The 144,179-nt window shown below is 41.0% G+C and overlaps 1 protein-coding gene across 1 annotated transcript; it reads left to right on the forward strand.

The window, feature by feature from the left end:
* Positions 1 to 2,131: 2,131 nt before the first annotated feature.
* Positions 2,132 to 110,544, forward strand: Tbx15 (T-box transcription factor 15). The gene is made up of 8 exons (XM_046458295.2): positions 2,132 to 2,434; positions 61,499 to 61,712; positions 66,358 to 66,459; positions 68,270 to 68,441; positions 69,513 to 69,680; positions 80,737 to 80,801; positions 96,652 to 96,749; positions 108,115 to 110,544. Exons 1-8 carry the CDS (start codon positions 2,230 to 2,232, stop codon positions 108,897 to 108,899), a joined length of 1,809 nt encoding a protein of 602 aa, XP_046314251.1. The 5' UTR covers positions 2,132 to 2,229; the 3' UTR covers positions 108,900 to 110,544.
* Positions 110,545 to 144,179: the final 33,635 nt, after the last annotated feature.

The raw sequence follows: 144,179 nt of genomic DNA on the forward strand, positions 1-144,179 counted from the left end.
AAACTCAGGTTCTTGGGGGAGGCCAGGCCTTGCTGGATCTCACTCATTCAGTGCTTTTCCTTCATCATCATCATCATCATCATCATCATCATTATCATCATCTTGCATTTGCTGTTCTTCCAGCTTTCTCTCATTAAGGTTGGAGCCCAATTTGAGGGAGATCCCCAAGTTGCTTTTTGCTTTCCTCCAAAGAGGCCCAAGTCATAGTCACCACACTCCAGCTGCCAGCACCAGAGCACTTATTATAATAATAGCAAGTACTATATTTCCCCGGGCCCTTGACAGTAAGGTGGTGAATATGGCGTTTCAGAGGCCCCTTGGGTCTTCTTTTCTCGCCCCAAGGTCGGAGGAAATGTGGGAGCTGGTTCTCCAGGTCCTCTAACACACCGTGGATCCTCCACGTGGCCTAAACTTGTAGGTTTTCCGAACCTGCTCAAGGCCTGGCTGTTGGCGGTACTTACTTGCTTGGCCTCTTAATCCGTCGCCTGCCCCAAGGACTAGGCTCTTTTTGGCTTCTTTGAGCCGGGATAGAACCGTGCGTCCTGACTGGAAGGCGAGGCTGTGTCCAGGCCGCCGCCAGCGAAATCGGAGACGTTTTTTCAGCTTGGCAGGACCAATTTCTCGGCCCTGAGCTTGCCGCGCACAAAACTGCGCTCGGGGTCTACTGCCACCCGCGACCAGTTGTAGAATGTGGGTGGGAATGTGGGAAACAGGAGTGTTTGTGGTAAGGTCCAGGAGTGTTGGATTTTAAATTCTTTAGATATTCCTGATGAAAGTATAGTCCTAAGAGGTTAAAAAATAAAGGAGAAGGAAAATGATAAGCGGGGCGGAGAGCCAGGCTCTGGAGGTGACCCAATATGCAGAAAATTTTGAAAAAGTGCCTCCTTAATTATTAAAGTTCCTAGCTGTCCTTGCCCGGCACCCCTCCGTGGGTTCTCTGGACTAAGAGTCCGGAATAGGCGAAGCGCAGCCCAGCGTCTGCGCTGCAGGGAAAGCGAGTATTTTCTGCATGTGGGCCCAGCGGAGAGATGCTTTCAGAGCGCGGTAAGCCAAACGCTCCACTGCGGGTCTCCAGCTCTCAGGGTGCTTGTGGATCCTCCTCCACCAGGTAGAGCTGGAAAGAAGAAACCGTGTTTGAATTTTCAGTTACAAGACCCTGGATAGTAACGGCACTTTTTTGTTTGTTTCGTTTTGCCTTAACCAGAGTCGCTCAGGAAACGTTAAATAGGAGCACAGGAACCTGTGTGACGAAAACTGGGCAGAATCGGCAGGTCCGAAAGCACCTGGGGCGAGCGTGAGATTATAACAAGAATTTTCTAGCGGTTTTGGACAGGTTAACATTTTGTCAGAGCTACACAAATTTAGATCTGCAACTAAAATGATTCTGGGCTTGGAGTATCTGTGAGATCCAGCAGATTTGAGAGGAAAATGTACGGATTTGGTATTTGCAGGAGTTTATAACGGCGCAGATCAGACCTCAACTTCCAGTTCCCTTCCCCCATCAAGTAACCTACTTGGACCGGACCGGGAAACCAGGGGTTAAAGTCGGCCCAGAAGCGTCCAGCCGTCGACCCGCACGCAGCCTTGGCCCGAGCCTCAGTCTCTCCCCTTCCCTCATTGGCTCAAGCTCTCAGGCTTTCTCCTGTTCCTTTCTTGCTATTGGTTGGGGGCTGGCTTTTTCCCCCCTCAGTCTTTTTCTTCCTTCCCCCTCCCTCTCCCTCACCCCTCGGACTGGAGCGCACTGCCTGCCCCCAGTTCCTTGGGAAGGGAGGAATTTAGGAGAGGAAAAAAAAAAAAAACTTTCCCAGAAGTTTGGATCAGAGGAAGGACGGGAAGACCGAGAGGGGAAGAGGGAGAGGGAGGAGAGAAAGGGAGAGGGAGGAGAAAGAGAGGGAGAGAATTAAAAAAAAAAAAAAAATGAAGTCCAGTCGGCACAGCCTGTGAGCGCCTGCCCGGGTGGGTGGGAAGCAGGACTCCCGCGCTCATGCAGCTAGCGGGCGGCGCTCCGGGCGCTAGTTCCTAGAGGCTGGGGCAGCTGGGGGCGCGGATCCGATCCGGCGGCGAAGGGCGGGGGAGGACGCAGGGGGAGGGTACGGAGCCCAGCTTCAGCCTCGGCCAGCCTTGCCGCCGCCTCTCTCGGGCCGGGCCCGGCGGGCGCTCGGAGCGTGAGGGCGCGGGCTGCTCCCTCAGTAGCGGGGGCGAGCAGAGGCCGGGGTGCGGGCGGCTAAAATGAGTGAAAGGAGAAGATCTGCAGTAGCCCTGAGCTCGCGAGCACATGCCTTCTCCGTTGAAGCCTTGATCGGCTCAAATAAAAAGCGGAAACTGCGAGACTGGGAGGAGAAGGGGCTGGACCTGTCCATGGAGGCGCTGAGCCCCACAGGCCCACTCGGAGACTCTGAGGACTCGGCGGCACACGGCCTGGAGCCCCACCCGGGTGAGTGCGTCGGGCCAGAGTGCGCGAGGCGGGCAGAGAGGGGACGCCGAACAGCGTCCGCGGGTGTGGACTGAGGCCTCGCCGCTGACGCCCTGCCTGGCTCCAACACGGGTTCCTTTTCCTTGGAGCAAATGCTTTGAGCTTCCCTAAATTCGCCCGAACCAATTTGGGAGACTGGCCCGAGCCTTACATTTCGCCAACGTCAAGCAAGGAAACCTACTGACCCGCATCCCCTTCTAGAGAGGAGCTCAGAGTTTGGGTTGCCCTAAACGGATGGGACCGCAGGCCCCTGGGTTAGGAAGTGCGGGATCTAAGGCGATAGCGAGAGACGGAGGAGCCGGGGCTGGCTTTGGAACGCTCTGGAGGACTGGCGCGTCCTTCCCGGCACCAATACTTCAGTCTTTCTCTGGAAATGCCCAGTTTAGCTTTCAGTCTCAGTCCTCACTCTTCTTCCCACTTTTAGATAGTGGAATGTAATTATATTTCTACCACGTTTGGAAACTGGAATGGATGTTAGACCCTCTTGTCCTGAGCTTGGATCAAATTTCACGGCCCATATCTGTGTAATTGGTGGGGGGGAATTCGATTAATTGGTGTCTCGATTTATGCGTATCCTATGCCTATAATGCACACAGAACACGTAAAATGCAGGGCGGATGTCGATGTCTGATTTTTGCAGAACCCTAGAAAAGGGAAAAACAACTTAATGTTTTGTGTTAAGTGCCAAGATTTCAACTGTGCAAAACAGCCTGGGGGAACAGCTGTTGTCAGAAGAACTTCGTGCGCACGCAAGCAGAACGCTCGCGGCTCGGTTTAGCGGTTTCAGAAAATTTCCAGCCCAGACTTCTATGACCATGCTGGAGGTGCTCTTGCTGACCAGCCGGGGCTGGGGAAATAGACTCAGGTCCATGTGCTGGCAAGAGCAGGGTAGCGGGGCGGCGGCCCGCACAGTGGTAGGAGAGGCTATGGACTCTGGAGCTTGGGGATCCCAGCCGAAACTCTGGCCAAACTCTAGGAGGGACAGCTGTCGCTTACATTTTCTCCTTATGCAGTGACAGTTCAATTTCCACGCTCCTGAGGCTAATAATAACGCGATTAGCAAGTGACCTGCAGAGACTGGGTTTTATGAATTCTGCGTGTTCTTGCGGCCCGTTACGGAATTTGGGTTTAGTGCTGGGGAATTATTTTTATTAGTCGATGAAAAGAAAATTAAAAGGAGATTTATTCCATCCATCCAAGTCTTTCTCTGTATTTGGATGCGGGTACAGGTCCATGCTGCGTGAATGATTCAGGAAGGAACAGCGTGGCTAATGTGTTTCCCTTCGATGGCCAGACACAATTTCCTCACCTAATTTATCTGTTGTCAACATCTCACTAGGGCCTTCATATCGTTAGTGGAAGTTTTTGCAGGCCTTATACAATTTGCAATTGAGGAGGTTCTCTTGGATTTTCCCAATAAGTGGAAAAAGCAGACGTTATTTAACTGTGTAAGGCAGCTGCCCTGTTCCGGGAGACTTCACTCTTGGAAGTCTGCAGGTCACTGAGTCTGTCTAGGGTCTTATGTTTAAAAGGGCCAATATGTGGGGTCATAATAAGGGTCTGAGTTCATAGTTTCTTTTTCCAGCTCTTCTCAGCTGGAAAGGAGGAGAGGAAACTGAGGGGATCTGGGCAAAGAGAGAGGGGCAAGAACATTGGGAATTGGTTTTCAAAATTCTGTTCTATAGCTCCTGCCCCATGGGGTTGGGGTTGGGTGGGGTGGAAGACCTAATATAGAACTAACTTTATGTAACAGAGTTCAGCCGGTCAGTTCCCTTACTTTATTATCTTTTTTTTAAAAAAAGATGAACATTTTGATTACAGAAAACAAAATATATTTAGGGGCAAGGGTCCAGGAGAAGGAAGAAACTGAAATCAGGAACACTTTTGCTGGTTTTCTGCAGAGTCTGGCGATAGCTTGGTTAAGTTGGTTGAAGGCGGAGGAGATCCCCAAGTTGGAGCCCTGGCAATGGCTAAGGCTTTCTTACAGTGATCTGTATGAAATAAAAGTAGGATGAGAAAAGATCTTTCGGACTAAGGGCGCCATGGTGTCCTTGAGATGAGGCTGTTCAGGAGCAGGGGAGGCAGAGCTGCCAGGCTCTGGATTCAGACCAGGGATTGGGATCTTTTTCAGACCTTTGCTTTCTCCTCTAATATAGCGCCCTAACAGACACACAGGGCCACATTTAAAGATGTTTATATGAAGGAGTGGTGTATAAGACCCATTCTGTCCATGCTGTTCTGGGCCTCACAATTCTGTTCAATCTGTTCCTCCAGGGCAGGGAGGTTGCTGTGAGGCTCACAGGCCTTAGGCCCATAGCAAGCTAGGAGCAGGGGGAAAAAAAAAAAAAAAAAAAAAACAGACAGGGGGGATAGGGAAGGACCCCTGCCCCCTGAGCACACGACAACCGCCTAGTGTAACTGCGTTTATGATTCTCATCTCCATACTCTTTTGCCTGGTACCACCGTTTTCAGTCCTCCCTTCCGGAGCCTGAAAATCCCCAGGATCCTCAGACAACCCGAGGCTCAGATTGTAATGCTTAACTTTAATTCAAAGACGTGGCCTTCTGCTTTTTCACAGCCCCTTTTTCTTTCCGCGTCTGGACAGAGCTGGCTTTAGTTGGCGCCTGAGCACCCGCAGCCTGGGGCGCCAACCTGTAGCAGCGGGGGACCAGCCCGGCTTGCTGTAGGCACTCACCGTTCAGAGGACACAGTATGTATTTCAAAAATTTCCACCGAGTCTGGTGGCCCCCCAAAATACCGAGGCCCGCCAGGCTTGGGAGGGGGCTTATGAGGTACTCTTACTGTCATACCCACACCCACCCTCGCTGTCTTTTGGAGAAACCTCTAGGACTCAGCCACTACTGGCTGGAGAGGGTCTCAAGTACCATTTCGGAGGAATCTGGCTCTCGAGCCTACTCGCCCCCGCCTCTCGCTAAGCAACAGGAAACTTTCGAGCCAGGATCGGACCGAACAGCTGCTGTGACTGCGGCCTTAGAAGTGTATTTCGGGCGCGCGGAGGCGCCATCTGCGCCGGGGACCCCATCCCCAGCTCCACCCAGCCTCCCCAACTCTGGCTTGGGCCTTTCTCGCCTGAATCCTCAGCCGTGCGGCCGAGTCCGGGTCTCCTGCGGAGCGAAATAATTCAAACCTTCTGCGGAAGTATTTTCCCCTTCTGAGCTTGCAGGCCAAAACCTTGCAGCCGTGGCGCTATGTAGGCCTGAAGAGGTGGCAGCACACAGGGGGTGAACACGCATAGACAGGCACCCTCAGTGACACGCAGGGGGATTGGCACTTTGTGCCCAGGTGCACACGCGCAGGCTCCTGCATTTTCTCCTGTACCCACCCGCCCCTACGCTACAGAAAAGAGACAGAAAAACAAAACAAAACAAGCTGAAGTTTACGCTGCCTCGAGGCACTTTCTTCTTCTGAGTTCCCAAGATCAACTGGTCACGTGAATTAATCTGCTAGTTTATATGTTGGTTCAGAGTAAAATTCTGAGATTTTAATCCTGACGTTACTTCTTTACCTGCCCAACTCCCGACGGGGAAACTGGGTGACACGGTGGAAGCGACTCTTAATCGACTAAGTAAGGATAATAAAAAGTGTTGATTAGAAGAAGCCAATGGGGAAAACGTGTAGTGCAGGCATCAATCAGGACACACCGGGGCTCAAACTGCAGGGACAAGGTGTGTGGCACACTAGGCTATAGGCTTAGCCTTTGTCTAGGGTAGGGGCCAGGGCTAGGAACCCTAGTTCTCTGCGCTGCGTGTGCCTTTGCATGCAAGCAGACCTCCAGGCTGCAGGGCCCCAACCCGCCAATGAGTCAAGAAAGTGCCTGATGGACATATCCAAGGTTTTGGCCTGTTAGGTCAAAATGGCCTTCCGCAGAGGGCACCCATTTGGTAAGCGACTTTGTGTAAGGGAGGAGGTAAAGTCTGAATTTGTCATCCGTAGGTGAGGATGAGTGTTCGCGGGGGGGGGGGGGCATGGCTGTCAAGCGCCTTCTTCGAGTGCTGGTCAGACCCTGGCTAAAGAAGACCAGGGCTAGAGTAGAGCGGGGCTGGGCCAGAGCACGGCGCGGGCTCCCGGCCGTGGAGGGCAGGTTATGGAGACCTTCTGTGCGAAACTTCGGCCCTGGAACCGTGGCACCATAGAAACCAGTAGAAAAAGGGAAGAAATTCTAAGCCGGTTCCATCTCTTAAGAAACGACGACAGTAAACCGCTGGAGGACAGGGAATCGGGAAAACCCGGATGCCCACTCTTTGGGCTGTGATCCGGAGGAAGGTTCACCTCTACTGTCGTTTGCACCTTCTGAGCTTCGTCCATGCTTCAGAAGCTAGCGGGTTAGGCTCAGGGATAACCAAGGGGCATGCGGGGGAAGGGTCTCTCGCTCAGCGGAGCCCCTCACCTGCCTCTGCCGCCCACTTAGCATTTCGGAGAGCTCCCTTACTCCTCCTGGAGTACCTAATGCGAGGCAAAGGCTTTCTTGAGCGGATCAGCCCACAGTTTCCCGGCACTTCAATTCTGAAGTTAAATCTTCCACCTTTCCACCCCTCACCCAACGCTGTTTCTCATTGAACACTAGGTGGGGGTTCCCGGCTGGCCGCTTTGGGTTTACTGATTTTATACATGGGATTTCCAAAAAGAAAAGTTCACGGAGCGATGTTTATGCAGGAAGGAAGGAAGTTTCTTAAAGTGGATTTTGGACTATAATTGTATTAACACTGATCCACTGCTGTTTTTCTGACACACCCTGTTCCCTATACTAATTATTTAAAAGTTATAAAATTTTGAATTATGAAATTTAGTTAAAGTATTTTTAATAGCGTAAGAGGACCCAGTGAAGAATGACAAGAAGTGAGGGTCAAAACTAAACTAAAAATATCGGGTATTGATGGTATCTCTATAATTTCCTTTGCATGTGTGAACATAAATCTAATACAAGCAAGTCTCCTCATACTGAGCCACAATGAGAAAAAGACAAATATGCTTTGGTTCACAAGCCTCTACTAGGGTGTTCATTACTATTATAAAAGAGAAGAATATTCCAAATCCATCATAATCGTTCTATTGACAAGAATTTATCATATTAATACGATGAAAAAAACCCTTTTGATTTCCTAATTATGGGCTCTGATGAGACTTTATTATGTTGGAGAAAAAAAACCCAATTACCTTTTATATCTGTGAGTGAATTCTCAGAGTGGCTTCAGATGAAAGAAAGAAAGAAGGAAGGAAAGAAAGAAAGGAAGGGAAGGAAGCAGGCCCGACTTGTGCAAATTCCACAGGGATAAAGAGCAGATTGGCATATGTCCTTTTCCTTCCTAGAAATGCAGAAATCCATTTGATGGTTACTCTGATTATTGATTTCTTACTCTCAAAAGACTTAATACAGAGAATATTTAAGCAGCTTTCCCACCTGAAGTTTAAGTTTTGACCTTTTAGGATGCTTTTCACAAAAGGGAAAAGTAGAAAACTGGTGGAATGTGGAATCTCTTTTCCTTATTTCCTTCACCAGCGTGGTTTATTTTTGGCTTTCCTTTCGCTAGTTTTTAGTAAGCCTGGAGTTTTCTATGTGCATGACTGTGATGCACAGGGGTCTGCATTGGGAATAGCAATTAGCAAATTTATAAATCAGGGTCTGTTTACACTTCTTTCCAGAAGGATAATCATTAGTTAATTTAAGTGAGGCCCATGCTCTGAGTGTCCCCATGGAAAATGAGACTTGGTAGGGAGGACCCGCTGTGAAATGGTAAGAGGTGGGGAATTTAAGCAACTGGTGAGGACTAATCAACACTTACTTTGTGTCATTAATGGCTTCACTTTGAGAAAGTATATTTTGCTGACTACAAACTGGTGATGAACTTTTGATACCAAAAGTGAAAACAAGCCTTGCAACCTCTACTTTTTATCTTACATTTAAAAAACTAGTCAGTGTCTAATTTTGCCCTTTAGAAAGAATTGTATAAAAAGTGTGTTTAGGTGTGTTTATATATAAATTTGTGCATGTGAACACCATAATACCACCAGAATGCTTTAACTACAAAATGCCCCCCTTTGAGTGGAATATAGATAACATTTCAGAAACAAGAAACTACTGTGTGTGTGTGTGTGTGTGTGTGTGCGCGCGCGCGCGCATAGCCAATTTAACAAATTGAGAACACATAAAATTTGGGAGGCCAAAAGTTTTGTCACCTTTGGGTATTACTTGAAAATCCTAGAGAAACCCAGCTTTGAAACTTCTCAACACTATTTTTATTTAACTCTTAATTTAGCTGATGTCTTTGACTAAAGTCTCAGAGAAAACACCAGAAAATGAGCCTGGACAGGGACAGTTAAACTTTTTCTAATTGAAAATGAACAGGGACAGTGGAAATTTTTCTAACTAAATTAGGCATTTAATTTTGTGAATAACGCCATGTTTATTTTGGATAGACAAAATGCTGGTTTTAATTCTGAAGAGTAATTTCGTGTTCTGTCATGCAAAAAAGTAAACGGAATAGCTAAGAGAAATCTGGACAATAATTACGTGTATGGAAATAACCAGAGAAACATTGTAATCTGGGGAAAGTAGTTCAAAAGCATAAGAAATACTACCCCCATTTATTTTATATTTTCTACAATATAGTCGCAGAGGCTCAAATAAGCTGTTTCCAGAAAGTTGCTGTATTCTTCAGGATTAAAAAACAAAGCAAAAACAAACTCAATAATTATCTCTGTAGTTTCCTTTCAAAAGGGATCATTAGAGGTGCCTATTAGATACCCAGCACGAGCCCTAGAATTTTAACGCCCACTTCTCCACTGTGTGCACTGATTTTCTTAATCCACCACCGCTGCCTTCTCTACTGTCCCACAGCCAGGAACTCGGCTACCGCCTCAGATAGGGTCTCAGAAAACAGCTACCCCCTTACTTTCTCCTCCCAAATTTCCTCCGCACACATTGAAAACGTCCTTCTCCTCCGCCCCCGTTCAAAAAGTTTGCAGATGATATTTCACCGCGGAAGGAACTGGGATTGCATCCCTTCCTGCTAACCCGTCCCTGGGAAAACAGGGCAGTTTTGGTGACCTTCACCAAGTCCAAGTTGGGCGATGGCAGCGTCTGCCCGCGCTCTGCTCCCGCCCAGGCCTCCACGCGCCTAGGGGCACGGGTGGGGACGGCCGGTGGGGTGGCCCGGCTGCCGGCCTGGGTGCGCCAGCCGAGAGGTCCTGCTCTGGGTCCTGGAGCGCGGCTCCCCGCCTGCGGGTCCTGGCCGTGAGCGCCGGAGACTGCGGTGAAGCCTTTGAAATCAGGGAGAACGGAATCCTGAGGGATGGTCTGTGTCCTCTAACTCTAATTACATCCTGGGGGAAATGTGGGGATGCTGGGGTAACCGGGAAGCCTTGGTAAAAGACATCGCCCCCAAAACAGACCCCCGAAAAACAACAAATCCACAAAAAAAAAAAAAAAAAAATCCCTAAACGGAACCCAAGGATCTTACACCTCGAGCCCTGAGGGGAGTTTTGAGTTTTGCTTTCATCAGGCTAAACAAATTTCCGAGGAATCAAACTGACTTCAAACATTAGCAATTAGAAACCAAGAATCCCTCGGCCTGCAGAACTTTTAATCCCTAACCATTTCCAAATGGGTAATTCTAGGGTCAGTAAATATCATAGCCAGTCAGTTAAAAGGTAAGTCATTCTGCCATTCCGGTGGGACCCAGAGGATCCGCGGTTGCCTAAGAGGATCCTTAAAGGCAGAAATGCCCCAGTCGAAACTGGGAATTACCCACGGAGACAGAGGGAGGGTAAATGTCCCACTGTCCTTCATGCTGTTCTTGGAGACTAAAAACAAGAAAGTTATTATTTTCTTCAAAGAGAAACCACCAACTCTACAAAGTAGAATGATAAGTGACTACTAGTCACCGAGAAATGACTTAAGTTCTGTAAGAAGCCAGTGGGAGCAATCTTCTCTCTGGACCTCAGATTAGTGGGCAGAGGGAAGCCCTATCCTAGGCACCCTCCTGGCTCCAAAGCCGCAGTCTCACCACTATGCAGGTCCCAGAATTGTAAATCTAGGGGTTACTTGCTCCTGAAAAAGAAATAATGATTTTCACAGTAGGGAGGGGCAATCAGATGTGCCAATAAGCCATTGTGAGCATAGAAATGCTTTGCCTGGGTTCCAATAGTTTCCTCAAGTCAGAAACTTAATTAATAATATGGTCTTTCCTTTTTTTGACCATGAACAAGGGAGAGGCTATACCTATTTACTATTTAGAAAAATGGTTTAGTTAGAAAAATAAAGGTGTAAACAAGATTGCATAGGAATATTGAATAGTAAAACATTTCAGAAACCTTAGTTTCTTAATGTGAATAACTATAAGTCTCTACTATACTGCAAAACTTTCAACACAGACCCTTGTATTCTATGTAATATCTGTGTATTATGGTAGAAATCTGGATTAGTTTAAATAAGGAGTCCTAGATTCTTATCACTTAGCATTTAGTAAAGTGCTAACTTTACCATTAATGTTGGAATCAAGGATATAAAGGCAGACATATTAATTTTGAAAAAAAATGCTTTAAAGTTGTTTCATAGCCATTATTCTTGGTTTGTGAGATGAGAGGGCTGGTCTTAAATGAAAACCGAGGCCCCTTTTCTATAAAATTCTTTTAACTTTTATTTTGATTATGTTAACTTTTGTTTTGTTTTTGAGTATTTTTACATATTCTTCCAGTGCATCTTGGCCATTACTTGACCCATTCCTTACTCTTGTGGAATGAGGAAAGTTTTATTGTGGTTGTAGAAAGTAATAGCAATAGCAACACAAAGCCAAAACAAAACAAAACAAAAACAACTTTTTTTTTTAGCTAAAATTAAGAGCTTTCATAAAGATATTGAAAAATATTTATATTAATATCACATGTTCAGAAAGTCCTGGATCAGTGATTTGCAGACTGTTGGTTTTGATGTAACCTATTGTCACCCACGTGAATGATGCTAAAAGCATTCTATAGCAGGAGTGAAATGAAAGGAAATATAAGTTATTCATGTTTTGAACATTTTTTTGTCCTTCCCATAAATAACTGTAAAAACTGTGTATTTGAAAAATGAGCATTAAAAAAAAAAACAAACAACTTTGCCATTAGTTAATTGATTTAATGGGCCAAAAAGACAAATTGGTTATTCCCTATTACTATTGGAGACTGATGGAAAGCACTAGTAACTATTTTCCATGTCTAGTCTGCTAAGCCGAGATCTTGATCTGGCAGAGATGTGAGAATGCTAAAAGGATGACTTAGTAACAGGCAAAACGCTTGTCAACAAGATAGATCAGAAGACAGCTTAGCATTCAAGACCTCTATTCATAGCAGCTGAACTTGAGGGCAGGGTCAGATGCAAGACTGAGCCCAGCACACACCTAGGAGTGGGTCTCATGTTTCTGTCTTGTGAGGTTTCATTTCCTTACAGACTTCTGCAGCTGGGTTCAAACCCCAATGATGGCTCTCCACCCTCATTTGCTGATCCCATTTGGCAAAGCCCCTGTGCAGACCTCTGTAATCATGGAGTGTGTGGAGTTACTGGTTGCTTTCTCACTACTATTCTGTAAACTGCTGTAGGTCTGAGACCTAGTTGTCATTGCCTTGTTGTTATAGGACTTAGTATAAGTGGCTGGCACACAGAAAGCATTTAATTAATAATAAAATATGATAATGATAATAGTACCATATGAAAATAACAAATAGCAACATTCATTGAACCTGTGCTATGTACCAGCCATTGTGCTAAGCTTATTTTATATATGCATATATGCATTCTAATTAATAATATGTAGCAATTATATTTAGTCAAACATTTTTGAAATACTCTTATATTATCATTTCTATTTGGTGAAATGAGTGCATCAATTATACAGTATGGTATTACAAGCTCAGATTCTTGAGGTCAGTCTGCTTGTTTTGTGTCTGAGCCCCAGTTCTAACACTTACTGGTTGTATGACCTTGGGCAGGTTAATCCCCTTTAGCTCCAGCTTCTGTAGCTGTGACATGGAATAATAAATGTGTTCATCAAATGGTAGACATGAGCATCAAATGAGATAGTGTGCATATATATAAAAAGAAAAGATTTAGCTTGTACCTGTTATTTCTATCAGCTGAATTAATAATTACTCATCTTAGTGACTAGTTTGGATAAGAAATGTTTGCAAATTGTAATCTATAAGGAAACACTGCCCCTTTCCCTGTTCTTTGGCTTTAAGTGGAGGGTTTGGGATTTGGAATGGGATCCTCATTCTGTTTATAGGCTATGGTTAGAAGCAGTACTGAATTTGAGTACCTGTGGCTAATAAAGTGAAATAGAATGGAGATCTGTTGCTATTCAAGTTGCAGTGAGGCAAAAAGCCAGAGCCTGAGTGGGCATCTAAGGGAGGGATGGTGTCCAAGGGTGGGGATCTGTGGCTAGCACATAGTAGGAGGAAGGGTTGGGTTGAAAATGGGGTTGGGGAGACTTCACTGACTCTCCAGGGACTGGCATTCATGCATTTCTAAGTACTGTTGATTTTTTAAAACTCAGTCCTCAATAAGAGGACTGAGGGGCCTTCTCGGTTGCAGGGACATGGAATAATAGAAGCAGGTTTCTCTTTGATTAGTTTCTGATATTTCTACCTGAAGCTCAGAAATTCTCCAAAGGTCAGGTTTTGCCTAATAGGAAATAGAAAGATTCATTCTTTGTTTGTAAAGCCATATTCTGACGGAACCCCAGGAGTCTGGACAAACTGAACCAGCTGTATCAACTGAGTCTGTAGTAAAGGATTAGTGCATGTTGCTTGAGAGAGAGAGAGAGAGAGAGAGAGAGAGAAGGAAATAAATTAAGGGAAAACATATAACTAAGCTGAAGAACTAAGGACAGAAGAGACTGGGGAAATCTTTTTAAAGAGAAACAGCAGATGCTCCAATCTTGTGATAGAACCCACATCTGGCTGCCTTGATTTGCTCACTTTTCGTCCTTTTAGAAAAAAAGAAGCCTGAATTTGATTATTATTATTATTTATTATTTTTATTTTAAAAACTTATTACACCCTAGACTTTGTATTTTTTTTTCTGGCAGCAGAGGGATAAGGTATCTCCCTCAGCAAAGAGGAAGAGAAAAGGAATCCTTCTCTTAGCCTCCTTCAAGCAGCCCCCTGCCCTTCATCACAAGCTCTCAGACCCCGACTCTCCACTGAAGGAAGCTACTCTTTCTTATAGGGATTGAGGTCTCAGGACAGATGTCCCTATACTGTCCCAATCTTGTAAGTATCATCTTAGCTGAGAGTGTCCAAAACTCCAACCAAGCTATTATGGATTGAGAGCACACTCTACGCCAGGTCCTGTGCTGGTGGTTTTATTCACATTCTCATTATATCCACTCAGTGGTGCTTGGAGGGAAGTAATTGTTTCCCCATTTTACAGAGGAGGAAATTGATGTTCAGTGAAATAACTTACCCATAGTCACCTAGCTCTGGTTCATTTTAAGTGATCCAGCCAGAATTAAAACAGCCTTGTGTAGCTACAGGGTGTGTGTGTGTGTTTCTCTCTCTCTCTCTCTCTCTCTCTCTCTCTCTCTCTCTCTCTCTCTCTCTATATATATATATATATATATATATATATATATATATATTTGTGGGGGTACTGGGGATTGAACCAGGGGTACTTTAGTACTGAGCTACATCTCCATCCCTTTTTATTTTATATTTTGAGACAGAGTCTCACTAAATTGCCCAGGCTGGCCTTAGGTTTTGGTTTTGTATTTCCTGCCTCAGTCTTTCTAGTCATTGGGATTACAGGTGTGTGCCACTGTGCCTAGCTCAGGGTAATAGTAACTATTTGAGTAGATTGCCTACCTGAAGATGACTCTTAAGTGCTCTAGGAAGAATGCTTTGTGGAAGAAAATTCATGCTTTCTGCCTGTGCTGCCCCCAGCAGAAATTGTTCAATCATAAATGAGAGCTGATTTACAGTTTGTAGATCTCCACACTTCTCCTTGTTATTATTAGTCCTTATATCCCTAAAGTGATGTCTCCATATCTGCTAGCAGAGGGCACCCTGTGGCAGCAGTACACAGTTGAGTTTCCATGCCATGATGTTTGGAATGGGACATAAACAGCCTTCCCAATGTGACTTGCATTTCTTTGATTTTAATGTTCAGAATTCTCAGTGTCTGAAGGGCAGTGGCTACATATTGAATTCGATCTAAAATCTCTCCGTCCTAAATCCCCTTGTGCAGTGAAATTCAGGGGAAACTTTAACTGCTCTGTTTTACCCATTCCCTCCTCCATTCACAACGGGATGGATGGAATCTCATTGGTAATTGATTCAAAATGGAACAGCTTAGAAACATATCAGTTGCAGTGACTGGCAATTCGTGCATTTCTAAGTACTGTTGATTTTTTCAAACTCAGCAATCACAGCTGAAATCCCTTTGCCATGGATTGAATTTACAAAGGAAGAGATTCTGATTTCCACAGTGGCTTCTTTTTAATGCCTGAGGATTAGAAAACCGCCTTGAGGACCCACGGCAAGTACACCCGCTCTTAGAGTCACGGCTTTAACTTTAACCTCTGAGTGACTGCTCTGATTCATTTATTTTTTTTAACAGCTCTATTTAGAACAGCCTTGTTTGGTATGGGATCAGTTATTTGCAGAAATGTCATTCCAACAAACACTTAAACTCTGTACTCCATTTTTCTTCTACCACTAAAAGATACCATCAGTGAGTTTCAGAGAACTTAACAGCGGGTTTCTTTTCTTTTCTTTTTCCCACCTGTTCACTGTCTTTCCATCACTTTTCCTCCCACTCCAAGCAACCTTCCTCTCTTAGGAAGTCTGATGTCTCCAGAAGGGATTTGGAGAAAATCTACACTCCCTACCCCACAGATTTCCATGTGTGGACTTTTACCATTAATGCATTTCTTGGCTGTTAATTGTACAGTCTGCTGAATGCTTGTCTGTTGTGTCCAATGATAGAAAAGTGGCTTTTAGAAGCTAAAAGGAGAAAGATGTAAAGTCCATCTCTGTTTTAAAGCTTTGCTTTCTCCTACTGCCAGCCCCACTCTGTGCAAGCAAGTGATTGATAGGATTTGATACACTCTTGCAGCAATAGAAGCATATGAATCTCTAAGCCTATTTCTTTTCCCAAGGAACTTATATGGAGCCAAACTCTTGAAATATAGAGTGTGGCAGAGGATGAGATCAATGCTGCAATCTTGAATGATTTACTGGATCTCATCCATGAGATCTGTCCAATTAGAGATGTAGATTCTTTAAGATGTGCAGCCAGTCAGGTCTTGGTGATTTCATTTTTTTCTTCAGAGTTCAGAGCAGTAGTTGCATGACCAGCATTAATCCTTGGGAACATTAGATTCCATATGGTGCAACTGTGCATTACCCAGATTAGACTGTGACATCACAGAGATTTAAGGCATCTCTGTGATATTCAGACTGGGTGGTAGGTACTGCAGGAGGCACTCCCAGCAGACACAGGCCAATCTGCTGAAGGGGGTGAGCAAATAGCCAAGTCTTGGTAAGTGTGTGTGTGTGTGTGTGTGTGTGTGTGTGTATGTGCATGTGTGTGTGTACGTGTAGGGAAGGGCTGGGGATGATGAGGGGTGTTATAGAGAGCTGGGTGTAACGGCTCCCCAGCCTGCGTGGGTGAATTGGTTCCGGATGTTAACATTTTTTCCTTGGGGCTTGACTACATTCTTCTTTTTCTTTGCCTGTCTGTTTTCCTGCCCAAATTGTTAGGCTTCCACAGCTGTGGGGCTCATTGGTGGTGAATACTGAGTGGAAAGATCTGCTTTATTCCACAGGCAAGTTTTGGGCACATGTATAGGTATAGACTCTTAGGAGGGGGTTTCACTCAGCATCTTTTCTGGATTTTAAGGACCTGAGGCCATTTGATGGCCTCTGTGGGGAGATGTGTATGAAATGTTCTAGGAAGCAAATGGCTCTTTATATCCTAGAAGCAGAAGAAACTAGCTGGTATGGAAATCCCAAACAGTGGAGGCAATGGTGTGTTGTGGGGAAATGTGGGCTTTGGGTTTAGGGGGACTTGACTTGAGCATATGGTTTTGACAGTGTGACCTTGGGCAAGCCACTTAGCCGCTCTGTGCCTCCGTTGTGTACTAAAATGAGGGTAGTAACACCTGCTTCAGGACTCACTCTTTGAGAATTAAGTGAGATAAATGTAAAATGCTTGGAACAGTGCCTGATACAAGCAAAGTGCTCCCCATATTGTCATCTGTTTACCTTGCTCCTAATTATGCTTTTGGTAAGCTGAGAAAACTTAGAAACTCCTCCGTGTTTTTATGAGAAATCATCTGGAGAGTGTTGGGCACAGGATTGTCCCCAACTCCCCTTCTTACCCTATCTGCCCTGCTGCTGTATTCATGACTCTTCTTCCTCAAAGGCCCTCTTCCTCCATTGCCACCCTCTCCTGCTGCTTCTGGAGCACTCCTCCTCCTACTGTACCCCCTAAAATGCGGAAGGAAGTCCATCCTATTTTTCAAGACCCGTCCTAAGCACTCAATATGACAGGAATATTCCAGATGGAGAAGGATAGGTGGATGTAAATGTTAATTGACATGATGTCCAAATAAAATGTGATAGCTTCAGAAAAGTATGTGCCCATGCAGATTTCACGTGTTTGAGTATTACCATAATGGAGGAAAGTTCTTGGATGCTGCCAATTTTATCTTCACTGGGAGTCTGCTCTAGGGAGCTCCTTTATGAGGGCCTTCTCTGTGTCACCACGAAGCCAGGGTGCTTGCACGATTTTATGATCACAAGGGAGTCCTGGCTGGGTAATCTGCAACTTCCAAATGTGTATACAAATGCCAGGGTCTCCCTTTGGCTGCCAATATTAGAAAACTCTTAATGGGGAGGTCTTTTCTGAGCAAGGCTCTTCTCCTGCTTTGGTCTTCATAGAATAATTGCAAGCTTCACACTTCCATCAATCTGCTCTTTCCTTGGCAATATACACACCTGTTAAATATTATTTTTGTCCTATTAGATTGGCCTTAACCTTTAAACTATTGAATAATCAATGCTGATACCTGAGGAGGCATTGGTTTGGGTGTTCTTTGTTCTGTGGCCATCTTCCTGCATATGTTAATACATACACACGCAGTGCTTTCCCTTGAGCTTTTCAACGTTTTAGCATTGGTTCTTAGATATGTCAGTTAATTTCTCTATACCCTGAAGTCTCCATCTATAATTGGGATGAGACCACTGGATTTGAGTAAGGAAGAAAGATAATCTAATTGTACTTTTTTTTTTTTTATGGGCACAATTAAATATAATATTTTATTGGTCATATCAAATGTCACTCAAGTTAATTTCAACTACATGGATAATACAGTATAATTTAGAGTAACCTATCCCTAATAAGACATTTTCTAAAATAAAATGCTGTCTTAAAATTTTTCACTCATTTTTTTTTTAATTTTTTTTATTGGTTGTTCAAAACATTATAAAGCTCTTGACATATCATATTTCATACATTAGATTCAAGTTGGTTATGAACTCCCAATTTTACCCCAAATACAGATTGCAGAATCACATCGGTTACACATCCACATTTTTACATAATGCCCTATTAGTAACTGTTGTATTCTGCTACCTTTCCTATCCTCTACCATCCCCCCTCCCTCCCCTCCCATCTTCTCTCTCTACCCCATCCACTGTAATTCATATCTCTCCTTGTTTATTTTCCCATTCCCCTCACAACCTCTTATATGTAATTTTGTATAACAATGAGGGTCTCCCTCCATTACCATGCAATTTCCCTTTTCTCTCCCTTTCCCTCCCACCTCATGTATCTGTTTAATGTTAATCTTTTCTTCCTGCTCTTCCTCCCTGCTCTGTTCTTAGTTGCTCTCATTATATCAAAGAAGACATTTGGTATTTGTTTTTTAGGGATTGGCTAGCTTCACTAAGCATAATCTGCTCTAGTGCCATCCATTTCCCTGCAAATTCTATGATTTTGTCATTTTTTAGTGCTGCGTAATACTCCATGGTGTATAAATGCCACATTTTTTTTATCCATTCATCTATTGAAGGGCATCTGGGTTGGTTCCACAGTCTAGCAATTGTGAATTGTGCTGCTATGAACATCGATGTAGCAGTATCCCTGTAGTACGCTCTTTTAAGGTCTTCAGGGAAAAGTCCAAGAAGGGCAATAGCTGGGTCAAATGGTGGTTCCATTCCCAGCTTTCCCAGGAGTCTCCATACTGTTTTCCAGATTGGCCGCACCAGTTTGCAGTCCCACCAGCAATGTACAAGAGTACCCTTTTCCCCACATCCTCTCCAGCACTTGTTGTTGTTTGACTTCATAATGGCTGCCAATCTTACTGGAGTGAGATGGTATCTTAGGGTGGTTTTGATTTGCATTTCTCTGACTGCTAGAGATGGTGAGCATTTTTTCATGTACTTGTTGATTGATTGTATGTCCTCCTCTGAGAAGTGTCTGTTCAGGTCTTTGGCCCATTTGTTGATTGGGTTATTTGTTTTCTTATTGTTTAATTTTTTGAGTTCTTTGTATACTCTGGATATTAGGGCTCTATCTGAAGTGTGAGGAGTAAAAATTTGTTCCCATGATGTAGGCTCCCTATTTACCTCTTTTATTGTTTCTCTTGCTGAGAGAAAACTTTTCAGTTTAAGTAAGTCCCATTTGTTGGTTTTTGTTATCAACTTTTGTGCTATGGGAGGAATTTTTGTAGAGAGAAATTGCCGAATACTCTGCATGGCATTTGTTCTGGAGCTTTTGCCTGATGCGGTATCAGCGTTTAGAATCAGTTTGATTAAAAATTTAATTTAATTTAATATCAGCATTTAGAATTAGTTTAATTAGCACGATTAGTTGGTGGGAGTATCTTTGTCCCATCTTTCCCTATTTTTTCAGACCTTGTAGCCACAGCAGCTTGTTTTCTGCCCAGCAAAGAAGAGAAAGAAGTAGAATAAAAGGAAATCTGAAAATCCCCAGTGTTAAACAGAAGTGTAAAAAATATCTCTAAATGAAAGACAGATTGCATATGTTTGCTTGAGAAGCAGAGTTGGGTTAAACTCAAACAGAATGATAGAAATTCTTTTTTTTTTCTTCCCATGAGTAGTAGGGAATATGTGAGTGAACTGACAGGAGGTCCCAGTTCAGGGCCTAGCTCCTCGATTGGGGGAAGGCAGGTTATTGGGAGAAAAAAAGGAGAAAACTCCCCTGAAGCTCAAGGGTATCTTTGAGCAGGCTGAGGGGCTGAGGCATGTGAGGCAGCTCTGTAAGAATGCATTTCAGAAACAGCACAGTCATAGAGAGTAAGGGGTGGGGATACACAGAGTGCCAGGTACTTTTTTTGTCCTCATCAAATATTGGGCCTGACTCAGATGGTCAAGGAAGAAAATAGTCTTGGATTTCTATTTCCTTTTGTCCTTTACATCTTCTGACCTAACTCACTGCTGCCTGTAGCTGAAACTTGCTATAGAAGAGTTCTCCAAACTTGCCTTTGGACTTTTAGCTACTGTACCCACATTGGTGGTGGATTGTTGGGGCTGATCCAGTGTCATTGTGGATTCTGCAGGGCTGGTGGCTTTCAAGTCATGGTTCTAAACATTGCAGAGTGGAGATAACCTTTGAGAGCCAAACTTCCACAGGAAGCCTGACAGATCTGGGGGAGCTGATGCCTTAAGCTCCAAGCATGGGAAAAGAGTCTCTCTGCATTTTACATGTAAACAAGTAGAATGGCTGAGTCTTTCTCTAGTTGAGAGCCTTTGATCCTAAATTGTAAGAATATGTCTTCGAGATGCATCTCGAATGTCTTGATATCTTTTGAGAGCGCACCACTACAAAATGGCACTTAGTCTGGATCTCCTTTAAAAGGGAACTGTGACTAAGAATCTCAACCCAAGGAGGGGGGCACATTATTACTCCTCAAGGTCTAGCCGGAAACCCTAGAAGATCCCATTTGCCCATCTCTGAAGCAGAGTATTTTACATGCTGGAGCACATTGCAAGTACAATAGATTGTTCATAAAGATTTGAATGTTCCTATTCATTCATCAGCATTCTGATTCTTCATTAAATTATAGGCTTCCTTTCAGGTCTCTCCTGGTTCAGAAAGTCAGGCTTGACCCCCACAAGGAGTAACCCTAGAAGGTCCCTGCCTTGGGTTCCCTATAATAACCATACAGATTGAGACCCACTTTTCTCTGTTTCACAAAGATGTGGACCCTATTGAATAAGGGTGAAGATGGGATGAATCTGAGCTATCAGATTTTGAGAGAGGTCTGTCTTTTGAGCTACATGATGTACCGAGAGTGAGTACATTTGCTCAGGGAATTGGTGCAGATACTTAGAGGAGAGAGATGTTCTGTACGTTGTGGCAGTTGCCTTGCATGACTTGCTGAGGGGCCTCTCTTTAACCTAGATCTTTCCCATAGTCTGTGATAGATGATTATTGATTAGGACATTAGAGCCATTCTTTCTATCATAGGAAAAACTAAAAACTGACTTCCTAATCCCACTTACATTTGTACTTTCCAAAAGAGCTTGAAGTGCCTAGTACTCAAGATAGAGTTTTGAGACCTAATGTATTTATCTGAAAAGTAGTCAAGGCAAACAGGGAAGCTCTGTGTGCTTACTGCAGACCATAATCCAACATCCACCCCCCTGTGCATATCTTCAGATGGCAATGGTGGTACCAATATGCTGTTTTAGGAGCCCAAACCAGAACCACAAGACCCTCAAACTAGTTTCTATGCTAAGAGCTTTAGGGTCTTTTCTTCTTTACCCCCAAATATTGGCTAAACAGCCTACCTACCTATGAGTGTGAAATATTATCAACACCAACTCTTCTGATATTCTTAGCACAGTATCTATGAAGATATCTGTATTTTATTTTCATCTGTGGGACTATGGTTAGGTACTACTGTATCTATTTTTGAAATATATACATTTTTACACAACATATACATAGAATTTTTGGATGACAAAATTATTTTTCATTGCACAAGAATATTTCTCTTTTTTTTTAGGTCATCTAGAGTGAAATGCTCTTCAGGATAAAAAACTTTTTTTTTTAATTGATAAAATGAACTCAAATGCCTGTTTAGGTAAAGCCAGATTTTTATACACCAAATTTGTTAGAAGCTATGTTATGTTTTCTTATAATGAGTTTCATATTTTAGTTCAGGCTTGAAAATTGACTAATTTTGAATACTTGATGACTTGAATTTCACCTCCTGCTTTGCCAAGATCATATATTTAGTGAATTTTCAGTGTATTTCTGCTTGAAAATAAAATTGTCTACTTTCTTTCTTTGTTACTGGAGATTAAATCCAGGGCCTTTTGTTTGTTGGTTTGTTTTGGTACTGGGGATTGAACCTAGGGGCACTTAACCACTGAGTCACATCCCCAGCTCTTTTTTATGTTTTATTTAGAGACAGGGTCTCACTAAATTGCATAAGTTCTTGATAAGTTGCTGAAGCTGGCCTTGAACTCACAATCCTCCTACCTTAGCTTCCAGAGCTCCTGGGGTTACAGACATATGCCACTGTGCCCAGCTGAATCCAGGGCCTTGAACATGCCATTGAGCTGCATCCCAGCCCTTCGTGAAATTTCTTAAGATAAAAATGCAAAATACTTTTTAGAGGTGAACTTCTAAAACATTGATTAAGTTGCGGTCAAGGAAAAGTCCCTACTTCCATTTTCAGAGTTCAATGTTAAATGGGAAGGCTCTTAAGAGGAAAAATTTCAGATACCTACTAGAAGCAGGAAGCTGACAATATATGTAAATCTTTTGAGTTCCAAGTCCTAAGCTTCCTCTGAGAAAATGGAGAGTGCAGCATGCCATGAGTTCTCTCAGTGGTAGTGGGGAATAGTATTGCATGACAGAGATGGGCTCTGTTTCTTATTGCTCTCTTTTAGACAATTAAAAAAAAAACGTTTTATTATGAAAATTTCTAAACACGCAAGTACCATGAATCCTTACGAACCCATTATCTACCTTCAATGCCATCAGTATTTTTGCCATGTTTGCCTCCAATCTCTCTTCTTTTTTTATTTTTTTAATTCATGCATTTTAATCATATATAATAGTGGGTTTTGTTATGCCATATTCATATGTGCATATAACATCGTGTGATCAATCCCATTCTCCAGTTCCTTCCCGCCTCTCTCTCTTCCCCATCATCTGTTTGCTCTACTCTACTGATCTCCCTTCCATTATTATTATTATTATTTTAATTTGTGAATTATAATTACATATAAAGGCAGGATTTATTGCAGAATATCCATAAATGGACTTTTGTTGGAGCATTTTAAAGTGAACCTCACTTATCGTGAAATTTCATCACTAAATATTTCAGTACTTGAGTAGACTTCAAAAACAAAAGGTCATTTTCTGACTGAATCATAATACCATCATCCCACATAACATAGTTAATACGAATTTCTTGATTTAATACTAATTTCTTGATAACTATCTTAGTCCATGCTCAAATTTCCCTGATTTGTTCAGAAACTGCCAAGCACTGTGGCCACCAACTCTTCTATTCTGATCTGCGTATGCAATTCTTTTAAGGAGACCATTTAGGTGATGAGGGTCTATGTTAGCCTCACCACCAAACCTACCTGAAGTTACCTGAAGTATGTGTTGCAGCCCAGTTTGGGGGTCCTCATTTGTGCAGTATCCTTTGAGGAGGTCCGGATGAGGGGGAAGGATTGAAGTCTTTCTTTTAGAAAAGTTCTTAGGTGATTTTGTTGAGCAGCAAGTTTTGGAAACCAGTATTCTGTGCCTATCCTTTTCTTAGGGGTGCCTTCGGGACACGGGACTGGAAAGTGCATGATCCGGAGTACTCTGGAATCTGTATTTTTGAAGCTATGGTAACCGTTCTGTCAGCGCCCAAACAAATGTCAAAACTGAGAACATTCATTATTGTGGCAAGGTCAAAAACTTACTTTTTTGTTTTAATAAGAATGCTTTGTGGCTATTGAAATAATGTGAGGCAGTAAGTAATATCTGATTACAGACTCCCTAGGCAAATGAGGCTCAGGATGTTTTTCTGGTTGTGGCAAATACAACTTGTAATTTTTCTAGAGGTCATGGAAAATGAGACTCCTTCAGGGTTTTTAACACTGACAATTGAATACTATTCTGGAAGTGAATTAAATGAGAATGAAATCTAATTGTGTGCAGATTAACTCAGGGAACTCTGCCCCATGTTTGCAACTGTAGAATAGTTAGACCTGAATAAAACACCAAATTGAATACCACCCGAGTCTACAAGTGAAGCATTTTGGTTAACCTTTTCTTTTGTCTGCATAGTTCTCACAATTTTGTCACAAAGCTTTGACAATTTTATCTTCTCCCTCATCCTTGGTGCATAGAGGCGTGGATGAGCTGTTGTTTGACAGAATACAATTCTGTTGGTCAGGCACACAGAGGACCTAAAACTTGAGCTTGATGGTGCTGAACACATTATTTTAACTCATTTCAGTTGAATGATTTTCTAATAATGCTGCCACTTATAGGTCATTTTTATAATTCTAATACCCTATGAAATCTGAAATAACCTCAAATTATTGAGTCATGCTGGTCCTTCAGTTCTGGAATTATTCAATTAGATGCTTGACTAAGTTGAAACAATGCTTAACAAACACATTGATTAATATCTAGCTGCACAAAATTACTAAATAATTTGCAGATTCCATCAACCAATAAATGTGCCCTCTGATGAACAGCTGTTATTAGTCTGTGTACCTCGATATTTGGTGAGTCTGTATGTGGAGGTCAATATTACAGGGATCATGGGTCAGCCCTTTTTTCTTCTGGGGAACTTTGCTTGTACCTCTAATAGAATACTGCAGTGATGGCATTGGAGTGTGACTATGTATTTGTCTATCCCCTTTACTGACTTTGTCTTTCCTACACATCAGGAGTCTGTCTTCTTTACCTGTGAATCTCTAGTTCTCACATTCCCCTTGACTTGCAATAAACAATCAATACCTATGTGTGGCAATAAATGAATCAATCATAGTTTGGGGTTTTGTTTTGTGTTGGGGTATCATATATACTGTTTTGATTGAACCAACTGAAAGGAAAATTTAGACAAACTGTTGTCTTTCTTCCAAAAAGATCATTTGTGTAATGCCACTAATATCACATTTGTATAGCAGTTTATTTTCTCAAAGTACTGTTTGTCCAAGGATAGATAATCATACTAAGAATCATGTTCACACCCATAAAAAATGAAGCCACTAGTCATTTTATCTTAGATGTCAGAAAACAGATGAAGACTTGTCCAAAATGGCAGTCAGGTATGAACAGAGCTCTGGGGTAGATCTGTTGCTTCCCCATTAAGACGCCCAGCCTTGGTGTGTCCTCTTTCCTTACCATGAGTCCTGGGTGTGGGAGGTTGAATGATGTGCTGGGGGAAGTCAGAATACCACTTTATTCTCTGAGAACCTCTGAAAGTGCAATAGGTTTTCTTTTAGTTTGGTAGGGGTCAAATTCAGGGCTGCAGCCATGTCATTACCTGCAGCCATGTAGTAATGACATGCAGAGTTTTGTTCACTTTTTTTCACTCTCAGTGACCATTAGGTTACCTCCTTCAGGGGATGAACCTCTCGCTGTCTTTACACCATTAGAAATTGCTATTTACTTGGCAAGTGTATTTATAGGTTTTCTCTGAAAATCTGAATCAAAGTTTGAAATCACAAGATCAGTTTTATTCTTCTTTACTATTTTTAGTTTTTAATTTTTGATACTTAGGCCCAGAGCCTCCCGCATAAGTATTTTACCACTAAGCTATACCCTCAGCTCTTTTTATCTTATTTTGAGACAAGAGCTTGGTAATTGCCATGGTCTTGATTCAGCCTTCTGAGTAGCTTGAATTCTAGATGTGCAGCACCACTGTGCCTGGCTGGTTCTATTCTTTCATTTTCCTTTTCAAATACTAAAAGTCCCACCTCTGTGCCTTAGAAGATCTTGTTGGCCTGTAGGTCTCCATTCTCTAATAAGCTGTGATAGGTCTCACGTATTCAGTTCTTTTCCTTATAAATTTTTAAAAATTCAGATAATTTGTACACATGTTAAAAAATTCAAACAGCCCCCCCCAAAAAAAAAAAAAACTTAAAGAAAAGCATTAAGTGAAAATTATTCTCCCATTCTGAGTCTCCTAGTTTATGGTCCTGGGATGACCAGTTACCAGTTTCTTCCGCATTATTCCAGGTGTATGCATCTCAGTCATTATATGAATGATGTATATGAAAAATTATATCCACAGTCACATACATATATATGTACAAATTTTTAAAAGTGAAAACACAAATTGTGGCATGATATGTATAGTACTTTTATGGTTTAGTTTTGAGCTATTTAATTGGAAAGCCATACTTTAGACTTCTCTTCCCCATGTTTTAAAGGTCACAATGCATTGCATTTTGTTGGTCAATCATAATTTTTATCAATGTTATTTTAATGAGCTTTTAGGTTGTTTTCAATCCTTTGTTTCTTTACATAAAGTTCCATGATTATTTTGAGTACTCTTGTTGTGGCATTTATAGAGTAAATTCTAGAAGTAGAGTTAAAGTTATCGCATGTAAAATTTTGATGGGAATTCCAGATTACTCTTCCCAAAGGATGTTCAATTTACACTTCTATCCATGGTGTGTGACGGACTATTTTCCTATCTGCTTGCCAATTATATATTAGAAAACATTTTCATCTTTGCTAACTAATATCCGTGTCTTTGAAAAATGCTTATAAGTTGATTTTATCATAAATTTTCTGCTCTCTCACCAACTTTCCCATTTTCTTCCCCCAGATATTGAGTTTATAGAACTGTAAGGCTATTCCTTCTCCCCTTCAAATAGGCACAGGGTTTGTTTAATCTCAAATTCCCCTGCTCCTCCATTTATTAATGATCATTACTTTAACTTATTCTTTTAGGATCCTGGGGTGCAAGTCTTCATTGCCAGAAGCTGTCAAGGTGTTGGGTAAATAAGAAATGGCAGCAAACATTTCTTATTAGCGAGGGAGAGAATAAAGGGCATGTCACTCAGAGTTTTTGGGTGCAACTTTGGTTCAATTATCTTCAGATGTTTAAAATCAAGGCTGTTTCCAGACCATTTCAAAGAACGGCAGGGCTGCCTGCTGAGACCTGTGTGAAATGAACACCCCGTTACAACTAATTAGTGTTACTGTTTTCCTTGCAGTTGGGGGTGAGAGGAAATATATGAAGGGTGTTTATCCCTTCCTGTAGTAGGAAAGAATTGGAAAAGCCTGGAGGGGACCCAGACAATGACTTCCACTGGCTGTTCCCACCCTACTCTGAAGAATGGCTGTAAGCAGTTATGAGCCTTATTGTGTGTTCGACCCAGTGCTTCAGCCTGCTTTGACTCATGTTCAAGTGCATCAGATTGTTTTTTGAATCCTGAGGCAAATAACTGTTTGATTAAATTCAACAATTATTTACTGCATACTTATAATATGTAGATGACTAAGGAATAGTCCATGTTCTAAGAACTTTAAAACCTAGGTGCAAAAGATAATTGAGTAGGTCTTTAGAGCTGCTTCAGATTTTGAGGACAAAATCTGGTGGTAAGAGCTTAGGCTGAGCTTGAATTGGGTGTCTGTTCTTTAGTAGCTCTGAAAATTTGGTTGCTTGACTTCTCTTGACCACAATTTCCTTATCTACAGAGATTTGTTCTCAAAAAATTATACAAAGTCACACACGGTTAACAATCCATTAATTTTAGTAAATATTATGTGATTGGGGCTGCTCCTTAGGACAATTTCTGTGAGGGTAGTAAGATGCTAAAGCATGGAATGGGGGAAGGTAATAAATGGGTGGATCCTGGGGTGCAAGTCTTCATTGCCAGAGGCTGTCAAGGTGTTGGGTAAATAAGAAATGGCAGCAAACATTTCTTATTAACAAGGGAGAGATTGCTCAGAGTTTTTGGGTGCAACTTTGGTTCAATTATCTTCAGATGCTTAAAATCAGTGCTGGGGCTGGGGTTGTAGCTCAGTGGTAGAGCGCTTGCCTCGCATGGGTGAGGTCCTGGGTTCGATCCTCAGCACCACATAGAAATAAATAAATAAAGATATTGTGTCCATCTTCCACTAGAAAATATTTAAAAATAAATAAATAAAATCAAGGCTGTTTCCAGGCCATTTCAAATAATGGCTTAGTTAAGTTAGGTCTCTTGGCAGTGATGAACAAACCAGGAAGTCTTGGAAGCTGAATATTTATACGCTTATTTCTTCCCCACTATTTATTTCATTTATCAATTGCTGCACTCAGTGACTTAAAATAGTGGAGCACAACAACCATTTTATTTGTTCCTGCTTCTGTGGGTCAGGCAGAGCACATCATGCATCTTGCTGCATGATGTCTGGAGCTTTAGCTGGGGTGTCTCAAGGGCTGGCTGAGAGGGCATATGGGAAAATGTCTGTAGTCTCAGTTTTGGCTGCTGGAGGTCTCCTCTGTTCTCCCTGTTCTTCCCTGTTGCTAGCTTGGGCTTCCTTATTGCATGGCAACTGGGCTTTGAGAGCATGTGTACTAAGAGGAGAAGCTTTACTGTGCAAATATGTATGAAGCCTTGCATCATGTTTACAGAAACCTTATTTGCTAAATCAAGTCTCATGACCAAACCCAGAGTCAACATGGGAAAGATCTGCACAAGTAGAGTTCCTTCCTAAGGAACTTCCTTATGGACTGAAAGGGGAGGATTGATTCAATGAAAGAGTCCTTTAATTGCATGATTAATAAGAACTTAGATAAAATAATACTCTAAATCTTTCACCTTTCAGGGATATATTTTTTCCCCTCATGAAAACACAATTTATATTTTTCTTCATCTCTTTAAGTTAATATTATGGCTGGGGTTTTCCTTCAAGGATGTGAAGTCCCCCTCATGGCTTATTTTCTTGACTTAGACATATATTCTCTGTCTTTTTTTCCCCCCAACAAATATTTAGCCTCCACAACATAAATCTTCAAAAGACTTTCAAAGATTCAACCATTTAGTGTCAAATGCGAATATTTAAACTTTTAAAAGAACTTGATTCTTATCTCTACTTTCCAGATAGCTCATCTTCCTGAGAAGTACTCCCTTAAAAGTCTCATTTTTCTTTTTTTCTGGAAAGTCTTGGGTTTGCTTGTTTGTTTGTTTTGTTTTGTTCTGGGGATTGAACTCAGAGGCATTTTACTATGACACTACATCCCCAGCCTTATTTGTTTATTTTTTCAAAATAAATAATAAAAATAATTTGAGATAGGATCTTGCTAACTTGCCCAGGCTGGCTTTGAACTTGAGCTCACTCCTCCTGCCTCAGCTATCCTAGCCACTGGTATTGCAGGTGTGTGTGTGTGTACCCCCCATGCTCCACTGGAAAGCTTTAATCTTAATGGAGTGAAAGGATTGACATGAACTAGTTCTGCTTTTGGGATCTCTCCCATTCATGAAACCACCAAATTTATGTATCGCAAATTTATACACGTAATTGACACAATCGTCAGTGTTTCTGATTCATATTTCTCTAGAGATTGACACTGGCATCAACTTTACAGATTCCCCTTGAAGTAGGAATAGATATTGTGCTACCAACGAGCAAATGAGCTGAGGAAACTGGAGAGGGGGAATAGAGAAATATCTAAAAGCCCAGAGGTTGTCTGTTATGGGCCGTGAAAACTTCCGTTTAGACTTGGGACCCTTCTTGTGAGCGATGCATCAGTATTTCACAGCTGATTGGAGGAAGTGACATATCTCACGAAAATTCGTGGAGCTTCATCAGTTCTCTCATCTGTCTAGAAGATTTTGAGGCCTTGGGTCAAAGCTTCGTTGTCATTTGAATACACTGGGAAGGACTGGGCGTTGCTCTGGCCACAGAGACTACTCTGGTTCACGTTTGTAGGGAGTGATGATAGTCGTCCTTCTCATGTTGTCTGAATTGTCATTGTGTAGTGAGGGCGTGTGTGTGTACTATTTGGAATGGCGGAAACTCAAGGCTGCTTCTACACTTTACCTTGAAAAGCTATAGTCAATTTCTATCCATCTGAAATTGGAGAAATAATTGTAAGCTTACAGAGCTCAAGTTTTTGGCCAGTATTGGACAGCAATATTTGAGCTCTGCATAATCCTCTTTACAGTTCTGAAAAAGAAAAAATGAACATGCCTTCTTTAGAACTCTGGCATCAACGAATAAAAGGTTTGGTGCTGTGGCACACACTGGTAATCCCAGTGACTTGGGAGGCTGGGGCAGGAGGATCTCAAGTTTAAGTCCAACCTGGGAAATTTAGCAAGATCCTGTCTCAAAATAAAAAATTTAAAAAAAGGTCTGGAGGTATAGTTCAGTGGTAGAGTGCCCCTCGGTTCAATCCCCAGTACCTTAAAATTTTTTTTATTTAGTAAGATTCAGATTTATTGTATTAGAACTTTTTGAAAATTGGCATATCTTCATGATATAAATGTTAAACACATCATATTCCTTATAGTGCTGAAAAAAGGGAAGTAGCCCATACTGACAATGTGGTCTTCTGAACATTACAAGTTAGATTTTCAGAGAGCCAGAGCTGGTGCCCTCTGCTTCAGCACAGGTCTATTAGTTTGCTGTGATAGTGGGAGTGAGTCTTAGCTCCTGGACTATACATACCCGGTCAGGGATTAAGTCACAACCATCCTTGCATTTCCCCCCCTCCAAGCTCAGCCAAGATTCTCCACAGATGTTCACAGAGGTGACTCATCTTACGTGACAAAGCCAGAATTAGATAGGAGACTTAGAACAAATCACTTGACTTTCCTAGGCCTCGAGATTCTTACATGTCTAATAAAGGGAGCTAGTGAGATGAAACTTTTGGTCCTTGTTAAGTCTCTCTAGCCAAGTTCTGCTTCAGAGAGTCAGAGGGAGGGCGCAGAAATCTGAATTTTAAATAGCAACTGGGGCATTCTTCTGATTGCTCTCTTCCCCCTATGCACTTTGAATAATGATCCTTTACCACCAAGAAGAGAGCTGCCTCATCCCAACTAGTGCTGTGCAAACATGAGGCTGATCTGCAGCTCAGCAGTCCCCTCCGTTTCAGTGGAGAGAATGAATCACACTTTCATCACAAATGAGTGTAATAAGGCTACACAATACTAGATTCTGAGCAGCACAGGATGGAAAAATGCAGTCCCTGCTCTCAAGAAGACAGATGCATAATCAAGTAAAGGTATTATAGGTTGATGGGTACCCCAGCAGGATATGGACAGAATCTGGGAGCACAGAGTCTGGTCTAGGAAAGGGGAACTAAAAAGTCACTTTTAGTTTCCTGATTCCTACCAGGTTTCTCTGCAGTGGTGCCTGGATGAAGAAAGACACTCCAATCCCTGGAGCCCTGTTGTCCTTTCAGCCCAGGAACCCCCCACCCGCTTCTCACCAGCCTTGCCTGCTATTGCTGCCTGCAGATCTACAGCTATGGCTGCCCAGGGTTGATGACAGCAGAAGTAACAAATTGCTCCTCTCTCACACCAAGAGGATAGGTTGGACCACATCCAGGATGATTAAATTGCACTTCCAGCTATGACTGTGTTGACCAGACCTCGGTTACTGCGCTCGCTCCTCCCTTCAAAGCAACAAGCAGCAAACATTCAAGATGATTGAGTCAGAGTGGCCACTTGTCCCTATTTCCTCACACCCTCTCAACTTCAGAACACGAAGCCCCGATCCTGAGGGAACCTGCCGGCTCACTCAACAGCCTGCTTGGGAGACTGTGTCATCTCCTATAAATGACAACCTTGTGCTTTCTGCCCTGGCATGCCTTCCCCACAGTCCTTCCCCTCCTTCTCCAACGTGGCCTTCTGGTCACCCTACCATGTTGTGCAAACTTTGGCACTACTTGGGACTGGCTCCCTCTTCTGGGGTCCTGGGAAGCTAGTAGCTGTGGACATCAAAGCCTGGAAAAGCTCAGTTACTGAGTCTGGCCTCCCAAGTCTCCATTACCCCAGAAGTTAGATGTTGGCACTGGTGGTAAAGATGAAATGCAATGCAGTGGAGAGTTGCAGGTGTTCTGTAGATATGATCTGCATGCAGTTGTTTCCATTCAGTTGCAAAAATGTACAGAGCTCTTGAAACCAGAGCTTCATGGTGTGAATCAGATGAAACCTGAACTGAGCGGAAGGTGGCAAGTTTTCCAGTGCAAGCCTAGCGGGTGTATATTGGTGGAAAGTCACGTCAGGCCCATAAACACAGGGAGATGGAGAGGCCGCCAAAAGCAGAGGCAGAAATAGCTGGGGGTCCCTTATCCTGCCTCAGTCACACCACCAGCCTCTGCCAGACACAGTTCTCCCTTGCTCAGACCTCCCCCCTTCCTTTTCTTTGTTTCTCTCTCCAGGGTTTGTTTTTCTCCATGGATTCTTCAGCTTCCCTACAGGGCTTCAGTTGTCTTGCCGGTCTCCAGATTGCTGGACCTTTTTTGGAATGCAGGAGAGATTCAGAGAAGCTGGTCACTAGATTCAGACAGGCTGGTCTCCATCAAGGGCTTCTTTTCTCAGGGAAGCCACAGGAAACATGCTTCCTTATTCCATTCCCACGCAATATATTCCAGGTGTCCGTACGAGGAGGAGGAATTGGCTCCCAACTCCAATTTTAATCAGGGTGTTTTTTGGATGTGTTGAGTTTATTGCAGATATTTGTGCTTATTCTGGTTTTTCAGGCAGATTTCATCCCTTATTCAGTCTCTATATGTGCTCATTGCTTACTGAACTGAGTTCATTCACTACTTAATAATGACGAATTAAGGGGCTGGAATAGGACTGACATTGTTCTGGAAAAACAAAGCTATTTTGCTAGTGCTCAGCATGTTAAGGTGATTTTAGGAGATGGGCAAACTCAAGAGTAATGAAACAGGTGCTGTGTGGCAGTAACTCCAGGGAGGGCTCAGCTCAACTTGGCAGGCATATTGTGGTTTTTTTTTTTTTCCAGTTACAGAGACTGGAGCCCCTACAGTGCTGACAGAGGTCAGGTACTGGAAATATCAAGGACCATCATCTCTCATGCACCAGCCCGAGACACCTCATACATTTCATGTTCAGATGCAGAAACACTGAACACCTGGCAGAACACAGCCTTCTGTCTTCCAAAGGAATGCTGACGTCTCTCTCACAGATGTCTATAAATACAAACTCTTATTTGCCTGAAAGCTTTCTGGCAGAGGAGCAGAGTGCATCCTGCGCAGCCTAGCATTCAGAGTTGGGGAGGATTTGGTGAGGTAATGTGGGAAGCATCTAGCATAGATCCTGGTGCAGAAGAGGTATTTAATTGTTGACCTTCCCCTCGCTCTTCCACAATCCCTTTTCTTCCTTATTCCCACCTTATGCCACAACTTGTGACCAGAACATTCATTATCTATCTATCTATCTATCTATCTATCTATCTATCTATCTATCTATCTATCTATCTATCTATCCATCTATCCATCCATCCATCTATCTATCTATCTATCCATCCATCCATCCATCTATTTATCTATCTATCCATCCATTCATCCATCCATCCATCCATTTATTTATCTATCTATCTATTATCTTTTTTTAGAGAGAGAGAGAGAGAGAGAGTTTTAATATTTATTTTTAGTTATCGGCGGACACAACATCTTTGTTTGTATGTGGTGTTGAGGATCGAACCCCGGCCGCACACACGCCAGGCGAGCACACTACCGCTTGAGCCACATCCCCAGCCCTATCTATCTATTATCTATCTCATCTAATTTATCAACTTCCTATTAACTAGTATTTAAAATAGTGGGACACTAATCATGATGTTCTATTCATCCCTTACCAGTCTGCCCTCTTGATTACTATTTCAGCCTATGTCTTTGATTCTCCAAATATGAGACAGCTATTTAATATTTTCTTTCTTTAGAACCAGGCAATTGGAAAGCAGAGTAGGTATTATGGGCCAAATGGAGTTGGATGGGTTTTGGTGAACACTTCAGCATGGCCTAACAGGATAAGACATTGGTAAACTGCAGGCCCAGAGACCATAGAGATTTGGGTACTTCTCTGTGAGAGATGGGACTGGTGGGCATATCTAAAGATATTAGGGTGTGTATGATTGAAGCCCTTGTGTGTGTTTTCTAGGGCAAGGGCAGAAACAGGGTGAAGCAAAACTCACTTCATTAATTAAGGAAAATGATATTTTAATGCAATACTTAAAAAATTTAAATTAGAGGCTGGGGATGTGGCTCAGTGGTAGAGTGCTTACTTAGCATGTGTGAGGCACTGGATCCCATTATCAGCACCACATAAAATATAATAAATAAAATAAAGGTATTGTGTTCATCTACAACTAAAAAATTTAAAAAAAATTAAATTAATGTTAAAAAATCCATGATAAACAAATATCAAAATATCAAAGTGATATTAGAGCTTGAGGTAAAAGAAGAAATAAGTAATACTGATCCTATCTGTGTTAGCTTTCTCAGGCTATAACAAAATATAATAGACTAGGTAGCTTCAACAACAGAAACTCATAATTTTGGGGGCTTAAAGTCCCAGACCAAGGTCTAGCAGGAGCCTGGTGAAGGCTCCTTTTCTGATTTGCAGGCACAACCCTCTGGTTGTGTTCTCACATGGTAGAAATAGAAATAAACTCTTTGGTGTCTTTTCTTATAAGGGCACTAATTCCATTGGACCACATCCCATCCTCATGACTTCATCTAACCTGATTACCTCCCCAAAGTTCTGTTCCCTCAAATTGTCACATTGAGAGGTTAGGGATTTGACATAAGAATTTTGAGGAGACAAACACATTCGTAAGTCACAACACTGTCTTCATTTAATATTTTGACAATTTTTTTCATCACACATTTTCATATTTGACTTTAAAATCATTGCATTAAAATATCTTTGACTACTGAATTTTATACGCCACGCCAGTGTCTCAGTAATTTCACTCCACTCTTGGCTCTTCCTTAGGAAAACTCCAACTGCTAGATTTGGGGTGGGGACTGTGGATTAAGCCATTATTCTGAGCTAAAAGGGCAAGGTCTGACCCCTCACTGGGTTGGTCCAAAACTCATTTCTTTTTTATTCTTTGCTTCATTTCAAGTGCATGGTTGCATTGTCCACACAATTAGCTTCATTGTTCTATAGGAATTTACCTTTTATCCACCACTGTAATATTTGGGCAAATATAATAGTCAATAACCAAGTCTAAGTTCTTAAAATTTCTCGTATGAATAGAAGTAGGCAGGAACCAGAGAACTTAAATTTTCAGTTTTGTTAAGCAAGTGTTGTTGTGAATTCTGAAATTTTGGAGTGTTTGTGTATTTAATCTAATTTTAAAGACTTTCAAAGTTTTTAAGTTTCCAGATGATGTGGTTATGGTTTCAAAAATATTTTTGATGTTTTTCCGAAATGATTAGACATTTTCAAAAATTTATCTCATCCATACTCTGTATTTAAATTTTATCATTTGTCCTAATATTCATTACTAATATTCTTTTTTCCTGATCCAAGATCTAATCCAATATTAATTGGATATTAATAGTAATCTTAATTCCTTTAGATTGCTATAACTTAAATTCTGTGAACTGGGTAGATTATAAACAGGAATTTATTTCCTACAGTTCCAAAGGCTAGAAAAATCCAAGATCAAGGTACCAGCAGATTCAGTCTCTGGTGAACACTATTTCTTGTTTCATATCAGGGGCCTTCTAGTGAGTCCCCACGTGGTAGAAGGGGCAGGACAGCTCTCGGGGCCTCTTTTATAAAGGCACTGATCCTATTCATGAGGGATCTGCCCTTATGACCTAGTCACCTTCCAGTAATCCCACTTCTTAACACCATCATGTTGGCACTTAGGTTTCAACATATGCATCTTCAGGGGACATTCAGACCATAGATCACGCGATGTGTTAAATTTTCAAGTTTCTTTAGCCTCCTTTAATCTGGAAGAGTTCTGTAACCTTTCTTTGACTTTATCGATCATATTATTTATTTATTTATTTGGTATTAGGGATTGAACCCAGAGGTGCTTTATCACAGAGCTACATTCCCAGCCTTTTTTTTTTTTTTTTTTTGAGACAGGATCTTGCTACGTTGATGAAGATCTCACTAAATTGCCAGCGCTGGCCATGAACTTGTGATCTTCTTGCCTCATCTTCCCAAGATGCTAGGATTACAGTCGTGTGCCACCACACTTGGTGATTGGGTTATAGTTTGAAGGGCAGAGACCAGTTTTTTTGTAGACTGTCCCTTAATTTATTTTTTTCTGATGTTTTCTCATGTTTAGATTCAGGTCATAGATTCTGGGTAGAAATATCTGAGCAGTATGTGATGTGTCTTCAGTGCCCCATATCAAAGCCTTGCATTGTTGGTTTATCCCAATTTTGGTTATCTTAATTTGATAACTTAATTAAGCAGTGTCAACCAGTTCTCTCCACTGTAAAGGTAGTTTGTTATTGAAATTGATATATAAGGAGGATATTTTTGGGAAATATTTTGATACCATGTAAACGTCTTGTTCCTAATCATAGTTTAGTGTCCACTGGTGTTTTTTTGTCCCCATCATTCTGTCTATATTTATTAGTTGATCTTCCTCTGTAAGGAACAGTTATTCCTTTGTATTTATTTCTTTTAGAGTGGACTAAATGTGTTTCTATTTTACTTAACAGATTGTAGTCTGTCTTCTTTATTTTGATGCTCAAATTACCCCTGACTTGGTGGGAATCCTATCAACTCATTTGTGCTCATTTGTGACACCAACATTCTTTGAGCACTTCCTCATCTTATGGGGCAACAAAATATTCCAGGCTCACCTTTAATTTTTCAAAAATAATATTATTACATATACCGTTTTCTTTTTATGGGAAGTTATTCGAGCAGACAATGGGATTTGGGCAGTTGCTTGTCTGGGTTCATCTGTCATGTCCACTGTACTATCCAGCATATTCTCTATAGGAGGCCATCGAGATCCACCTTGAAGAGGCATCATCAGTGAGCCTTCTTGGAATCTGTTGTTTTGCTTTGGTTTTTGTATCACAGTCCTGGGTGTGATTCACACAGCTGTGTTCATGTATCACTTTAATTTAAATTGTTGGTTTATTTGGGTATGTTTGTTAAGAATTGCAATAAATTCCCAGAATACGCTTCTGTTGGTTTTGGGCTCAGCCTTTGTTGATTGTATAAAGGGTAAAAAAAGGATCCCTTCTCCTAGAAAGTTTACATTCTGGTAGGAAAGACAAGAAGAGCCTATAAGATGACATGGCAAATCCCATCCGAGAATATATAGCTCTAAACCATATTATGTGGGTGACAACAGCAAGTCTATATCAGTTCTGAGGAGGAGGTTATGCATGGAGAAGGCAGGCAAGGTGCACAGCCATAACCATTAGGATGAGAGGTCTTTGTAGACCTAGGATGAATTCTGTGCCCATTGCTTTGTTGGAAGGATGAACTGTTTGGTAGATGACCTTTTATAACTGTACTATAAATATTTATGGGACACTCTTAGGGAAGAGTGGGCTAGTGTAACTAAGCCTTGGGTTCACTAAATTGCTGTAGACAAACAGTTCTTGGAACTTAGAACAGGGTCATGGATTAAACCAGAGGAGCATGACCCTGAGCCATTCTCTGACTTTTTTCACTCCCTCATGGCCCTAGAGCAGGGAGCTCTTGACTCTGGGTGGACAGCTGTGTTTCCAGAGCCTAGCAGAAAGAGTATCGTGTAGCAGTAAAGCATGCCAGGATGTTTTTCTGGTCCAACAGTTTTATATTTCCACACTGTCTACACACTATATTGTAAATGCCTTGGGGGCAGGGCCCTGAATTATACTGACATTCCTCATTGTATGTGCTTAGTAAATTATTCATTGATTTTTCTGGAACAGCCCCAACTGCTTTGGGATGTGAGAGATGGGAGATAGAGTGAGATTTGTTGACTCATGTAAATATGAAGTTTTTGCTGTTTTAGGTTAACCTCATAGCCCTGGGGTAGGTCTGCACTTTCCTTTATAGAATCAAAATCACTATAGCAATTCCAGATTTGACTTTTCCTAAACAAATTTTTTTTAAAAAATATTCTCCCTATTTAAAAGACAGATAGCCATTTAAAAGAATGGGACTTCTATATATTAAAAAAATCCCTTTTAGGGGATGGGGTTGTGGCTTGGTGGTAGAGTGCTTGCCTAGCATGTGTAAGGCACTGGGTTCAGTCCTTAGCACCATACAAAACATAAGCAAATAAAACAAAGGCATGCCGTTAAAAAAGTCTCTTTTAAATATAAATAACACTACAGCCTAGACGATCTTGAATCATGAGCTACAGGCAAACAGGCCATTTCTGACAACCATCACCCCTTGCTGCCCATGAAAACGGACTCTGGAAAGATGTCCTACACTTCTGGGCCTGATAAAACCTGAAGCTACATATCTTGTAATTCTTCCAACCAAGAAGGTGCTGGGACTCTGCCTCTTTATGATGGTGTAGGTTCTGGTGCGACTTGAGGGCTGTCCTGAATAAGGATCTATGAGATCATGCAGTGAACCGGCTGAGGTGCCCATGTACATTAATTATGGAAACCCAACAGTTGGATTAGGAAATCCCCCAACCTGAAATGAATATCAGCTTGAGTTTTTAATCCCAGAAATATTTCCTGTTTTTGAGATTTGCTGGTAGGTCATGCTTGCCTTAAGTTAAAGGGTCAGATTTTCCTGTAAGCACTTGAGCTCCCTTGCTATTTTGGGTACTCACCTCTCCACACACACATATGCTTAATCAGGAGCTGGAGCACAGTGAATTTCATCGACTTGGTTCTGAGCCTGCCGTAGAATCTCTTCCTGGGCCAAGTGAATGCTCAATGAGTTTGTCCCTTCCTATGATCATGCTGTAAGGCTCGAGTTGTATATACTTCCCCCATCATGTTAACAGGCTTTCTTCCAAGTGAGGACAAAATCTGGCTCATAGATGATAGCTCTGCCCCTGGGATCTCTTAGGGACAAGCTGGTGCTTTTAGAACTGCCTTGTGCCTTGATCTTAATTTATCTGTTGTATTCAATATCATTGGAAGCCAGGAAAAGGCCAAATACCTGACCTCCGTTCCAGGACTGTGATATTGCACCCACTCCAAACTCCCTTTGATCCTTGCTTTGGCAAGTGAAGCCAGGGAACTCCTTAGCTTTCCTTGGTCCCCAAAGCTTCATCTGACTTTGTCAGTTGTGATATTTAGTCTTCCCATTACAGTTTGATTTGATTGCAGGTTGAGGCTTTGACAGCCCATTGCAAAGTAGCTGATCAGAGTGATGCTCTTCCAAGTGTCCATGTGAGAATTCGTGTCCTGGGCTGGGGATGTGGCTCAAGCGGTAGCGCGCTCGCCTGGCAGGCGTGCAGCCCGGGTTCGATCCTCAGCACCACATACAAACAAAGATGTTGTGTCCGCCGAAAACTAAAAAATAAATATTAAGAAAATTCTTTCTTTCTCTCTCTCTCTCTCTCTCTCTCTCTCTCTCTCTCTCCCTCTCTCTTTTAAAAAAAAAAGAGAATTCGTGTTCCTTCCAGAAACTACCTGAATAGTGACAATTTTTGAGAGCTAGAACCTCGGCCCCATTTGGTCTTTCTGGTTATGAGAACTTAGAAGGATGAATAGAGGTCACTATTGACAGCTTACAGTATTCACCTTGGGTCCATTCCCACTCCAAATACAGACAACCCCTTGATCCTGTTAATTTTAGACGATTTAGAACTACCTATCTCCTGAAATAATGGCTACCTTTGAAGGGAGCAAGAAAATATTCATCGGTGTTTATCGAGAAATTTCATGTAATAGAGAATTGTTGACTTTCTTGAGTCAAGACCAATAGATTAAAAAAAAAATAAGAAGAAGAAGCTAAAAACTTTAAATGATCCTGTGTATAAAGTGTTAGTTCTGTATAGGAAGACATGGGTTTCAGATAATTTCTATGGTGTAAACTTACCCATAAGCACGTGACCTTTCTTTCATTTCCACTTAAAATCATATTATATGAGTCATGAAATAATGAGACTTCATTTTAAAAGTAGAATTTTGGGTAAGTCATTTTTACCTCTCTTTCTAGTTGGAGTGAAGCTCTGAGGGTCCTGAAGCCCTAAGTGTGGGGGACAGGAGGTTGGGAATTAATGAAACGGCAGAGATCCATGTTTCTACTGGGCCTGTACAGGACTTGGAATTTGCCCCAAGACTATTTTGTATCTCCTTATTTTTATATTCTATTTTATATTTATACTAGAATTTTGTATTTTATATTTGATTGGCTGACTAAATCAGGTGTAATAGAGAGCTAAAATAAAGGGGCGCATTGAGGGTGAATTAAATTCCAGTGACTCATTTATGAGGGTAAGGTTTATAGGACAACCAAAAGCTCACTAGTCTGAAAAAATATCAGTGGCCTTAATGAATTTAGTCTTATAATCAAATCTCAAAGAGAATACCTTTAGTTAACCATACGTTTTCTCCAGAAACCAATTCTTGGCAATGTGGAAAAATGTCAGTATTGAATCTATATATTAAAAAGAAAAAAGAAAGAAATGTGTCCCTTTCCTCCTGCCTTCTTTTGTAACTACTTTCCCTATTTATATACTGCTGTAAGAGGCCTGAACTGAGGGAGGATCTAAATATGGAATGCACCATTTTTTTCAAGTGCTAAAGTTGTTTGGTGGAGGACACAGTCTTTCCTTGGTGGTTTCTTACACCTCATTTTCTGAGACAGCAGAATTTCAAGTAAAAGAACTGTTTGATTTCTGTCTTTTGTGGGTCCTGGTGCAGGATTTTGACCATGGAATGAAGTCCTTATTAGATTTCTGAGTCAAAGAGGAGCAATTATTCTATTTGCTGAGCCTCCTATGGTTGACCTGCCTGGGAGGTTGAGCCAGACTTCCTGTGGGTGCCCAGTCTGGTCATTGTGGGTGTGTAGAGAGGTACATTAAGGCAAACCGTCCAGGAGAAAGGGATTGAACACCAGGAACTGATGGCTGGTCCAGGACTGTAAAGGGTCTTCTAAAAAGAGTGGGTCTGAGGCCATCGCTCTCAGCAGCACTCTATGTGGGAGAAGAACTCATACCTAAAAGAATGGGGAATTGAGAATCTTAGTTTCAATCTGAAAACAGCTGATTTTATCACAGAAAATTATTTTTTTAAAAAAATTTCACTCCTGTTGTACACTTGTTTCATTTTCCACTGCAGCCCTACATTTCTGAGGCACCAAGAACCACATTCAGGTTTCTGACCTGGATGGGGGCAGGGTCCTCTCACATTTGCATTGGGGGAAGGCACAGGCCAGAGACCTACCTTCTCATGGCTGGAGATGGGGAGAAGCAGCAAGTGCCCTCTGGGGACACGGGCCGCTGACCTCGAGTGGTTGACTTTTGGAGGACACCAGTGCAGGTTGTCAGGGATGGGAGCAGGAAGCAATTTCAGCCCAGGTTAACCATGACCTTTAGGTTTTGCCACCTGGAATCAGGAACAATGGAGTGTTGCAATTTAGTCCACTGAGTGGAAGCAGAAAATAGCACCTGTGGTTGTAGCAGGTGAACTTTAAGGACTGCCAAGGAGAGCTCAAGAGCTGTGTGGAAACCCTGCCAGCCAGAGCAGGAGGACTAGGGCTGGGGATTCCACAGATTCTGCCCTGGGCCCAGAGCCAACGCCTGTTATTATTGTTACTCAGACCCCCCCCCCCCCAGTGGCCTTTCTCTAGCTGGGAGAAGGAGGTGGCACAGGTTACTTCTGTTCCTCAGCTGTCCTTGTTCCCTTCTCAGGGGAATTGCACATTAGCTGTTGTGTGTATGGGAAACTCCACAGAGCTGAATGGAGGACTACTCTAAGAATTTAGAATACCAAGCAATTGGGGTGGGGTGGAAATCTCCTACTGTAGAGAGATAAACTTCTTCCCTATTATTTTATTATCCTGACAGTTGGAGTTGGAACATTTCAAGTCTCGGGTGAGCAGAATCTTTTCTTTCTTGTTGAGGAAATTTGTTCCAAACTTGGTGTTTGATGACATTATAGATATAGTCATAGTTTATAATTTCTAATTGTTTGTTTTCTAAAGTGTTCTGTTTTTTTAAAACTTTTTTTTAAGTTGTAGATGGACACAATCTCTTTGTTTTATTTATTTACTTTTTTAATGTGGTGCTGAGGATCGAACCCAGTGCCTCATGCACTCAAGGCACGCACTCAACCACTGAGCTACAACCTCAGACCAAATGTTCTGTTCTTATTGCATATTACCACTCGGCTTTTGAATTGGGTAATGATTCTATTTGTTCTTCAAAGTTTAAACTTTTGCAGTATAAAGGTGGCTCACGTGAGTTGTGTTTTGGGGGACAGTAGGTGCCAGTGCCTTTTCAGAGTGCCACAGGAATGTGCTGGACTTTCCTATTTTCACTGCCTCATTTGGCAGGGAACCAAGAGCACACACTGATCTTCAGTACAAACTGACTGCTTCCCAGTGAGGAATATGAAGCATATTGTGTTGCTATACTAGTGAGCATGGAGTAAAAAAGACTTAAAAATAAGTCTTTATTTTTCTTATTTTCTTTGACCATCATCTTTGAACTCTGGCATTCTGAGTAATATTTTCCTGTTGCAGAAGGGTGAGGAGAGGCCCATCTTTATCAAGGCATGAGTATAGATAATCATTTAATAACAAAATAGCAACAACACAACCATATTAGAGGTCCTGCAGTGCAGGCCGGTGCCACTCACACAGGTTTCTCTGAGAAGGCAGCCATCTGGCCCTGAATTTGGAGTTTGGCCTGTGAGAAGGTGTCTACATATTTTCTTCTGCTGATATTGGCAAATACTTCAATGGTGCAACATATCTCTTGTCCTCATTTAAGCTATATTGAAGACCAAAATGAGGCCACATCATGTGGGCTTCTGCCATGAAGGTGTCTGAAGAAGGGGTCGTCTTCATGCCAGTGCTGGCTGGTCATTAGCTGGCTTCAGCTTGGGTCCTTCTCCTCAATCCTTTCTTTGTCCCCTCCCAGTGAAATCAGACCTGGCCCTTCTCTGACGAAGCCTCAGATCAGCAGATATGAATGACTAGATACCAAGACTGTCAGATCGTTACCCTGAAGGGGACCCTCCTTCTCCCAAGAGCATCCTGTAAAATTGTGAGGTTGTAACATTTCTTCCTTCATCCTCCCTATTCACTCCTCTGAGTTATACCATCTGGCCAGAATTTTATCAAAGCTAAAAGCAAAGTATTTATTGTGCACTCATACTGGGACTGTTTTTTTCAAGCCAGTAATTGGAAGGTAGATGTATTTATTTTGTGATGATGCTGGGGAAGGAAGAACCTAGGACCTTGCTCACGCTAGGCAAGTGCTCCTCCACTGAGCTACACCCCCAGCCCAAATAGAATATTTTAAATCCAGATTTATCTTGAGGAATGGGGATTAGGAGTGTCTTGAAGAATATATGGTTTGGATGACGGTTACAAAAATTGGTCACATAAAAGAAGTTTAAGGCCATTCTTGCCTCGTTTTGAGACTTGTGAAACTCACTGAGAGATCTGAAGACAGTGTGAGTTGTGGATCACAAGTTCAGAGCGTCTGTGTTTTCCTCCCATCTCCTCCAGTTCTCAGGGTCCCGGCAGGCTAGACCACCTTGAGCCACTGACCCAGTGCTGACAGAGAGGCAGAAAACAGCAGCTGCTTGTGTTAGCCTCAGACTTGAGGGCCTCAGCGAAGGGCCTCACGGCCAGGTTGCTGCCAAGGCCTTTGGCTTTCTTGAATGACTTGATCCCACACTGATGTTTCAAGGCTGGGTGCTCCCCAGCTGGAGCCCTGAAAATGCTTGCATGGCATCTCTAGAGAAGGAAACTCACTTGAAAGAAACTCCCATAAAGTAAATCACCAGGACTGGATGGTTTTCATCCAAGAGTTGGGGAGGAAATGAAGTGTGAAATAGCACAGATACTGATGAAGACATTAGTTCTCCATTAAAACCACAACTGTGTCAGAGCAGAAATTTGCTAACATGATGACCTTATTGCTAGAGGGGAAAGATTAGTGGCTTCTCTGAGTCCCCTGGAAAACCTGGACCACTTGGAAAGAATAATATAAAATACTATGGACACTACCATAATATTATGTCTTTACTCCCTGAGATCTGGTAAGAGGAAGACCGTGACAATTCATGTATAGCAGCATTTTGATAGAAACCTGAGAAGGAATAGGATAGGGAATAGTCAACACATATGCTGCTATTCCTTCCTTCTCTGTTCATGGCAGACATCACTAATCAATCTAGAACTTTCCCCTCTAAGCTTGGATTGGGCCTCATTTTTCTCAGTTTTGTACTTTCAGCTTCCACCATCAAATGATCAGAAATGACATCTATATTGAAACACATTTGCCCTCCCTGCCTAAGATGATATATTTTATGGACCGAGGTGGCTCATAACTAAATTACAAATAATGATAGGAAGGAAGCCTTCATACTTAGTTTAAGAACATGACAAGAAACATGTCACATTCTTTCTTCTTCCAAGGATTGAGTTAGAAGAACATCTGTCTCTAGAAATAAATAGTTTTGAGAGAACTGAATCCTCATATGTAATCCCAATCCAAACCACTGTGGGGGTCTTTCTGGAGAGAAGGGAAATCAATTACTCTGAGACAACAAGCAGCATTTTTCAGAAGATCCTTTTAAGAAATGAGAACCGGTGGTAACTTCTCTCACTAAGCAGACTCTGTGGGGCAAAGAAGAAGTGCTAAGATTCAAAGGAGAAAATACACAGGAATATTGGACCTGGAAAAACCTGAGTGACTTTATGGAAAATGAACCCGAGTTTCATTGGGATAGAGTTTCCTTTCACACTAGGGGAGCAGAACGTCAGCTCTGCTCCGACCTAGAATCCCATGGGCTTGTCCATGGAGCATTTTGCCACTGCGTTGAGCAAAGCCTCCTATCACTTTTCGTGAGTAAAGCAGTTTGGTTAATTATAACCTAATTTTCCTGCTGCCTAGTGACCTCTCTATAAATGGGTACATCACAGAACTAATATCTTCAAATGAATTGCAGTCTGAACAGTTAAAGAAATATCTGCCTGCTCTCATTGGGTAATGGGCTATTTTTCTTAATCAGTGATTAGTTTCTATATTTATTGATTAACAGAAAATCAAAATACAGTAAAACCACTGGGGAGATGGCCAGATGCTGTGATTCAGAGGCCAAAGGAACAATGATAAGACAAGGTCTGTGGGTCAGCAGACCTGGCTACTAGTCCACACTCCACCACAAGATAACCCTTGACCTGGCCTAATTACATCTTGCAGAACCATAGGCCAAGGGAAAAAAAAACAAAACACTGGGGCAAGCAACGATCATTTTCATTTTAAAAACCAAACAATAGTTGCCCAGCAAGAAGAAATGAAGTAGCCATTCTGAGGGAGGTGTGGATGAGTGAGAGGAGAGAATCAGGCTCCCAGGGAACAGGACTTCTCACTTCACCACTTTGTTTCTCTGTTTCCTCATCTTTAATGGGCGCTGCATGGATTCAGCACAATCTTTGGAGCCCGCAGAGAAAGTGCTGTGGGTTAAAAATGGGTCACTTGTAATGCTGATAACTTACATTTCTAAAGCACTTTATAGATGACAAAGTGCTTCCCTCTGCATTATCTTACTCTGCTGGTGACTCATCCAGTTGGGTAGGCAGTAGGATTCCTTATCCACTGTTCACAAATGGGTCAACAGAGCCTCTGTGGGGTTAAATGGCTTCTTCACGGTTAAATGGTGCTACAGAGAGTTAGAACCAGAGCTCACACTCTTGCTTTCAGATTTTTCAATCGGGGTCTTTCCCCCATAGAATGACAAATAATGCAGAGTTGAGTCTATTTGTCATTCACATTAATGACAGCAGCGTGTCTCCAGTGTCACAGGGGGTGATAAAAATAGACATTTAGCTGCAAGGGCAGGGAGGTTCTCACAGCAAACAAACTGAGCTCACCAAAATGTTCTTTCCCCTGGCAGGCCAGGTTGCCGTGGCCTTTAGGAAAGGCTTGGTGTGGGCAGCCTCACTGACTGGCTGTGCTCTGCGCTCGGCTTTCCCCGGGGAGCTGCTTCTCTGCCCCAGTGCCAGATGCAGGCTCGGCCTCAGAGGACACAGGGCCAGGGATTTCTTCTGTGGGATGTGGACTACCGACAGACAGCACTCCCCAGGGAGAAGACTGGACGGTGTGTCCCCCGGACAGAAAACTTGCTGTGGTTTTAGCTTACATAGGAAGAAATGGCCTGGTGAATGGAGGGTTTCTGTGCCACTGGTGTTTTTCTGAGACAAAGTGGGAAGGAGAGTGAGAGACTGAGAGAGTAAAAGCAGCCAGGCTAAAGGAGAAACCCCATTTGTTATTACATATTAAAATATATAATTTATAATCCATTGACTTTCCCAAAAGATCTGATATGGGTATCATTTACCCTATTTCTATGCACAAGTATGTATAGCTATCATAAAGATAAATTGGAAATAAGGAGACATGCAGAGAAAAAGAGGTGATCTCCGTTGCACAGGAAAACACAACCACTTCATTTTCACCAGGGAGAAAAAAAATGCATTTTTTATTAAGATGCACTGTCATATTCTTTATTGTTTCTTTTGAATATTTCTCCCATTATAAATATTTGGCTGTGAGGAAACACTATATTATGGAAGAGAGCTTGGAAAAATGAACCTTTGTCCCCCATTGAAGAAAACTGGCTAAATAGTATGCTTCTCTTGGAGAATCCCGTAACTCTGATGCATCCTCTTCCCAGAAAAATACAAGCTCTTACAAATGACCATTTTAGGTGACACAGACCCCAAAGCTATCCATTGATTTTTAGGTTAATAACCTCTTGACTTAAATTAGAAATACTTTATAGAATAATTTTTCCTTTCAAAAAATTCACTGCATCTGTTTCAGGTGATTGTAGTTAAATGCAGGTGGGTCGTCAGTGTCACAAAATATTCTGGTTTCTATGAAATAATCTCACCTATAACATTTGTATTTTAAATATGTACCCATTGCACTTCACTTATAATTTTAACTTAGTCCTTTATTGCTTTTTTCAAAAGACTCTATAGAGTGTGTACTTCATTCTGGTTTGTATGATAACACTTGTGTAATACTCAGTATAATAAGGAAAATCTGCTTTACTGTTGGATCAATTTTGATTATATGTAGAATATAGTATATAAAGTAATACTTTAATATATACAACAGCTCATATGTCATCAATAAGATCTCATCCTCAGACTTGTGAATACTTGGAAAAAATTACTTCCACATGTTCCTAAAACTACTTAAAATATTTGACTGGTTGGTGGTCCATTGATTCTGAATATCTGACCTGTCAAAATGCCATCTTTAAACTTCAGTGATGCATAGAGACTTGGAATTAGCCAGGGCTGAATTTATTACAGAACAAAGGGAGGTGATGATTAACACACCCATCTGAGCAGTAGGGGGGAAAATAATCCTTGAATGGATTAGATGCCATGATCCTAAAACCACATTCTCTGAGTGTTGGGTCTTTGCCCAGAAATGGGAAGAGTCCAAACACTGATGCCTTTTAAATGACAGGGTGTCTCTATGGGACTCTGCTCAGGGACACTGGGACAGAGAGTTAGGGGTCAATCTTTCTTTCTCCTGTGACCTATCAGAGTTGGGAACCTGTGTGCTGTAACCCTTGAAACCGACAGCACACCTGATTAGTGTTATACAATTATCAGTATGCCTGTCTAGGTGGAGATTCTATTAAAGTATAAATAGATGAGACTTAGGTTTTTGTTTTTAACTGCTAATCAGAAATAGCTTGTCATTTTTTTGAGACTCTCCTAGACTACTTTTAAGACTGCCTTTGAGGCTGCCAAGAAGATGAAGTAAATTATTATCACCATCTCATAAACTGAAACCATGGACAGGATCTCTTTATTCACTAATAATATCTGCTAGATTCTGAGCACCCCCAGAATGTATTTCTAGGGAAGTTTATCTTTGCAAGAAGAGTCCATGAACGCAACACTGAACACATTTTCTGAATGATTTTCCCAGTATTCTCTGTTTCCATGCCGTGTGTTGTCAGCTGTATAAAAACTGTGGATTTAAAAACATAACATGATATAATAGTATTGATAGAGATTGATTCTGAGAATAGGTCTGCAGCAGAAGGCTAGCCTCCTGAGAAGAAAAATAGATCATCAGAGGAAAGTCATTTTGACCCTCATTCCCTGGGAGGAGGAGTGCTTGAATCACAAGCCCAGGTGCTCAGGAAATCTCCTGTCACTCTGAGATGGGTTGGAACATGGTGCCATGTCTGAAGCTTCTAAATACAGTTCAGGCTGGGTCATCCTGCCAGATGCTGAACTGGCACCACCACGGGAATCGAAGTGGGAACTCTGACAGTGCTTAAATGCCATGGCCCCTGGACTCAAAGTCTTCCGAGGCTGGAATGGGGAGAGGCAGTGCAGAGCCTTATGGGGAGGAGGGTAGGAGCAGCTTTGGCAGGGAACCCCCTGCTGCCTCGGTGACACCACCACTCCTTCTGAGGGCAACAGACACCCAAGAACACACCAGCTATTTTAGAAGCTGTCAGCTTCTGAATTGCTGACACACTTGGAGGACACTGTGTCTCCAAGGGTCATCCTGACCCGTCAAGGTAGGTAGGCCTGGGGGGAAAAACAGAGGCATGCTCTAGTCAAGGCGTTGGCTTGGGAGCAGGTGGATTATTCAAGTGACCTGGTGAAGATGAAGGGAGTTAGAGATGGGAGTTAGGAATAACATGTTGACTTTGAAATTCCTAAACCAGCCTTCTACCTACAGAAGCACTTTCTACCTCACCCCACCCTGTCCTTGGCCAGCGGAGAAATCTACCCTGGGTATACCTGGGGTTAGGATCCTTTGATGACTCATTCCCTTTTGGAAAAGGTTTTAGAAAGAAAAGAAAAGAAAAAAAAAAAAAACCGACAAGAGACATTCAAGAGGCAGAGTTTTACTGGAGGGTCTGGGACCATAGGATGTAAGGGTAGAATTCTAAATTTTGCAAGTGTCTTCAGCCGTTTGGGTGAGTTGTAAATTAAAAGAGAATGCTATTAATACCATTAATCCAGAGTATTTCTTTCACTCGTAGGGCTTACCCTGTGTCCTGGGAGTAGGCTCCTTTCTTCTGTGAAAGCATTTGATTTTAGGGTTTCCTGAGGGTGATGTGTGATGGTGGATGAGTTTCTAGTTTTGGGGTAAAGACTTGGGGCCTTATTTTCTCTCAGATGTTTCTGGGTGGTGGTGCTCGGCACGATAGCTTCAGTCTGAGTCTCAATAATCTCGCTGGTAAAAAGTAGGGTTATACCACCCAACTCTTGGGCCTCCCCCTCTGGCCCCTGGGAGCCTCACCTAAGCTCTGGATCTTTTCTGCCTCCCTCGTGTACACTTCCCTCTCTCGAGGCAGGGAGTGAGTGCTCTCGACAACATAGCTGAGCTGGAGTCAGGGCTCCCTACAGCCTCCCTGTTCCTTTTGGCCTCTCTGCCTCCCTGGAGAAGTGTCCTTGGGTTGCTTCTTCAGCCTTAGACACTCTCCCTGCTTCTCTGTTCAAGGCTAGAGTTTGCCTCCCCGGCCACTTTCTTTACTGAAGATCCAGCACAAATCTTTCCTCAGCAGTCTGCCTCCATCTTTCTTCTTTCTAGACCTGGTTAGTTTCCTTCTCAAGCAGTGCAAACCGGGAGATAATCCCTTAAAAGTTTCACACAAAACAGGCTTTCTTATGTGGGCATTTTCATTGTGTGTGTGTGGTATTTTTTTGTTTTGTTTTGTTTGTAATTTTTTGGCTTTTGCTCCTTCTGCCTTTTTGCCATGTCTACTAATGCTATTCAATTTTAATGTTTTTTTTTCCCCCATTAGGCCCTGAATTATTTTTATTCTTTTTGCTTTGTGATCTTTTCCCATTTTCCATTTTATATTTTCTTTATTGGGATATGTTTTTCTTCATTTAAAGGGACACACACTTTCTTTCTCCTTTTTAGAGATGAGTAGGAAAATTGGAAAACAAAATGTAAATCTTACGTCACCTCCCTTTCTAAACTATGGAAAGAATTAAATGTATTCCTATGCTGTGCAGGGACTTTCTTGAGAAGCATCAGTATCTCTTGGTTTTTATTATTCCCATTTTAGATGAGGAAAGTGGCTCGAAAAGGTAAGTTGCTTGCAGGGTAGTGAGTCCCTTTGATTCTGAAGATGGTCCATGCTCTTTCCCATACCCGCCCCCCCCAGCATCTCTGGAAATGCCACTTCACTGCAGACAGCAGGGATAGTCAAAGTGTGGGGACCTGGGGTGCAGCAGCTGTTGGTCAGGGGTTTCTGTGTACCTGGAGGAGGGCATCTCTTCTCTGCTTTTCCCTCAGCATCACTAGCTCTAGCATTTGTAGAAGGGGTTGATCTTCTATCCATTTTATCCTCCTGACTGTAGCACCTTTTGCTTCTCAGGTGAGTGTGGAGGTGAGTCTGTGTGTTTCCTAGGTGCTTGATCATGACAGATACTCATTAAAGTGACTGAACTCACTGCACTTCATTTGAAGACCCCAAAAGCTTTCAGGTCAGACCTTGCCTATTATTGTAACACAAATCACAGTCATGAAAAGAAGAGCTGGTAGGATTCCAACAGTTCACGTTATATAGTCAGGAGGCAACCCTGGGATTTAATAGGGATTTCACTGGGAACATAGTACATAATTAAGACATCTTTTTACTAGGGTCTTATTTGTCTCCTGGAGGAAGATTGGAAGAACAGCATTGAGGATTGCTCATGTGGCACCAGCTACCCTCCCAGCTCTTCTCCACCTGTGTTGTTAAACATACATTTTATTCATTCAACAAAATAACATTTTATTGAGTGTGTAATAGGTGCCAGACACAGTTCCAGGTGCTAAGGATACGAGTGGGAAAATGCAGATGTGATCTGGGTATATAATATGTTGCCGTTCTCTAAACACATGCTTCTGCCACAGCATTCATTTTTCCTGGAAGATCCTTCTCCTCTTTTCCCATGTCTGTCTTTGCATTTCAGACATCTCTTCCTTATGCCCACAAAAGACTTCTGGAATGGAAGAGGTTCCCCTCACCTGTAAACACCATGGCATTTTGTTCCTATTTCTCTGAGATAACAGTATATGAAAAGCAGTATTCATATATTCAAATCTTTTTCTATCTACACCGCGTTTGTGTAAATACACAAATACACACATCTTGTTGCAATTCATAAAAGTTTCACAACTTTTATGTAAAAGGTATCCTTATTTTACAAATGATAAAACTAAAGCTTAAAGAGGGCGAGTGACTTGCTCAAGGTTAGGCAGTTGGAAAGAGAAGAGATGAACTGTAGACCTTCATCTTTTGGATACCAAGCCCTAGTGTGCTAGGTGTCATGCTGAGTTTTGACTTTTAGTATATTTTGTAAGCACCTACTGGCATAGGTCATATCTTATTCAATTTGGTGCCCCTCACAGCACCTGTGCATTGCCAAACCTAGGCTAGATCCTCAATCATCGACTTCATATCGTGAACTGTTGGAATCCTACCAGCTTTTCTTCCATGACTGTGATTTGTGTTACACTAATAGGCAAGGTCTGCCCTGAAAGCTTTTGAGGTCTTCAAATGAAGTGCAGTGAGTTCAGTCCCTTCAATGAGTATCTGTCATGATCAAGCACCTAGAAAACACACAACCTCACCTCCACACTCAGCATGAATTTACTTACTGTTGTTTTAATAGGAACATTCTAACAAGGTATAGGGAAGAGCTTTCAGGGCCTTTGGAAGAAAGCCTACTTTTCACTTGTTGAACAAATAAATGATTGATTGAATGAAAGAACTCAGCAGGTTACTGAAGAGGTTATTATAGGTGTTAGCTATATACTGCTCATATTCACCAAACAGACTAGTTCTCTGTTTGTATGTCAGGGTGGGTGTATTTTAAACTTGGTGTAGCTGGAGGTCTCCTGAGTGTCATTTAAAGGGCATTGTATATTCCTGGCTCTGCTCACATGTCTATCCTACTCACATGCTTGAAATTACTACCTTCAAGGACACTGTCTCCAGGAGTCATAGTTAAATTATTCTTGTTGCTTAGCAATTGACTGTTTAGTTCTTCCCCTTTAGTACATCAACATGAATTTACTTACTGTTGTTTAATAGGAACATTCTAACAAGGTACCGGGTTAAGAGCTTCTAGGGCCTTTGGAGGAAAGCCTACTTTTCACTTCACAAAAATTAAAAGACCAGGATGGCAGTTGTAATATGGTGCTATGGCAGTGGCTGGTGGTGGGAGTGGTGGCGGGAGGTTGGAAGTCAAGGTTGCAAAGAGCTAAATAAGCACTGGCTTGGGGATGAGCTAATGTGTCACTTTGCCCAGGAAAAATGCCAAGCCCCTCAAGGAGGGGCTGTGTTGACAGTTGGTAGCTTAAAATCAACTGGTAAATTTTAAAGGCCACCCCGTTGATCAGAATCAACTTTTGGAAGGCCTCTGGTCCAAGAGGTATTTAGGTTGGCTATATAGGGCCCATTTTGATTATTTCATTTATGTGTTGTTGTGCATTAATCAGGAATATCTTTTAAACCAAAAGAATTGGTCTCACCATTTTTAACTTTATGGGAAACTAAAAAATCTTTGAAATCAAGGCTATTTTAGATAACCCATAGCTCATATTTGTCTTATTTTTGTTGTTGTTTCCCTGACTTTGGCATAGAACCGACTATGTTAATTTGACACTTTTCTGTTTGTAAAGTTCTTTGACATACATTATTATCAGCTGAATACTCTTCAAACATACACATTCATTAAAGACCATTAAAAACTTTTGGGCCTTGAACTTTGATCTGAGTTAAGCCTCTAAACAAACAAATTTTGCACAAATAGGAACTAACTCAAAGGCCCTGTCCTGTCTTTCATTGCTGTCATTAAACATTTCTCAAAGCCCAAATATTTTCCAAGTACTGTACCTTTTAATCTTATTTGGTTTATTGATCTAGGCTAAAGAAAAAGGGCAATTTGACATCAACAGTGATCTTCAGTGTCACATTTGGATACTTGACCCAGGTTGGACTAGGGATAGAAGGTAAAATACAACAAAAGAAGCCTTTTACACTTACACTTAGGTATTAAATAATGTCAGGTTGGTGAAGGGAATTAAATCATTGCCCGACATAACTGCCCTGGTACTGAGAAAGGAAAATCCAATCCCCCTTACCTTGGTTTGGATTTGCTCCCCCCCCCCCAAAGAACTGACAATGTTTTTGTTTGCATAGAGCTGTCTTCCTAGCAGTCTGAAAGTGCACAGCTATTCAGTTCTAGCTCTGAAAGCCAGCCGCAGTCCACAGTGGGAAGAACATCAACTCCAGTGTGAACTAACTGACTTCTCCTGCTCAAATAATGAGGGAAGTCTTCTAGTCATGCCATGCCTCTGCCTACACGTTTGAAAAGTGGCAGCATTAATGCCTACTTCATAGGGTTTCTGGGAAATTTGTGTAAGACCATAAATAAAAGGTCTAATAGAATACCCATTATATCTTTTCCTTTTTTTTGTAAATTCCCTCCACCTTCAAAGCATTCTGGAATGTGAGAGGTGAAACTTTTAGTGTCAGTGAACCTTTGCCTGTTCACCCAGAAATAGATAAAAAATAATAATAATAATCACTGCTTCACTTTATTCCAAAACTTCTTTAAAAGGCTTAGTTCTCAGGGCTGGGATTGTGGCTCAGCGGTAGAGCGCTGGCCTAGCACGTTCGAGGCCCTGGGTTCGATCTTGAGCACCACATAAAAATAAATAAAGATATTGTATCCAACTACAACTAAAAATAAATATTAAAAAAAGGCTTAGATCTCAGAGATGACTTCAAGTCCTTGCTGTGTTCTATGCATCACTGAGAGAGGTGCTGGTTGTTAGTTAGAGAATGCTTTAGGCAGCTAAAGAGATATGAGCTCTTAGTCTCCTTAATTGGCTTATTGGCATGGGAATTGCTGGCTTCAGGTTACCAACCCCCTTTCTCCCAAATAGAACTTGGAGGGCACGGAGAGCTCAAAGACTCCATTCCATTACTGAAGTCATCTACACAGGCTTATTTGAGTGTTTGCTATTATCGTAATTTTAGTTTAATCCAACTTGGGTTATAGTTCATTCCCTTGAAGCTCTGGACTGAGTATCAAATTTGGGCTCAGTCCGTACTCAGGATAGTGCCAAATGCTCTGCTTCGGCCATATTTAGAATTACTCTATGAAGTTTCATCACCAGCTTTCACTAAGCTATCTGATAATTTGCACTGCAGAGGTCCTCTGGAAATAGGATTCCACTTATACTTGATACCAAGAGTGCTGCTTGTGTATAAGATTTTGAGGTTTGCCCTGATGTGAATGGAAGACCTGAGATGGCCATGGAATTTTGGGATTGGGAACGTTGAAATTTAGGAACTAGACCAAGGAATGACTCTCCTACAAAATCAAATAGAAGATACCACTCAATATGGTCAGGCATCAGCCCTTGGCAGAAGGGAAAAAAAAAAAACAGATAAAGTGTTTAGATTAAAATTTCAGTTGAGTCTTTCTCCTTTATTTGTTTAAATTATCTTTTTCCTTGGGGGAATAGATAAGAGTTGGTGTTCAATCCTACAGAAGTGGCATTGTGCATCTAATCTCAGAAAATTCTACCTCTGCCATTGTCTTCTAGCACTCCTCTGCCATACTGAAACCAGGCTATGATATTTCATTCACACAGAAGATGTGGCAAAGCATCAGGCTTGGCTTATGGAATTCAGAGTCTGGGTGGCAGAACCATCATCACTATAATATAAGATAAAATTTGAGTTTGTGGAGAATTGAATGTTCTGACATCCAGGATTCTCCAAACTCAATTTGGCCAGGAATTATTTGTTCCCTGGTGTCCCAAGAGCCTAAAAGAATGAGTAGAAAACTGTAAATGTTCCATAAATAGTTGTTTAGTTGAGTTGAACCTGATTTTCCATCTTAATCTCTAATTTTCTTTTCTTTCTTTTTTACATATTATAAACTATGGCCATATCAGTTTGCTTATCAGTCTCTAAAAATGCCAAATCCTTGTTGATGATGAAATTCTTTCCCCATTATTCCTTGTTCATTGATACTGAACCTTATATTTCAACTTCCATACTCAAATGTCACCTCATGAAGTCTTCTCAGTTCTCTTGTAATTGTTGTTTCCTTTTCAAAGCATCTTAACACTTTTTTTTTTCCCACCTTTGTTGGAGCAGCTAGCATCATTAGTCTTTTTAAGTAGGTCCTTCCTACCATGTGAGCTCCCCTTAAGGGCAAGAACTTGGTTTAACTGTCTTGAACCATTAGTATATAACCTGGTCTATAAAAAGTCGAATGTTTGGTGAAATAAAAATGTAATTAAATATAGTCCCATGTGTCTGAAATCCTTAGACAGTAGAACTGATGTAATCTAAACTTTGACATAAATGATATTTTATATATTAAAAAGTCTTAGCAGAGTGCCTGACACATAGTAGGAGCTCAACAGATGTTACCTACTAACATTTGGGGATAGTTCTTGTGAACTCATATTCATCTCATTGTTCAAAGCCAATTACATGGTTATCAACAGAATCATTAGATTGTGTTTTGTTATAGCTACAAATATAATTTTTAAAGCTGGATCATGTCTTAGACCCTCAGCTTCTAACATTAAAGATAAGGAAACAGAGGTCAAATGAACCAAAGAGACTTGCAAGTTTCCCACTCCTGGTGAATAGCAGAGACACAGAACTAAATATGCTTTGTTCACTGCATTCTTGAATGATTCTTCAAAATTATCTGTTAAGTGCAGATGCACATCAGTTGGCTGACTGTAAAAATGTGCTAAAAAATATCTCCAATCTTGATAATAACTGTTCATTAAAATCAAGTGTAGGCAATTTAGGCATTTATATGTATGATAACCAAATCAATTTATTGTGGTTGGTTTGCTGTTGTTAGACTTGGTGGTCTCTAAGCTGCACTACTAATCCATCCATTAAACATTAGAGTTGAAAGGGTCTTTATAGCACCTCTAATTAAATGTGCATGTGCTGTGCTATAAAGATTAAGGAAATTGGGAACCAGAATAGTTATGTGACTCAGCCAAGATCAAACATGTTTAAACCATTTCAGTTGTGGGAATGGTTAAAATAGTTGAGAAGTGTTAGCAGAATTGCCAGCTGCTTTGGCCAGGGTCAAACCTAGTTTGAGCTCAGGGACATCTGATCATTTAATTAGGAAGCAGAAGGCCTGTGTTCTACCCTGTTAGCTTTCAATTTCTCTTGGTTTCAATTTCTTCATCTACAAAATGGACATAAACATATATGCTTTCTACCTCATCAATTAGAAGGATGTATTACATGTATAAAACATAAATTCAGAAACTACTTTGTCACTACTATTATTTATGAATAAACTCAACTGTTTATGAACTTCATCTTACAGTATCCATTTTATCAGTGGGATAGAAAGTGAGCAGTGCTATGAACTGATATAAGGATTTCGAGGGGGAATGGAACTATGTTGGTTTGACCTTACAAATCACACGATGTGACCGGCTCACTATAGGTTTCCTGAGTTTCTCCTTTAACTTCTTTGTGAAATGTCACTTTATCATTTATGTTCCTGATTTACTGAAACTCCCCATGGTGAAATGCTATTCATAAAAGGCATCTGATGGTCAACAAAGCTTTCTGGGTCATTCAAATGAGTTCTTCATGCTTATTTTGAAAGAGCAAAGGTCTTTTTTTTTACTTTTTTTTTTTTTTACTTCAAGGGATTGTTTTTTGAATGAATGACATGATTTTATTAAGAAAACCAACTATGTATTTCTTATATTCATCACTTAGGTAGCTGGATTACATATTTTAATTTAATAACTAAATTTATAAATTTGCTTAGCATAAGACATAACTATGATTCAGAAATGCATTCATCCAAAGAGTAAACTTTTTGTTATTGATTTTTTCTGGGTGCATTAGACTTACACATAATAGTGGTACTCATTGATATATCCACACATATTCATAGCCTAATTCAGTCTGCTTAATTCACTGTACCCCCCTTTCCTTCCCTTCTCCCTCCTCTGAACTCCTTAATCTACTTTAGTGTCTCTCTTCTATTTTCATGAGGTCTCTTTTCTTTTTTCTATTTAGCTTCCATATATGAGAGAAAACATATGACCCTTGACTTTCTGAGTCTGGCTTATCTCACTTAGCATGATATTCTGTAGTTCCATCCATTTTCCTGCACATGACATGATTTCTTTCTTCTTTGTGGATGAGTAAAACTCTTAATGTGTATTTACCACATTTTATTTTATCTATTCATCTGTTGACAGACACCTAGGTTGGTTCCATAATTTGACTATTGTAGATTCTGCTGCTCTAAACATGAGAAATTTGTGTATTGCTGTACCACACTAACTTTAATTCTTTTGGATAAATACCGAGGAGTGGTATAGCTGGGTCATTTGGTGGTTCCATTCTTAGTCTTTCAAGGAACTTCCATTTTGATCTCCATAGTGGAAGTTTTAATTTGCCATTGTACCAGCAGCATATAAGTGTTCCAAAGGATTAGACTTTATGTTTACCAAGCCTATTGATCTTGACTCTGAGGTTACTGTTTTAAGGGTATTAGAGGGCAGCATATCTCACAGGTAACCTTAACTCTTCTAGAAATTTAAATAAACTATACATTAGTTACTTAATATAATATCATAATATTATATTATTCAAATTATGATATATAATAAACAACTGGGATTGGAAAACTTCATGGCATATTCAAATTATTTCGAAGGTGGCTGGTGCCTACTATCTGTAATTACAGTCACTAGTTCTACTTTGTGATAGTGAGAATTTTGGAGTGCAGAGTATTTCCAGGGGTGTAAATAGCTGTCTCTGTAAATTCTCACCACACTGCCTTTGCTTGCATAGATTTTTTTTTTTCATTTCCTTACTAGTACCCATGGATTATCAGGACTGTTCTAATCTCCTTAAATTTCTTTTTTTTTTCTTCTGGATTTCTACAAGATATTTGAGATAATACGTAATGTTGTGGAAAACTGTATGATAGTCATTTGTCTTATTTTCTGATTATTTATGAATATACCCAGCCTCCACCTCTATTGTAAATACCTTGAAATGGAGTCCCTTTGTGGACTTGGTATTTCAGAATCTAGCACAGTGCTGGGCACATAGTAAGCACTCAATAAACACATAATTAATCAACACTAACTAGGAAACTTCTCAAGGTCTGAAATTCTGTTTCTAATTATCTATATGGTACCTCATCTAGAGCCATATGCTCACAGGTGCTTATTGATTGGTTTGATTGAAACTGTAAACCCTTAGGCATAGCCACTCAATTCTTTAATCCCTATGATAATGTGAATCTGTTTCCCTAGTCTTTTTCCTTATTTAACTTGTCTTGCCCAAACAGGTTTAAATTTGATGCTTCTAATTGAGGTTTCCTGGGTAATCACTTGCATTTCCTAATTTACTTTCTTCAAATCATCAGAGAGAGAGAAGAGATTCAAGAAGTATTCAGTTCAGTTCTTCTCATTGCACAATGAGGAAATAGGACCTTTGTGGTTAAGCGACTTATTTAAGGTTATTTGTTAATCCTTTAATGTTAAATTTTGAGTCTCCTTTTATTCCAGATGACATAATGAGTTAAGAGTTGAGTCTCCTATTTCCTAATTCTCCAGTGACAGTCCCTATTTCAATCACAGCCTCAACTAGACTACCATTAAATATTTATGACTTGGCTCAGTGATTTCTTTCCTCCCTTCCCCCTTCCTAAACGTACATTAGAGAAATCATCTCTAAAACTTCTGCTGGGCTCTACCTAGGGTGTCTACTTCCAACCTTTTCATCATGGGAGAACTCTGTGGTGAGGAGATTTTGTAATTCTTTGCTACAAATGGAGGTTAAGATTTTTTTATTTTAAAAAAACTTGTTTTGAGAGGTTTATAACAATTCATAATATTTATGGTAAATGAGGAGCTCTTGGGATATTACAGACACAAAAAGGGAATTGGAAATCCACTTCTTAGGAAATCTGAATTACTATGTTTTGCTGAGTGTGTAATGATACGGAGTCAGGCTAAGATTTTTCACTCAGAAACAGCTCTTATCTTAGATAAGTAGCTGTACTTTTCTGTGCTTTAAGGAGACCAAAAAATAGCTCCTGTTTGGTCCTGAGACACAAAGTTATATGCTTAGACATGTAGAACCCAATTATAAAACTTTATAGATTTTTAATTTTTTTGGAGAGGATATTAGCTGGATTAGTGATTATGGATAAGCCAAAGTTTTTGGTAAGAAACTTTTTTTCTAGGAGGTATGATTCCATTCTGCAGCTATCTGAAGGTATATAGAAGTGACAGATGAGGAACGGGAGAGGATGGATGGAACTGACACTTTGTTCCCTGTGGACACTGACAAGACTGTAAGATACTCTTGCCAAGGATGCTGCCTAGGTTTGACAGAGAAAAAAATCCAGGGTTAGAAAGAAAGACAAAGAACCCATGGGACATGTTGTTCACAGGTGTAGAGACCTGTTGCAGTTGAGTGAGGGAGGTAGCAAGATGGGTGGGCATTTTGGACCTTCTTTCTTCCATTATACTGGTCAAAGACTGACCTGCGAGAAGCTCTGAATCTTGACAGCATTACAAAGTCACTTGTCAATTCTTACACAGACGTTGCTCACAAGAAGGCAGAGGAGTGGCCAGCAAGTACATGAAAAAATGTTTAATATCACTAATCCTCCAGGAAAAGCAAATGAAAATCACAATCCCATATCACCTCACTCTAGTAAGAATGTCTGTGATTAAAATAGACATTGGGAAAGTGTGGATGAGAATGTGGAAGAAAGAAAACACCTTAGTGCTCTCAGTGGGAGAGTAAATTAGTACAAACTTTATGGGAAACGTGAAAAATAAACTTAAAACTGAACTCTTATGTGATCCGGCAATTCTACTATTGGCTATATATCTAAAGTAAATGAAATTAGTATGTCAAAGAGACATCTACACTTTCGTGTTCGTTGCAGCACTATTTCCAAGAGCCAAGACATGGGAACAACCTATGTTCATCAACTGATGAGTAGATAAAGAAAATGCTGTACATATGTCCAATGGAATACTATTCAGCCAATAAAAGAATAAAAGTCTGTCATTTGTGTCAACATGCATGAAACTGGAGATCATTATGTTACGTGAAATAAACCAGCCACAGAAAGACAAGTACCACATGCTCTCACTCAGAGCTCACATCTAAAAAATTCAGTCCTATAAAAATTGAGAGTACAGTATGGTTACCAGAGGCTGGGGAGAGTAGGAGAAGGAAGGAATGGGAAAGGTGGATCTATGGGCACTCAGTTATGTTTATATTAGAAGCAAGAAGATTTGGTGCACTGTCACACAGTAGAACTAATGTACTGCACATTTCAGAAAACTAGACATAAGAATTTTTGAGTTTTCACCACCAAGAAACGATAAGTGTTTGAGAAGACAGATATGTCTAACCTGATCTAAACATTACAAATATATTCAAACATTGACACATCATATCACCCCCATTGAAATATACAATTTTTGTGTTTTTATAGATCAATCAAAAATAAATTTAATTGAAAAAAGAAAAATAAAGTAACCTAGCAAAAATGATAAATATTTAAGAAGATGAAAATGGTAAATGGTCTGATTTAATCATTGTATATTGTACGCATATATCAGATTATCAACACTGTCCCATAATTTGTACAATTATTATGTCAATTTTTAAAAAGTTAAAAATAGAGGTCCTTTGTCAGAGTTATATGCTTCTTTCGAAAAATCCAAACTTTACTCATCAATATTTACTTTACGGAGGGAATGTTCAGTATTGAGGCTGTGTTATAGAAACAGGTTCTTAGGCTTGGTTTGCAGTACCGTTTGGCCTAATAACATTGAATTAGCTAATTTCAATTTGGAAAACCTGAGAACTTAGAATTCTTGGCATCCAGTTCCTCAGAGAAAAATGTATAAATTCCTGAGGAATCTTCTCTGGTACATCTGACTTCAGCCTTCTCCATCTTTCTGCCTCCTGTCTCCCCGCCAGCCACACACACACCTCTCTTCATGAGAACAGAAGACACAGGACAGGACCATCTGACCCAGCATGCCAGCTTTTTATTTGGTTTTTCTGAATCCCACCTTCCTGTTTGGATCAACCCTCCCCTCACCCATACTTCAGAAACCAATCAAGGTGTCTCCTGAACTCATTTATTCCTTTTGTTTCAACTGCCTTCTCGAGTAACTTTTTCCATATGCTTATATCCTTGCCTCACAACAGAGATTTTTTTCCCATCAAGAATGGCCTGATTGGGTTCCTAGGAAAAAACCATTTACTCAAATATGTGACAAAGTGCTTCTAAAGAGCCCAAACAACGTTTCATTACTTTTGATGACCAGGGCATACATGAGTGGAGGAAAAATTGCTGGGTTTCAAAGCAACAGACCGATGGGCCAGGATACTGAGTGGTGGGAAATGAAAGCACACACATCGTCTGTAGCCTTGGATCTTTTCTACCTCAAGTGAAATTGTCTAATCTAGGTCTGGAGATTCAACCTCTCATTGATATTTTCCATTAATCTGGAATTTTTTTGGGGGGGTCACCCCAGTTTGGCCTCATTCCCTTCAACACAGTGACATTAGTACTCCTTATATGGCCTGTTGTGGGCCAATTTTCTTCAGCTGTTGCTAAAACTTACTAAAATGCCAGATGTCATGTTGGAAACACGAAACCTGAAAGGAGGTCGTAAATCACAAAAACAAACCATAAAAAAAATAATAAAATACCCTGAGTGCCGTGCTCTGGAGCTCCCAGCTTCAAGTCTCCTTTTGTTCACCCCTCTGCACAGCGTCCCCCCGCCCCCCTGTCTTTCCGGGCCAAGGGTGGGGGCAGCTCAGCAGTTTCTCACCTAAGGCTTGATTGTTTATTTTGCAGATTCCGAGCAGAGCACTGGTTCAGACTCAGAGGTGCTCACTGAGCGAACCTCCTGCTCCTTCAGCGCTCACGCTGACCTGGCCTCAGGTGCCGCCGGCCCTGTGCCTGCTGCCATGTCCTCCATGGAAGAGATCCAGGTGGAGCTGCAATGCGCTGACCTCTGGAAGAGGTTCCATGACATTGGGACAGAAATGATCATCACCAAAGCCGGGAGGTAAGGATGAGTTTCTTTGGATGGAGAACCAAATCCGCAGACTCCACATATTTGTAGTAGTGTCAGTTAAGCCAGTGCAACTTGCACCCCATTTCCTACCTTGGGACACTTGGTAATGTTGTCCTGTTGCATTTACTGTGATTTGCTATCTTCCTCCAAGTACCCAAATAGAAATCACCTCTGTTCTCCCAAACATTTTCCACCTACAATGGACATCAGCTGATTCTGTGGACCCATGGTACCCATGGCCAAAATACCGATTACCAAGGTCAGTGTTTACTCTCACATCCAAAGTTTGCAAGAAGTCTGCTCCCCAAACAATACCTTACATCTTATAAGTCATTTAAAACAATCAGATGCTTGTGTAAGAATTGTGTACGGTGTATGGTCTAAGCCCTGCTGGTTGATCCACTGCACTTTTTTGTTGGTTTAAGATTATGAAATTTGAATGGTGATCTGTGGGGAATCTCTTGCAAAACTGTTTACCTAAAATGATACAATCTACAAAAAGCTCCTCTTGAAAGAGATACTTTTAGTTGAACTACTCCTTTATTGACGTCTTTCAATTCTCCACTGTTAGGTATTTGTTTTGTGCTGGAAACTCAACATATATTATGTCCTTTAAACACCACAGAAATCCTATGAGGTAGGATATAATCATCCCATGTATGGACAAGGATGCAAAGACTGGAGGAGGTTAATTCACTAAACTAAGGCACAGGGAGAGTAAGAGATAGTTCCAGAAGTTTACATAAATTGATGTGGCTCCAAAGCAATGGTGTTATAGACTTATAACTCTGAGCTATTTTTTCTTATATTTTATTTTTTAGTTATAGTTGGACACAATACCTTTATTTTATTTATTTATTTTTATCTGGTGCTGAGGATCAAACTCAGGGCCTCACACGTGCTAGGTGAGTGCTCTACCTCTGAGCTGCAATTCCAGCCCCGTAGCTCTGAATTATTAAGAAATGGTTGTGGTTCTCCCTGCTTGGATTCAGAATGAAAATGATTGAGATAAAATTAAAAATGGAATAAGTTTTTGAGAGTATAGAAGTAGCTAACTGAGATAAAGCAAAACGAATTATGCTTCTTTTATATTTTTGGAGCCAGTATACATGGACTCACATGTCATGGGACAAAAAGAAGATCCACCTCACTGTTTGCATGAACATGGTTATATAAAGTAAAATATAAATAAAATAAAATAAAATGTAAAATGAAATATAAAAATAAAATGAAAGAATATTTTGATTTGGCCCAGTTCACCCACATGCATTTAGGGGAAACCTCTCAGTACAATAAACATCATTAAATATGAGGTTAGAATGAACCTGAAACCTTGTTCATTTTCTCTCTCTTCTGGAGCCCTCTTCTTTAAGTTTTAGTGGTGAACAAAACCATCAAAAGTCTTCTTAGGTGGAGCAACTTTGAAGACTTATTCTCAGTGCCATCTCTTTCTTGTTACCTGGGTTTTATGTTCTCCTCTTCCATATTTTGTGGTGTTCAGGTTTGAGAGAAAACAAAGCAATCCAAGGAAAAAAGTTTTTATTTGAAAGTTTTAGTGTTTTGATTTTTGGCAAGAAGTTTATAGAGAGGCGAGGCAAATTATTGTATTCTTTGTTTTTTTCTTTTTGGACTAGAAGCTTTCCTAGGTGTTAGTTGGTGCTTTCACTTTGCTGATGGGTCTGTGTTTTCTAGTTGCTCTTGTCCTGAACCACTCTCTCACCCCTACACTTCAGTGAATTCAGTTCATTTGAGCACCTACTTGACGACTCTTTGGTAGCTGATTTCACCATTTCTTCTGCACATTTCTGTTTTTAAAAATTCACCTCAATACCTGGATATACCCACATATTCCCTAGCACATACACAGATTATTCCTAACTCATGTTGAAATCTTTTATTTTTATTTTAGTATTTTAATGTGGTGTATGTTGTGGGGGGACGAATTGATCTTGAGGACACTTTACCACTGAGATACATCCCCAGTCCTTTTATTTTTTTTTTCTGTTTTGGAACAGGGTCTCCCTAAGTTTCCCAGGCTGACTTTGAACTTGTGATTCTCCTGCCTTAGCCTCCCAAGTAGCTGGGATTACTGGTGTGCACTACTGTGCCTGGCCTTTGTTTCTGTACTGGATTGCCTCAGCTATTGCTGCATGTAACTCTTAATTCAGATTATTCTGGACAACTCAGAAACACACCAAAAAGGCTTCTTCTTCTGTGAATTTTCTTCATCCCTTCTTATCCCCCTGGTCAATTTGTTTCTTCTCACTTCATTTTCCTTCCTATGTAGTATCCTTTTTAATTTTAATTCCAGCTTTCATTCACTTAGTTATTTTAATTATATATGACTCTTTGCCTTTTTACCCCTAAGATCTTAGTCACCACCCATTTCCCACACCCAAATGAATCCTGTTGATTTAGAGTTACTGCAAGTCTATAGAACCCCCCATTGTTGAATATACCAACGCAATCCATGTAGTCAGCACCATGGACAGAGGTGCTTCTAGGGATTATTGGGTTGAGAAGACAAAATACGACTGACCTAAACTTAAGCCATAAAATTAACACCAAACACAACTCCTTTTGTGAAATATGAAAGATTAATATTTCTCCAGAGTATTCTGACTCCACTTGATATTCTGTGCTAAAATGCCAAAAGGAGAAACAATGCTTGCCAAGTTGTTAAGGGAATTCAACTTTAGTCATAGAATTTTAAACAGGGAGGCACCTTAGAGATGATCTCATCCCTTTGCTTTGTTTTATAGGTGACAGGGCTAGAGACTTATTCAGAGTCACACAGCTCATTCATTTTAGAGCTTGGATACTGGGAAGGGATTGGGTAGCTTCTGCATTCGAGGTCACATGACTGTTCCAGACAAAGCAGGTATTAAACAAGACATTAAACCCCTTTTCTTGAAGTCATCAAGACAAAAGCAAAATCAGTTTCTGTCAGTGTAATACAACCTCTGTAGGTGACTGAGAGGAACCACATTTCCTTACCTCAGGTAGTAGGTGAGACGACTTTGTCTCTATCCCTGGAGAGATGCTGTCCAATCATACATACACACAGGGCAATTGTGAGCCACTCTTACTGAGGAGGGAATTACTGATCTGTATTTAAATGTGTTAACCAAGTTTTTCAAATTTTTGGAAAGAGTTAATGTGGATCAAACTGTCTATTGTGAATGTTAGATTCAGTCATTGAGTAGCCAGCCATCACATTTTAATAGCCCACCACAAATCTAAAATATAAAGCTTTCTATAAGGGTAGGGGAAGAAAAATCTAAACTGATTTAACAGCAGAAGCTTCTGAAAAGTAATAAAGTGGGAAAGAAGGAATGGTTATATGTTATATTTTGCAACTATTTAAGAATTAGCCATCATCCTTATTGAAGGTGTGTGATCCCTTTTGTATCCCTCAAATATCATGATATCATCGACTTACTGACAGAGGACATTTGCTCCTGGATTGTTTTTCCTGGATAAGTAGGGAATGTGTGACTTGCATAGAGAGCATGTCCTGTAATCGTCCAGCATACATTTGGAAGATGGCTGTCTGAGGTCAGAGTATGGTCTATGGCCGTGAAATGGAGCAAAGCCAATTAGGCCATATGTGGATCAAGCTTGTGACCTTGACCTCATTAGCACTGTGCTTTGCCCAGCTCGACTAACCAGCCCCAGATGGTTAAGCTTAATGCAGCATTCTGTGTACAAGTACCCTACAGCATATTCAAGGCAATCCAAATTTTTGAACTGAGCACTTTTTATGTCTGGCTCGATGCAAAAGAGCTTGGTGTTTTTCTTCTTTCTTATGGATAAAGAATGGTGAACTTTATTCTAGACTTGTTGAAACCCAATACCTCTTTTGGTCTGCTCACTCTCCTCCTCTCCTCAATTATGAGAGAGGTTGTAAAGTGCCATATCCTGACCTCACTGGCTTTGGCAAGTTTAACAAGCCATTGTGGTAGAAACAAGGTAGTGCCCAGAGGCCACTAGAATTCATTTGGTATTTGCTCCTTATTCCACAGGGTCCTTCCTCTGACACACACGTTGACAGCCTGAGAACTTGCAGAAATGTTCCTACAGTTTTATGAATTGAAAGGAACTTTGGTGGACTTTTTTTTGTGTGTGTTGGGGGAGGACTGATAGCACCTTCACTTTTTCTCATTTTTTTTTTGAGATTATTTTTAGAGTGACGATTTAAAAATAAACTCAGTCTGTCAAACATATTTTACAATCACCTACAATTAGTTGTCAAAAGTCCCCTGGATAATAAGAAGTAGGTAAATTATTGTGTTTATCTTCGTGACGATTATAGCTAATAGAAAATGTTGTGTGGAGACATGCTGATACCCTTTCCCCCAAACACATATATTACATTAAAGATTAATTAAAAATATAAAGCAGATATAGGGCATGGTAGAGCCTCTTGAGTGAATGAATGAGTCGTCAAATAAGGCAATTTAAACTAAGAAGAGATGTTGTTTCAGCAATATCGGTCTCCACTATATTTCATAGTGATCATTTTCAGAGCGAAAAACAAATCAACAATCTTTAAAACTTAAGAGTAGGTTAGACTTTTACTCCTGGTACTCCCCCCCCACACTCTTAAGAGCTTATTTCCTGTTCCTTTTCACAGGAGGATGTTTCCTGCCATGAGAGTGAAAATCACTGGCCTGGATCCACACCAACAGTACTACATAGCAATGGACATTGTACCTGTGGACAATAAAAGATACAGGTAGGAATGGTGGGAATTGCCAGCATGCCAAGACAGTTCTTTAAACTCATTAGGTGGAACATTTTAACAGGGTACACTGCACAGGGAACAAGGAAATGCCAATGGCTTGTGGCAGAGTATCAGGCAGGAAGTGGTAACTAGAGGTAGGACATAAGAAACAGGGCTCAGTAATAGTTTGGTCTTGAATCCTTTCTAGGTCTCCAGGCAGAAAAGGAATTTATAGTGTCTCTTAGGGCAGCAAAAGTTTAAATGTTTCTTGAGCCTAAAATGAATCTAGTTAACATTGACATTGATTAAAATCTCAAATCATTTGATTTGTGAAATGCTAAATGAGTTGGATTGAATTATTTTGGAGAATGGAAGGGGAAATGGGCCAGTGTAGCATATTCAATCACACATCTAATATATGGAGCATTGGGTAAGACCTCAAGAAGAACATCTAGTTAGTGAGAATTATTGTCCTTAATATGGGTATGGGTTTGCTAGATAGTGTTCTCTCAATGCCATTAAAATCTATCATCATCTTCATGTCTCTTAGATGACTTGTATGCAGTTCTTATTAAAAAAAAAGCTGCCAAGTTTCTTTAGCATTTTAGAAAGCTAGGCATGGTGGTGCATGCCTGTAATCCCAGCTACTCAGGAGACTGTGGCAGGAGGATCACGAGTTAGAGGCTAGCCTTGCAATTTAGTGAGAGCCTGTCTCAAAATGCAAAATAAATAAAGGACTGGGGATGTAGTTGAGTGGTAAAGCACCTCTGGATTCAATCCCCAGTACCTAGAAAAAAAAATACTAGTCAAATCATTAAATCATGGCTTATTTTTAAATATCCAAAGTTGGAAAACTTGGCCCCAAACCTATGAATTTGAAGGCCAGGATAGGGGAAGAGAACTGGTCAAGAGACACAAGGCCTGGATTGCAGGACTTAAAAGAGAAGATGCTTCCGGTATGTTTTAAAGAATCTTGGAAGTTGTAATCTGGACTGAGTGTCTCTGTATGCCAAGGTCCAGGTCTCACATGGTCCTTTGGAACTGAGAAGCAAGGAAGCACCAGATCCCTGGAGATGGCTTTTCAGTACTACGGGGAAGCCAATGGGGCCTAGAAAACTGATCTCTTCTACTGCCAACAACATTTCGGGGTTTAGTGGTGTTTATGGGAAAATAATGTGGAAGATGATCAATCTCAAAATGAGGCTCCCAATAGATTTTGGTGGTATTTGTAGGAATGGTTGCACAGAGGATCTCCGTTCTCCTAGAAACACTCAGAATTCAGGCTCTTAGCAAGGAAATGGTTAATGAGGAGAGACTTAAAGGGTATCTACACATGGCTGCCTTTTATAGAACAATATGGAAGATGTTTTTAATAAGGAACAAAATCCTGAACAAGTGGCCAAGGGATTATATGGTTTGCATTTGGAAGGTGAAAGGTTGCAGTAAAATACCTCTTCCCTAGCTAGACACGCGGGCTCAGGATGCCTGTGCGCACACAGGGGTGCACGGCAAGGAGAGGGAGAAGAAAGGAAAAGGACTGTGAGAACGTTTTCCCCACCAGAGCTGTAGCTTTGATCATTGACCACAACATTTCTCGGCCCTCCTTCACTCTGTTCCCTTGTCCATTTCCATGTCAGTCCCATTTCCCCCGGATTCCTACCTGCCTTTCTCTTTTTCTCATTTATATTCTCTACCTCATTCCTGTTACTTCTCCATTCTTGTCATCTCTTTGTCCTCATTCCTATCTCTATTCCGCCCCCCCCCCAGGCCCATCCCTCTCTGCATCTGTCTCTAAATTCTCCTCTTTCCCTCTCTGTCTCAGATACGTGTATCACAGCTCCAAGTGGATGGTGGCTGGCAATGCGGATTCCCCTGTGCCTCCCAGGGTTTATATACACCCGGATTCTCTTGCTTCTGGAGACACCTGGATGAGACAGGTGGTCAGTTTCGACAAACTCAAGCTGACCAACAATGAGTTGGATGATCAAGGACATGTGAGTTAAAGAATTGTATCTTCCTCTGCCTCCCTCCTCCCCTTTCTGCTTTAGAGCTGACTAACTCCAGGCTTTATCAAGTAGATACAAGAAGAATCATTCTGCCACTTTAAGTCATTTTAAGCAAGTGAGCACAAAAGTTTTTATTTTTAAATCCAGTTAAATTTCATTTATTACAAATCTAACATTTAGCAAACATCTGCTATGCATCAGCTTGTGTTTATCAGACAAAGTCCTTTTGCTCCAGGGACTTAACGGTTCAGTCAGGGAAGCAAGACAGAAACACAAGACAAATTAAACAATGGCAAAAGAAATCACAACATTCAGTAGAATAACTCACGGGGCAATAAACTAAGGGAAACAAGTGAATGACAGTTTTGGCTTATTTGTTAAGAAATTTGTGAATTTACAAGAGAACACCAAGTCTCAAGGTTTTGCAGATATAACTAGAGGAACTGATGTTATTAATTTATCTCTGGCAAGGAAACATATACTGAATTTTCACTCATTGCAAGAATCCATACTGGGGGCTATGGCAAGATTGAAGAAGCTAAAACCATGGCTCCTATCTTCAAGGAAATGATGATTTCTGAAGGAATGAGAACACACACCATTCATACTCACATGACATAAAAGAATTTCCATAAATTCAGTAATGAGTGCAAATAATAGCATATAGGATTTAAAGATAGCATGAACCCATGCTGGAAATGTGAAACTGGAGGCAACAGCCTGTCACACAGCAGAGGTTCTGAGACCTGTTAGTGGACTGTTGTGCTCTGGTGCTAGAACAGTCATTCAGCATTTTTCCAATTAAAGCAAACAAATCACATCTACCACCCATGGTGGGGATGCTTTGCAGCATGCTTCCACACAATGCTCTGTATTGACTTAGTCCTTCCTACGGTGGGGTGGGTGAGTACATTGATTTCCAGTTTCTGTATATCTCACCCCCAATCTGTATCCTTTCCATAATGCTCCCATCCTGGGTTTATTTTGCATGAGAACTTGAAAAGATAGAGAGGGACCTTGAAACCAAACCTAGCGTAATGTGTCCTTTTCTCATTTCAGATCATTCTGCACTCTATGCACAAATACCAGCCTCGAGTTCATGTGATTCGCAAGGACTTCAGCAGTGACCTTTCGCCCACCAAGCCTGTCCCTGTGGGGGATGGGGTGAAAACATTCAACTTCCCCGAGACTGTGTTCACCACAGTCACAGCGTATCAGAACCAGCAGGTAAGAGGCTGCCCTTGAGTGTCTCTGCTTCTAAAGGAGCTTATTCTTCCTTTTGGTCAGAAATGCTTAGTTCTTCTCCACATCAGTGGGTAGACAGAATGACAAACACTAGACTTCAGTGCACAAAGGGCCCTGGGGGTGAAAATACAGCAGTGCCTGGAGACAGCAAGTGTATCTTCATTTAGACCAGAGACATTTTTTTTTTTTGTACTGGGGATTGAACTCAGGGGCATTTGACCACTGAGCCACATTCCCTGCCCTATTTTGTATTTTATTTAGAGACAGGGTCTCACTGAATTGTTTAGTGCCTTGCCTTTGCTGAGGCTGGCTTTGAACTCCTGATCCTCCTGTCTTAGCCTCCCAAAGCACTGGGATTACAAGGCGTGCGCCGTCATGCCCGGCCAGAGACACTGTTCTTGACCAAGAGGACCAAACCTCCTGAGATATCCTCATGTCTCTCTGTACTTGTACCTGTGCTCATGACCTCTTCCACATCCTGTCAAGCAATCCTCATCTTTTGGAATTCCTTTGTAATTCCTTCCCTCGTATCTGAAGTTTTCTGTGTATTGCTCTACCAGTCTACATAGCCATCGAGCCCATCAAACTATTTAAGACTCACCACTTCCATTTACACTTGAGGATTAAATTTACCTCCATATGATCACCAGCCACATCCTAAGATCTCTTTTAAGTTTTTATGTCTGCAATACACTAATTCATCCTATGAATATTTATTGAGGCGTTATTATGTTTCAGCCTTAGTAGAGAAATAGAGCTGATCAGGATGATTCTTTTCCTTAAGAAGAATTTTCAGTTGAGTGAAGTTTATAAATACATAATGATGATACAGTGGAATAATTTTTAATGACAAACATGTGGAAGGGATGTTTCTTGGTTTGGGGAATAAGGAACTTTTCTCGGAATTGTGACACTTTTTCTGAAATTGACACACACTTAGGAACTAGCCAGATTAATGCAGGAGACGTGTGGATGGGGGAGGAGCAGAGGAAGTCACGTCTGGAATTACTGTGGGCTTCTACACATTGTTCTTCTTTTGAAGAGAATGTGGCTGGATGGATTTAAAAGTGGTCTTACTTTATGAAATTCTCTACAAGTTGCATGTGAAACCTATTTTTGTAAATCACACTTTATCTTTTGGCATATTGTCTAATTAAAAGGATCCTGTAGTGAATCCTTTTCTGAAGCACAGAGATTTTTGTTTATCTTGCTTATGAATCAGCATATTTTTATTTGGTGACTGCTCAAAGCCAAATGAACTTATACTATTATAATTAATATCATTTGTATTGGATACTTTGTTTTGTGCTCAAAGCAAGTGAGGAAACCATTTATATACTAGTTATTTATTAAATACTATGTGCTAGGCAGGTGATGGTGAGTTATGTGATCTTTGTCTCAGATAGAAAGAAAATTTCTGTCTTTTCTGGCTTAACTGTACAATATTCCTTAGATTTCTTTACCCTCAGAGGAATTTGATAATTCCTTAGTCTAGTAAAGGTCCAATACTCTATGAATGTCAGACTTTCTCAGGAGGTATAAAGTGTTTTCAACTTCAGATGGTCCTTGTGGTGCCACATTTGACCCAAGCTAGAAGAGCTTTAGTTTATTTTGTGTATGATTTATAAATTATTAAACACATTTTCAAACACTTTAGATAGTGGAATTTCAGAGGCCATAGGACGAGCATACAGGAAACTTTAATAATCAAGATTTTTCAAGCTCTGATACAAGACAAAGCAGCAACATAGATATAGCTTTTGTAATAACAGGAACCTTGGGATTAACCCTGGCTCAGAAGAGGGGGAATAAGAGTCTAAGTACTTTGAACCAGGTATGGTGGCTCATGTCTGTAATCCCAGTGACTTGGGAGGCTGAGGCTGGTGGATGGCGAGTTCAAAGCCAGCCTCAGCAACGGAGAGGTGCTAAGCAACTCAGAGAGACTCTGTCTCTAAATAAACTACAGAATGGGGATGTAGCTCAGTGGCCGAGTACCCTGAGTTCAGTCCCCAGTTCTCCCTACCTATCCAAAAAAAGAGTCTAAGTACTTTGAGTAACTGATTGAATTTTTCCAGGATAACCCCAGCTACTATTTTAATCATTAGTTTCTCATGAGGATAGTGATGTAGCAATAAATTTTCCGACTTTAGGACTTAGTTTGTAGAACAAACTAAAACCCTGAAGAGTGGACATTGTATCACTTCAATGAGGTCAGTTCTAGAGGTCAGGGGAGGCACTACTGCAAACAAGCTAAAAGTCAGAAATTATAGCTTTTTTCGACAGTGAAAGAGGACCAAACGTGGGGACTTGAAGTCCCTTTCCCTTCCTGCACTTTCTCTTGGTATAGGCCTTTAGCATCTGAGTACATTCCACACAGATAAATATTTTGCCTACATCTGGGCTGAGGTGGGGGCAGAATGCCATGTTTAAGGTCATGTAATCTGGCAGCAGATAAACCTGGTTTGATTTCTGACCTTTCCAGTGACAAATTGTGTGACCCTAAGTAAGTTCCTCAGACCCCTTTCACTTGTGTTTCCTGGCCTGAAAATGTACCTGCCTCATAGAGGCATCAGGACTAGATGAAGGAATGTGCATAAATTCACCCACAGAGACCTGGCATACAATTAGTGGTAGTCAGCCTGCATTGCTCGGTGACTGGGGCTACCTAGGAGCAAGGCAGAGTGGCCGAGTTTAAAGGGTGAACTGCTCATTAAGACAGAAAATGGATTGTTGGGAATTGGAGGAGCTACGGTTGGCTCTAGAAGGGATTATGATCAATAGGTTAACTGGTTTGGTCTCTCTGTCCTCATGTCCTATTGATGAATTCATGATGTGCTGACATTCAAAATAGATGAGTCAAACTCAACTCTGCTCATTTTGAGATCAAGATAACAGCTTTCGCCTGTTCAACAAGCCCCAGTCCCTGGATAAATCAACAAGCACGATTGTTTAACATTCCCTTTGGCTGCGTAGATATGATTTAATATAATACATTGCCTTCTAATAAAAAAAATAACCACAGGTTTTTCCCTCAGGAAAACTGAGGCCTGTATCCTATAGGTTGGAGCCATTACCTAACAGTAAATTTCAGACTTGTACTAAAGACCTGGGGAGCAGCAATTGTTCTCTTTTGTGAGCTGAATTCACCGATTGCTGTGTTTTTATTCCCTTTGACATTATAGAATGTTTACTTGGCCCATTTCTTTTCAAGGGAAGGGTTAGGAGGTCTATTGAGAGTGAAGAGAATGAAAGCCAGCGGTAGGTCCTCAGTGTCCGCAGGAACTTGTTTGGAGGAACTCAGGGAAGGAAGGACAGTAGAAGGAATGGAACTGAAATAACTGAAATGTCTCCAACCTTCCTAAGGAAAAGCTGTATCTTGTTCCAGAGACGGCAACGTACTAGACAGCAATTGGAGACCTGGGCTTTGTTCCTGAAATTTTCACTAGCTCTCTATGTCATTCTGAGCAAGTTATATAACTGTCTCTCTCTCTAGTCTTCCAATTCTTCTAGAATAAGGAGTTGGCCTATGATTTCCAAAGTCCCTGATAACTCTGGAATTCTAATTTCTTCTTTTTTTCTGCATGATTTTTAATGAGGATCAGAAGCAATTTGCAACCCTCAAACTGAGGCCAAAACACGTGTTTTTCAAATGTCAAAAATTATTAGATTTCTGAAAACATTCATGTTTCTAAACATTCATGTCTATAAACAATTTAAGAAATTCCTCCAATATTCTGGATCAATACATTCTTAGCAACTCTTCATTTGAAGAGGTAGGAACATCCTGTTTTGCTTCTGGTAAAAATGTTCCCAATTCTTCTATTCATTTTTGACCCTTCCAATCCTTCCTGTCATTAAAGTCTGTGTTTTGGATGACTTCCTATTTGTCTCTCAGGTGGGAAACCTGACTTTCCATGTGCAATCTGCCTCTAGACTCTGCTTCTACTGACAGAATATTTTCTTTTTTATTTTTTTTCCTAATCTCATTGTTTCTGCCCTTATCTGGCCCTGCACTCCTCATACCTTTGGCTCCCAACATTGCTTCCAATCAGGTCGCCTGGACTGCAAGCAGAATGTCTCCAGATCCATTCCATACATCATTGCTAGATGGATCTTGCTAAAGCACAGCACTGATTGCATCATTTATCTCTGAAAAATTGTCCATGACCCCTTAGGGCCTGGGCAGTAAAGTCCAGGATCTCAAGTCTTTTCAAGAATGTCCTCTGTACCTAGTCATAAACTTAATTTCTAGGTTCATTTCCATTTCTTTCATCACTTATCTGTAGGAGTGCAGTAGTTTGATTTTTACTGTTGAACGTTGTAGCTGCTTTGCTTCTTCTCCATGCAGTTTTCTCTTCCAGGCATGTTCTTCCCCCTCATCTTTATCTATCTGGATTCCTTCTGCTCTGGAAGTTTGTTGAAAATGCCATCCCCTGCAACCTCTACTCTTTTCAGCTTCCCATGAGCTCTGCCTCCTTAGAACTGCTGGGGCACTGTCCTCTCTCATGGCCCCTTATCACATTACAGTGTTAGTATGAAAACCTTAGTATATGTGTGTCCAATCTTCCTCTCAATTTTGACCTTTTGAAGATGAATGTACCTTTTCCGAAAAATATGGTGTGTGATATGGTAGAGAATACTAATTGGGAGTTTAGAGAGTTGCATTTCTAGACCCAACTCTGCAGCTGATGGACAGTACAGTACAGCCTTTGACAAAGCACTCTACCTTGAGATTCTCATTCACAAATTGATGGTTTGGTCTGAATCAGTGTCTGTCTATGGAGAAGTTTTTTATGGTACCCTGAAAAATGAGAAAAATAAAGCCAATATAGAGACTTTTTATAGATGTAAATACTCAATTTAATAGGACTAATCATTATTCTGTTTTCTGATATAGAATGTCATCTGTTTTATGAAATAGCAGGACAGTAGAGAGATGTTAATTTCTTTATATGGTAGAACAAAAAAATTGGGATATAAATGTTGAAACCTCAAATGTTGGGGAGAGATTAGAATTGGCCTGTGAAGTTCTAAAGCCCAGAACTATAAATTAAGATGAAGGATTCTGGCATGTCCATAATTCTAAGATACTTGCATCTGTCCCAGAGCACATGGCACTGATACATGCTTTGCAAATGACTGTATACCTGAGTGAATGATTAGCTAACATGCCACAACTTCTTCTTTGGATACGAAGTGTGAATGAAGTGTTCTGATTTTCATGGCTATTTTATGCTTTTCCATCCTATCTTCATAGCCTTGCTGCCTAACTTGTAGATCCCAGGGTTTCTAGAATTCTGAAGTTGTTATTTACTATTATTTGCTCTCATGATGCCAACTCAATAAGTCTGCGGAAGGGGGAAAGGTATACCATGTCCAGAATCTCACTGTGAAGAGTAGGTTGGTAGAGTGGGAATAAAGGTGACTTAATACCCTCTGCTTTTTCTTGGAAGACACGGATACTGTGTGTCCTTGTGGATTCAGTGGGGAATTTCCATTGCAGTCTTTGTCTTCTCTATGGGAAAAGACTGTTCAACGTTCATTTTTTCCTTTTCCCAAACAGGAAACTAGATTTCAAAAAGACGTAGCCCCGTTTTCCCCAGGTTATAGTCTTATTTCTTGATGAGAATTGGCTACATGAACCAGATTGGAATTCTGAAACCACCGCCAGGTTTGTGGAAGCAGATCCTATAGGATTTCTGAGTCACTCATTATATCCTGTACTCTAGAGCCAGTTTTGCTTTACCTTTCCAATTAAATCAATGCAGATTTTTTTTTTTCGTATAAGCTAAGGTTTTTTTTTTTTATTATTATTTTTTTTCCCTCTGATGGAAAACCGTTCAAGCAGTATGGGAAAAAAATAAGAAAAACTCAGAGATTGCTAATAAGGAAAGGCCCTTTTAGCCTCAGTTCTGTAAAATCATATGCAGGTTATTCAAGGTGCACTTTCTTTGGAGACTGTGCTGTTTAAGTCTGCTCTGTACACTGTGAGAGAAACCTTATTTATTAACTGCTTCTATGTTTCTATGTAAAAAAGACAGTGACAATGATTAAAATTAATGGTAGCAAGTCAGCACCCGCCCCCACTTTGCACCAGTCTTCAATAACTCAGAAGAAACAAATCAGTATGAAAGTTTATGAAAAGAAAATCAGTGGGGGGAAATAAAACCCTGCTTCACAGCCTCTCTATCTTATGTCTTCTCTTTATCACTGGACCACGTCTGGACACTACAGCTGTAGAATAGTGTTAGCTGCATGGGGGTTGATAGACCTTGTTCTGATTGGAAGGACATTGAAGATTTCTATCTGTAATGCCTGTAGTGAAAGGAAGTAAAACTAAGGGAGTTGTTAGGTCTAGACTCTCTAAATCTTGTCATGGCTTCAAGACTGCTGATCCCTGGTTCCCACTTAGTCATTCATTCACTCAGTATTTATTGAACAAATATCTATTGAGGAACAGTATGTGCCATAGTAGGTTCTGCTTAATAAATTGGAATCTAAAATAGATATGGGTCCTACTTTCAGTTCAAAGGAGAGAGAGTGAGTAAATATGTAAATTAAAAAAAGAAGTATATGATTACCAATTGGGTCAAGAGCAAAGATGGAATTAGAGAAGGTGCACTTAAGCTGGGTGTGGTGGTGCATACCTGTAATCTCAGCAACTCAGGAGGTTGAGACAGGAGGGTTGAAGATTTGAGCCACAGATTCGAGGCCAACCTTAACAAATTAGTGAGGCCCTAAGTAACTTAGTGAGATCCTGTCTCAAAATAAAAAAATAAAAAAGATTGGGGATGTGGCTTAGTGGCTAGGCATCCCTGGATTCAATCCCTAGTACCAAAAAGAAAAAAAAAAGTTGCACTTAAAAAGTTAAAAAGATGAACAGGTATCCTATTTTGGAGGCGGATGATTGGAAGCCATCTCTTGGGACATGTTTAGATTGAGACTTAGAGCCCCGAGTCAGTTATGTGAAAAGTAGAGTGCACGGATAGTGCAAGGACGAATGCCTGATGCAGGGAAAGAGCTCAGCACATTTCAGTGCTGAGAGCAGCTCACTTTGGCTGGAGCCTTTGGACCAAGGCATAGGAATGGGGTGGTGTTGGAGAGTGGGCTGGAGGCAGCCTCTATAAGGAGCTTGCACTGAATTCTGCACAGTGGTTGGCCCCGAGAGAATGTCATGATCCAGGTATGCATTAGCAGAGATCACCTGGGCTGCTTCGTAGAGAAGAGATTGGACACAACAGGAGGGGAAGAAAGGAGATCAGTTTTGAGGTCATTCAGAGTAGTTCAGTCAAGAGATGATAAGTACAGGAAAGTACAGATAAGACAGTCATATTTGGGTCTGATTGTTAAGTGTAATTGTGAAGTAGGATTAAAAATTAACTAGTCAAATGTGCTCTCTTTCTGGGTGTAGAAAAATATATAGAACATATGTAGCTATATAAAATAATACATATGTATACATACATGTATACATTTCTATAGCTGCTTCTTATAAAAATCCCTGGATCATATATTAGGGTAAGGGACAGTGTAACTTTATACTTCTTCTTTGGGTCAGTATCTCTTCGTGTAACTTGAGTCATTTTGGGTGTGTTTAATTTTTGTTATTTTGCCCCTTCTCTGCTGTATTCCGTGACCTCTAATTGTATGGTGCATTCACAGGCTAGAGGTAACAGATTTTTGTATCATTTTCATGGTTGCTTTGGTCCCTGTGCTATTCACTAGGTTCACTGTCCTCCGCTGTGGGGTATCTGGTCTGATCTTCCTTGGTTCCCTGATGCCGATAAGTTCTGCTGCTAAGAGATTGCTGAGATTGAACCTTGTATTCTTGCCTTGGTCAGGGCCTCATGGGTCTCCCTTGCTAGCTCAGCCTCACCTCAGGTCTTACCCAGGCCCTCTGTTTGACTGCTATTGAGGCCGTAGCACATCTGTGTCAGGGCCAGCCACCCCTAAGTGTATATGGAGGTCACTCTGCCAGTTTCCTAAGTCTCTTGGAGTTGAGAGCTAAGGCACATGACGTCTAACTGCTTGCTTTCCCCTTTCTGTCTTCTTTTATCTCATACTCCACTATGGTATGGGAAGGGAGGATTTTATTTTATTTTTTTGGTCCTAGGGATTGAACCCAGGACCTCAAACACACTAGGCTAGCATTCTACCATTGAGTATATTTCCAGCCCTTTTTATTATAATATTTTAAATTTTGAGACAGAGTCTTGCTTAGTTGCCCAAGCTGGCCTTGAACTTGTGATCTTCCTGCCTTAACTTCATCAGTACCTGAGATTACAGGCATTCACCACTGCACCCAGTTCAGAGGGAAAGGATTTTTTAACTTCCTTTTCTACCTGATAAGAATTCATCTTTTATTATATCCTTGCTTTCCACGGGACAGCAAGCCTTACGGCTCAGCTGTCATTTGCATCTTTCTGTACTGTGGAAGACACTCAGCAGATCTGAATCAACTGGGCTGCCTCTTGATCTGGGAATCATGGGACGAAACTAAGGATTATTGAGGTTAAGAATACATTGATTTAGTTCTCCAAAACACGTCCCCTGTTTCCCTTTGTACACATAGCCAAAGTCTTCAGCACCAGCATTAACTGGGATCATAATTTGGTTTATATAACTAAAATTGGTCTCTTCTGCTGGTTGAGTAATCTGAATGCTTGAGCATTAAAGTAGTAAAGGCTTTTCATGCTGTGACCTCAAGCGAGCTTCTAGAGCTTTCTCTTTCGTCCCGTAGCCAAGGCTCTGGTTAAATGGGACACGTCGGTGTTTCTTGACTATGTGCACTTCTTTCCCACTTTGACACTCTGACTGGTATTTGGCCTTTCTTATGAAATGCTTCCCCTGTCTCTTTTTCATCTTCTTGCATTTTTTTTTTTTTGTTAAAATCCTATGCATTTTTTCAGGGCCTGGTTCATCTACTGTCTCTCAATGAGACTTCAGTGCCCTTCAACTTGGTGTGATTGTGACTTCCTCTGAGCTGTCAGGGCGCTTTGCTTCATTGGGAACCTGATGGACTTCTGTTTTATATTGTCTCTATTTGCATACATGCCTGCTCTTTTCTTGTCCATGGGGAAAGGGATGACACACATCCCTATACTAACTGTGCATCACTCTGTCACCTGTTTCCTATCACCCTTAGTACACAAAAGACCCTTGATGATAAATAATGAGCGACACAACTCTGCTCCCCATAAAACTCTCTAAATCTCACATTAAAAGCTTTGAAACAAGGACAGAAGTGTTATGTTCCCCAACATTTGATGGTATTTGTCTATTAAATTTCCACGCAGACCCCTTGGCCTGGGCTCCAGCGAGCTGTGGGAATTAGGTTTTCAACCATTTCTCGCCGCCCCATGAAATAAGAATGTCGTTTTATTTACAGGGTCTGCGGAGGCCCCCAAAACGTGGCAGCACAATCATATATCAGAAACCCCTATCATAAATGAGTTGGACAGAATAAGCCAACTTGAAAGAGAAAATAAAATATTATAACCCCAACTTGAAAAGAAAATATGGTGTGTGGTTTATTGCTGTGGATTATGGAAGGAAGAAAGAACTGATTTTAAGTCAAACACAGAAAAGCAGTGACACTCTTTAAACTCAATACAGTATTCACATGGCAGACACTGGACTTTAGAAAGCCAAACCTTCAGGCTCCTGCTCTGGTCTATAAAATAGATGTAAAATTGCTTTGGCTACATTATTAGTGCTACGTTATTAGTGTGCCGTTCTAGAAGCAAGGAACGCTGAGGGAGAAAAATAACCTTGAAGGCAGCATGGTTCTTTCAAGTCAGAGTCTGTTCCTCAGAATCTCACATTGCATTTGAAAGACTTTTAAAGGCTGTGGCTTTGGGAAATTCCGCTCTGACAAAGTGAGCTGGAAGAGGGACCAGGAGAGAGTCACAGCACAGAAGATAAGTGTCGTGGTCTTAAGTGATAAGTTCTGCAGTTTTCAGAAAAGTGAAGATGGTCTTAGATAATGAGATTTTCTTCTTTCTAGAATTACCTTGCATTGAGAGTGCCTTCCTGTCTCTCCACAGCTTCCTAAGCTCCCACCCCTATGGCTTGAATGTAGTAAGACATTAACATCTGGTTCAGACACAAAGGTTTCAAAATGCCTCCTATGGCCGAGGCTGAAAGTAAAAAACACTAGGGTGCATATGGAATATGTTGGTCAGGCTTGTTCTAGTCAAGAGGCAGGAGGGTGATATATGCAATCATGGCAGGGGTTGTTGGAACTAAGAAGGGTGCACTGGGGCATAAACTAGGCGGCCCTAGGGCCTGTCCAACCTAGGTGATGCAAGTGGATGTGCCAGCTTGGCTCAGCCTAAGCAGCTTCTCTCTTTCTTCTGATTTGCTTATGAGTCTTGAAGACTTGCTGAGATGAGCTGCGTCCTGCCCCACTCAAACATTTACAGATTTCTCCTTTGCAGTAAAAGCCTAGCATAAGTCTAACCACTGTTTTTTTTTTTTTTTTTTTTTTTTTTTTTTTTTTTGTTTGTTTGTTTTACATGAACATTTCAGGTCATTAAATGAACAATTCCTGGTGGTGAGAAAAGCACAACTTAAGGGAAATGGGAACTGTAGTAGTCTATCATTTGTATCTTCCAGGCTGAGGTCGATCATCTGGTGGTCTGATTCATTCATTATTTAGTCACTTGCACGACATTCATTCAACATGCATTTTGAAAGTGCCTCTGTATGTCAGGTATCATAGACCTGACCATTGCCCAGTTTTTCCTTTCAAGGTCTATCTAGGCAAGTGATTTATCACCATTTTGGGGCAAGGAAGGTGAGTAGGAGAGAGTTTACAGTCACATACTGGGCAAACCTTGGATTTGAGAGAAACTAGTCACACATCTGCATGCCAGGCCCAAGTCCTATATCAAACTTCAATTTAAATCTCAAACTAAAAAGAAACTAAATAAAAGCAACAGCTGTTATTAATATAATTTTTTTTTGTTAATTTTCTGGGAGTAGCACAAAAAGAAATCACTTAATTTCAAAACAATTCATATCTGTTTGTTTTCAGATCACCAGATTAAAAATTGACAGAAACCCTTTTGCTAAAGGATTCAGAGATTCTGGGAGAAACAGGTAAGAAAAACTGGGAAGAGACTCAGTGATGTTCTTTTTCTGTATGACACAACTTTCCCCATACCTCCCTGGGGGCTAATGGCTCCTGATGGTTTGAAGATGCCGGGGTGCCCCCCGCCCCGCCCCTGCAAAGAGAAGTTGACAGCTGACCCAAGGACGGAAAAATCTGCCCCCTATAGGCGCATCTCCAAATTCACTGTGGACACCATCCCCATCACCAGATTCAATCTCTCATGCTGTCCTCTTCCCAATCATATTTGGTAATTCAGTTTCTTAAAACAGGGTATATGGTAATTGATTATCAAAAAGTTCCTACTTTTTTTCTCTGGTAAGTATCTATAAGTGTCTATAGCACTTGCAGTGATAGCTCCTACGTTTTGCATGATCAGGAAACGAGGAGTTGTGGACAAATAAAAAATTACAGAAAATTACTACCTTTATGAGCTAACATTTATAAAACTATATTAATCATTGTACTCTAAGAAATAGTCACAAAATACATAACTGTTTCCTGCTTTAGAATGAAGAGTTTCTTTGGAAGCAACAACATTAACATAAATTTTAGTAAAGGCACCTCTTCATACACAGGGCAGTGTTGTATTTAGAAAATACTACCATAGTTCTTTGTTTTTGTTTTTAATAAACACATGTTGAATTCTCAGTACTTTGGGGAAATTTCAAAAATGGAAGCTAAGCAAATCTTAAAAACCCACTTCAAACTGAGACCAGTAGAATGCTACTTGATTGTAAAACTCAAGACTCTTAGCATTTTCCTTTAAAAAATACATTTACAACATATGAATGTTTACTTATTCATTTTAATCTATAATATGCATAAATTCAAGCTTTAAGAAGTTCCATTCCACAACTGTGGGATGGGATTGTTAACCAACAATTTTCAAGAAATGTTTATTCTTTTAAGACAGTGTGGGAAGAGAATGTAAAACTCTAGCACAACAAAAGGGATTTATCCCACAAATCATATACATTTGGGGGGTGGGTGGTAACGTCGTCCTCCTGTTTGTAAAGGAACAAGCTGTTCTTCCAGTTCAAGAACAGAACCCTGAATTCCCTGGTTTTCTCCTTCTAGTCCCGCTATGCCCCTGGCATTTTATCACCGGTGGCAATTACCTGCATTTAGAAGGTGGAATAAAATACCAAGTGATATTTTTGGCATCGTGTCAGGGTGGGGTGGAGAAGAGAGGTTCTAAAACATGGCCTTGCTTGATGTCCTGCCCTGTCAGTGTGACTAGGTTGTTATCTGGTGACACTCCTAGGCATTGCTGACGTTCGTAGTACTCCTGTTGAAACTGGACTTAAGAGACTGCTTTTTTCCTGACTGCTCATTCTTCTTTCTTCTCTCTAAATTCTTCCTATCGTACTTTTCCTATGCAAAGTTAAGATTAGTTAGCCATGGAAAATAAGGAGAGAGCTGAAATGGCTAAGGAAGCCACATCTATGTAAGGTTATTCCATTAGAAAATTCCATCTGATTTAGACAACACCATATCAGCAAATGTGACATGTATGTCTCTCATAGTGCGTAGGCTTTGCAACAACTCTTTAATGGTCAGACGTCTTTCATAATTTGCTGGCATTTCTTTACATCTGGATGACAGATTGTCAGAAGTTATCTTTGGTATTCTCTCTGCCAGAGTTCTTGGATAAACCAGAAACTTATATTTAGAACACTTTATGAAATATGTAGCTCATTATATAGTCATGCACCGCATAATGACGTTTTTAGTCAAGGACAGATTGCTCATACGATAGGCTATACCACATAAGGTAGGTGGGTGGTAGGCTACACCATCCTGGTTTGTGTAAGGACACTATAATGTTCACACAAGTACTAAATTGCCTAAGGGTGCATTCCTCAGAATGCGCTCCTGTCAGCAATGCACGACTATATTATAGCTCAGATTTATGTTAAAAATCAGTCATGGTGATCATTTCCTTTACAAAATGATTTATGCAAGCACTTCTTACCAAACTCTCATATATTCAAAACACATTTAGATTTCTGTAAAATTTTATTTACCTCAAAATTCTTAAGGTCACATTCTTTGAATAGAGAATCCACTTAAACTTCCAGTTTTCTGATAACAACATCCAGTAATATGTTCTAGGTCAAGTGATTCATTAGTGGTAGACACACTAGAACTCAGGCCTGTGGGCCTCCAGCCAAATGCTTTCCTGTTTCAGGAGCTTTCATTTAAAACAATACGAAGGCCTCTATTTTCAAAGGTAAGCCATTGAAGAGTGAATACCTATTGTTTCCATTCTTTCCTCTTCCTCCCCACTAGCTTAGATTCTATGTCCAGGTCACCAAAGGCTATTTCCTGTGGCCTCTTTTCCGAGGCTCTGCAGTCTGGGCTCACTGAAGACCTAGATAGTGATGAGGAGGTAAAAAAATACAGAAGCTGGGCTTTCATAGAAGGTTCTAGACCTGCCTGGATGGTGATTCTTGGGGGTAGGACATTCATGATTGATGGGCCTCATGTGGCCAGGGCATTTATAATCTTCAGCTGGGACTCCATGAATGGATTTCAAGTGAATTGAATTTCTGTGAATTCTAAGATATGGCATGTAAAACTGTGTGTGGATGAGCAGATACACATTTTTCTGGTGGAGAATTCTATAGTTTCCTTCAGATTTTCAGGAAGGACCATCTCCAAAGTTAAGAATTTCTGCTCTATACACACTCTCTGTCTCCAGTCTCCAAGCCAAACCTACCTGACGTTAGTTATTCAGCTATTTCTCTTTCATTCCTTCTGTATCTCCAGTAGCGTTTAATATTTATTTTCTTCTTGGCACTTAGAAAATTGTTTTTTGTTTTTTCTTTGTCATTTTCTTCCATTAGAGTCCTTGTTTTTCAGAGTATTCGGCCACTTTTTCTAAGGTTGGTTGATTCCTAAAGCTAATATTTTCCTATTAATGTTCACCTTACCCTTGAAAATTGCCCTCTAAATATACCTTGATGATTGTTTTTTGTCTATATTGTGTAGGTATCAAGAAATATATATATGTCAGTTGTTGGCCAGTGTTAAGAGAAATATAAATCAGTTAAGAGGTAGGATGGGCATGGGAGCCGCTTCTGTAGGGCAGCCAGTGATAGTCTCTGTGACAGAGTGTTATGACTGATGCTCGGGAAGTATCCAGGTATGTACCTAATTCCAGGTAGAGAAAATAGCAACTGCAGAGACAGGCATATGCTAGGTGTGTTTGCATGACCTAGAGGAGACTCTGTGGCTAGAGCATATGGGTCCCTGCTCAAGAACATGTCTGAGCAGCATGGAAACAGGAGGTACAAAGGTATAATGAAGTAGGCCGTGTTGACCAGCATTAGACCTGTGCACCAGGAAACAGCCACACTTCCACCTGGAGAATAAGACCATTGCATGTTATAGGATTTCCCACTGGCCAGGAGGTACTGATGGCATCTTAGCAAAGTGCTGAAGTCCTTCTGGCTCCTCACTGGGCTAGAAGGGACCTTGACTCATCATTTGCCCTGCTCAGGCAGACAGTTGTTTGTCTGTCCTGCCTAGTGGGCTGTTTTACTGCATGAGGACTCCAGGAAAACAGAATCATGGATCCTCGTGAGCCTAGTTCAGTGCTTCATTTATTTTTTTCTGATAGTGTGAAAAGTTTTCATTATGTCTCATCAAAATCTGAACACTACATAAAAACAATGAAATTCTGTCATTTGTGCAAACGTGGATGGAACTGGTCATTATGTTAAGTGAAATAAGCCAGGCACAGAAAGACAAGTACTGCATGTTCTCACTCATGGGAGCTGAAAGTTGATTTTATACAAACAAAGAATAGAACCCTGGTCACTAGAGGCTGGGAAGGGTAGAGGGGAGCAAGGTTAGAGGCAGGTTGGGTAATGGGTACCAAAATACAGTTACATTAGAAGAGTAAGTTAGAATGTTCTCTAGCACTGTAGTGTGACTAGAGTTCACAAAAATTTAAATATTTTAAAAAGTATTAGAAGAGAGGGGAGAGAAGTTTAAGCTTCCCAATTCAAAGAAATGAAACATGTCTGAGCTGGGGATATAGTTCAGTGGTAGAGCACCTGTCTAGCATGTTTGTGTTTGAGATGCTGGGTGGTTTGATCCCTAGCACTTCCAAAATAAAATAAAAAAAAAGAAACAAAGGAAGGAAGGAAGGAAGGAAGAAAGAAGTGGAAATGGTGTGTGGTGTGTGTTTAAGAAAATGGAAAAGCTAATTGCCCTAAGCAGATTAATTACATACATGTATTAAATTATCACAATATGTACCACATAAAAATCTGTCAATTAAAAAAAAAAAGAAAAAAAGAAAACCCTGCAAGCTACTTTAAATACTATAATAATCACATTAGTTAATTGTGAATTAAAACATATTTTCTGGACCCTTTATTTATGTTTTATCTAATCTTCAAAACAATCTGTGTCTTGCAAATAAGAAAAATGAAGCACAGAGAGATTAAGTAGCTTCCCTACTGTCACACCGTAAAGTTTGGAGCAGGAATTAAAACGAAATCTGCCTGAGTTTGAAGCCTGTGCACTTTGTGCTTTATCATGCTATCAGTTTACACTTGACATTTTATTTTCAATAGATATGGAGAACATAATCCTTCCTTCACAAACCCTTCATTTACTTAAAAACACTTCTCAAGTCACTCAGGATCACCTCTTTCCCAATAAAGCAACTGTATATTCTCAGTCTGTCTCTGAACTGTACCCTAGGACTTCACCTATTACTTGTAGGCTCTGTAAACAAGGATTCCCCGGTGAAGCACGGGAAGCCAGCCTGCCCTTCTCCATCAGGTGAGGCTGTGACAGAATGATGCTGAAGTCAGAAGTCTCACAATGGGGCAAGGATGAATGTTGAAACGTAGAAGCTGTTTTCCTCTTCCAGCACTCCGAGAAGCTAGATTAAAATAAGCTAGAAATTAAAATAAACTTGTTAGGGCAAGTAAAAGGCTTTTGTATTTTCCTCTTGAAAAAAGTTTAAAATTACCTGATAATCACCAGCTGCCCAGTGATTTAATTTGCAATGACTGCTTGCAGGATCTGATGGCAAGAATTCCTAATGCCATTTTGCAGATGGGAAAGATTGATGCGCAAGGATATAGAGAATTGTTTGCAAATCTCCTGGGAACTGTTGGTTCTGTGCCAGCATCAGGACCCAGTTTACCACCTTCCAGCCAGTGCCTCATCTGTTGCCTTTCTTGTGCTAACAGCTATTATAAATCTAAGATCTTCCCCATGCATTTTAGACATCAAGTGACTCATACCAAGGGGCATGGCTTGATGAGTTGCATATAAATGTACCCAAAACATACGGATTACATTTCCTTTAAAAACACATGGGCTTAAAAATTAGGGGGGAAAGTGCTTGGCCAATGTTTTCTGGTTTTGCAGAACACAAAACATTTGTGGAATACTTTGGAGTTACAGGGTTTGCCAAACCTCAAACCAAAACACGTTCAGGTTTGTCGATCTCAATCCATCCCAGCGTGATCCAGAGGCTGGGGAAGGGAGGCGTGTGAGGGGAAAGATGGCAGGATGCAGCCACCCACTGCACTTTCTTCAGATGCCTCGTGAGGGTCTCCTGGGCCTGGAGCCTCTCACACTCAATACCATCAGAGTGTAGCCCGGCTGACAGCTGTGTCCTCTGAAGCACAGAGAAGAGTGTCGAGGGAGCTGTGGCTAAGGACACTAGCTGCCATTCTTGATATTTTAATATAAGGAGGTCTCTAGGGAGAAGTGTCCTGGTTTACAGTCCCTTTCTTCTTCCTCTCCTGGGAACCAGTGACTAATCTAATTGTTTGGGAGGAGGACTCCTCAGAATCTGCTTGTCTGCTGACAGCACGCATCCCAAGCTGTCCTGTTGGGTGGCGAGCCTAGCAGAGGAGGCCGGCAACTGGAGGGGGTCAGCACCTTTCAGGGCAGCTCTGGCCTGCTCACGATCTGCAGGGTCCCCAGACAATTACACCAGCAGTAAAATTGGCATTTTGGGGTTCATTGTGTTAGGTGCCTATGTGCTTCCCAGAAATGATTCTGAACTTGGAGGAAGACAAGAGGGAATATTCACTGGACCGTCCAGAATCCCAGTAGGAGCTCCAGGGAGCACACATGGTCAGCCCAGTGGTGCCACCATCATCAAAGCGTTTCATTGTTCTCTCTGCTTCTTTAGGAAGCTTCAGGCACATGCTTCGGTGTGAGAAGGCCTCCACCCTTCAGGCTGTACTTAGAGTGCTGCTCCCTTCCATGCCACGTAATTATGCCCCTGATGAGAAATCTTCATCAAGAGCCTCTGTGTGTGTCTCTGTGTGTATGAGGATGTGTGTATAAGGATATGTATATGTGTATAAGAAGACGTGTATGTGTATGTGTGGTGTATGTGTGAGAGACAGAGAGAGAGAGGGGGGAGGGAGAGGGAGAGAGAGAGAAGGAGAAAGTGTGGGTTCATGTTGTGAGGATAATAATAATAATAGCTAGTTATTCCTTTTGGAGTAGAGACACTGACAGATTTTGTTTCTAAGAATTTTCTCTTCAATGGGAGGGAGATTGTGTTTATTTGTAAGCTGTTCAACTTCTAGATTTCTCAAAAACTTTTTGTCCTAAATCTGATTTTGAGTAGGGGGTCAACATACGTTCATTTTCATTCAGGTCTCAGGGTGCAATAACCAGAGTTACCTCTGGGAGACCTCTGCTACCAGGAAGAGATGGTAACACCTTCCTAGTTCTGGGTTCAGAAAATAGACTCCTTTAGCTTCAGATTATGTTTTGTCTTATGGTCTGTGTTCCTGGGCTTCATCCCCTGTTGGAATGTAAGCTCTTGGAAGGCTGGGACTGTACCTTTTCAAGTTTATGCTCATAAATTTCTCCCACAGTGCCTTGTGTATAGAATGAAATAATTGTTCATCATTCAAAATAGTGTTGATGAGTGGCAGAGAAATTTAGAACTGGGGACACTAGCTTGAGAAAGCCTTGTCCCAACCAAGAGCAAATTAAGGAGCGCAGCATCTGGGAGCTAGTTTTGGACACCCAATGAGAAGGGAAGATAGAGTGAATCACATAAACATTATCAGTTAGTCTGAAAGGCTAACAGTGATTTTGATTTAAATCTGAGGCTTGGGGGGGCACCCCCTTGCTGAGAACACTAAAGGGAAGGTAGGGGTCAGGAAGCTGAAGAGAAGCAAACCTCTTTGCATGGTCTCACCATTGAGAAACACCCTTGGGAGGGACATCTACCCACAGGGCTGGGGAGCCAGCATTGCTCAGCTAGAGGCAGCAACAACTGCAGAGACCCTGCCTGTTAAAGGGGGAACCAAAGGAGCAGAGGGCAAGAGGACACCGTGGGTCATCTGGACATGTCTGATGTGAGAGCGGTGTCTCTTTCAGGGGTGGCCGCCAAGATTTTACAGAAAACCCAAGTCAGCTTGGGAAATTTTATTTAATTCCCAGGGACTTCCTCCAAAGCAAACACATAAACAGAAAGGAGAGGATCAAAATTATGATCTGTCTGGGGAGCGAGGGGTCCCTATGAACTTACAAGTGCAATGAGTAGGTTCTTCCCTGCCAGTGCCCTTCATCATACCTTTAACCTTGGGTTGTATTTGAACTCCCAGCCTCCATTCCAGCTGTAAGGAGAGCTGTTCCATCTGGCATGTTTGGGTGTTTATGTTGATGTTTGCATGTCTGAGAAGTCACTAATGTTATTTCCATGACAGATCACATGTAGAACGGCCCATCTTTTTTTTTTATTAGTTCATTTTAGTTACACCTATTTTAGGGTTCATTTTGACATAATTGTGCAAACATGTGAGATCTCAATTGATACCCTATGGAATATAATTTGCTCTGATTCAGTCTTCAGTACTTCTTCTTTCCCTCTCCTTCTACGTGCTCCTGTTCCCTTTTCTCTCCTCTACCGATTTTTCTTCTATTTGTAGTATATTTTTTAAAAAATTAGTGCCTGTTGATATTACATGGAGGTGAGATTCACTGTGGTATATTCATATCTATACATAGGAAAGTACGATCGGATTCATAGAATGGCCCATCTATTGCCCAGGAAATTACCACAGCTTTTGGGGAGGGTGTGTTTTCTCTGGAGTCCACTAATGGAGGCCTGAGCAATTGAGTTTCACAACTCAGGAACTGTCAGACAGGAGCCAGGGACAAGTCCTGTCTTGTGGGAGGTTGCTCTATATGGATAAGTAATTTTAATGGGTTGCCCCCCACTGAAGAAACAATAAGGATGAGGTCCAAGAGGAAATCTGAGTGTGAGCTCATTCTCAGAATGTTTCCAGCCAACACTGCTGTTTGCTGGGAACATGGCTGGGGGCAGTCCTTCGTGATGCCTTGAGTCCCAATACATAACATTTCAGGGAATGAGGATCATTCACTGCCTGGAGAGTAGATGTATCTGTTGAAAGTGGATGTTTGGTCAAATTAATACTTAACTCCAGGGAAGGACTTATTCTCTAATGGTGATGGTGAAAATATTGGGGAATAAGGGATTTTTCTAGGATCCTCACTTAAGCAGCTAAGCCTTGGTTATGAAATGAAGAGCCACTGTCATAGGTCCAGCTGCTTCTTCCAACATCCAATAGAAAGAGGAGTGTGACAATGAGGAATTAAAGCACATAATGTTAGCAGAAAGGAAAAGAAGTATATAGGAAAAATTAGCTAGAAAATCCTAGGGCCTGTTCATTTTTGCTTAGATATGAAACCATTTTTCTTGGAGAGGAGGGGGACAAAGGATGCAGGGTGGACCCTAGGTAACATCTGGTAGGGCAGTTGTCTGTTTTAAACAAGTAACTCAAATCTACACCTTCATCTATTGAGCTAAACATAGGAAACCGCTATACTTACTGATCAAAAATAGCAAAATAACAGCAATTTCATATAACTGAACTTCATTCATTTCTAGCCATTCAAATCATAAGTATACAAACCAGAGCGATAATTACTGCACATAGTACCTGAAGTCCAAATTGTTCGTTTTTACCACCACATTGAAGTGTAGCATTTCCCCTGGGGAGATTTGCCTGTGGTAAAACTGAATATAGTGAAGACTGGCTATCCGTATTTGCAAATCCAGCCAGGCCCAGCATCCAGAGAAGGATTTCACACTCCTCTTTAGGCACAGCTTACCAGTCAGCAGAATCCATGCCCTCATCCATCTCTGGCTCCCTGTTGCTCTTGAAGGCTCGCATAGCAAACCTAGAGCCAATAAGCTGTCCACTTGCCCTTTTTCAACACACACAATGTCCCAAGTGTGTCCCTCCTGTTGAATTTCTGTTTTCATTTGTTCTCTCTGGAGCCATTGGCTATATTTTTCCAGCCAATCTCATCCTGCTCTTTCCTGGCAATCTCACTAGCCCCTGTAGATTTTGCATACTTTTTTTGTTGTCCCTGGCGTGGGTGGCTTCTGCTGTTTAGCAGATCTATGGAAGTCATCAGCTCCTTCTCAAGCGCCACTGCATCTAAAGTTCAAGGTAGCTGGCCCTGTGCTGGATTTTGGCAGCAGCAGCCAGCTGATCTCCTCCTATTCACCCAGGCCATAGCTGTTCATCATGTCCCCTGGCTTGTGGTCTTTTAGCAAGTACTTAACATTTTTCTCTGCCTTATTATTTGTTCTCTCTCCCTTTTCATGAACCTTTTCCACCATTGTCCTCTTGGCCATATGGCTTTGCCAGGGAAAGTTGGCAATTGTTTTATTATCTATGGCTCTTGCCCAGGGATGGTGTCATTCAGCGGAGTGACTGACGTCTCTTTAATGGCTAACATATTGAAGTCTGAAATATCTGCAAGATAATGAGGCCTACAGGGGCTTGAAGGATAGCTTTTGGTTCTTTGAGGAGAGATGAGAAAAGGAATTAGGTAACATATGGTTCTGAATTCCAGTGGAGTAAGACATATTCTGCTCTTACAGGCCACCACCTGAGCGTAATGATTTAGATTTGTTTTGCTGGAGTTAAGACCAGTAGTCCTCAGTCTTTCACTATATTTTCTTCCTTGTTTGGGTATAGTTTGTCTTTAATCAATCTGTGCTTAATAAATAACAATTAGGAGAAAATATTATCATGATCTCCATATTATAGATAGGGAGCCTTTGGCATGAAGAGGTTATATAACTTGGCCAAGGTTGCACGAATAATAAGCAGGGTTGCAATTTGAATCCAGGCAGTTTAGCTCCAGAGCCAGTGCTCTTAACTGTGATGCTAATCCGCCTCTCATGTGATTTTAGTATTACCAAATCCAAGTAGGAACGTTCCAGTCTGCTTAGTATTATTATGGATTTTGGTCATACTTCTTAAGGCAGTGAAAACTCTTCTTGGACTGTCATTACTACCGATTCAAACTCCAAGTCTGTGTGTGTGTGTGTGTGTGTGTGTGTGTGTGTGTTGGGAGTTGGCAGGAATTCCAAAGTGGGACTCACTCTGTGATGAACAATTTTAATTCAACTCCAAGCATCTTTCCATTGGCTACTTCTTCTTCCAAGCTATTGGAGGAGGCACATTGATGACAACTACTTGATAGTGTAAATATACTCATTGTATCAACTGAAGCTAAGATTGGAATGAATGTTTGATTTTTATTTAATTTGCAGAACTCTACTGGGAAGTATTTTAGAATATTCCTGGACAAGAAGTATATTGAATAATCAAGATATTAGTGATGTTGGAGCTGACTCCAAATCTAGTGAAAGAGAAGGAAGTGTGGAAGGTTTGACCTCATCTCCTCGATGGAGCAAGGACAGTATAAGAATGTTGTGTCATAGTAATAATAAGACCAGAAACAATAGTATATCCTGGTTCTGAGTCTTTTCAAATACTGGAACAGTATGATAAAGGAAAGGAGGCACACCACCACCCATGAGATGAAATCTGAACACTGAACATGGAATGAATGCCTATGATGTCTATGTCATTTCACACCCTGAACTTCCATCACCTTGACTTATTTTAAGTTTCCAGAACACTCCTTCTCTTCCATGCCTCCAAGTCATTGCACATACTGTTTCTTAGTAGAGAAAGGCCTTAATGCCTCATGTCTGAATGGAAGGCTGCTGAGTACATTTTATAAATAAGGTTAAATAACTGGTCCCTTTGTGGGGTCTTCCTTAAGTTTTTCAGGTATATTAAATACTACTTGCTTGAGGTGCCATGATATCTATGTATCTCCAGTGCATCACATAGCTCAGAAATTAGTCATTTACCCATTGTTCTCTTTTTATTGAACAGGATACTCCTAAAGGATATCAATTGAGATCTCATCGTGTAACAGACATTGTGTTAGACATTGGGGCATGGAAAATCATGCCCCTAAAGAGTGAAGATGCTTTATATCTCCTGAACTTAGCACATATTTTCCCCCCTGATCAAATAACTCCTTTATGATCTCAAAACCCCTGTCACATTAAGTTACCCTTAGCCTTTGAGAGATGACCAATGGTCTTATCAACCCATTGCATATGTTCCCTTTATCACCAGCAAGTAGTATGAAGCATAGTTAAAGATGAGCCAGAGAGGACTAAAGAGAAAATAAATGGAAGAAACAATAAAAAGAAATTCCCTACCTCAAGACAAGTAGAAATCAGAAACTATGCATCAGAGTCTATTGAATGTTTTCATAATTGTTGTTTTAATCTTCAAACATCTGCTGGACTTTGGAGGGTTGATCCTGCCTTGCCATTTAAAAAAAATGAGATTGGAAGGCTATTTCTTTAACAATCTGGTTATTTTTCCAGATCAGTTGATCTTGAGGCATCAATAATTTGTGAGAGAGCTCTTTGGATTGCTTTCCCTCCTTCCTCCCCCCCCCCTTTTTTTAGCACATTCTCTTGGTTGACCAGCAAACACATTGACAGGTCTAAAGAGAAAAGTCCTGGAAAGAAGAGAGGGAGTGGCAGCCAGAGGACCAAAGAAAGGGAGTTTGGACATGGCTTGTGTTGTCACTGGAGCAACTGGTTCACAGGGGAAAATGAGCAAGAGTGGGACATTTGCCAATTTGACCATCTCTGATTGGAAATCTCAGAGATGATATCTGTTGGTATGCAACAGACCCAAAGAGACCCATTGTGGGGCATGTGTCAATGAAACCATGGTTGCTCAAGGCAGCTTTTCTTCATCTCTGAGGCAATGAATTCACTTAAAAAAATGAAAATGAAAAATTTTACAAAACTAATATAAAATTATGGAGAGTAAGTAAATAATGTGTACCCCAGGATAAACTTGGAATAGACATCCAAAGGACTGAAGATATTAACAAGTAGTTGGCAAGGTCTCTTATAAGAGACCTTGAAGGATAGAAATGACTGGCCTCTGGTAGGGGACTCAGACTCTATTGAAGGTCAAATACTCCATCACTGAATCAGAAGAAATCAAAGGAAAATGGAACCCTCTCTGAGACCTAGGTAAATAAAGGCACAATCAATCATAATTAGCTATAGAAACAATTCCCCAAATCTCCAACTCTAGAGGATTCCTTTCATTGTCAGAAACTTTATTTTGTACCAAGTTGTTTTCTTAAGTTTTAGGTTTAGAAAAAAAAAATGAATGCTAGTAAAACTTAATGCAATGATTACTCTGTTATAAGACATCTATTCCTCTACTTCCTAATTCAATTCATATCAATTGAGATCTCATCGTGTAACAGGCATTGGGTTAGACACTGGGGCATGGAGAATCATGGATCCAAAGCCTAAGGTGCATACTTGCTAGTGGTGGAGAGAGGGGAATTTTGTAATCTTGCCATAACACTACACCAGTATAAAATTAGTGACTTCTAATAATTAGATCTGTCCAATGAAGCTTGATAAAGTTTGAGAACGAATAAAAAATATGACACACAGAAAACAAATAGGATTAATTTTTTTAAAAAGAGATATACTTTAAGTACATAAACAGATTGACTAATATAAATCTGTGATATCTATATCATCCTACGTAGGATAAAGCATATCACAGGATAATTTATACTATCTTCTTTATAGTATAAATCTGTAAGAGATGGAGCCATAGTGGATTACTAAGGTATGGCTAGTAATGTTGTGGTCTTAGCCATTATTGGGGGAAAATCAGAACCCCTATCTACTTAAGTCTACCACCAAAATAATCCTTGTGTGACAGACCCTTTGATGGACCATGGATGTGTTCATATGAGGCATGTTATATATTGCATTCTTAAGCTAAAGAAGGTCTCATGGGTGAGGATGTGGCAGGCAGACTTTGTGTAGAAATGTGTACTTCTATCATTCACCCATTGATATGGACCTAGAGGGTGATTCTAACCAAATGTCAGAAAGAACTTTCTAACAGATCTTATAAAACACTGAATATTTATATGCCAACAGAGTCTGGATGACAGGATGATGTCAGAGGAGAATGTAGATGATACCCTAGACCCTTCTCAAATTTTAAATCTGGTCCTATAGCTCTGTTTTCAGTTGGATTTTAGATTTATGTATTTATGTATTTAAATAAATGTATTTAAATACATTTCCCATGTATTTACAGATACATGGGAACTATTTTATAGTATAAAGCTGATTATAGTATAAATTTGCCTCAGCCTTTTGGGCTATTATGAAAATGAATCCAAAGTTCATTTTCTGTTTTTTTCAATGAATACAATATTGGCAGTATATTAGTGTATTATTGCCATTTTTCACAATCTTCTAGCACTTGATTATGAAATGAGAAGGGATTGTTCTTTGTCCTTGAGCTAATATTTTGTCCTCATCACTGGTACATGCTCCTGGAAAGAATGGAATAAAACCTCTGCCATTTGAGTGAGCCTCCTGAGCCGCTAAAGGGAATCCTAAGATGTTCTGGTGGATCGCCAGCATTCCACAACAAAGCAGTAAGGTCTAAGCCTGGCCTATCTATTTCTTCTGTCCACCAAGGCTCAGCATGGCTTTATCTAACTATCCCCTTATTATTCTGAACTCCCTGATGGCCTGGGCTCTTTCTCCCCACAAATAGTTTCATGTACTGTATTCAGCATTAACTTAGAGCGACTATGTGGAGATGTCTTCTATTCCTACTTCTAACAGATTAACAGCTAATAAACACCATGCGACACTCTCTCCTCTGAACCTCTTCTTAAAATACAGAGTTTGGTTTGCCAACCTTGGTGTATTTAAAGCCTCCGAGATTCCAGGGAAGACTTTAGAAAGTTAGCTGTGCAAGTAAGGCCTATTCAGAGAGGACATTTTTCCAACACAAAGAACCCTTCCGTGTGTCAGCAGCTCGTGTGAGAAGAACCTCAGGGGATACTCTGGTCATTCATAAGGAAAGGATAGTTGTTCTCACTTCAAATAAAATGTCTCACTTTATTTTTGGCGTGTAAGACTGAAGAGAACCTGTGAATGTATTATCAAGGGAGTGGAAGCCTGTCTGCTCCGGGAAGGTGCATGGTGCAGCCTTCTAGTGACTTTGCAACAAGAAGACTCAGCCAATCTCTTCTCCACTTCCCTTCTCCTCCGTCCCCATAGTCCCCTGCTTCCTCTCCCTCCACCTAGATAGAAATGACACAGTTGCAAAGAAAAGTCAGGAATCAGATGCTGCGTTCAAAGCTTTAAACAGAGCCTCAACCAGTGACTGTGTTTGGGGGGATATGGAGTATCAGCAAGAATATGTTGAAATCATCCTGGATAATTATCTGAGGACCATGTATATCAGCCTCATAAAAGATAACAGAGATACAATTCATCGAAGGGTAAAGCAGACAGTGTGCACATAGTCGGTTGATAGTTTATCTAGTACCACTGAACCAAAACCGTCAAGGAGTTTAACTGTAAAATATTGGTTATTTCCTAAAGTCTGGCAGTTTGTAAGTCCCAAAGACCGGCTGAATGTAATCCCAGCAGCTCAGGAGGCTAAGGCTGGAGGATAGCAGGTTCAAAGCATCAGGAATTTAGCAAGGCCCTAAGCAACTTAGTGAGGCCCGATCTCAAAATAAAAAATAAAAGGGGGTGGAGATTGGGCTGAGGTTATGGCTTGGTGGTAGAGCACTTGCCTAGCATATATGAGGCATTGGGTTTGATTCTCAGTGCCACATATAAGTTAATAAATAAGTAAAAAACAAAAGGTCCATCAACAATTAAAATATATTAAAAAAAGGTGGGGTGGAGATGTGGCTCAGTGGTTAAGTGCTCCTGGGTTCAATACTTGGTACCACAAACAAATACTAGCTGAATTATTAAGTTATAAAAATGCAAAGTAAAATATTTGTAGACTCGTCTTGTCTTGGTCTTTTGGCCTGAGGTATAATTTCTGGGACCATGCCCTTTCTTTGCCTGTAGGTAGGTATCTTTTGTTGAAATGGAATCTTGAGTGTATTTGATCACATACTCTCCTTTTATTTGTTGTCGGGCTCATCTCTGTTGATTTAAGAATTCTTAGAAGCTACATGAGTTTGACAATTTCATTGACAGTTTACATACCTGGGTGTGGAGTTGATGATGGCATTGTCCTGAGCTAGAGAAGCAGCCAGTGCTACTTTCTGCTCAGCTGTACTCATGATATTAGTGACCTTGACCTTTATCATTCAATATGCTCTTTTCATACACAACAAACTTCCTTTGAAGAATGCTCAGAGTAGAATTTTATCATGGTTATAAAGTTGCCTGCAAATAATCTGAATAATTAGGTTAATTTGTTCCTCCTTCTATAGTCTAGCAGAGTCTATACCTCCTGCCTTTTCATACTGATTTGTCCTGATGGTGATGTCTCAGTGCCTATAAAATGCCACCTGCCAAACAAACCACCTCCAGATCTTTAAAAAGTCAGTGTATTTCTCAGGATTACTCACCACTTTATTTTCTGACTTTTCCTTCTGCAGAACTGGACTTGAAGCTATCATGGAAACCTATGCTTTCTGGAGACCTCCTGTGCGCACACTCACTTTTGAGGATTTCACTACCATGCAAAAACAGCAAGGTAAAGCCCTTGGGCAGGGCGTCTGCGTGGTGACAGGGTTGGGAGGTGGGGCCTGAGCTGAGTGTAGCACATCTGGCCCCAGGCCAAGACATGGGTCACACCAATTCTCCTGGAACAAAGAGATCTCAGTAGCTCCATAAATAACCCAAGCATCACCACCAGCTTGTGCAAACAAGCTTGTTCTAGAGGCAGCGCTTCATCTGGCATTCGAAATTCTTTTCTCCCTTCCTAAAAGCATGTCTGTGTATTTATGATTACGATGGTGATGAAATCATTGTGGAGTATTACTAAGCGTGCACATAGGCCTTGGTATTTGAAGAGACCCTCATCATAATGACATTTATTCCTCATGGAAGCTTCAACAGCTTTCTTATTTCTAAGTTTTTTTTTTTTTTTTTAGATACAAAAAGCCTTCCCTCCCGACAATGGGAATATATCCTGTCAAGAGCTCACAGTAAAAAGCGGGATGCTTCAGGCCTATCTGAACCTTGCAATATTGTGCTCTCGTGCTTTGCTTGTCTGAATCAACACTCCTCTCAAGTTGGTGGGCTAAGTGGACTGTGTCCCACTGTCTTTGTGTTTTTTTATCCAATTTCTAATATTTCTTCCCGTGTAGTGCAGACTGGGAAATCCTGGCTATGTATATAGAAGGTTCCTTGGTGGACTTCAACTCCTTTTCTTGGTCTACTCCTATTCCTAGGGCTACCCATCTTGGTACCTGAGTGGAAGCTTCCCAGGGTGTAAGATGGTGTATGAATGTCCTTCTCCAGCTTCCCCCCTGCCCAAAATTGACACTGATCAACATGTACAGACCAAGCTCATTCTGTGGCTACCACGAATAGAGCCCAACTTTTGAATGTGGAGTTCTTCCATTAAGCAGGCCATTCTAGGACTTGATAATACATTATACTGAATTCTCTTCTCAGCAGGGCCCCTCTCCCTTTGCATACACTGAACCAGGTTCGTCACCAACATCATTGAAATCTCTTATGTTTTACGATGAGTTTAGTAATTTTAATCATGAACTCAGGAGTCAAGACATTTTAGGGTCTTACCACTATTCCTTCCTAGCTTTGGGACCTGGGTCAGGTCCCTTAAGATTTCTGATGTCCCATTTTTCTCTTCTGCATTATATAGATGAATATGCTAGAATATTTATTGAGAATTAAATGGGATAATGAATTTAAAATCATCTGAAGAACTCAATACATGCTAGTTACCCATTGTCACCCTCATCAGCATCACCATCTTCATCCCCCCTTATATCATTGGACAAGCATTCCTAACAGGGATAGAGAATATGGTCTTTCTGATAATAACTCATTCAAAGCATGATTAGGCTGTCTGTCTTCATCAGGATCTGCTGAGGTTAGCAATCCAGAATTTTCATCTCTTTTTTTAATAGATGGGGAGGAACAGAAACCTTTCATATGAAGTTACGTTCTTCCCAAAAGACTGTGATTAGAAGCCGTGTCAATTATTATTATTTACTACTGCTTTGAGCCCTTCTCTCCCCTACAAGGCATAGCTTTTATTGGAGTTAGGGAGGCCTGGATCCTCACCTTGGATGGTCTTCTCTATCAAACTTTGGCAAGTTTCTTTTACTCTGAGTACCAGTGGACTCACCCATAAACGAGGGATAATTATTTTGGGGAGGCAATTTATATAAAGTTCCTTTATAAATGGAAGTGTGTTGTCCAAAGACCCCTATCCAATCTTTTTCTGAGGTGGTTAGTTACTTATTTGCCTTCACTTTACCATTGATTTTCCAAGCTCTAGCTAAGCAGGAGTTTGGATTGTGGAGAAAGTAGACAAGGTTGGCAGAGATATTGTCAGTTCCCAAGAGCAGGCATCAGTGGTGATAGTTCTGTTCACTGCTGTGTCTCCAAGATATGCCACAGGGCCTGGAACCCAGGAGGTGCCTAACAAATGTAAATAAAATCCCTTGGTGACCCCCTGGCTCAGGTGGGCAGCATCACTGTCAGCCTGTGCCTTGTATGTATGTGGTGTGGATATGATGTGCTCACTGGGGGTGGCCACCTGCATTGCAACAGCCTGTGAGGCTGTGGGGCAGATGCAGGCACAGGAAACCTGCATGGATGCTTAGGTATGCAGTACAGCAGGTGTCATGGTACTTGTACTGAGCATCAGCATGAAGGCTTATTATTGACACTTTAATAGCAATTGGTTTAGGAGAAACTGAACTATCAAAGCACAATTTCAAAACTATCTCAGTGACCCCTTTTTTATTGGGGGGAACAAGCTTGAATTATGAGATACATGTGGTAGTGGAATGAGGCTAAAGGAAAAGCCAGTTTACTGAATTGTTTCTATTCAATAGTTGATGAAATTTTCTATTAAGTGGTTTAATTGAAATCTATTTCTGAATATATAGTGAACTTGATCCAGATTCTTATTATTAGAAACTATGTGTTTTGGTTTCCTTTTGTTAACAGACTGTAAAAAAACCATTCTCTCCTGCCTTAAGAACTAAGAGTTCTAGTAGCTCTGGACAGGATCACTTTAAAAATGCATAAAGGAGACATCTATGCTGAACTGCTCTGTGTCTTGGAAGGAGTAGAAAGTGATGTTGTCAGTGGAAGCTTCAGTGCACACTGTCCTGTGTAATTCCCTTTTAGTGAGGGGAGAGTTGACAATGTTGGCTACACGCCTAAGATCCCAGTAGTGACTGACTCACCCAGGTCAGCTTCAAACACACAAATGTTTGTCATGTCAAATAGTACACCTAGGACAGTTTTGTCCTCCTACTGGTAGAGACTGCATCAGTCTTTCTACTTAGGTGAGGTTCAACATGCTTTATTCTCCCTGCCCTGGCTGTCATTCATTAAGACTCATATGCTAGTAAAATTTCAAGAAAAACACTCTGATGAATTCATCATAGTTTTGCAGAAACTCAAATTCTTCTATTTAAAAGACATATTGAATAGAATGTTCTGAATTGTCATTTTTTCTTATTGGGAAAAGAATTCACAGGATTCATTGTCTTCAGCCTTTGACACAAAAAGGAAACCCAGGCATTTAGTGGTCTAGTACTATCCTCAGTTAAGAGGTTTCAGAAAAGCGGAAACTGATAATATGCCTCATTTGTTTTACAGGGCAGTTTCTACTCCTCCAGGCCACATTATTCTTATTCACTAGAACTTTAATTTTCCATAAGAGTTTAGTTTATTCTTATTGATGGTTTATTGTTCAATAACTTGGGCATTAGCTCTAAAAAGTTCTGAATTCCATTTTTTAAATGAAGTCTATGGTATGGTCTTATCTTCAGGTGTCTTCATTTAGAATCAGCCAGGTAATTATGTGTTCAGAGAGTCTGGAGATAGAAATTCTCTTTCAGGGATGACTTCTGCTTGAGTGCTGATAGTAGCAGGTAGGAAATGAATTAACCATGTAAGCGATGCGTGGTAAAGGTGACCGAGACAATACAGACACAGAGAGGAGAAGAAATAAGAGCCCAGGTCCATTAGAATCAAGTATAATGTGATCCTGTTGTTCCTCTGGACATTCTTGAATACAGTGTGCCTCAAGTTGCTCTTACATATGATGGAGCCATTTGCATGGCCCAAACTGAGAGAGTTTTTGTGAAAAGTGACTTCAAGTGATCTGATAACTATGTACTATAAGGAATGATTCTGATGACCCAGAAGCTGGCAATTTATTTCCCTATGTGGAAAAATGAGGAGACTTCCATTTCAGAAGGCTTCCCTTCTGCTAAGATTTCAACAGCATTACGTGTTTGTCAGGCAATTTTAATGCATTAAAAGTATGAGGTCTGCATTGGTGACTAAATTTTCATCTGTTTGATTTGTATTAGTTAAGAGTTGGTCAGTGAGAGGGGTCAAACAGTGAGCAAGTCACATTAGTAAAATATTGAGAAAACAAAATTCAATGGAAATCAGCCTTTGAACTGTAAAGTCACTGTAATGATTCAAATATAGTCCATTTATACAGACCTTGCTTATCTCTAAGATGAAGAATAATGCCTATCTATCTAGTTTTCAACTGTGTATTCACACAGAATTTTTAAAAGCACTCCTTCCCCAATGTCCACTAAACTCTGTTTTAATGGGTCTCAAAATTCTGTGACAGATTTTTTTTTTTTTTTTTTTTTTGGTCAAGTTGTTTCCAAACTACTTACTTGAAAAACGAGTAACTTAAAACTGCCACCTCCATACAATGGTCCACAAATGGTCTTCTTTCCTTCTGAAGGTTTCATGATGCGTTGTTATCATTAGCCAGCCTTTTACTAATTAAACTTAAATGACCAATTGAGATAAACAGTTCTAAGCTGTTCTTCCACGGCTGATTAAGACTAGGGTGACAGGTGGTAGGGGTAATATTCATTTAGCCTTCTGAGCTTTCTGGGCAGACTGGGTCACCTTGCCAGTTCCAGCAGTTTGTCCGTGCTTTGATGACACCCACAACAACTGTCTCATATCACTAATAACCAAAATGACCCAGAGGAGGAGAGTAAGAGAAGCTCTCAGTGCACATGGGCTTGCCTGAAGCCATATCAACCATGGCAGCATCAGCAGATTTCAAGAATTTAGGGCCATCTTCTACCTTCTTTCCAGAATGGCAATCAATCTTTTCCTTCAGCTCGGTAAACTGCAAGCCATGTGAGCTGTGTGACAATCTAGTCCCAGGACATAGCTAGCACTGATTTGGTCTAGATGGTTTCATAAAGCCCTCTTTTTTTGGTGTGTGTATGGTATAGAAAAAACATTTTGATTTTGTAGCATGGTTTACACTGTAAGAATGAGATGCTCCACATGGGAGGTAGAGACCATCTCAATTCAACCCTCTGAAATAACAGTACAGTTTGAGCATTCCTAATCCCCAAATCCAGAATCAGAGATGCTCCAAAATCTAAAACTGCTTGAATCGCTAACATGATCCTCACAAGTGGAAAATTCCATAATGTGAAACTTTGTTTTATGCACAGAATTACTAAAAAATATTACATGAAATTACCTTTAGGCTCTATGTGTAAAGTGTATATGAAACAAAAATGAATTTTAGGTTTAGGTCCCATCCCCAACATATCTTATTATGTATATGAAAATATTTCAAAATCTGGAAATATTTAAAATCTAAAACACTCTGGTCTTAAGCATTTTAGTTGAGGGCAACTCAACCTGTAATTGGTAACATTGTATTTCTTCCCCCCTAATGTCCCTAATGCTCAATGTGTCCAGAACTAAGTCTGGCACCCTCCCACCATCCGCTGGTCATCCTGTATATTTCTTTCCCTGTCCTGCCTTCTATGAACCACCATTACCAAGCTCTGGACTCTGTCCACATCTCTAACCCCATTTCTGCCACCCCACTTTGAGCTGCTGTCATCTCTCACCTGAATGACCATGACATCCCTCAAGCCTCTATCTTTTCCTCTGAGCCATTCTCCACATCTCTTCCTTTCACCCCCTTACTCCAATTGCTGAGAACTTTCAATGGTCACAGTTTACATTCTCTGTAGAAGACATATCCTTGGCAAAGCCCACTAGACCTCGCATGTTCTGTCTTTTCTGCTTCCACTCTAACATAGAGATGGGGGCAATGAGAATTATAGATAAGTTAGTGCCTTAGATAAGAGAGTGCTTCCAAAAGCACCCAGGAGTTACTAAGCATCAATGAGTGGTCCCTTTCATTATCGGCGGCTGATCTAGTTATAGCCTATGCCACTTTTCAAGCATGCTGTGCTTTTTCCTGCCACAACTTGTTCCTTTGCCTGAGAGGCTACCTCCCATTCCCTGGCCTTTTTAGTGCTATCTATTTTTGAGAACTCAGCTTAAACCTCACTTGCTGGGGACCCTCTGCTATCTGTAATAAGCTGAATCCTCTTTTAGAGTGTGCTCTGGTTTATCTGGGTCATTCTTTGGTTAATGTCTTTCATTCACATTTTTCTCACCAATTTTTCCCCACATGATTATTACATTTTTGGGTCCAAGCATAATGATGCACATCTGTAATCCCAGTGACCCAAGAGACTGAGGCAGGAGGATCACGAGTTCAAAGCCAGCCTCAGCAATTTTAGTGAGATCCTATCTCAAAATAAAAAATAAAAAGGGAGATGTGGCTCAGTGGTTAAGCATCCCAGGGCACAATCCCAGGTACTGGAAAAAAAATTCTGGGTGCAGGAATGATATCTGGCTCATATTTGGTACTCAAAAAGTCATGGAAGGAATGAGTGAACTCAACTCTGCTGGGTGCTATATTAAGGGAATAGTGTCAATGTGTTTGGCAAGAATTCACTAACTTAAGCTAAAATTCAAAAAGAAAAGAGATTAGGAAAAAAAGGAACAATAAAGGTATAAACTAAGAAGAAAACAATCTTGGTTAAAATGTAGTGAAGGAAGTGTCCAAGACATCCTCTAAGTAGAAATAACAGGAGAACTAGTTGGGGTCAATCATTTAGGGTCTTGACTGTCCATATGTGTGTGTGTGTGTGTGTGTGTGTGTGTGTGTCATGGGAAGTATGTAAAATGACCTTGAAATTGAGTCACTTTTTCGTCTATTATTAGGATTTCTTATGCTGTCATAGCTAATGTTAAGCATTTGGGTGACAGAATTAATGTCAAGAATAGAAAATTAAGGGGAAGGAGAGAAGTTATAGGAGAGAAGAGTCTGGCTCTTAGAAACAAGTAATAACATGGAAATTTATCCTTTACTATCCCAGATGGGGTTTTATCTTACTGTTTCTCAATGTATTTTTTTTGGGGGGGGAAGCACAAAAAAATAAACCCCAAAGAAAACTGTATATGAAAGTCCCCATATTACAATCTGGAAATGATCAATTTAAAGATGCAAAAGTCAGCAGGTTTGGTATTCTGGATTTTCATGGTCGCATTCATCTTGTATTTGTGGTACATAAATATATCCTAGGTTGTTGTCCTTGTGTGGGATCACTGCTAAACATGTATTCTTTTGGGTTGTTTTGCCTTTTAGCCTTGAATTTTGGAGCAAGTTAATGTCAGATATGAATTTTAATGTACCTCCTTACTTTAGTCCAGGGGTAAAATAGGATGGAGAGGAATGGGGAGTGGAGCTTGATACTAGACCAACTGAGAGTCTGAAGCTATTTATGGCATTATATTATGGAATTATATTTATGGCATTATATTTGAGGTGGATTAAGGCCTCAGAGGATAGTGGGAAAGACACACTAATTTGTGCTTTTTCAATTTCTTTCGCTTTGCTTGCATGTCAAGTACTATTGTGAGCACTTTGTAATGTGTATTCTTTCATTTTTTTCCCCCTTGAATGTGAAGCTGAAGGCTAACTTGCTAAGGTCCCAAAGCCAGAAAGATAGCTAGGACAGGAACCAGGATTGTCTGGCTCTATGCAGCATGTTTGATCACCAAATAAATTTATGTCAAGACTCTTAGAGCATCCAGAACCTGGCAGATACAGAGGAGATGAAGGTGACAGGCAGACTATGCTAAACGGGAAAGGGAGGCAAGCTTTTCTTTGAGAGGCAGCTCTGACCCCTTCTGTATGGCACTTCTTGGCCTAGCTTTGCTGTGCTGAGAGGTCTTCACTCATTCAAGTGTTGAAATGCAAAGGAGGTGGTCTGCCTCTTTAAGTTTATTTAGCACTTGCCTGGTACTCCCAACTTGATAACAGTTGGCAGGTTGTTGGATCATAAGAGAATAAAGACTTCTCAGTGTCTCAGTTTTCTATTTTGCAAAATGGATACCATAGTCTTCTCTCTCTCTCTCTCTGAACTGTGAAAAATAATTATTATCTGTATTGAGGACTTGTGTGCATACATTTTTTCAAACTGGATGGAAGCAATGTGACCTTCTCTTGAACAGGCTTGCTTCCCCCCACACCTGCCCCTTTAAACACTAGTTCGTATGGAGGCTCCCACCCCCTAAAGCTCAGCAGGCCACCAAATCTCATTTCCAGTGAATGTCATTTAAAAGCCAAAGCAAGCTGACTACAAACTTTTTAACATGTGCCTCTCATCTGCTCAGCAGAAATCCCTGTAACTTGTTAATAGTTCCCTTCTTATTTTTTTGTAGTGAAACCAATCAAGGCCTTAAATCAGTACCATTCGTTCCATCTTGGGCCATCTGAGAAAACCATTTAGAGTTGTAGCAAGTCATATGCTCCATCTTGCACTTCCTGCTGCAGGGCTAGGGCCAGTGCCTGATGGAGCATACCTATAGCAGGACAGGACAGTGTGCTGAACAGGTGGTCTCCTCGGGGGCCACATAAACACCAGATCAGGGAGAGCAGGACAGGCTTTCAAAGAAAAGACACCAGATTCCTATCTCGTAAAACACAAATCTCTTAACAGCCGGAGTCAAGTTTCTCCATTTGTGCCACAGCACTTATTTCAGTGAAGTTTATGGTGTTTAGGGTCGGAAAGGAGAAAGATGGATAGGATGCCTCAAAGAGAAGAACATGAATTTCTGAGCTTTCTGTAAGGCACAGTGGACTAAGGTATTTGGATGTTCAAAAACAGGAAGCAGGTGATGTTCTTCCTCCTCCTTCTCCTCCTAGAATTTTCCCTTTCCAGAACTCCTTCATCATATCAAAATGATTCCTTATAAAGCACTTGCGGTTGACTACTCATGCTTTACATTACTTTAAACCTCAGGCACAGTGACAGTGCTGAGAAGGACAGAAACTGAGTTTAAGTCCTCATTTCCCAACTGAGAATTAAGAGGTAGAATGTGTTGCTTGTGGTCCAGAGCAGGGAGGAGGTCAGTGATCTGGAATCAGGCGTGAGATTTTCCCACCATGGCTAGCTACAGGCTGTATTTAAAATGTTGGTCTTTTCTATTACTGTGGAGTAAAAACCATTTTACTTCTGTAAAAAGGTAATTTGTTTATATTTGTAATTTGTTTATTTCTGTAAAAGGAACTTGAGAACCAGAAACAAGGTATAAAAATTTCCTGAAATGACTTTAAAGTCAACAATTGATTGGGTGAACTCTAAATCCAACTGGATTTTGAAAGTTCATTAGGAAAATTCTTTTGACTAAGGAAGAGATGATATTAGTTGGGCTTTATAAAAAATTGGTCCTGGATAAACTTTAGATAGGGCAAAGGAGACGGAGGGCAAGGGAGGAGAAATGGGGTAGGGAAGATGATGGAATGAGACAGACATCATTATCCTCAGTACACATATGGAAACATGAATAGTGTGACTCTATTTTGTGTACAACCAGAGACAAGAAAAATTGTGCTCTATTTGTGTACTATAAATTGAATTGCATTCTGTGTCATATATAGCAAATTAGAAAAAATAAAATTAAAAAAGAAGAAATCATAAAAAAGAAAAAAATATTGGTCGTAGAAAAAATTATTAACAAGAACCAGATTTGTACATCAACAACTAGTATTATATACCTGTGGATATAGGCAGAGTGTTTTTTTCCATCCATCTAAAAATTAAATTCAACTTCCTCTTTGAGGCATTTGATTCTTTATCCATACATCTGGGATCTCTTTCTCCTTCCCTAGAACACTGTGGGTGGTTTCTCTATAACTCAGTATCTCTGGAATCCTCCTATTTTCTTTGCAATTTTCTTGCTGATAAAAACATTTTTTTCTGCTCCTTTCTACCTAAAATGCCCTTTACCTTTGTATTGTGCTTAGTCCCAATAAGAGTTGTAGGTGACCTAAAGTGTATAGCACCCCTTGGAGACCACAGTAGGTGAGAAGCTATTGTGGGACAGTACCATGATGGCAGGGGGGAGGGAATTAGACTAAGGAAGATCCCACAGGCAGACAAAGCAGATGCTCACTCTGGAATTCAGTGAAGGGCTCAATAGGTCCAGCACTCACCACCATTTTTAAATTCCATTAGGAGAGACAGGAAATGGATGTTGCACTCTGCGACTTCTTGACCCTGGAAAAGAGAAGGCTTGCAAAGGTCATTTTGGGCCTTCTTAATCTGAACCCATTTGAAATAGGTTGGAATGAATTGGCCTTTCTTTAGTCTGCTTGTGTATCAACTACTCATCCAGATCTCATATCCACTTGTCCTAAGATCAACACTTTCAAATACAGATTCAAAGATTTTTAGAAGTGGAAGGATCTGGAGGTCCTTTAAGATGAAGTGCGGATTCTGGACTTGAGAACTCATTAGAAATGCAAATTTTCAGACCCTGCCTGAGACCCATAGAATTAGAGACTTTGGAAGAGAGTCAGTAATCTGTATTTTAATTAGCCCTTTAGCTGATTCTCATGTATATTCAAGCCACAGAATTACTACTTTTGGTCCTATGAAATGAAGAATTCAGGTTGTATATTTAGTTCCTAATTCTGGCTGAACATTAGAATAATTTGAGGAGGTTTTGATATGACAGTCCCATGCCCCCCAAACCTTCCTTTAGTTGGTCTGAGTTGGAATCCTGGAGCATCATCATTTTTGAGATGGCAGGTCCTCTCAGCTGGAGAGCCACTGATCTAAGTTAATTCCTTATTCCTAGATGAATAAACGGAAACCTATAGAGGGTAAGTGAGGTGTCCAGCATCATATGGGTAGTTAGTGTGGCAGAGCTTTGAGTAGAGCCCATTATCTCCTGACTTTCACATCAGCTTAAGGACTGTTTGGTCTCTTGTCCCAATAAATATCAAGATTCCAAGGTCTCTGATTACAGATTTGTTGCAGTCTCTAACACTGGATAGGCTCCTTTGAAGGAAGACCACCAGAGCCTCTGGACCACAATGATTTTCTTGTGGATTAGCCTGTTTTATTATAACTTAGCTCATACAATTATGCTCATATGTCTTTCATAAGACAGAACTTTAATCTCATGCCTCAAGTCTGACCACCTGGTCTCTCTATTCTGCCCTCCCAAGCCTCAGTTCTGATACAGCACCCTGTTCCAGCACCTGGTTTCCACTAAGATCAGAGTATGCTATATTTTGAGCTGGAAGACTAAAGATAGAAAAGTAGGAAACAATCACTGGTTAAAATAGGCATTTTGTGCATTTCCATTGAGAATGGGAAAAGTTGAACTAGTGGATTTTAATGAGGATCACTAGAGGTCTTATTAAAAAGTGAATTTTACAGTAAGAAATGGAAAAATGGATATTGGAAATCTTATTATAATTGAATAAATAAGACTAAGGCTTTACAGAAATTAAAAGAGAGTTTAGTGTTCTTTTGTGTCTTCCTCTTTATCCTCTCTTTTGCAGAGTGTGTGCATTTGGGTGTGTGTTTATGGTGGAATCACTGGGTATGGACTTTGACTGAAAATAAAGATGTGGGTCTATAGAAATCAGTCCATCTTGGGCATTTGAAGGCACCCTGTGTGGCTCCCATTTGGCCCAGGTAAACCCATCTAAAAATACTCAATAGTATTTATGTTTTATTTTTCAGGAGGCAGCACAGGTACTTCCCCAACCACCTCCAGCACTGGGACACCATCCCCATCGGCTTCTTCTCATCTTTTATCTCCATCCTGTTCTCCTCCAACTTTTCATTTGGCCCCCAACACTTTCAACGTGGGCTGTCGGGAGAGCCAGCTGTGTAATCTAAACCTCTCTGATTATCCACCTTGTGCCCGAAGCAACATGGCTGCCTTGCAGAGCTACCCAGGGCTGAGTGACAGTGGCTACAACAGGCTCCAGAGTGGAACTGCTTCAGCCGCTCAGCCCTCTGAAACCTTCATGCCTCAGAGGACTCCATCCCTCATCTCAGGAATACCAACTCCTCCCTCGTTGCCCAGCAACAGCAAGATGGAAGCCTACGGTGGCCAGCTGGGGTCCTTCCCCACTTCCCAGTTTCAGTATGTGATGCAGGCAGGCAATGCAGCCTCCAGCTCCTCATCACCACACATGTTTGGGGGTAGCCACATGCAGCAGAGCTCCTACAATGCCTTTTCTCTCCACAACCCCTACAACCTGTATGGATACAATTTCCCCACCTCCCCTAGGCTAGCTGCAAGCCCAGAAAAACTGAGCGCCTCTCAAAGCACTTTACTCTGCTCTTCTCCCTCCAATGGGGCTTTTGGAGAGAGGCAGTACCTGCCCACAGGGATGGAGCACAGCATGCACATGATTAGCCCTTCACCTAATAATCAGCAGGCAGCCAACACTTGTGATGGCCGGCAGTATGGGGCAGTCCCAGGTTCCTCCTCCCAAATGTCTGTACACATGGTTTAGAGGTCAGTCCAAACACCATGGAGCCTACGGGAGTCAAGCCCCCAGAGTCTCCGTGGGCAGATCCTCCTCTTTGGGAGCCCCGTGCCTTTGGAAAATAGGAACTGTGTATTTTTTTTTTCCTGGAGGGGGAAAACACATACCCAAGAACAACAAGAGACACTTTTGAGCCACTGAAGAATACTTGCAGTGAATCATCCACAGCTCAGTGGCCATTCTCCTGCCTTCCCAAACCTTAGTTTTATAAAGCATCGTCTATGCCAGAGTGGCTTTTGAAGAGACTGAATAATCGTTTTATAATAATGTTAAGAGAGATGCTAGCATGTAGCAGCCATGAAAAGTTACACACACACACACACACACACACACCCAGACCTACCTATACCTACTTACATGCATACATACATGCACATATACAAACCTACACATACACAAATCACCCTGCACACTGACTCTGAACTGGGTGAACTCTGTGGATGGAGGCCCAGAGTGGGTGCTTTCACCAAGAATTTGTCTATGTACAACACTAGATGGACTGGGCCAGAAGTAGCCATCAGCCTTTCTTGCCTGCAGCTTAACCTGCTTCTGGAAAGAACGGTGTATCCTGGAATCCCTCTCTGCCTCTGAGGGTGACTGGACTTGGCTTCCTTAAATTGCTTTTAAACTTGGGCTCTCTCCACGGAGTGTGCTGTCCTTGATATTCCCAGTGGTGCGGTAAAAAGGGAGTGAGAGCTTCTGAAAGAGAGAGAGAGAGAGAGAGAGAGAGAGAGAGAGAGAGAGCGAGAGCAAGCAGGAGAAAATGGAGAGCAAGACAGAGAGAGAGAAGGTGTGAGCAATGAGAAGAGTTTCACCAAGGAAATGCGCTAGAGTTTGTTTCCCCGCTACAGGATACAGAAGGCATCATGGTGTTACTAAGGAATAAATCTCTCTGGGACACTGTGCATGGTCAGGGCACCAGTGAGAGGGGCCCAGGCAAGGAATGTATCTCCATCCCACGTTCTGACCACTGTGATCCAGAAGAGAGAAGCAGCACATGGGAGTTGCTGATCCCACAGCATGCAGCCTGGCAGAGTGGGGAAAGAGAAGAAACGCGAAGAAGGAAGAATTTTATAATTCCCCAGGTGATATCAAGAGTAGAGGCAGCAAATAGAGGCCTGGCCTCCACATGCCTCCACAGCCTGAGCTGGACCGCCAGACCACTGGCCCCCAAGGCAGAGAAACTCTGTCACGTTCCAGGGAATTACAGATGGGTCTCCTACATGTTTCCACTTGCCTGTAGATCTCCATTTTTGTCAAATAGTTCATTGCATTTTGAAGTTTGGGGTTTTTTTCTTTCATCTTTCCTTTTCCCTTCAGATCCTTTAATGATAAGAAAACAAAGCGAAGCTTGGTACAAGCTAAAATTTTTAAATGGTGTGGAAATGCAAATAATGCCAAGTAAAATAATACAGATAATATTAAGATTTTTGGTTTTGAGGTGTTGTAGATAAATGTATTTATATGCCTAGTGGGGAATCCAATATTGAATATTAAAAAAGGGGGCAATAAAAGGGTGTGTAAAATATGTATGAAGAAAAGGTGTATAAAAATTTGCCCTTATGCACGGAACTGTTTCTAAGTGCCAAGCACAGAATGCCGCTAAATAAAATCTTTGCAATTTTTTTTGGAGTGTTTGTTTTTACAGAAAAATGAAATAACAGGCTTGCGTATTTGTGTTCTGCTTTACAATGAGCATGGCACATTCATATATACTACCCTATGTGATCTTCATACAGACTCCAGAAAGTAAATATCATTATCCTCATTTTACAGTCAGTAACTGAACTGCGGAGAGATTGAGCAAATTATCCAGGACCATACAATCCATCAGAGAGGGAACTAAGACGTAAAGCCAGGTCTTCTGACTTTAATGGGATTTTTTTTTCTTTCATTTCAGCTGCAGAAAATCATGTGAGTATAATAATAATCCTTATTGTTGCTCTGTGCCAGACACTATACAATGGGTTTTACATAATCATCTCTTCCTCCAACAATTCCGTGAGATGGGTATTATTTAATCATCATTTTGTAGATCTGGAAGAAAGCTTTTAAACACTGGCTGATGACCTCAGATAACAAGTGATGGAGCTGGAAGTCTGACCTTCAGGTCTGTGCAATTAGCACCACGTCATTTAGCCAGGGCTCCAACAATCCTGGAAAGGATGTGGATGATCAGGAAAGGAGACATGACCTAAGGGGTTGAGGCAAGAGTCCCTCTGAGATTGGAGTTTGCTTGATATGTTTAATTGTAAATTGAACAAATCACTATGGCGTGGGAGAAGCGGTTTTGAGCTTTCATGCACCAAGTGATAATTTATAAAAAACTAATAAAGTGTTTGGGCTATGCCATTTACAAGTACTTTCACATATTTTCTTTAAGGCTCACAATAACCATGAATGGTAAACAGGGCAGCAGGAAGCATTGTTTGTATATGGGGAAGTAGGACCATAAAGAGTTTGACCTGACCATACTTAGGTGTATGGGGAGCAACAGAATGAGGACATGAAATCTTCTGCTCTTGCCCTACCCCAGACTATTTGCTGGTTAACAGCTATATTGGTTTCTCACTGATTCATTTTATCAGAATTAATTTGAGGGGCTCAGGTTCCCAACTACCACACTCTTTCATTAGAAATGAAGCTGAATTGGGGAAGCAAACACCTTAGTTAATCATTCTTTTGATTTTTGCAAATAACTTCAACAATGCCAATAAATACTATCAACCCTTAGGTCATTGCCAACATAGTCGAGACAATGACCAACTGGTTACCTGCATGTATTTCAGGCTGTCTGGGTATGACCGGTTTCAAAACTTAAAAAGACACTCTTATTAAGAAGCCTTGTAGGGCTGGGGATGTGGCTCAAGCGGTAGCACGCTTGCCTGGCATGCGTGCGGCCCGGGTTCGATCCTCAGCACCACATACAAACAAAGATGTTGTGTCTGCCGAAACACTAAAAAAAAATAAATAAATAAATATATATATATTTAAAAAAAAAAAAAAAAAAAAAAAAAGAAGCCTTGTATTATTCTTTGGCATAAAGGTAGACCAAAACCAACTATTTCTTTTTGATTTATTGGCATACTTAACATTGCCATTTGGCTTAATGCCCTTTGAGGTTTTAGATAATAATCATGACATGGCAAGCAACTCACTTGGCATAGAAATCTCCAAATTGTCATTTAATAATAAAAACAATCATTTAAGCAATCATGTAGAATAGTAAATACAGAATACTTCTGTAATTAGTATTTATTAGAATAAGCCCAGTCAATTACATCTGAATTACAGTATATGCTTCCATCTGTACCTGAGGAAGTAATTTTTTCAACAAAATGAATAAACACTTGTCAGGAATATGTTCTTCCAATTCCTTTTAGTGAAATAGTGAAAATTCTTGGTAATAGGCACAGCGATTACATTCAAAGGGCTATTTATTAAAAGGATTGTGCCACTACAGGTTGAGATGCACCATCCTTGCTTGTGTTTCCTTGGGAAAGTCTTTCTCATTCATGTGTGCATCCTCAGTGCTCAGGACAGACAGTTCATGGCCTCTTTACGGAGCCTCAGTACAAATTTACACTTATTGTTGAATTTGTTGATCAAATCTATTTTTCTAGGTCGGCGCAAAATGATTGGCTGAATTATTATTCTCCCCAAATTAAAGGGATCTAAACTAAGACTTATTGTTCTTCATAAGGTATTCTATTATAAATTAATGTACATTTAACTTAGGAGCTAAAAGGCATCATACATAATGAAGGATAAAAAAAAAACCATACATGCCACGATTTCTTTCCTGAAAAGGCTCACTTTTCAGGCAGTCGGGTTCCTCTCTGGCAAACGTTATGAAAGCCTCTGGTCCTTCAGGGAAAATGCTCAGGGTAAGAAGGTGAGGCTGAGGTTATTTTTTTCTGAAGGAGGTAGAATTTGAATTGAGCTTTAAAAGATGTTCAGAGTTTTTTGTAGATGCAAGGAATTGGTAGGTTTCATCATGAAATAACTTTAAAAGGCAGTTAAGTAACTTTTGAGGGAAAAAGATAGCATTTCGATAAAAATGAGCCATTTAATCAAGTTGGACACATTCAGAAACTTCTAGTAGACTACAGATTAACATCTTCCTCTATGAAATATTTTCTCATTAGTGGAAGTGTTGAGGGCTGAAATTCAAGAGAAAGACTGCTTGGTCAATGCCAAATGTTTGATTCATTGCTCAGTACTTTGACAATCTCAGAGGAACTCTACTGTACTGATTGCATTCAATAAGTTATGGGAGAATTGTCTTCTCAAGGAAACCCAGGAACAAAGATATGTTTCATAAAAGCATTTTTTTTCTTGCTTATGGTCATCAATAAATAAAGAAAGATTTTATCTCAACATCCATGACCAACTTCATTCCTTAATATGGTTCAATTAAATAAATATTTATTTGATGTCTGCTTTGCATCAAGTGCTTCTCTAAGCACTGAGAAGACATCAGTGATCAGATACGCTCATGCCTTCAAGGGGCTCATGTCCTGGTGGGGGGCTGATATCAAATACACTGGCAAGTAATTGAATAACGTAATTTCAGATTGCAATAATTATTTTGAGGAAATTAAAATAATAGAATAATAGAGAATGACTGGGGAATGGGGGTGAAGGCCCACATAGGTAGGAATTACTAGAGGGCTGCTCTACTTGGTGACATTTGTGCTAGGACACATACACACGTTACCTTTGAATTTGCTCACTTGAAGACATGCTGAGGGGGTCATATCCTCACTGGAAGAGAGGCTCTGCTCATTTTGGCTCAGCGGAGGCCAAGCATTTTTGTCTTTACAATGGCTTTATAGCAGCAATACTTATTTACCAAAGGCTTCCATGTTTGGGCCATTTAGAGATTCCTAATTTCTGAATCTATCTTCTGTATGGCCCCAATAAAGTCATATTTTCATGACTTTCTTATCAGGGGTTGAGAGGCATTCCTTCTATTTGTGGCAAAAGACTAAAACTAATGATCAAATAGCAACAATCAGATTGATAATGAAAACTAATAAATAAAAAATTAAATAAGGTTTGGTATTCTACAACTTTCTCAGGACTGCTCTATGTAATATTGGGATATATGGAATGGAATTTCTACCTTGAAAGAGATTTCAACCTGCTGGAGGAGTAGAGATAGGTTCATATGGAACAGTGAGCAATCATAGTATTAAATCCGTGGTAAAGACCATATATGCTGCAGAATTTCAGAAGGAAACTAATTTTTATTGAGTGTTTATTACATATTACACATTGTGCAAGGCAGTATCCCACAGTCCTTGCAATCAACCTATGGGATTTGTATCTCAATCCCTATTTTATAGATGGGAAAACTGAAACTCATAGGGGTTCGTAATGTGCACAAAATCACCGAACTTGAAAGTCACACTGTATTTTTTAAAAAACGAGATTTATAGGAACTAAAATAAAGAGAGATAGGTTTGGGGAAAAGGTTAGACGTGAGTGGAACTCTGAAGGATTGGTGGAAACTGTATACGCTGAGGAGAGAGGAGGGTGGTCTGGTGTGAGGGTGGGGGGCAGTGCAGTACAGACACGTCTCTGTATGGGTCAGTGAGCTGTGGCTGCAGACCGAGGGTGAAAACATTCACGTCCTAAGTCATATGTCATGATATTCTCCCTGCTGCTTCTGGCACCACGACTCTGGATTTCCTTTGCCTATGTGAGGTGTGCTGGCCCTGTAACTTGGGAAACTCAGGATTTCCTCTCGTGTCTCAGTGGGAACATCAACCTAGAAAGGACCAGTGGGGGCTGGGAGGCGGTGGAGCATCAAGTGACTTCCCCCAACACCTCCACCCCACTCCCCGGCCAGGCCCCAGGGATAGCTCAGCTGCCACAGTCCTTGGGTTGGACTCTGCTCAGAGCCCCTTGCTTTCTCCAGCCAGGCACGCAGTGCCACGTGGGATGGTGAAAGGGGACCTTGCTGCTTAAATCCGAGAAAACATTCATCATGTTTTCCTTCTTAGCTCATTTTACTACCCGTAGCACTCATCTTTTATGGGCCAGCCTAACGGCGTTTCCCACTTCAGATGCTTCCTACTAACACGTTCTGCTTTTATTAGACTTTATTGCAAGCCCTGCAGAGGCACAGAAAACCAAAGGGGTTTTGAGTCATTTTTCGGTATTTTTCACCCAGGGAAGCCAAAGTGGACAAAGGGGGCTGCCAAAGGATTGCCATAATCAACCTCCAGCAGTTAGGGAAAGTGTTCTGACTCCATGACAAAGGCCCTTGGAGTTCTCCTGGTCTCCTTATACTCCTAACCTTCCCCAACACACAGGCAGGCAAAGCCCCTCCTAAACTGTCTCCAGGGGACTTAATAGATAAACCCAAATCTTAGGATATTAGTGTTCATTTTTCCTTCATCTCATAATCGTTGGGGTTACTGGCTCTTCTCCACAGTGATTCAGGAAACCAGGCTCTTTCCATTTTATGGTTTCACCGTCTTCAACACATAGCTTAGCACCTCTCCATTCAGGTAGCAGACGGGGAAAGAATGAAAAGTTGAACTTGATATGTATTTATAAGCCAGGACTGGAATTGGTTATATGATTTCTCCCCTACTCTAATGGTCAGGACTCAAATGACCACACCAAAGTGCAAGGAAAGTGAGAAATAGAATCTAGCTGAGGGTCTGGGCAAAAGGGAAACATATTATTTTTAGGCAATAGGGAGTCTCTGCCAGCCTATGAGCCATCTAGCCTGAGTCAATCTAATCCTTTCTTCCTATAAACCCAGCAGGCAAAGGTAAGTCTTAATTCTAGACCCAGCTTCTCAGCTGCTTTGTAAAATAATCTGGAGCCACCAAGTTCACCACGTTGGAGTTTAGTTCATCTGCAAATATATCTTTCGGTAGGAGTTCCTTCCCATTCTCTTAAAACAAGCCCTTGAGGATTCATGAATTGCAGAATGAGCTTTCCTCGAGTCATAGAAGCTACAAAAATAAGAAATACTTATCCTGTGCTTAGTATATGCCAGTGAAATGCTTTACATAGATGGTCTTCTTTAATTCCCAGCAATCGCTTTACAAAATTGATATAATTAGTTTTATGATACTTCATTATATGTGAAAGAAAAAAATGCAGGGAGGCTAAGAATCTATCCGTATGTCATACTCAGTCTGATTTAGAGCTTGCACTGTTAATTAATATAAAATATTTATTTACTAAGGAAAAATGCTGAGAATGCTATAGATAAGTCATGTTCTCTGCCTTAAAAAGTATATAGTAAACAAAAATTTTAAAAAGCATATAATATAATAGAATCACCTCTCATTTGGTTTCATCCAGAAAGAGCCCAAGTACGACACACAATGGAGGCTATTTCTAGTGTCAGGATCATCCTCTACTCAGCTTGTAGTTGTTGCAGGTCTTCAGAGGATACTGCCTATCCTAAGGCAGAAGCATGAAATGCTGGTCACGTAGTGTCATTGGAAATCCCCAAAGGTCCAATCTGTTTGGGATCCATATTCTCTCATGGCTTCTCAACTTGGTTTCTGGAAGAGGAAACTCACCAAATTACTCCCTGTGTGAGAAACCAATATTTCAGATGCCCTCACCACTTAGTTTTATTTTCAGGGAAAAATTAGCTATACCTTCATCCTGAATGATTCCCAGAAACAGGTGGGTTAAACTGGCCCATGTTCCATTTTCCATTTCCATAGCCTACTGGTCTGGGGAAGGTTTCATGCTTCATCAATAGAACCTTTCCCTAAATACTGGTTTAGTTTCTTTGCAACATGAGCTTACCTATATCTTTTTGTAAACGCTCTCCACAACCCACCCTAACAAGGCCTCATTCTCCTGAAACATGGTCAGGGAAGGACTTCCTTCACTGTTCAGAACTGAAGGCCCAGCAAAATAACCAGCGTGGAGGCGAGATGATCCAGAGCTGGAGAAACTGTTAAGACAGGAGTGTAAGGTGGGAGCATCCTTGAGTGCATGGATTGAGACAGAGGATGATGTGGTCCATTTGTCAAACCAAGAGTGGTTTTATAATGTTCATGACGCTCAGCACAACCTTTTGGGAAGGTTAGAGGAAGATGCTCTGGAGGATGTGGAGTATAGAACAAACAAAGGGTCTGTCCAAGTGGCTTGTAAATTCCTTGTCTCCTACAAAGTGAAAACATGGGGAAGTCATCTTCCCCCAACAAGACTTGGTAAAAAAAAAAAAAAAAAAGTTGACCTTTGAGAGTTAAACTAATCAGTTTCTCTGCAGTGACTACTCTAGCTGAATGTATGTCCTGTCTGTCATCCCAAGCCATACTTAATAATTCATGACAAAGTAATACTGGCAACTGAAAGAGTTTTTGGAACAGAATTAATTCCCAAGCCTGGAAATCATTTTCACCCTAACCCATTCAATTAAACCTTCAGCAGTGGCTCATCAACTTGTACTCAACACCAATTTTGTACAGAGAGATAGTACTAAGTTTTGGTAATAATAAATAAGCGAGAACCAGTCTGTACAATTTAGGAGATTACAATCTAATGCAGAGACAGATCAGGAATAGAAAGAACAGGTGGAGTCAGGAAATGCTCTAAGAGATGCACACATGGAATCTATGGGAGCAGCTGGGTCAACCTAGAGTTCAGGTCAGGGTTCCTGGAAATGATGACAGACAATTGAAGGCAAGATTGCTTAACCAAGACATAGAATAAACTGAAGCCAGTGATTATAATTAGGGTGACCTGTAATAATGCTCCAAGGAAATGCAGAAGCCCTCTGCCATCTGGTGCAGTATGGCTGTAGAATTTTGGAAATTTCATATCAGATGAAATAGCTCCACAATATTAGGAAATAAAAACCCTTGACCTCAGATTAGTCGTCTAAGGATCTAAGGACAATCAGATATGTGCAAATTTGGTTTGATAAAAAGTGCTGTGCAGCTGAAGGGACTACAAGAAGCAATAACATGGTGACATGTAGGGCATTCATTATCTGGCCATATTCTTATATCCATAATTGTCCCAGAAAAGATTGCAGGAGTCTGAACAGAACTTCAGTCTCTCTTGTATATCTGGAGAGCTGTACCATGTATGACCACGTCATCTCCACCCTGGAACCTGATGACGGGAATGTGTGCAGACACTTAACCCACCTCAGAAAAGCCAAGCACAGAGTGAAAAGGTCACTTGTGGACTGGTGGAAAGGTGTGAGATGCATGGGGACAGCCAAATCACAGAAGAGTTACCTCTGCGGGGGCCAAGTCAAGCAAGATTCAACAGGGGCCGTCTTGCTTGTTCAGGCATTTCATAAACCTACACTGGAGGGTGCTAGCAGGACCCATGGATCCAAAATTATGAGTTATTTAACTTGGCCTCTGGCATGACTAGCTCTTTTGTGACTTGGCTGTTCTTCGGGATGTCACACCTTGATTCTATTGGGCTTTACCAAAGAATATTTTTTTAGGTGCATTTTATACTTTCAATGACATAATCCTTTCTGTTTGGAGAAATAATTAAAGAAGAACCAGTAGTCGGGGATACATTCATTTCAGCTCATTATCTCCTGGAAAATGCTGCTTTGCAAAAAGTTGTACTACAGGAAACATGAATTCCAGTGGGTTCTGCTGTTGCAAGCATAAACTATCATTTTTCTCTCACTGCATTAAGCAGCAGGCCCCAATGGGAACTAGGTAACATTAAGAAGCAGTTAGGGAGATGGTAGAGTAACCTAAATAAGCAACTACTTTTGTCTTCAGCTCTCCTAGATGCTCACCACAAGAAATCAAAGGACACATTTTGTAGAATTTTTAAGCCTGAAGTCTGTCGTCTGTTGAAGGGTGCATAGATTTCATAGACCGTCCGAGCACAAAATGGAGTGGTGCTGTGATTAGAGATCAGGAAGTTGGCTTGAGGTCAAAATCCAGAAATTTGTAACAATGGGAAATGAGCAAAGACTCCTCTAGGGGTCTGGAAGCAGTGACTCTCCAGGAGTCTGGTCTCCTCTGTTTTATAGGTCAGGAGATGACAGAATGAAATGCTCTCTTATTTGATTTCCATTGACTTCCCCCTGGAAGCAGAAATTTTATTAGCATGCTTTGCCTCTAAAGAAGCTACAGTCTTTGGGTTGAATCCAATGCTTTTCCTGCTACACCATGGAAGGCAACATGCAGGGAAAGAGGCCTTGAACTGTTTTTAAAAGGGTTGGATTTGAGCCTTTGCTTCCATCACTTATTAGCTGCAAGAGAGAAATCATAATTAACCTCCCATATTGTTAAAGATTAGGTTAAGATGAAATCAAAGTCCTAATCCCAGTGAGGGTGATATAATATGAACTTGATAAATGATAGTTGTGCTTGTGTTTGTCAAAGTGTCTTCTTGAGGTCAGGGGGAAACAACCTTGTCAGCCAAAGCTGATTCAAAGAAGGCATGATAGAGTAGCATGATGACCTGCTCCATTTAACTGACCTGGAGAATCTGTAAACTAGGGAGAAACTTGATTAGGCCAGATTGCAATTGGTGGGAATATCTCACTGGCGACTGGGAAAGGTAGGGATGTTAGCATGAGCTTTCACTGGGTCATTCATGGGCAGATAATGGCAAGGGTGGGTTAAAAGAGTTGTAAATTCAAGTCCCAACTCTGCCGCCAACCAGCAGTTATAGCATTGTCGGATCTTTCTGGGCCTCCATTTCCCATCTTTAAAATAGAGACATCTCAGGAGGTGATTTCTAAGGTCTTTGCCATCTCTGATGTTCCATGAAAGATAGCCAAGTCTTTCCATGATTTTTGGGGTGATTCTTTGGAGTAGATTTGGTTTAAAGAAATAAGTAAAAGGGAAGATAAGTAAAAGTTAACTTGAACACTTAGGTATCTCATCAATTCCCAAGCACTTCCAAATGCTTTTTTTTTGTTTGTTTTTAATTTTCAATTTGTTCTATTTAGTTGTACATGACAGCAGGAGGCATTTAAATTCATCATGCACAAATGGAGTGCAACATTTCTATTCTCTGGTTGTACACAGTGTAGAGATGAACCATTCGTGCAATCAGACATGTACCTAGGGTAAGGATGTCCATCTCATTCCACCATCTTTCCTATCCTCATAACCCCTCCCCACCCTCCATTTTGCCCAATCCAAAGTTCCTCCATTCTTCCCATGTCCCTTCCATCATAGATCAGCATTCACTAATCAGAGAAAACATTCGGCCTTTAGTTTTTTGGGATTGGCTTACTTTACTTAGCACAATATTCTCCAGCTCCATTCATTTACCTGCAAATGCCATAGTTTTATTCTCTCTCTGTTTTAATGTTGAGTAATATTCCATTGTGTATATATATCATGGTTTCTTTTTTTTTTTTATACAAAGTTTTATGTGGTTTATTTTTTTGGGGGGCGGGTTGTTTGGTTTTAGGTTTTGTTTTTTTGTTCTTTCTTTCTTTTTTAAAAAATTTTTTATTGTTGGTTGTTCAAAACATTACAAATTTCTTTTTTTTTGTTTTGATAATTTATTTTTTTTAAATTTTTTTAAAATTTTTTATTGTGGGTTGTTCAAAACATTACAAATTTCTTTTTTTTTTTTTTATTGTTGGTTGTTCAAAACATTACATAGTTCTTGATATATCATCTTTCACACTTTGCTTCAAGTGAGTTATGAACTCCCATTTTTAGCCCATATACAGATTGCAGAATCACATCAATTACACATCCATTGATTTACATATTGCCATACTAGTGTCTGTTGTGTTCTGCTGCCTTTCCTATCCTCTACTATCCCCCCTCCTCCCTCCCCTCCCCTCCCCACCCTTCTTCTCTCTCTACCCCCCCTATTGACCTTCATTTCTCCCCCTTGTATTATTTTTCCCTTTCCCCTCATTCCCTCTTGTATGTTCTTTTGTATAACCCTGAGGGTCTCCTTCCATTTCCATGCAATTTCCCTTTTCTCTCCCTTTCCCTCCCACCTCTCATCTCTGTTTAATGTTAATCTTCTTCTCATGCTCTTCGTCCCTACTCTGTTCTTAGTTACTCTCCTTATATCAAAGGAGACATTTGGCATTTGCTTTTTAGGGATTGGCTAGCTTCACTTAGCATAATCTGCTCTAGTGCCATCCATTTCCCTGCAAATTCTATGATTTTGTCATTTTTTAATGCAGAGTAATACTCCATTGTGTATAAATGCCACAATTTTTTAATCCATTCGTCTATTGAAGGGCATCTGGGTTGGTTCCAAAGTCTTGCTATTGTGAATTGAGCTGCTATGAACATCGATGTAGCAGTGTCCCTGTAGCATGCTCTTTTTAGGTCTTTAGGGAATAGACCAAGAAGGGGAATAGCTGGGTCAAATGGTGGCTCCATTCCCAGCTTTCCAAGAAATCTCCATACTGCTTTCCAAATTGGCTGCACCAATTTGCAGTCCTACCAGCAATGTACAAGTGTACCCTTTTCCCCACATCCTCGCCAGCACTTGTTGTTGTTTGACTTCATAATGGCTGCCAATCTTACTGGAGTGAGATGGTATCTTAGGGTGGTTTTGATTTGCATTTCTCTGACAGCTAGAGATGGTGAGCATTTTTTCATGTACTTGTTGATTGACTGTATGTCCTCCTCTGAGAAGTGTCTGTTCAGGTCCTTGGCCCATTTGTTGATTGGGTTGTTTGTTCTCTTATTGTCTAATTTTTTGAGTTCTTTGTATACTCTGGATATTAGGGCTCTATCTGAAGTGTGAGGAATAAAGATTTGTTCCCATGATGTAGGCTCCCTATTTACCTCTCTTATTGTTTCTTTTGCTGAGAAAAAACTTTTTAGTTTGAGTAAGTCCCATTTGTTGATTCTAGTTATTAACTTTTGTGCTATGGGTGTCCTATTCAGGAATTTGGAGCCCGACCCCACCGAATGTAGATCGTAGCCAACTTTTTCTTCTATCAGACAGCGCGTCTCTGATTTGATATCAAGCTCCTTGATCCATTTTGAATTCACTTTTGTGCATGGCGAGAGAAAGGGATTCAGTTTCATTTTGTTGCATATGGATTTCCAGTTTTCCCGGCACCATTTGTTGAAGATGCTATCCTTCCTCCATTGCATGCTTTTAGCCCCTTTATCAAATATAAGATAGTTGTAGTTTTGTGGATTGGTTTCTGTGTCCTCTATTCTGTACCATTGGTCCACCCGCCTGTTTTGGTACCAGTACCATGCTGTTTTTGTTACTATTGTTCTGTAGTATAGTTTGAAGTCTGGTATTGCTATACCGCCTGATTCACACTTCCTGCTTAGCATTGTTTTTGCTATTCTGGGTCTTTTATTTTTCCATATGAATTTCATGATTGCTTTCTCTATTTCTACAAGAAATGCCGTTGGGATTTTGATTGGCATTGCATTAAACCTATAGAGAACTTTTGGTAATATCGCCATTTTGATGATGTTAGTTCTGCCTATCCATGAACAGGGTATATTTTTCCATCTTCTAAGATCTTCTTCTATTTCTCTCTTTAGGGTTCTGTAGTTTTCATTGTATAAGTCTTTCACCTCTTTTGTTAGGTTGATTCCCAAGTATTTTATTTTTTTTGAAGATATTGTGAATGGAGTGGTTGTCCTCATTTCCGTTTCAGAGGATTTGTCGCTGATATACAGGAATGCCTTTGATTTATGTGTGTTGATTTTATATCCTGCCACTTTGCTGAATTCATTTATTAGCTCTAATAGTTTCTTTTTAGAGCCTTTTGGGTCTGCTAGGTATAGAATCATATCATCTGCTAATAGTGATAATTTAAGTTCTTCTTTTCCAATTTTGATGCCTTTAATTTCTTTCGTCTGTCTAATTGCTCTGGCCAGTGTTTCGAGAACTATGTTGAACAGAAGTGGAGAGAGAGGGCATCCCTGTCTTGTTCCAGATTTTAGAGGGAATGCCTTCAGTTTTTCTCCATTCAGAATGATGCTAGCCTGAGGCTTAGCATAGATTGCTTTTACAATATTGAGGTATGTTCCTGTTATCCCTAGTTTTTCTAGAGTTTTGAACATAAAGGGATGCTGTACTTTGTCGAATGCTTTTTCCGCATCTATCGAGATGATCATATGGTTCTTATTTTTAAGTCTATTGATGTGGTGAATAACATTTATTGATTTCCGTATATTGAACCATCCTTGCATCCCAGGGATGAATCCTACTTGATCATGGTGTACAATTTTTTTGATATGTTTTTGTATCCGATTCGCCAGAATTTTATTGAGGATTTTTGCATCTAGGTTCATTAGAGATATTGGTCTGTAGTTTTCTTTCTTTGAAGTGTCTTTGTCTGGTTTAGGTATCAGGGTGATGTTGGCCTCATAGAATGAATTTGGAAGTTCTCCCTCTTTTTCTATTTCCTGAAGTAGCTTGAAAAGTATTGGTATTAGTTCTTCTTTAAAGGTTTTGTAAAATTCTGCTGTATACCCATCCGGTCCTGGGCTTTTCTTAGTTGGTAGTCTTTTTATGGTTTCTTCTCTTTCCTCAATTGATATTGGTCTGTTTAGGTTGTGGATATCCTCCTGAATCAATCTGGGCAGATCATATGACTTAAGAAATTTATCTATGCCTTCACTATCTTCTAATTTATTGGAGTATAAGGATTCAAAATAGTTTTTGATTATCTTCTGTATTTCTGAAGTGTCTGTTGTGATATTGCCTTTTTCATCCCGTATGCTAGTAATTTGAATTCTCTCTCTTCTTCTCTTCGCTAGCATCGCTAAGGGTCTGTCGATTTTGTTTATTTTTTCAAAGAACCAACTTTTAGTTTTGTCAATTTTTTCAATTGTTTCTTTTGTTTCGATTTCATTAATTTCAGCTCTGATTTTAATTATTTCTTGCCTTCTACTTCTTTTGCTGTTGTTTTGCTCTTCTTTTTCAAGGATTTTGAGATGAAGTATGAGATCATTTATTTGTTGGTTTTTTCTTTTTTTAAGGAATGAACTCCAAGCAATGAATTTTCCTCTTAGAACTGCTTTCAGTGTGTCCCATAGATTCCGATATGTTGTGTCTGTGTTTTCATTTATCTCTAAGAATTTTTTAATTTCCTCCTTGATGTCTTATATAACCCATTGATCATTCAGTAACCTATTGTTCATTCTCCAAGTGATGTATGCTTTTTCCTTCCTTCTTTTATCATTGATTTTCAATTTCATTCCATTATGATCAGATAAGATGCATGGTATTATCTCTACTCCTTTATATTGTCTAAGAGTTGCCCTGTGACATAATATATGATCTATTTTTGAGAAGGATCCATGTGCTGCTGAGAAAAAAGTATAACTGCTTGATGTTGGGTGGTATACTCTATATATGTCAATTAAGTCTAGGTTATTAATTGTGTTATTGAGTTCTATTGTTTCCTTATTCAACTTTTGTTTGGAAGATCTGTCCAGTGGCGAGAGAGGTGTGTTGAAGTCTCCCATGATTATGGTATGGTGGTCTATTTGACTCTTGAACTTGAGAAGAGTTTGTTTGACGAACATAGCTGCACCATTGTTTGGGGCATAAATATTTATGATTGTCATGTCTGGTTGGTGTATGGTTCCCTTAAGCAGTATGTAGTGTCCCTCTTTATCCCTTTTGATTAACTTTGGCTTGAAATCTATTTTATTTGATATGAGTATGGACACTCCTGCTTGTTTCCGAAGTCCATATGAGTGATATGATTTTTCCCAACCTTTCACCTTCAGCCTATGTATGTCTTTTCCTATCAAATGCGTCTCCTGTAGGCAGCATATTGTTGGGTCTTGTTTTGTGTTCCATTCTACTAGCCTGTGTCTCTTAATTGGTGAGTTTAAGCCATTAACATTTAGGGTTATTATTGAGATATGGGTTGTTCTTCCAGCCATATTTGTTTATTTCTGTTACTAAACATGGTTTGTTTTCCTCTTTGATTATTTTCCCCCCCTTTACTGTCCTACCTCCCACTGTTGGTTTTCATTGTTATTTTCCATTTCCTCTTCCTGTAATGTTTTGCCGAGGATGTTTTGAAGAGATGGTTTTCTAGCTGCGAATTCTTTAAACTTTTGTTTATCGTGGAAGGTTTTAATTTCATCTTCCATCCTGAAGCTTAATTTCGCTGGATACACAATTCTTGGTTGGAACCCATTTTCTTTCAGTGTTTGAAATATGTTATTCCAGGATCTTCTAGCTTTCAGAGTCTGTGTTGAAAGATCAGCTGTTATCCTGATTGGCTTACCCCTAAATGTAATCTGCTTCCTTTCTCTTGTAGCTTTTAAAATTCTCTCCTTATTCTGTATGTTGGGCATCTTCATTATAATGTGTCTAGGTGTGGATCTCTTATGATTTTGCACATTCGGCGTCCTGTAGGCTTCTAGGATTTGGGATTCTGTCTCATTCTTCAAGTCTGGGAAGTTTTCTCGTATTATTTCATTGAATAGACTGCTCATTCCTTTGGTTTGGAGCTCTGTACCTTCCTGTATCCCAATGACTCTTAAGTTTGGTCTCTTGATGTTATCCCATATTTCTTGGATGTTCTGCTCATGGTTTCTTAACAGTCTTGCTGAGCTGTCTATGTTCTTTTCCAGTTGAAATACTTTGTCTTCATTGTCTGATGTTCTATCTTCTAAGTGTTCTACTCTGCTGGTAGTATTCTCCATTGAGTTTTTAAGTTGGTTTATTGCTTCCTGCATTTCTAGGATTTCTGTTTGTTTGTTTTTTATAACCTCTATCTCCCTGTATAGTTGATCCTTTGCTTCCTGGATTTGTTTGCATAATTTATTGTCGAAGTGATCTTTCATTGTCTGATTTTGCTGTCTAATGTCTTCCTTGATACTCCAGATCATCTGAAGCATGTATATCCTGAATTCTTTATCTGACAGTCCATCTGCTGCAGCTGTTACCTCTTCTAAAGTTGCGTTGACCTGCATTGCTTGTGGTCCTTTCTTTCCTTGTCTTTTCATACTGCTTGCGTATCTTTCCTGCAGGCGCGGGCGGCGGCTCTGCTCTCTCCTTATTCCAATTGGGGTGTCGTGGCTACCATGCCTGCAGGTCACTGGGCCTGTTCTGGGCACTGGCGGCGGCTCTGTTCTGGCCCTACTCCAATTGGGGTGACGAGTGTACTACGCCGGCAGGCCACCGGGCCTGATCCGCCGGTCGGTTGCAGGTTTGCCTACCCTGCAGGCGCGGGCGGCGGCTCTACTCTACCCCTACTCCAAATGGGGTGACGTGTCTGTCTTACCGGCAGGCCACTGGGCCTGTCCCGCTGGTCGGTCGCAGATCTGCCCACCTTTTGGGCATGGGTGGCGGCTCTGCTCTGCCCCTACTCCAATTGGGGTGTCGTGACTACCCCGCCTGCAGGTCGCTGGGCCTGTTCCTGGCACGGGCGGCGACTCTGCTCTGCCCCTACTCCATTTAGGGTGGTGTGTGTACCACGCAGGCAGGCTCCTGGGCCTGATCCGCCGGTCTGTCGCAGGTCTGCCTACCTTGGAGGCGCGGGCGGGGGATCTGCCCTGCCCCTCCTACCATGCCTGCGGACCCCTGGGCCTGATCTGCAGGTTGGTCACAGGTCTGCTCACCCTGGGGGCACGGGTGGCGGTTCCGCTCCGCCCCCACTCCAATTGGGGTCACGTGACCACCACACTGGCAGGGCCTGATCCGGGCGTGGGAGAAGGATCTGCTCTGCCCCTACTCCAGTTGGGGTGACGTGTGTACCACACTGGCAGGCCACTGGGCCTGACCCCCCAGTCTGTGACAGGTCTGTTTACCTTGCAAGCGTGGGTGGCGGCTCTGCCCTGCCCCTCCTACCATGCCCATGTATCACTGTGTCGCGGGTCTGCCCACCTTGTGGGTGTGGGTGGCGGCTCCGCTCTGCCCCCTCTCCAATTGGGGTCACGCGGTCACCACGCTGGCGAGCCGCTAGGCCTGCTCCGGGCGGTGGCGGCGGCCCAGCTCCTCCCCTCTGGCTCGATGACAAATTGAGGACACTCGGGTGTCTGTGCCTCACCCCCCCTACCAGGAGACCAACTGTTTATGTCACCGCTGGTATTGATGAAGTTCTCTCCTCCGCCGCTTTCTGATGACATCAGATCTCTGCCATGTTGGTATCCTATGCGAATGGCTGCATTTCGTTCCCCTTGTCGGGCAACCAAAGCAACGGGTGAGTCCTGACTGGCCCTCAGCAGGACCTGGACCGAGAAGCAGTTTCCGTGGGCTCCTAGCCCTGGGCCAGGGCAGTTCCGGGAGCAGGAACTCGGCAGCCCTGCGCTGGGTGTTCGCTCCGATAAGATCAGGTTCTAACAAATCTTTACTCCTCACACTTCAGATAGAGCCCTAATATCCAGAGTATACAAAGAACTCCAAAAATTAGACAATAAGAGAACAAACAACCCAATCAACAAATGGGCCAAGGACCTGAACAGACACTTCTCAGAGGAGGACATACAATCAATCAACAAGTACATGAAAAAATGCTCACCATCTCTAGCAGTCAGAGAAATGCAAATCAAAACCACCCTAAGATACCATCTCACTCCAGTTAGATTGGCAGCCATTAGGAAGTCAAACAACAACAAGTGCTGGCGAGGATGTGGGGAAAAGGGTACACTTGTACATTGCTGGTGGGACTGCAGATTGGTGCAGCCAATTTGGAAAGCAGTATGGAGATTTCTTGGAAAGCTGGGAATGGAGCCACCATTTGACCCAGCTATTCCCCTTCTCGGTCTATTCCCTAAAGACCTAAAAAGAGCATGCTACAGGGACACTGCTACATCGATGTTCACAGCAGCACAATTCACAATAGCTAGACTGTGGAACCAACCTAGATGCCCTTCTATGGATGAATGGATAAAAAAAATGTGGCATTTATACACAATGGAGTATTACTCTGGATTAAAAAATGACAAAATCATAGAATTTACAGGGAAATGGATGGCGTTAGAGCAGATTATGCTAAGTGAAGCTAGCCAATCCCTAAAAAACAAATGCCAAATGTCTTCTTTGATATAAGGAGAGTAACTAAGAACAGAGTAGGGTTGAAGAGCATGAGAAGAAGATTAACATTAAACAGGGATGAGAGGTGGGAGGGAAAGGGAGAGAGAAGGGAAAATGCATGGAAATGGAAGGAGACCCTCAGAGTTATACAAAAGTACATACAAGAGGAAGTGAGGGGAAGGGGAAAAATAATATAAGGGGGACAAACGAATGTCAGTAGAGGGAGCAGAGAGAGAAGAGGGGAGGGGAGGGGAGGGGAGGGGAGGGGAGGGGAGGGGGGATAGTAGAGGATAGGAAAGGCAGCAGAATACAACAGACACTAGTATGGCAATATGTAAATCAATGGATGTGTAACTGATGTGATTCTGCAATCTGTATATGGGGTAAAAATGGGAGCTCATAACCCACTTGAATCAAATTGTGAAATATGATATATCAAGAACTATGTAATGTTTTGAACAGCCAACAATAAAAAATTAAAAAAAAAAAGAAAAAAAAAAAAAAAGATCAGGTTCTAAGAAGCCCCCAGGCACTGAACCCTAGCAATCTGTCTGCAAGCCGCAGGGAATGGCAGCCTGAAATTACCTGTTGTATGGCTGAATGAGCTGCGGTCAGTCGAAAACAGGGATGGTGACGTCAGCTTTCCAACATGGTGGCTGCTGGCCTCCTCTGTGGTCTGACCGCTGTGTAGAACCGAGATGGACCGCTTCCTTCCCCCGTCTCGAACCCAGAATTCAGCCCTGAGTACAGTGCTTGCACGGCTGGCAGAAACTGCAGCGCTGTAACCCTGCGTCTCTATCCCAGCGTGCACTGCAGACTCTAGCCGCGGGGCGATTTGCTGAATAAGCAGTGTTACCCTCCGTGCGACAAACCTCTCACGTTTGAGTCCCCGTAGCCGATCCTCGTCTGATGGAAATCCTTCCTCCAGGTTCCGGAGCACCCCACTATTGCTGGAAATTCCTAACAAGATATCCTTTAGCCGTCCTGACTTGTCATACTCCCACACAGTGAAGCAGCACGCGGGGGCAATGCACTCCCCTCGCCGCCATCTTCCTCTCATATCATGGTTTCTTTATCCATTCATCTATTGAAGGGCATCTAGGTTGGTTCCACAGTTTAGCTATTGTGAATTCAGCTGCTATAAACATTGTTGTGTCCATCCCATTCATTGTTTCTTGATCTTAATTCTTGTGCCAATGGAGTCTTATTAAGGAAGTTGGGGCCTAATCCCACATGATGAAGATTAGGGCCTACTTTTTCTTCTATTAGATGCAGGGTGTCTGGTTTTATTCCTTAGTTCTTTTTTTTAATTGGTTGTTCAAAACATTACAAAGCTCTTGACATATCATATTTCATACTTTAGATTCAAGTAGGTTATGAACTCCCATTTTTACCCCAAATACAGATTGCAGAATCACATCTGTTACACATCCACATTTTTACATAATGCCATATTAGTAATTGTTGTATTCTGCTGCCTTTCCTATCCTCTACTATCCCCCCTCCCCTCCCCTCCCATCTTCTCTCTCTACCCCATCTGCTGTAATTTAATTCTCTCCCTTGTTTTGTTTCCTTTCCCCTCACAACCTCTTATATGTAATTTTGTATAACAATGAGGGTCTCCTTCCATTTCCATGCAATTTCCCTTTTCTCTCCCTTTCCCTCCCACCTCATGTCTCTGTTCAATGTTAATCTTTTCCTCTTGCTCTTCCTCCCTGCTGTGCTCTTAGTTGCTCTCCTTATATCAAAGAAGACATTTGGCATTTGTTTTTTAGGGATTGGCTAGCTTCACTTAGCATAATCTTCTCTAATGCCATCCATTTCCCTGCAAATTCCATGATTTTATCATTTTTTAGTGCTGCGTAATACTCCATTGTGTATAAATGCCACATTTTTTTTTATCCATTCATCTATTGAAGGGCATCTGGGTTGGTTCCACAGTCTAGCTATTGTGAATTGTGCTGCTATGAACATCGATGTGGCAGTATCCTTGTAGTACGCTCTTTTAAGGTCTTCAGGGAATAGTCCAAGAAGGGCAATAGCTGGGTCAAAAGGTGGTTCCATTCCCAGCTTTCCCAGGAATCTCCATTTTTAATGCTTTCCAAATTGGCCGCACCAATTTGCAGTCCCACCAGCAATATATAAGAGTACCCTTTTCCCCACATCCTCGCCAGCACTTGTTGTTGTTTGACTTCATAATGGCTGCCAATCTTACTGGAGTGAGATGGTATTTAGGGTGGTTTTGATTTGCATTTCTCTGACTGCTAGAGATGGTGAGCATTTTTTCATGTACTTGTTGATTGATTGTATGTCCTCCTCTGAGAAGTGTCTGTTCAGGTCTTTGGAACCATTTGTTGATTGGGTTATTTGTTTTCTTAATAATGATAGTTTGAGTTCTTCTTTTCCTATTTGTATCCCTTTAATTTATTTCATCTGTCTAATTGCTCTGACTGGAGTTTCAAGGACTATGTCAAATAGAAGTAGTGAAGGAGGGCATCCCTATCTTGTTCCAGTTTTTAGAGGGAATGCTTCCAGTTTTTCTTCATTTTGAATGATGTTGGTTTTGGGTTTAGCATAAATAGCTTTTACAACGTTGAAACTATCCCTAGTTTTTCTAGTGTTTTGAACATGAAAGGGTGCTGTGTTTTGTCAAATGCTTTCTCTGCAGCAATTGATATAATCATATGTTTCTCATCTGTAAGTCTATTGATGTGATGGATTATGTTTATTGTTTTCTGTATCTCTTTCTTGAATTAATCTTTTGATACCTGTATTTGTTCCCTTATCTTTTTGTTGGTGTGATCAATGGATGCTTGTATTTGCTCCCTTATCTGTTTATTGGTGTCATTAATGGTTTCCTATATTTGCTCTTATCTCTTTTTGGAGTGATCAGTTTTTTTCTGTATTTGCTCACTTAGGTCATTCTTTAATTCACAGATCATTTTAATTATGAACCTTCTGAGCTCCTTCTCTGACATTTCATCAACTGTGCTGTCCGTGGATTCTGTTATTAGAGTGTCCTGGTTTGTTTGGGACACTTTCTTCCCTTTGTTTTTTCCTGTTGTCTATGTGTCTTCCTTTCTTCCAGTGCAGATCTGAGGTGTTACATTTTCTACTCTATAATCTTGTAGGATCCGTGCAGATTATCTGTATCTCACCTTGGTGTTGGGCTTTCAAACCCTGCTGGTGTCCCCCGATGGCTGCTACTGCAACTAATGATGGTGGTGGCAATAGCAGAGGTAACTTGAGACAGCAGTGGGAATGTCCCAAGATGGATGCAACCTCTTTCAGCGATGGGGCTGAAAGGGTGGACCTTACACTGACTTTGGGATGACTGTTCCCAGATGCAGTTGCTTCTAGGCCCTGTCTGTTGTCACAAGGTGGAGACTACTGTGCGAGGAAGGCTATGGCCATGGCTGCAGTGTCCCAAAATGGGGGTGAGTTAGGCCTGGGCTTCCAGGTGGGCAGGGGGTGGGAGCTGCCCTGGGCCTACCCTGGGCCTGGGCTCCCACATGGGTTGGCAGGGGTGGTCCTAGGCCTGGACCTGGATCCGGTGTAGGTTGGCAGGTCAGTAGGGGCTTTCCTGGGCTTGGGCCTGGGGTCTGGCTGTGGGTCTGCTGGTTGGTGGGGCAGACCTGGTCTAACCTGGGCCTGGGCTCCCACATGGGTCAAGAATTCTAGTAAGAAGGTAGATACGGCTCAGTGGGGAGAATCTAAGTTTTCGAGTTGGAAAGATCTGGTGGACTGCTGACTCAGTTTGACTCTAGCTATGTCATCTTGGTCAATTTTCTTCTCTGCATCTCAATTTTCATAGTATTTCAATTAGAATTAAATGAGTTATCTGTGTTAAATGCCTGGCACATAGCAGACCCTGAGCACATAGCTGAGTGGACATTTAATTTTCCCTGCCTGGAGGTGCTCCATAAATAAGATAAAGTTTCCTGACCTATTGCCAAGATTATTTGTAGTCATGGTTACAGTATTTGGTAGCTGCCCTGCTTTTTGTGACTTGGGGCATGAGGTTTCAGATTTCATTAAGTTCAAGTCTTAGATCCAGATGAATCTTACCCCGGAGAAATTTATAGATGAGATGAAGAAACCATTGTTGTTTCTGGTAAAGAAATCATGGTGCTGAGAGGTTCAGAAAAATTGGAGAAGGAAAACATGTCATTATTTTGAAAGAGGAGTTGGGAGAAAGGGTATTTAAACAATGTGGACGTGATGTCAAATCTGGGGAATATTGTGGAGTATATTAATAAACAGATGTTTGGAGAATGTTTAGAAAAGACAGCAACAATTAATAAGAGTTACCCAAGGATTGTTAACAGAAAGCTATTTCAAGCAAATCTCATTTTTTTTGTCAGAATTACTTAATTAACTGGTTAGGAGAATGCTATGAATCATCGAATCACACTATTAATGTGACACTTGACAAAGATTTCAAACCATTTTGTGAATAAGTTGGTGAGATCTGGATTGAATGATAATACAGTTCAAGCTTATAGAATTCAAATATTGTTAATGAGTAGACTGCTTTAAATTCTTGAGGGGTAATATAATAAAAGTCGTATATGACAAACCCACAGCTTATATCACATGGAATGGGTCCTCTAAGATCTGGAACAAGCAAGTATGTCCATTTTTCATCACTTTTTTTTTTTAACATAGGACTTAAAGTTCTAGCCACAGGAATTAGGCAAGACAAAGAAACAAATGACGTCCACATTGGAAAGAAGAAAGTCAAACTGTGCTTGTTTTTAGATGACATGACCTTAAATACAGAAAACCCTCAAGACTCCACCCCAAAACTCTAAGAATTAGTAAGTGAATTCATTAATGTTGCAAGACACAAAAGCGACCACAAAAACCTGTGGTGTTTCTATTTTTTTTTTTATTTTTTAAATATGTTTTTTTTAATTTTTTTTTATTGGTTGTTCAAAACATTATAAAGCTCTTGACATATCATATTTCATACATTAGATTCAAGTTGGTTATGAACTCCCAATTTTACCCCAAATACAGATTGCAGAATCACATCAGTTACACATCCACATTTTTACATAATGCCCTATTAGTACCTGTTGTATTCTGCTACCTTTCCTATCCTCTACCATCCCCCCTCCCTCCCCTCCCATCTTCTCTCTCTACCCCATCCACTGTAATTCATATCTCTCCTTGTTTATTTTCCCATTCCCCTCACAACCTCTTATATGTAATTTTGTATAACAATGAGGGTCTCCCTCCATTACCATGCAATTTCCCTTTTCTCTCCCTTTCCATCCCATCTCATGTATCTGTTTAATGTTAATCTTTTCTTCCTGCTCTTCCTTCCTGCTCTGTTCTTAGTTGCTCTCATTATATCAAAGAAGACATTTGGTATTTGTTTTTTAGGGATTGGCTAGCTTCACTAAGCATAATCTGCTCTAATGCCATCCATTTCCCTGCAAATTCTATGATTTTGTCATTTTTTAGTGCTGCGTAATACTCCATGGTGTATAAAGGGTACTCTTGTACATTGCTGGTGGGACTGCAAACTGGTGTGGCCAATCTGGAAAGCAGTATGGAGATTCCTGGGAAAGCTGGGAATGGAACCACCATTTGACCCAGCTATTGCCCTTCTTGGACTTTTCCCTGAAGACCTTAAAAGAGCGTACTACAGGGATACTGCTACGACGATGTTCATAGCAGCACAATCCACAATTGCTAGACTGTGGAACCAACCCAGATGCCCTTCAATAGATGAATGGATAAAAAAAATGTGGCATTTATACACCTGTGGTGTTTCTATATGCACACAGTAGTGAGCTACCTATAAAAGCAATCAAGAAAACTATGCCAGGTAAAATAGGTACAAAAATTTAAAATATCTACAAGTAAATTTAACCAACAAGGTAAAAGATGTCTACAATGAAAACTATAAAACATCAATTAAATAAATGTAAAGGATATAAATGAGTGGAAAGATATTCTGCGTTCATGGATTGGGAGAATATCGTGCTGGAATAATTGGGTAAAAGCTTGGATTTTGTGATTTTTGTGGGATAAAAAAACCATTGTGCCTTTTAAAATTTTTTTGCCATGGGCCTTCACTTTCCCACTTGGCATCATGGATGGAAACAGGCTTCCTCAAATTTACCAAGCAAACACAGTAAAATTTCTTTAATTTAGATGAACTGGGCAGGGTGTGTATGTGTGAAATTGTGGGGGTGGTGGTAAAGAGGAAGTATGATATAAGAAAGCTGTTCTGAATTAGGTATTAAGAATGAATAAAATAATATTAAAAAAAGGAATTTGGTTTATCCTATCATTTTCCACCAGATTAACTTTACCTCCTTTCATATCTATTTTTAGTGAGTTAGACTGAATTGGTGTATGTGCATTTTTTTGGGCAACGAAATGAACGCTGCTGAATGAGGTAAATGGTTTTTGTTTTTCTTTCAAGTGAATTAACATCGAACACCCCCAGATCCTTTCTTTCCCGCCTCTGAATTGGTTTAGTCCGTCTTTCTTAATATGTATTAGAAAAGCAAGTTAAAATTCAGACCTTGTTTTAAGCATTTGAATCTCTGAATCAGGGACGTTTGAGTTAATGAGAAACATATATTACAAATCATTTTTGTTCCTGAAGGCGAATCTTTGAGGAGTTTGCATGGATACCTTATGTAGGTGCAAAACCACACAGTGACATTGAATGTACTTTCAGAACATTTCTCCATTTGGATCGACTCCTAACCGGGCTCCCTTTCTTGCTCTTTCCTTCCCTTTTCCTCTGCCTACCACCTGCTTACTCTTGATTGCTTAGGGTTGCTCATGCTTTTTCGTGATCTTCCCCTCTCGCTCTCATAAATGTTGGCAGTGATTATGTGTCCTGCCCTCTAGAGCCCCATGAAAGAGGAAGTGCATGGGGAAAGGCATTGAGCCTCCAGAATAACAATTTGCTGAAGTGACTAACGTTTTCTGTGATTCAGTTGGAGGACTTTAGTGGTGTTGTGTGGACCCGGTTCTACTGGGGGAGGGCAGAAGGTATGGGCTGGTCCTCCAGCTCTGCCTCTCGTGAACTGTGAAAAGTCGTGCAAGTGGCCAAAAATTTCTAAATCTCAATTGCCAACGACAAGGTCTCCTTCCTTATCTTCACTTGCTTCCCCCCAATGTCAAATGGATCAACACGGCAATGGGATTGAAAGTCTTTGGCAGCAGGAAGTAGCTTTATTCCTCTCTCACCTCCACTTTCCTCTTTCTTTCTTTTCCCCTTGTTTTCTTTAAAATTTATTTCAAGGGCCATGACAGCCAAAGGATACTTAACCTTTGCAGAATTTCCCTTGAACCACCTTTAATGTATTACTGAAAGGAGGTTGTGGAAAGGGTTATGTCCTTTTGAATGAATAAATCTCTTCTCCTGGGCTCCAAAATTCCGGCAGAGTTGGGTCGAGCAGTGTGCACACTCTGTCAGAGCCAGGCAGAACTGCCAGTTTGAGCTCTTCTGCTTTTGGGAAGGCAATGGCTCAAGAATAATTTCCTAACAGAAGATAGACTACTAGGGAAGGAGTTGGGGACAGAGCACAGAGGAAGGGTGGGGGAGGCAGTAGAGCATCCTGGGGAACGATAGATACGATCAAAGCATAGTATATGCACGTATAGAAATGTCAGTGAGATCCAACAGTTTATGCAGTTGACATAATTGAGAAATTATAATAACAAGAAAAGACAATTTCCATCACACTACCGGAGGATGCTGGGTTCATTGGATTTCTTGCAAATCAAAGGTGGCTCTGGTTTGGTCGCCAAGCAGTGTGAAGTTTGGTGTGGTAGTCGTGAAGATGTGCTTTATGGTTCTCTGAATTCAGGGAGAATAATTGGTCTGGAGCCTAAAAGGGCTCCTTTATGTCGAGAGCACACCTACAGAGACCAGCTCTAGCTATAGCTCGAAAGGCTGCTCAGGCAACACCTTCTTGGGAGATGTGGGACTACGGTGAAGGCTGATCCTAGAAGACTCAAGGAGATGGCACAGCAGTCCAGCATATATCCACCCAATTCTCTCTCACTTCCTGGTCTGCCTACAGTCCTTTCTCTCCTCACGTTTGCATAGACCTTTCCTCTAATAAATCTTTGTACACTGAACACCAGCTTGACTTCTGCTTTTCATAGAACCCAGAATAGCACACTAGGCAGATCATCTAAATCTCTCAGATTTAATTTCTGTATCTTATAGAAAGTAGGTGTGAAGAGAAGGTAGAAAAGAAGAGAGAAACAAATTTATTCAGTATCTGTATGTTCTGGGCAAGCCACATACATTATTTCACAAAATTATCTGGTCAACTTTAATGTGGCAGGTTGTTGTGATATTTTACAAAGAAGAAAGCTGAGGATTAAAGAAATTAAATAACTGGCCCAAGATGAGATAACTTCAGAATCTGCTTTGGAAATCAGTTCTTATTTATCATCAAGATTTTGCCTTCTCTACTAATTTCCCTGCTTTTTCTGTCTGCTTTATGGAGGATCAGATGAGATAAGAAATGTGAAAACACTTTGAAAATCTGATATTCCAAAGTCAGAGATAGTTATTTTTGTTGGTTGCAATCAGGATCACTACATACTAATACAGGACCAGAACAAAATGAAACTGTAAGGCTCCTTTTTCAAATTTATTGAGAATTTTAAGATGACGTTGAACCAACTGTGAGGTCATCTGAGCGTGAGACCCATGCAGCCAGCCCTGGTAACAACAGAATTGTTGACACAGGGGTAATTAAATTGAACTTGAAGAAAATTTTCTAGAAGTATAAGTTTAAAAATTTAATTGTTCAGAAAACAATAATCAAAAAAGAAATCCCTAGCTCTCGGAGACTCTCAATGCCACAGAAATGATCTGACTTTCTGTAATAGTCATCATACATGTCAAACAAAAACAGGAATTTCTTAGCTAAACAGAGCCAATAATGTTTATGAGAACACAAGGGGCAAAAGGCAGGATATGCCTGTAGCAATTCTTACCAGCTCTAGGGTTTTTGGTGACATCCGGGGGCCTTTGCTCCAAGTTTTAGTCCACGGAAAAGCACATGCCTCCCCACCGAGCTATACAAAGCAATGTCTGTTAAATTAGTTCTGGGCTCAGTTCTCGGGGCAGCTTGCTCTCTTCCAGGCATAATGCTGTCCTCAAGTATGGGGAAATACTAATCTTGGCCCAGCAGAAGCCCACACCCACTTCACTTGACCAGATGGATGGCACCACGGTTCTGTGCAGACTTCAGATCCAAGTAGCCTCATTAAGGTTGCCTGGGTGTAGTATGGTCATGGCACTTTGAGCCAGTATGGTTCCTCCAGTGGCTGGGGGCATCTTGGGTTGGATCAAATATCCGTTTGACTGGAAAAACCTACACGAGCCTCTTTGTAAGGCAGTGCGAGGCATATTTGCACAATATCCTGACCCTTGGTAGAGCTAGTTTCCAGTGAGCATACGGATCCTCTTAGATTGGGCAGGGAAATCCATCAGCATTGTCCTCATTCCTGCTTGGGTTTGACCTTCTGCTTTGAGCTTTTGACATGGTTAATAAGAACTACTCTATCATTCCAAGGCATAAAAGCTGGTGACAACCTGAAGGAAGATGGTCATGAATCTTCGAGTTATTGAATGGCAGGGGCCTCAGCTGTCCACCCTGGTGCCTTTGGGCAATCTAGCACCAGCCTCATCCCTCACCACTTCCTCATTTGTTCTTAATGCTAACTAATACCATAATGTTTACACTTACTAACTTTCGTGGAGATCCTTTAATCAGCCTGCAAAGCCCTTGTCTACTTTGTTCAAGGGAGGAACTCCTACCTCTTTCAGACGCTGCTCAGAAATGTCAGTAGCTTGCTCCATTCCTCCGGCCTCTGGTAAGGAGCTAGAAATCTGTCCTGAGGTCACCAACTACCATGGGGGAATGGAAACAGAACAGTATGTAGAAGACTCGTTTATGTTCAATTCTACCCAGGTTTAAACTATCTCATTCATTGTTAGACCACATCAGATAAATGTATCAGATCACATTATCTGATTTTTAATGAAGAAATACGGTTGTGACCATAATTTGCAAATGGTGCTATCCATCCTTCAGATGGTAAAGGGCTTCTCTCTGAGGCATCTTTTTGAAATTTGGTGTCTGAGAGAAGCAACACATTGGGTCTCCAATGCTTCAGGGAAGCATTTTTCCAAACTGTTTTCTGAGAAACCATTAATAATAATTATTAAAAGTCAGAGGATGTGGCTTATTAAATATTGGGAATCAAACAACATTAAACAGATGTATTTATTCAGGGTCTTCCCAGAGCCCTTAGTTTTCTAACATAAACTGTGACTTTCTAAGAGAAAAATGTGTGAGATTTTCAAACTTATTACCTAAGGAAACATTGCTCTGGGTATCTTCTGGTGCTATTGTTCAAAAGACCTCTTTTTAGAAAACTGGGTATCGGGTGTCATTATAATTTGTCATCCAAGTACAATTTTGAAAGAAGGAGGCACCATTACGCCAGCATAAAAACAAACTAGAAATGACTCAGATAAACTGGGGACAGCTGGTCACCCTACTTAGAAGAGATAGCCTTCCGGTGGAATGGGAGACTATTGGAGAACTAGGAATTTTAGGAGGAAGGTGACATTGATAGAGACTGTTGCTGGGGATGCAGGGGATACCAATAGCTAATCCACCCTTGACTTAGGAATGTCAGTGAACCATGAGGGAGGAGGATTGGGAAGGCTCATTGGTGGAACTGCAAACAGTAGCCATCAGCAACATGGATGAGAAATGCATTGTCATCCTCAGGCACAGCCTTTCTGTCACACTACTGACCTTACCCAAGCCCTATATTTCAGCAGAGTAATGTGCTCACCAGTGGCATCAGGTCTCAGTGTGAGTGCCCATGACCCCTACTTGTAAAATGGCCAATTGCAAAAACAAACAAATAGCCTCAAGCACCCTGGGGAAAGAGGATGCCATTTCACTTAGGATTTGCCAAATAAAACAGACTGGGAAGAAACAAAATAAATAGCTTTCTTGGGCCTAACAAGAAATGGCAAGTGTTTCTAATTCAGGCTCTGAGCCTCCTTTGTCTGATGGGCTATTAGAATCTGGTCTTGCTGAAGTTGTTGCTCTCTGCCCAGCCAACTGGACCTGCTTTATAGTTGGCGTAGGTGTCCTGGGCTTCATCTGTATGTCTGCATGTAGACCGTGTAACATAGTGTCCATTTTCTCCTATGTATACCACATGTATAAGTCTGCTTTTTTTTGGGGGGGGGACATTTATTTATTTACTTATTTATTTTAATCAGTTTTATTTTTTACAATACATGACAGTGGAATGTATTATAATTCTTATTAACATATAGAGCACAATTTTTCATATCTCTGTTTGTATATAAAGTATGTTCACACCAATTCGTGTCTTCATACATGTTCTTTGGATAATGATGTCTATCACATTCCACCATCATTGCTAACCCCCTGCCTCCTCACTTCCCCTCCCACCCCTCTGCCCTATCTAGAGTTCCTCTATTCCTCCCATGTTTCCCCTCCCTACCTCACTAAGAGTCAGCCTCCTTACATCAGAGAAAACGTTCGGCATTTGGTTTCTGGGGATTGGCTAACTTCACTTAGCATTATCTTCTCCAGCGCCATCCACTTACCTGCAAATGCCTTGATTTTATTCTCTTTTATTGCTGAGTAATATTCCATTGTGTATATATGCTGCATTTTTTAAAATCCATTCATCTACCGAAGGGCATCGTGGAACCAACCTAAGTCTTCTCTTTGTTACGTAACTAAATATCTGAGTCAAGCTAGCTTTACAAAGAAAAGAGATTTATTTAGCTCACAGTTTTGGAGGCTGAAAATCCAAATAACACAGTCCCAGGTCTGACAAGGGATCATGGTAGATGGCAGGACTGGAAGAGCCTGTGGGAGGAGAGATGACACTGTAAAATAGAAAGCAGAGAGGTGAAAGTCCTGCATTCCCTTCTGAGAACATGCCTCCACTGATGTCAGGGTCTCCCACTAGGTCCCACCTCTCATAGGTTCCACACCATCATTGTCACACTGAAGACCAAGCTTCCAAACACATTAATTTTGGTATGTGTGTTGGGGACAGGGACACGTTCAAACATACCCAAACCATATCAGCACTCAGTTTTTCAAATCACTCAGCTAAGGTCTTCTGCTCATTTTCCCAGACTCCCAATCCTAGGCCCTCAACCAGAAGAAGACTAGCAGAAGACCATCCCCCTCTCTCCACCTGCCTGGGTTAAAAATGGCAAGCTCTGTGCCATCATTAATTCAATATTTAAACACACACACTTACACACACACATTTGGTAGAATCTTTTGAGCAGGAAGTGACTAACACAATTAAGATTTTTTTTCCTGAATTTACAAATAGTTTTTTCATCACAGGAGGAAGACTATTGACACAATAGTTTGGGGGACACAGAACTCAGCTGGAAGGATTTTTCTGGAATCTCTCCATTTCTAACAGATGGAGAGATTCCAGATCTTTTGGTATTTAGCGTTTTCTTCTGTTTCTCTCAAAATTAGGGAGATCCAGGCATGGTGACACATGCCTGTAATCCCAGGAGGATCGTAAGTTTGAGGTTACCCTCAGCAACTTAGTGAGGCCCTGAACAACTTAGTGAGACTCGGTCTCAAAATAAAAAATAAAAAGGGGATGGGGATGAAGCTCAGTGGTGAAGCACACCTGGGTTCAATCTGAAGTAAGAAAAACTAAAACAAAACAAAACAAAAGCTGGAGAGAAAGGCTCAGGTTGGCAGTAACTTATTGCCTGTAACTAGGACTTCAGGTCAGGAGAGGGAACAAGAAGGATGTATATAAATTATTAATACTTTAAGCTGATAAGAGCAGATACTACACTTGATCTCAGCCCAAAGGCCACCAAGCAATAGGTTATTAGTCCTTTGAAAAACACTTTCATAATTATCCAATGTGAACCTCACAGCAAATTTTTTTTTTTAGATTTGGAAATTTAGGGGTTTGCGTTCCCATGTACACCACTGTGAGGTTCGGAGTGATTTAGTATTTCTGCTGAGGGCCATGATGGTGGTTACAGATAGATCCAGGGAAAGAACCCAAGTCTCCTAATTTTTAGTCCAGAGTGCATTGTACCTCAGCAAGCTCCCTCTAGACAGTAGTACTTCAGGGGTTTGAGGTATGGCAGGCCTCACCACTCGATGCTGAGAAAAGGTGTCTTCATGGAGAGAGGTTTGCTGGCCCTAATGAAAGGACTAGATTAGCCACTGTACTGGGCAGAATAATGTCCCCTCAAATTCATGTCCTTCCTGGAACCTCAGAATGTGACTTTGTTTGGAAATAGGGTCTTTTCAGATGTAATTAGTTAAGATGTCATACTAGATTCAATAAGACTGGTGTCCTTTTGAGAAGAGGAGAAGAGACACTGAGAAGAATGAGATATCAACAGAAGCAGGGATTGGAGTGATGCACTTGTAAGTCAAGAAACTGCAAAGATTTGCTGACAACCACCACTAGGATTGTTGCATGGGACAAATTCTCCCTCAGATCCCTCCAGAAGGAACCAGCCTTTATGGCTTCTTGACTTCAGACCTCTGGCTTCTAGAATTGCACAAATAAAATTCTCTTTAAGCCACCTGATTTGTTGTACTTCCTTATAGCAGCCCAAGAAAATTGATGTAGCATATTCTGGAATGGCACTTCCCAATAGAAATAATACATGATTTACATATATGATTTAGGATAATTTAGTAGCTGCATTTAAAAAAAGGGTAAATTAATTGAGGAATATATTTTTACCTGATATAAAAATACATTTTAAACATGTTTTCCATGTAAAATTAATAGGACTTCCTTTTACAATATTTTTTTCATACTACATCTTTGAATCTGATGTGTCTTTTACAGTTAGCACATTTATAGCACATTTTCAATCCACACCAGTCATTGCAAGTCCTCAGTACTCAGGTTACCAGTGCCTTCCATGTTGGATAACAAAGCCTTAGACTTTTTTTCTCCCTAGGTCATGTTGATGTGCACTGCATTGCTTCAGTGAGGTCAGGAGAGGGAGCAAGAAGGACGGCTTTTTCCTCTGTCTGCCCTATTGATTTGTCCTAAACACAAAACCCATCAAATACCCTTGATTTCTCTATAAGGGAGCATCCCATGAGCACATCTCGGCTGGATGGAAGAGAGCAGAAATCCCTTTCCAAACTTCCTGCTTCCTCAACATATTTCCAAAATCTGTCCTAGAACTTTCTCTTTGGCTGGCTGAATCTCACTTTAGTTTTCTTCCAGGAGCAAGATAGCTCCTTAGCCGACCCTGAATCCATCTGAGGCATGATTTAAGAACACGTTCCTCTCACCCTTCCTTCCACTGCTGTTGGGAGTAAGACAGCAGGTCTGGGTCTGGATCTGACACTGACAGATTCTCATGCCGATTCCAAAGAGATGCCCAAGACCAAATGTTACAAAGACAAACCATATGGGAGCCCCAGCACTCTGGGACATTAATAGGAATTTTTGAACGACTGTGATGGATGGCGCAGCTCTTACAAGTCCAAGATCAATGAAAATGCATCTTGATCTTTTGAACTCATGCGTTTTATCTTGGATCCTTTTCCTGTACAACGAGACCCATTTCTGTGATGCCTGAAGGCATCTGGGGCCCCTCCGATGGATTTGCCATCTATACCCTTGCCAGCCATCCCTTCAGTGGGATGGAGGAGGGCCTTGAAAACCAGAATTTTTATCATGAGGCTAAATGCCAAGCCAGACCTTTAGAGGTGGTAATTCCACATCCTGCCTAGAGAAGGACCATGGGCCAGATTGAGAGCCCTACTCACCTTGATATAGATAGACCAGGGGGTGATAATATACAGTTGTGTTCTTGGGTTTGTTTCTGTGTCTCCCTTTATCAGGGCGTAAAAAGACTTCCTTCTCTCTTTCGCCCTCACTATGTCAAGGTATTGAAGAAAGGCTTGGTAGAGAATTTGCCTTTCTTTGAAGTCTTGAATTCTTCCCCAAATTTGTGGGCCCCTCTCCTAAGAATACGTGCATGAATTCAATTTTGTATGCAGTTTCAGGGCATTCACACACCTTTGGAACCCGTCCAGAGACCTTATATTAAAGACAATTGGTGCGGAGCAACTTTTTTGGGCTTAAAGTGAGGTAGTCAGATTGAAGTGGACACTGTACCATTTATTTGAAGAGTCAGGAAACTATCACTTTCTGGTTTTATCATTTCTCAGGGAGCTACCATGTTTTAGGAAAATAGGTTCCTTGGTTAAATGAGTCTAGGATGAGGCTAGGAACTAGTGTACTCATTTATTTCCTCTCTACTCCCACTTTGGAATTTGTGATGCAAAATAGCATACTGTATGCTCTAAGAAGTTTTTTTTTTCTTTTTTTTGCTGTTGTTATTGTTTTAATTTCTGTCCTGGGGATTGAACCCAATCCCTTGTGCATACTAGTACTAGCCAAGCACTCTACCACTGAGAAGTATTGAAGAAATCCCACATTTATTCAACCAGAGAATCTTATTTTTGCATAATACTTCAAAGATCCCATAGAATATACTTACTGGCTGCTATTAAATGTAGACCAGTGTGTAAATCATTCTGCATCTTGTTTCCTCCCATGGAAATCACAGGGTTCGACTTTTCTCTCCACTTTGAACTATAGGATGTAGACTGCCTCCTCTTGCCCTATCCTGGATAGCGTAGCCATCAACGCACATAGCTACACGTGGGTAGGTAAGGTCACAAATGAGGGGAGTGGAATGTCAGGAGACTTCATGCACACACACGAAGCTTTGCTAGAGAGGACACCCTTCTCATAGCCCACAGTGTTAAAATGTCCCCAGGACTTGTGTAGCAGGGTGATAATGGAGTGCAGACTTGGATCTCAGAGGTGCTCACTGGTCTTTGCTCATTCTTTGGTTTGTGGACAAGTAGGGTTTTTCTGCAGAGGCAGCTGTCTGGAGCCGCCCAATAGAAAGTGCACTTGTCTGGCTGGGTGGGGAACCCGGTTGAAACAGGGTCAAAGAAAATGTCTTCAAAGGGATTGGCATTGGAAGTGGGCCTTGAGGGACATGAAGTATTTAATTCAGCAGTGAGGGGCCTCCTTGTCAGAGAAGAGGATGTAAGACAGATGGGGGGGGTGTTGCATTTGGTACAAGAGACGTGCATGGAACATACCCGGGGAACAGACTTCACAACTAAGAGGAGTCGGAATATACTTTTCTTGGTTTGCTTTTTGAAGAAGACTGCACTACTACAAAAACCTAACCTCATT

Source organism: Marmota monax, unplaced genomic scaffold, assembly GCF_021218885.2.
Source record: "Marmota monax isolate L192 unplaced genomic scaffold, Marmota_monax_Labrador192_F-V1.1 WCK01_AAM20220418_F8-fsc00087, whole genome shotgun sequence".
NCBI classification, from domain to species: Eukaryota; Metazoa; Chordata; class Mammalia; order Rodentia; family Sciuridae; genus Marmota; species Marmota monax.

Bases quoted from the DNA above. Each gene is read 5' to 3' on its own strand.
- Tbx15 (XM_046458295.2), top strand. From the start codon at position 2,230: ATGAGTGAAAGGAGAAGATCTGCAGTAGCCCTGAGCTCGCGAGCACAT. The intron at 66,460-68,269 runs GTAGGAATGGTG...TCTCTGTCTCAG, and splicing joins GTGGACAATAAAAGATACAG to ATACGTGTATCACAGCTCCA. The intron at 69,681-80,736 runs GTAAGAGGCTGC...GTTTGTTTTCAG, and splicing joins CAGCGTATCAGAACCAGCAG to ATCACCAGATTAAAAATTGA.